Source organism: Trichosurus vulpecula, chromosome 5, assembly GCF_011100635.1.
Source record: "Trichosurus vulpecula isolate mTriVul1 chromosome 5, mTriVul1.pri, whole genome shotgun sequence".
In the NCBI taxonomy this organism is placed as follows: Eukaryota; Metazoa; Chordata; class Mammalia; order Diprotodontia; family Phalangeridae; genus Trichosurus; species Trichosurus vulpecula.
In genome coordinates, this window is record NC_050577.1 from 251606107 (window position 1) to 251750285 (window position 144179).

General features: G+C 39.4%; 2 protein-coding genes and 1 pseudogene across 2 annotated transcripts; all 3 read left to right on the top strand.

The window, feature by feature from the left end:
* The first annotated feature begins 31032 nt into the window (after positions 1-31032).
* On the top strand, positions 31033-36103 carry LOC118849785 (interferon gamma-like). The gene is made up of 4 exons (XM_036758753.1): positions 31033-31134; positions 32924-32995; positions 33234-33419; positions 35975-36103. The coding sequence occupies exons 1-4, from the start codon at positions 31033-31035 to the stop codon at positions 36101-36103; spliced, it is 489 nt and encodes a 162-aa protein (XP_036614648.1).
* Positions 36104-68276: 32173 nt separating this feature from the next.
* LOC118851251 lies at positions 68277-68834 on the top strand (annotated as a pseudogene).
* An 18647-nt stretch (positions 68835-87481) lies between these two features.
* Positions 87482-92453, top strand: LOC118849748 (interferon gamma-like). Its single transcript, XM_036758714.1, has 4 exons — positions 87482-87583; positions 89314-89385; positions 89624-89809; positions 92325-92453. Exons 1-4 carry the CDS (start codon positions 87482-87484, stop codon positions 92451-92453), a joined length of 489 nt encoding a protein of 162 aa, XP_036614609.1.
* The last annotated feature ends 51726 nt before the right edge of the window (positions 92454-144179 follow it).

Below are 144179 nucleotides of genomic sequence, written 5' to 3' on the forward strand. Positions count from 1 at the left end.
TGGAAAGACTTCTGGAAAGGAGTGAAAAGAGTGTGTGGTTGGTCGTAGCCCCAGGGCTGTGGAAGTGGTACAGCTCTGGGGCTGCATCCAGAGCACCAGCTGTGATTGCTTCAGACCCCAGGCCCACCCAGTGGGAGGAATTAAGCAGTGGATCAGAGCGTGAGTGCAGAGCCTGCTTGCACCTGGGTCGAGATCTGGGTTAGCGGTTTTGGGGATAGAAGGAGTGCTGGCCTGGCAGAGTTTGCTGTGTAGAAGTAGCTCTGAAAACAGCAGCAATAGGCCCCTAAAACTTGGGACAAAGTACTCTCTACTCTACAACCAGTCATACGCTGGCTGGGTACATGGACAGGCAGTGAAAAAGGATGCAAAGTCAGATCCAGACTCAGACTTTGGAATCATTTTTTGGTGAAAAAGAAGAGAAAACATACAGCCAGAAGTCAACTAAGTCAAAAAGCCTACATCAAAAGCCTCCAAGAAAAATATGAATTGGTCTCAGGCCATGGAAGAGCTCAAAAAGGATTTGGAAAAGCAAGTAAGAGAAGTAGAGGGAAAATTGGGAAGAGAAATGAGAGTGATGCAAGAAAATCCTGAAAAACAAGTTAATGACTTTCTAAAGGAAACCCAAAAATACTGAAGAAAATAACACCTTAAAAAATAGACTAACTCAAATGGCAAAAGAGCTCCAAAAAGCCAATGAGGAGAAGAATGCCTTGAAAGGCAGAATTAGCCAAATGGAAAAGGAGGTCCAAAAGATCACTGAAGAAAATACTACCTTAAAAATGAGATTGGAGCAAGTGGAAGCTAGTGAGTTGATTAGAAATCAAGATGTTATAAAACAGAACTAAAGGAATGAAAAAAAATGGAAGACAATGTGAAATATCTCATTGGAAAAACCTCTGACTTGGAAAATAGATCCAGGAGAGATAATTTAAAAATTATTGGACTACCTGAAAGCCATGATCAAAAAAAGAGCCTATATATCATCTTTCAAGAAATTATCAAGGAAAATTGCCCTGATGTTCTAGAGCCAGAGGGTAAAATAGAAATTGAAAGAATCCTCAAAAGAAAACTCCTAGGAATATTGTTGCCAAATTCCAGAGATCCTGGGTAAAGGACAAAATACTGCAAGCAGCCAGAGAGAAACAATTTGAGTATTGTGGAAACACAGTCAGGATAATACATGATCTAGCAGCTTCCATATTAAGGGATCAAAGGGCTTGGAATATGATATTCCGGAGGTCAAAGGAGTTAGGATTAAAACCAAGAATCACCTACCCAGCAAAACTGAGTACAATCCTCCAAGGCAAAATATAGTTTTTCAATGAAATAGAGGATTTTCTTTTTTTTTTTCTAATTTAATTTATTTATTTAACATATTTAGTTTTGAGCATTGGTTTTCACAAGAGTTTGAATTACAAATTTTCTCCCCATTTCTACCCTCCCCCCCCACTCCAAGATGGTGTACATTCTGGTTGCCCTGTTCCTCAGTTAGCCTTCCCTTCTGTCACCCCACTCCCTTCCCATCCCCTTTTCCCTTCCTTTCTTGTAGGGCAAGATAAATTTCTACACCCCATTCCCGTGTGTCTTATTTTCTATTTGCATGCAAAAACTTTTTTTTGTTTTTGAACATCTGTTTTTAAAACTTTGAGTTCCAAATTCTCCCCCCTCCTCTCTTCCCACCCACCCTCCCTAAGAAGTCAAGCAATTCAACACAGGCCACATGTGTATCAGTTGTGTATAACCCTTCCACAATACTCATGTTGTGAAAGACTCACTGTATTTTGCTCCTTCCCAACCCAACCCGCTTTATTGAATTTTCTCCCTTGACCCTGTCCCCTTTCGAAAGTGTTTGTTTTTGATTACCTCCACCCACATCTGCCCTTCCCCTCCATCATCCCCACCTTTTTTATCTTCTTCCCTCTTCTTTCCTGTGGGGTAAGATACCCAATTGAGTATGTATGGTATTCCCTCCTCAGGCCAAATCTTATGAGAGCAAGATTCACTCATTCCCCCCTCACCTGCCCTCTCCCCTCCTCCCACAGAACTGCTTCCTCTTGCCACCTTTATACGAGATAATCCACTCCTTTCTATCTCTCCCTATCTCCCTCTCTCATTATATTCCCCTCTCATCCTTTAATTTGATTTTATTTCTTTTAGGTATCTTCCCTTCATCTTCAACTCATCCTGTGGCCCTCTCTCTTTCTTTCTCTCTCTCTCTATATTTAAACATATACTCATATATATATATATATATATATATATATATATATATATATACCTGCACATTCACATATATATAAATAAACATATATATATATATATATATATTCCCTTCAGCTACCCTAATACTGAGGTCTCATGAATCATACACATCATCTTTCCATGTAGAATGTAAATAAAACAGTTAACTTTAGTAAGTCCCTTATGATGTCTTTCTTATTTACCTTTTCATGCTTCCCTTGATTCTTGTGTTTAAAAGTCAAATTTTCTATTCAGCTCTGGTCTTTTCATTGAGAAAGCTTGAAAGTCCTCTATTTTATTGAAAATCCATATTTTGCCTTGGAACATGATACTCAGTTTTGCTGGGTAGGTGATTCTAGGTTTTAATCCTAGCTCCGTTGACCCCTGGAATATCGTATTCCAAGCCCTTTGATCTCTTAATGTAGAAGCTGCCAGATCCTGGGTTATTCTGATTGGGTTTCCACAATACTCAAATTGTTTCTTTCTGGCTGCTTGCAGTATTTTCTCCTTGATCTGGGAGCTCTGGAATTTGGTGACAATATTCCTAGGAGATTTCTTTTTGGGATCTATTTGAGGAGGCGATAGATGGATTCTTTCAATTTCTATTTTGCCCTGTGGCTCTAGAATATCAGGGCAGTTCTACTTGATTATTTCTTAAAAGATGATATAGGCTCTTTTTTTGATAATGGCTTTCAGGTAGTCCTATAATTTTTAAATTATTTCTCCTGGATTTATTTTGCAGTGATAGCAGTAGGTTGCTTGTTGTATTCCAATGTTAACTTCCCGACACTGAATGGGGCAGATGTCCCTCCTCATGCCTTTTGCATTCAATAAGAGAGATATTTGCCCAGAGTTTGAATTTCTTGCCCCTTGCTGCTCAGTTTAAGCCTCAGTAAATCAATCGATTAATCAATAAACACTTAATAGTGTCTACTATGTGCCAGGCACTGTGCTAAGTGATAAGGATACAAAAAGAGGCAAAAGATAATTCCTACCCTCAAGGAATCAGGTAGGCAAAGGTGTGGACACATGATGGTTTTGTGGAAAGAATCCTGGTTCTGGAGTCAGAAAACCTGAGATCCAGTCCTGATTGTGATACTGACTAGCTGTGAATGGGGCAGGAGGCTGGACCTCTATTTCCTCATCTATAGGATAAGGGGTAGATGGCACAAACTGTTGTTCTTGGAATCAGGAAGGCCTGAATTCAAATTTTGCCTTAAGTGCTTGCTAGCTGCATGGTCGTCAGATATTTACTAGCTATGTGACTCTGGTCAAGTCAATTAACCTTTGGAGTCTCAGTTTTCTTATTCATAAAATGAGTAAACTGGATTAAAAAATCTCTAAGATCCCTTTCCAGTTCTCAATTCTATGGACCTTCCATGATCTCTTCTAAGCATGGGCTAATCAGATAAGGAATCAAATGTCCACAAACTCAGTTGCCTTAGTTTGGCATATTTATATGTTATTCATGATGCTGGTTATAGCATATCACGACAACTACCTCCTCCTTACCCTAACCTGGTACCTCCTCATAAAGAATAAAAGGCAAAAGGTGTGGGCCAAGGGTCCTGATCTTTAATGAAGTAAAAAAGAAGAGGCAGCATGCTACCACTGTCATGAAGCCATTTTGAGACAGAGAACAGAGAATTGTAATTATTACTCGGCTGTGCAAGGGCTGAGCAATTCTACATTTACCCTCTCTGTTAGCACCAGAGTTTGCAGACTGACATCTTATTGGTTATACACTACGTAAAGTTTTGTCCAGGCATGGGTTAGACCAAATGGCCTATGGGGTTCTTTTTAACTCCAAAAATCTGTCATTTTCTTAGCCTCGGTTTCCTCATCTATAAAATGAGGCATCTGTAAAATGTAGGATCCATCTCAGTGCTATGATGAGATTCAACTGAGATACTGTGACTAAAACCCTAGATAAATGTTATCCATTACTATAGACATATATGGGCTATGTCTATTGCCATGCTGGGGAGGGGGCAGGAATCAAAAGTAATAGGATCCCCACACTTGGTTTTTCCTTAATGAAGTTGTCTTCTTTCTGTTGCTAGTTTACTTATCTTTGTCAAATATGACTATCAATATTCAAATATCAGCCAACTTTTGGTTTCAATGGCACAGAAAACTATGCTTCCAAGAACTTTTTTCTTCCCTCATTTTTTTTTCTAGGAAATTTCATTTTCAAGTCGACCTCACCCTGAGAAGACAAATATTCAGTCTTGGCCAGGCTCTGCTCTAAATTAGCAATTTTGAAGAGGCACCTCTTTCTTGTTTTTAGGTTGTATGGTTTGTGAAGCCATTGGCTCCCCCTGATGGTAAAATTTTAATTTACACAGATTCATTTCCTCCTGTTTCCTAGCTTTTGTCTTTTAGGTCAAATGGTATCACAGGACCATAAATTTAAAACTAGAACGGATCTTGGAGACCATGGAATGCAATCCCTCATTTTAGAGACATTAATGATTTGCTTGGGGTTGGTTACCATGGTCGGTGTGTGACCCGGGTGGAATTTGAACTGAAATCGATCCCATTTCAAGTCTGGCTTCCATACACTACTCTTTGCTGTCTTTGAAATGAAATTTTTCCTGCTGGCTAATCCTTCAACATCCTGCAGTCTCCTTGGTAATATCAGTAACCATTAGTTGAGCATTTGAATTATTGAGTTTTACTGAGTGTCAAGATGTAGCTCGTGGTTGTTGTTTGTCCTTCGTTCTCGGAGAGGACCATGACATTAGGGAGGGGATGCCATGACATGTAAGTGAATTGGATTTGAGTGAGGGAGAGCTGTGCGAAGTCACCAGCCTCACTTTCTCCTCTGGAGCCATCTGGGTTCAGTGGTGAGAAAAAGATCACGATGAGAGGAGATCAGGGCTGGAGGGTGCAATTCCCTCATACAAAGGGAGTTTTTGGAGGATTGCTGAGAGAGAGAGAGAGAGAGACAGAGAGACAGAGAGACAGAGAGACAGAGACAAAGAGACAGAGAGAGATGGAGATAGAGAGACAGAGACAGAGAGGGAGAGAGAGAGAGAGAGAGAGAGAGAGAGAGAGAGAGAGAGAGAAATTGAGAGAGGAGAACATGGAAAAGGGAATAAGGTGGGCCAAGACAGAGTACAGTATTGGGAGGGGCAGGGGAAGACCCACAAGATTTGTGTTCTGACCTCAAATCTGATCTTTATTAGCTATGTGATGAATTAGGGTAAATCAATTCACCTCTTTGGGCCTCAGTTCCCTCACTTGTAAAATGAAGGGGACAGACTGGATAGACATTGTTTTGAATCCATTCCAGCCAACCTCCAGAAGCCCGGCTATCATATGATGAATTATTTTGAGTACAGACACTTAAGAGACTGTGTACTAAGGATGAACAGGGCTCCAATGGAATGAATGGTGGGAAAATCCACACCAGTGTCATTATGGATTTTTAATAATGATAGCTGGGACTTATAAGATGCAGCTGGTTGGCCCAGTGGATAGAGCTCTATGCCTAGAGTCAGGAAGACCAAAGTCAAATCTGGCCTCAGATTAGCTGTGTGACCCTGGGCAAATCACTTAACCTCTGTTTGCCTTAATCCACTGGAGAAGGAAAATGGCAAACCACTCCAGTACCTTTGCCAAGAAAACCCCCTGGACAGTGTTGGTGTGCTGTGGTCTACAGAGTCAAGGACAATTAGAGACGACCAAATGACTGAATAAGAAAGCACTTATAAAGCACCTTAAGGCTTGCAAAGTACTTAAAAATATCTCATTTGTTCTTTATAACAACTCTTGGAGGTAGGTATGATGATTAGTCTCATTTTACAGATAAAGAAACTGAGGCATAGTTGAGTGACTTGCCCAGCATACCACAGCTAGTGAGTGTCTGAGGCCAGATTTGAACTTGGGTCCTGACTCCAGGTCCATCCTCTGTTCACTGCACCAACTTAAAAATAATATCAAATACCAAAACCCAAATATATAAGGTCAAAATGAAAATATATAATAAAGTTTTATTTACATAGCTTATAGATTTCAGTAATAATTATGCATTTTATTGTCTATGGGAGATTATGATGAAGAAATCTGTATATTATTTTATTTTATGTCTTGACATAATGCATAGAGACCTGGCCTAGGAGCAGAAGACCTGATTTCAAGTCCCACCTGTGACACATATTCGCTGTGTCACCCTAGTAAAGTCACTTAACCTCTGGGCTCTCAACCTTTTTTGTTTCATGGACCTGTCTGGTAGTCTGGTGAAGCCTATGGACACCTTTGAAGAAAAATATTTTTAAATGTTTAAAAAAATGTAGAATTTGCAAACGAAAAAATTCTGTTGAAATTTAGTTATCAAAATATTTTAAAAAACCAAGCTCGCAGAAGACCATAAATTGCAGAGAAGGTGCCAACCTGCATTTGTGGAGAGACTTTCCTCATCTGGGTGTTTCCTATACCAGTGAAATCATAGATTCAATCCCCATCCCTCTTACCTTGCTTACGCTATGGTTCGTGGTGTTTACAGGATGTATATTACCTTTAATTTTCTGATTTTAGGTGTTTGTTTTTCCCACCTTGTGGATAAGATTTTAAGAGAAATTTGGTAGTTTAAAAACCTAACCATTATTTACCTTTGCGTCTGTCACGTACCCTAGTCCTTTTGACATCACCAACAAAATAATGTCTGTTAGTTAGTTGTTCAGTTGTGTGTGATTCTTCGTAATCCTATTTGGGATTTTCTTGGCAAAGAAACTGGAGTGGTTTGTCATTTCCTTCTCCAGATCATTTTACAGATGAGGGAACTGAGGCAAACAGGGTTAAGTGACTTGCCTAGGGTCACACAGCTATTAAATGTTTTAGGTTGCTTTTGAACTCAGGTCTTCCTGACTCCAGGACCATTGCTGTATCCACTGCTCCACCTAGCTGCCCAATAATATGTGTACAATGTTTTTAAAAAACCCATTTGTTAATGTGGATTTGAACAGCTCAGAATGGATGGCTTAAAAAAGAATAATATAAATGTCTTAATTTTCAGAAGCTTTGCTAGCCATGACATATAGTTTCCCAGCATGAGAGGAATTTTCTAAATCTATAAAACAATTTTGTATAATTTTCCATGGTCAATGAGATATTAAAGAAGGTGAATTGATTAGTTAGTCGACAAGCTTTTACTGTGTATTTATTATGTGTTAGGAGCTAGATACAAATGCCTGTAGAAAGAAAGATAGTCCCAGCCTTCACAGAACTTACATTAGAAAGGAGCCAGACAACACGTAAAAGGAGGCTAAAAACAGAAGGGGAGAACTGTGAACTGTGTGTTTGTGTGTGTGTGTGTGTGTATTTATTCCTATCAGTTCCAAAATTTTCCACTAAATTTCTACTCCAATGCCTAATTGTGACGTGGAGGTGACCCTCAGGCCAGGTTATACCAGGAGAGTGCTAACTTTCATAGGTCTTATTCATCTGGAAAGGCTTTGATTATAGCTCTGGGCTTTTACTGTATATCTGTGAAGTGATACCCAAGCTAGCTAAGACTTGTCATCAGAGGACTGGCCACTAGGTGGTGATGTTTTTGGTTTGTTTTTCAGTATCAGGAATTCAAGACTTAAAGATTTGAAATAATGAGTAGGGAAACATTGTCATGTGTGTCTCCATAACCCTGCCATGTACTTCTATGATTACAAATTATATAATCTCTGAGGGTAGGGAGGGTATTTTGCTCTTTTTGAAGAATTTATTTTTAGTTTATGGAATAAAACAAGCATTTCTATAACACAGTACCAAAAAAAGATGATTGCACACGAAACTGCAAATCTACTATGCATAACTTATTATTCCTTTCAAATATACAGCAAAGGTGTCAGGTGAATTTCTCTTTTTTCTCTCCTGTACTTAGAGATGGCTTTAGACACAAAAATGTATGTCTGTATATATATGTATATATGTGTATATATATATATATCATGTTTAGCAAAGCTTCTGAAATATATAATATAATATATAATATATTTATGATATATATTCATAATATATGTCTATATGTTATATTATATAGTATATATCATTATAGTATATATTTATAATATATAATATATATGTGTGTATATATATAATATTATATATGTACCCCAGTCCATAAGATTGAATTTCCTAGAGTTTATGTGTAGGGAAAGGAAGAATATCCAAGTTCAGAAAAAATACACCAGAGTAAGGGAATTGGAAGTGTGTATGAGATGCAGTATGGCATATAGGGTCAGTGTTGGAATCATGAAGAAGTGGGTCCAAGTGTCTTCTTTGACAGCATGCTGTGAGTCCCTGAAGATGTCACTGAATTTTTCAGTGGCTCAGGCAATTCTAATTTGTAGATGACTTGCTGATCGGCTTTGATGGAGAATTATCATTCTGATGGTTCCCTACAAAGAGGAAATCTAGACATTAAAATAGAAGATGGAGTTTAAGCTTTTGATCTAGTCCTTAATTAAGGACCATGATCCTTTCCAGGCTGGTACCACATGCCATGTTGTTTTTCTCCCTTGCTGCCCTAGAAGAAAATGGTATCTTTAACCCAAGAATGTTTTTTCTTCTTCCTGCCCATTTCGAATCGGTCCAATCTGGGCTATGTGGATACAGCTAATTGGTCTATTTTTGATTCTAAAATTGGCTGATCATTCTAAATCAGGATTTAAAAAATTTCTTGGTGGATTCTTGGTATTATCATGGTATATACCTCATTAGTAAGTTAACCTTTCGGTCATTCCTTTGGGAGTAGCTTGACTTCAAAGGAAGCATACCAAGTTCTTTTGTGACCGTGCCGTTTCTTATTGGTCAATAAGTGAACTTATATATCACCACCCTACAACTGAGCTTACTAGTAATCATATCTAATGAACTTGGGTATTGAAGACTACTTCAGAGTTAGGAATTTTCTTTCCCCTGAGGACCGATGCAAGTCTCAGTTCTTCAGGTGAACTTTCTTTTGTAAGATGCCCTTCTTCCTTTAAATCATAATTTGCCTTCACTAAAAGTAATAACTGGTGATTTTTATTCATTGGTAAGTGTGGGTTGGGGGCAGGGGAAGCAGGCTTTAGGATACCATGAGGCCACTATTGGTCTAAGCTGGGGTGGAGCTCTCCTGAAATATAATCACAGAAGAGGAAATAGGGAAAAGACCTAGTTTTAAATAATTATTCTTGCTGATTAGATACTAGGTTTAGTAGTATCTAAACTACCAGAAAAGCTTCAAGCCCTATGAGCACATTAAATTTTGGCACTTACAAAATTCTGATACATAGCCCCAGTCACCCCGGATATAAGTTTATCTTTACCTCCTCTATGGAGTGGGCTCTGATGTGTGATGCCTACAAAACAGGGCGTCTGTATTTATGTTGCTCCTTTCTGGTTTACACAACTCACCCCCATTTATAATGTACATTGTTTCATAGTTGTCAAGGGACAGCTTGGTGGCATATTGGATTGAGCATTTGTCCTGGGTCTGGAAGATCTGAGTTCAAACCCAGGCGCAGACACTTGCTGGCTGTGTGACACTAGGCAAGTCACTTAACCCTTATATGTATCAGTTCCTTGTCTGTAAGATGGGGACACACTGGAGAAGCAAATGGCAAACTACCCCGCTATCTTTGCCAAGAAAACACCATGGACTTGGTCCATGGAGTCATGAAGAGTTGGACACCTCTGAATGACTGCATGATAACATAGTTATCAAGCTTAGTTATCTATTTTTATCTGATATCATTGGACTTGTCATTTGTTTATTGTTTGAACCCTGATTGGCTCAGAATTAATGTAAACAGCAATTGTTTCTGTTTTCTCCAGAAAACCTGAGGATCTTCCCCTCCTAGATTTATTTATTTTTAAAGAGGCCTTTCTTTGCCTCATTTCTTATTAAGCCTTAATCACTAAATGGGTGTTGCCTCAGTCAAACTGAGACCTGTTGAAGACCTTAGCTTGAAAAGGCCAAGGTCCCTCAATGCCTCCTGAGCCATTTCTAGTTGTCCTGATCTATATCTGGCCACAGGACCCATATGACTCTGGAGAAGAAAGTGAGGCTGGTGATCTTGCACCTCCCTCACTTAAATCCAGTTCACTTGCAAGTCATGGCGTCACCTCCCTGAAGTCATGGTCCTCTTTGAGAACAAAAGACAAACAGCAATAGTTTTAAGATGGAAGTCAACGGATTGTTTGTGTATATCTGCAAGTGTGTTCTACGCACGTAGTCTCAAAATATTTTTTAGTGGTGTCATACTTCAGAGCCTTAAACTCTAATTTGTGAGTAGGATAATGGGGCTCATGGTCAGTGATTTTCCTAGGATAGAAAACATAGCAAGTTCCTGGTAGTCATCACTTTTCTGATATGAAATTTCCCCCTGGGAAGTGCTGTGGTGTTATTGAAAGAAAGATGGGTTTGGGATTGGAGTTGTTGTTCGGTCATGTCCAACTCTCTGTGACTCCATGGATTTGTCCACAGGGGTTTTTTTTTGGCAAAGATACTGGAGTGGTTTGTCATTTCCTTCTCCAGTTTATTTTACACATGAGGAAACTGAGGCAAACAGGATTAAGTGACTTGCCCAGGGTCATACAGCTAGTAAGTGTCTGAGGTCAAATTTGAACTGAAGTGCTCCAGACTCCAGCCCTGGTGCTCTATCCACTGCTCCATCCAGCTGCCCAAAGAACAGAATTAGATTGGATTCAAATCATGTCTCTGACCCTTCTTCCTTGTATGATCATTTAACCTATCTCGGGCATAGTTTTGTTATTTATGAAGTGAGGGGTCTGGACTAGATGACCTCTAAGATTCTTTTAAGTTTTAAATCTGTGATGTAACCAGCTACACCAGTGTGTGTGTGTGTGTGTGTGTGTGTGTGTGTGTGTGTGAATTAATTACCTACATCTCTTTTATTTTATATTTATAATTATATACAATATATTAATATAATATATTATAATATAATACATTTATATTAAATATATACATCTCTTTCTCAATCGAGCTCCACATAGTACCCAGGGATTAAATCCTCTCTCTCCTCCTTTGTCCAGGGCTCTGTTTTTGAACTGCCCTCCTACTTTCCTGTTGCTGACTCCTTCCAAACATGTTATCTATGAGTGAGATTACCGATCTTATCGATTTTAACAGATCACATTTTTTTCCCTGAATCTTGGAATGTAGCACTCTATCACAAATAGAAAACTGGCCTGGCCGGTAGGGAGATCAGCATTTGACTCTTGTCTGTGATCCATATTGGCTATGTGACCTTGGGCAAGTCACATAACTTCTCAATGCTTTAGGATGTAAATGGCAGCTAAGGTGATAAGCTGCTTTGTAGAGAGGATTTCTTCATTTTTGAACCATGATTGGCTCAGAATTAATGTAAACAACAATTGTTTATGTTTTGGCCAGAAAACCTGAGGATCTTTCCCTCTTTGAGGAGTTCTTTATGTCAGTGAAATCATGTCCAGTGTTTATCCCTATCTTGAAGGTGAACCACAGAAAAGTCTTCAGCTCACTATAATTCTTACTATATTGGCTCAGCCTACCCATGGGCAATTGATATTTATCTAATTGAGGTCTGAGTTTATTTGTGTGAAAAGTGTTTTGTAGCTGTGTTCATATAGTTCCTGGGCTTGTCCTGGCAGGTAGATTCCCAAGTACTTTATATTGTCCATAGGTATTTTAAATGGAATTTCTTTTTCTATCTGTTGCTGCTGGGCTTTGTCAATAGAATTCTTTGGATGTGGCCAGGCAGTCAGTACTTCTGTCTTTGCAAGGTTGGTTCATACCCACTAATCAGGTACCATGTTGAGTATCCTAAAAACCTTAGCACAGTTTCAAGTTTTATAGAGGTAAGACTATAGAGGGCACCTAGGCGGCACAGTAGGCTTAGAGAACACTGGGCTTGGAGTCAGGAAGACTCATCTTCCTGAGTTCAAATCCAGCCTCAGACACTTACTGGCTGTGTGACCCTGGGAAAGTCACTTCACCCTGTCTGCCTCAGTTTCCTCATCTGTAAAGTGAGCTAGAGAAGGAAATGGAAAATCACTCCAGTATCTTTGCCAAGAAAACCCCAAATGGTGTCATAAAGAGTCTGACATGACTGAATGACAACAAAAAGGTAAGATTTTCACAAAATCAACCAAACTAACACTTGTCGATAGCATGAGATGAGCAGTCTCCAGTCCAAGTAATACATTCAGTAGTCTTTTTATACGATTTCCTAACATCTTCAATGTGTTAAGGCCATCGAGGAGAACCAGAATGCTTTAGCCTTAGATAGTTCACATACTGCTTTATTTTCTCCAGGAGTCCTTAGAAAGTAGCTGGTGCCTCGGAAATTCCTTGGAGTACCTGCTAGAATAGGTAGAATTTTATTGGATAAATGAAAGTGTTATTCTCCTTATCTTCTTCTGCTACTGGAGCCTAATAATACTCCCTGAGAATCACCGATTGCTCAGCAGGAACAATATGGTAACTTGGTTTTTTGAAAAAAAGCCTTGGGCTTAGAATTACAAGACCTAGATTTGAATCTTAGTTCTGCCAATTAAGAAGTGTGACACCTGGGCACCACACGTGGTCCCCTACACTCCCAAGTGTGACTCAAATAGATTAAAATGTCATTGAGAAGCAATTAAAAAATAAAAATATAATAGAACATGAAAATGATAATATGTGGTTTTCCAAGTCACAATGTGACCTATGGGGATTCTTGTGTATAGTTTTGTGGCCACCATTTCTACCTGAGTTTGATACCACTGATGTAGGGCATTCCAGGTGCTTAGTAAAGGCACAGAGGCAGGAGAAGTTATGTCAGATGGCAAAATGGATAGAGCACTGAGCCTGGAGTCAGGAAGATCTGAGTTCAAATCTAGCCTCCAACACTCACAAGCTGTGAGGCTCTGGTCAAGTCACTTAACCTCTGTTTGCCTCAGCTTCTTCATCCAGAAAATGGAATAATAACAGCCCCTACCTCCCAGGTTTATTGTGAGGATCAAATGAGATGACATTTGTGAAGTGCTTAGCACAGTGCACAGCACATAGTAGGTGGTCTATCAATGTCAGCTGTTCTATAAGAGGAACAGTGAGGAGAAAATTTGCTGGTAGCAGAAGGTGTGTGAAGTGGATCAAAAGAGGTAAGTATGAGTTGTATTACAGATGACTTTGAATGCTGAAGACATGGGCTAGGATTTTATATTTTATCTAGAGATAATAGGGAGCCATTGAAGATATTTGAATTGGGAGTGATAGTGAAATGGTCACATCTGTGCTTTAGGAATATTGATTGGGCAGCTGTGTGCAAGATGGAGTGGAGAGGAAAGAGACTAGAAAAATGGAGATCATTTAGGAGGCCATTACACTAGACCAGTCAAGGGATGATGAGGACCCACACTATCGTTTTGGAGAGTTGTGGATGGATGCCAATATGTTGTGGACTGAGAGTTGGTAAAACTCGGTAAATGATGGGATATGGGGGATGAAAACAAAAGGTGAGATTCAAGGATCGCTTCAAGGCTGCAGACCTTGGTAATGGAAAGATGGTGGTGTCTTCAACAGAAATAGGGAAGATTGGATGAGGAATGATAGGTTTCTCAGGAAACATAAACTCCGTCTTGGACATGTTGAAATTGAGATGCTTATGGAACATCCAGGTCGAGATTTCCATTGGGCCATTAGAAAAACAGGACTGGAGTTTAGGGAGACTATTCTGTGGTTCAGTGGTTACCTTTAAGGATAGGCATAAGCACTGGACATGTTGTTTCATTGATAAAAGGAAGTCCTGTGTGAGGAAATTCTCTCTAGCAATGCAAACCAGCCCCTTCATGGTCATTTATAATCTTTGAGTGTCCTAGAGCATTGAGAGGTTGAGTGACTTGAGGAAAAAAAGGGCATGATCATTACAAACACTCTTGCTAATATCACTCATAGATATCATGTTGGAAGGAGTCACAAGCGTTATAGTCCAAATTCAGAAACAGAGCCTTGGAAAATAGAGCAAGTGTGGACTCCACCCATTGCCACCAGCTAGAACTGAATAACCTGATCCCTGGATTTGGAGTCAAAAGAAGTGGGTTGAAGACCTCATTCTGCCATAGGTTTATGACCTTAGGCAAATCACTTAACCTTTCAAGGGCTTGGTTTATTTCAGCTGTAAAATCTGGAAGATTGAACCAGATGAGGTCAAAGGTCCCTTCCACTTCTAATATTGCATGATTAGACTTCTGCTGTTTTTTCTACTTCTCTCTTCTTTTAAACTAAATATCTTCCCTACTCAAATCTGAACTACCGCGATATAGTTTTGTATTGCATTTATATGACATATGGTATTATCAGTTTTTTTTTTCCCTTTTGGTACTTTGTCTTAGATCCTTGTATTTAAGAACCTGCTTGTACTTGAGGAGCCGGGAAGGCAGATTGAACTTTTCTTTCCTTTTTCCCCTTATCTTCTGTTTCTACATCATCATGGTGATCCCCAGTATCCTTTTCCCTTTGCCTCCCTGATCACCATCCCATATAACAAATAGTAATTTTTAAAGAAGGAAAATCTCCCAGCATATCCGATTGATATGTTTAAAAATTCTGAAAACACGAGCAATATGTAACACCTGCAGAACCTCCCACCTATGTGAAAGGGTGTGTTTGGGGTGTCATCATATTTCTTCATGGGAGTGCTGCTTGTAATTTTGTTACATTCACTTTGGGTTTTTTGGTGTCCTGTTCTTCTTTCCATTTACATAGTTTTAGCCACTGTGGATTTTGCTTTCTTGTGCTTACTTTACTCTGCATCAGCTCATGTAGATCTTTATCACATATGCAGTTTGTTACAGCACAGTAATAGTCCGTTACATTCATGTACCAGGCATGGTTTAGCCATTGTTTAATCAATAGGCATCAATTTTGGTTCCAGTTCTTTGCTCTCTCCAAGAAGTGCTGCTATATATATTTTTATGGGGACTTTCTTTTATCCATAGTTTCCTTGGGGTATGAGCCCAGTAATGGAGTGTCAGGTTGAAAGGATGTGGACAATGGACTGTGTTTTGATGATAAAGTTCCCACTGTAGGTGTGTGTGTGTGTGTGTGTGTGTGTGTGTGTGTGTCTGTTTGTGCTGATCATTTCCTCCTTCTCTCCTCTTCTGTCCCTCCTGCCTTTCTTTCCTCTCCTTGTATTTTCCTTCCCTCCTTCCTTCTTTCCTCCTTCCTTCCTTCCTTCCTTCCTTCCTTCCTTCCTTCCTTCCTTCCTTCCTTCCTTCCTTCCTTCCTTCCTTCCTTCCTTCCTTCCTTCCTTCCTTCCTTCTTTCCCTCCCTCCTTTCCTCCTTCCCTCCCTCCCACCTCCTTCCTTCCTTCCTTCCTTCCTTCCTTCCTTCCTCCTTCCCTCCTTTCCCTCTGCCCTCCGTCCTTCCTTCCTTCCTTCCTTCCTTCCTTCCTTCCTCCCTCCCTTCCTCCTTCCTTCCCTCCTTCCTTCCTTTCTTCCTTCCCTCCTTCCTTCCTTCCTCCCTCCTCCTCAAATTGGGTCATGTAGAGTTGGACATGACTGAAATAACCAAACAACAATCACAATTTCTCGACTCCAGGTCCAGTGCTTTATCCACTGAGCAAATAAAGGACACTTGTGGGCTTGATTCTCAATTTCCCACTTCTTCTGGGGTTTGCAGGCCTTCGTTAACAAAAGTTATCTGCATTCTGGTTGCCTTCTCAGTTTCCATGTCCTCTGAACACTGGGGAGGTGAAGCCCATTACCAGGATGAAGACAATCTTTTACAAGGTAAGCATATCCATCATTGCCAATAGACTTTGTTTGGTGAACATGAATCACTTCCACATTTAACGTAAAAACCTTATCTGCAGATTGGAAACAAGGGAGTCTACAAAGCCATCAGTGAACTTGATATCCTTTTTCCCTGGATAAAAAATTACCTAGATGGCATTAAATAAGAGATCACGGACATTGTCTTTAAAATGTACTGACAATTACCAACGGAATGAATTTATACAAGCACCCTTCTCTAATTTAATTGAAACATTTTGTGTATGTGTATGCACTTAGTATAGAGAGAAAGTTAGCTATGACAGCAATGACCTGGGTGAATAAAGATTTGGAGATGTCATCATTGGCATCTTTCTGTAATCACCAACTATGAAGGGTTTTTCATTATTTATTTTATATGTTATTTATTCACAATTACATGTAAACACAATTTTCAATATTTCTTTTCAAGATGTTGAGCTCCAAATGAGGGATTTTTTTTTAAAAAACCAATTAGCTTGTTTTATATTTTGAGAGTGCTATATAAATGCGAATTTCATTGCAGGACTTTCATTCGAAGGCAAAAGTTGGAATAATCTCATTTCAGATTATGTGAAAAAGAAAACAACACACAGAGAAACCTTACACTCTAATATTATCTAAACAGGGCTGGTTCAAAAGGAAGGTACATCCGCATTATTGACTCTTGTTGGAGAGTTGGTAAACGTGGCCAGCCTTCATTCCAGCATTCCAACTACAGAGCTATGTTTAAAGCAATTAAATGTCTGCTTCTTTTCCATGGAGAGATGTCCACGACAACACGCTAGAATTTCTATATGGTTAGAAAGTTTAGCAAATCATTTGAAAATCAGGGGAGCTGATACACTGGATTGTATACACTGGATTATATACAGAGCTAATACACTGGAGTGTATTGATGGCTTTCAGAGATGTATGGGGAATGGGTTTATCACGTAAGCTTAGCCTCAAAGACCTCATCATCAAAATTAAAATGATGCTAAAGATAACCAAGGCTTTTACATTTTGCACAACTAAGAGCTAAAGGAAACTGTGTTGTAGCAAACTTGGAGGACTGTGTGATGAAATTCTTTTTTTGTTCAGCCAAACTGCCTAAAGGGCGTTTTTTAGTGACACTGAATTCACGAAGACACATTTTCTGTAGAGTTACTATTGTTTCAATTTACACAGCACCCTCAACATGATGTTGGGTATAGATGACCTGCAGGACAGTAGGCCTAAGACAGTATCTAGACATTAACTGCTTCAAGGGCCTCAGGTGAAGCTTGTCTTTGGTAATCTCCCATCATGCCTTTTTACCCTCTCTTGTGTTCTTGTGTTCACCCTCTCTTGCTATGTCCTTCTCTCTCCCTCATTCCAAGTGGAAGACCTCCTGATGTCTTCAGTATTCCCTTCAACTGGGCCTGCCTGAGTGTCATGCTCCAGACTTCTTCCTCCTTTCTTTTCCTCGGTGAAAACTCTCACTATTTTTGCTAGATGTAGGCAACATGATTACTGGGACTGCACTAACAGATTACATTACGCTTGATGTTTACAGAACACTTTAAATATACTCTTTTGTAACAACTCTGTGAGGTAGATAGTGCCAAGTATTTACAATTTACAGATAGGAAAATTTAAAGTTTCTTAAGCTAAACATTTTGTCCAAATTGAGCAGAGTGGATAGTAGAGGTGAGTGAGATCTTTTTAAATGCAAGGCTCTTTCTACTACTCCAGCCCATATATGGATCACCCATAGACTTAGCTATGCTAGAGAGTATTTGCATGTTAACTAAGGTGTTTGTTAACCCAAATGCAAGCCTCTGGGAAGTTATAATGTAACTGCTACCTGGGAACCTCTGTCTCACTCAAATTCAATTCCCATGTAAGTCAAGATATCACACTAGTGAGGTCATTTGAGAATTCATATTTGAGAATGAAGGACTACCACTACCACCACCACCACCAGCACCAGCACCAGCACCATCAGCACCACCAACAGCACCAGCACCAGCACCAGCACCAGCAACAACAACCTGTAGAAGCTGCCATTGGCAAAATTCTGACCCTTCATCAGCAAACTCACCTCCTGTCCCCCAGATTGCTTCATGGTTATAGTCTTCTGCATAATGTTTTTATTTCTCTCTTCCTTATGCCCTTGAATATCTCTGGTGTTGGATAGTTGAATTTATAATAAATTAAACCCATTCAGGCTGTTTGAAAGATAATATGGCTATTAACTCTTCATTTGAATGAGAAGTGGTGGAGTATTTGAAATGGTTCTCATAGGATAGAGAGAGTGAGTACATCTAAAGTAGGAGAGAGGGATGGAGACTGCCTTTGTCTTGATATAGATAGGGGAGCTTTTCTGTATTCTTAACAATTTGAACTATGGGCAATTTCCAAATATTTACCTCCAGTGGCCTTCAAGTAGAGGTTAAATAGAGAACATTTCTCTTCTGATATGGATCAGACTAGATAGCCCTTGAGGTCCATTCTAAATTCCACACTGGAGTAAGTATGCATTATTAGATAAATTTTTATCCTGCGTGTCTTTGCTTTGTAGTGATAACATTCTTTCCTGTCATCTAATAGATGCCTCAACTTTTATTATTTTCACAAACAATAATAGCATTTTAAGATTTACATAGTGCCTTACATACCTTATTTAATATTTTTAAATCCAAAGCTCTATGTTGATACAATATAAAGATTACAATTGTCGATCTACATTAGAGATTCTTAACTTTTTGGGGGGGGTATTATGGACCCCTTTGATGAAACATAGTAACCCATTGTCACAATGTTTGTAAATGCATAAAATAAAATACTACAAAGGAAACCCATCACATAGAAATCATTGTCCAAGTGTATAAAAAAACACAAATTTATAGGCCTCAGGTTAAGAACCCTTCATCTAAACCCATTCCAGAAATGGTACAAAATATTTCCAAGTAGAAAACATAGCAGCTACACAAGTACGGTCCAAACTTTCTAAAGTTCAGAGAAGAAGAAGGAAGAAAATAAGCATTTATTAAAAGCCTACTATGTACTGTTCTAAGCACTTAAAAATATTACCTAACTTTGTCCTTACAACAAACCCGAGGAGGTAGGTTCTATTTTTATCCTCACTTTACAGTTGAAGAAACTGAGGCAGGTTAAGTGACTTGCCCAGGGTCATAGTTATGGTTAGTGGGGAAGGATTGTCCAGGTCTAGTTCTGTCTCCAATGTGTCACCTATGGTTGGTTAACTGTCCTTCATTTTTGAAGAGGACCAAAATGACATCACTATGTTGGGTTCACGGTACAGCGTGCCCGACTGTGGCTGATCAGACCAATACGAGTTCATAAAGCTCTACCACAGGTCAGGCACAAATAGTCCACATGAACATATGGAGTAGAGATTTCTCTAAATTTGCCCATCTTACATTTCTTTTGAGCTACTGCAGTTCTGTTTCACTCATGTTGGGTGATCCTGTGTCAGTGTTTCCCATGCCTCCCCATTGATTCCAAAATTCTTCAGAAAGACCTTGAGAGTGTCTGTGAATTCCTTTGTATGGGAAAGCATTCCCATATTACCACAAGGAACATGGTCATACAATCCTAGACTTAGACTTGTAAGATACCTTAAAGACCCTTATTTTCAATCCTCTCATTTTTAATAGAGGAATTTTAAGTGAGGGAAAGAGAAATGGAAAGATTTGTTCCAGAAAGATGAGATTTGTCCTTCTCACCTTGCTTCTTTAGGTCAGTGACGTAAACAATAGCACTTGAGCCTTTGTGTAAAGGTTTTTTTTTGCTTGTTTTTGTTTTGTTTCATGAGACATCCTGACATCAAAATCTAGACCTGTTTCAATTTCCATTTTAAAAGAAACCTTATTCACACTTCGTGTCTGGATTACCCTGATTGGTCCCTCATTCTCTGAACCAAAGGAAGAACAAATATAGACACAGATAGAATGGCTCATCAATATCAGTGCAACCCCTCGCCTCAGAGTAATTCTGCCAATGCCCGTGTTGAGCTTATCCAGAGATGAGTACATTTGTTAACGTGTTTCTCTCTCTGCCTATCCCAGTATAAAAGCCCACAGCTCCTAACATCTGTAAGCCACCTAGACCTACATCTTTGCTTCCCTATGCCAGTGGTTTCATATAAAATCCCCCCTTTTTTTTTACACTTTGGAGTTAAAAGACCTGGCTTCAAATCCACCTCTGATGCTTATTCCAGGAAATCACTTACAATCACTTAAGCCTCTGTGACCTTTGGTGGTCTCATCTGTAGCAAAGTAGGGGATTGAACCAGAAGGTACATGAGATCTTTGACAGCTCTCTAATACTAGTCAGACTTAAAAAAAAATGAAAGGTAGGGACCGAGGAATGGCGGTGAAGAGGACAGATTCTGTGTCTTATACTCTTTTTGTCTGAGTAAATGTCCCACTAGTGGCTTGTATGCTATTATTTCATTCAGTTTTTTGGTTTTTTTGGGCAGGGCAATTGGGGTTAAGTGACTTGCCCAATGTCACACAATGTCAAGTGTCTGAGGCCGGATTTGAACTCAGGTCCTCCTGACTCCAGGGCCAGTGCTCTACTCACTGTGCAACATAGCTGCCCCCGTATTTCATTTAGTTCTAATGCATGTTAATTAAATGCCTGCTACTTACAAGGCACTGCTCTGGATGCTGTAAATATAAACATGTACTCCGGGCTTCTGCTTTGTCTTTTTATGTTTGTGGGGATCCAAGGACCCAGACAGTTTCCATGAAGGGAGACAGATGTAACAGAATAGGAAAAACCCTCCAGATGAAGAGAGATTGTTCTAGTGGAAAAAGACTGAAAATTGTGCTGTCTCAGTATGCTCTGGGGTAGGAAATGCCACAACAAGAGGAGCGGGGTGAGATCTGTATCCTGTGCTATCCAGGTTCATCTTCCTTCCTTCCTTCTACTGACCCTCACTTTAGACTTCCACCTTGCAAAGAAGAATGTGCAAGGCTCTGGCCCCAGCCACCCTGTGTATGTACAGCTAGAGACTTGAGTGGCAGGTGATTAGGACAGCAGGAAAAAAAGACAGAGGATAGACATCTCTTGCAGCAGACAAAAAGATAAGAGATCCAAGGAGAAGGTATCCCAAGAGTACTTTTGGAGGGCTCTTGGACTAGTGATCTGGGAGGAGACTGATTTCTATTAGTATACCCCCCTTCCTTGTTTATTTGGTGCAGACCCCTATTCCTTTTTTCCTTTCTACAAGTCGTGGTCCTGTGTGGTTGAGAAGACCCCCTCCCCTACCCCTCAAGCCATTCCTGGAGATATGAGAGGACAACCAGAGGGAGATTTAAGAGGTGACTGGAAGGAGATGTCTCCAAATAGGAGCACTTAATCTACTTCCCGGCAATTTATTCTATGTGAAATAAACGATTTAATAAAAATATTTTGTCTTTGACTCCACGAATGTGAAGGTCATAAGGGGAATCCAGCTAATGAGATTTGTAAGGATCATAGATTTTATACTTTAATATTTTGAATAATATTTAATTTCATGACATTCAGTCATTTCAGTCGTGTCCTATTCTTTGTGACTCATTTGGGGTTTTCTTGGCAAAGATACTGGAGTGATTTTCCATTTCCTTCTCCAATTCATTTTACAGATGAGGAACTGAGTGAAACAGGTTTATGTAACTTGCCCAGGATCACACAGCTAGTGTCTGAGCTCAGATTTGAAGTCAGGTCTTTGTGCTGTACCCACTGAGTCACCTAGCTGTCCCTAACCCATGCATTTACTACCAGAGAGAGATTGAAAAGGCCACTGGACTTCTAGCTTAAATCGAATGCCTCCTGGTAGACAAATAGGATAATTGTCCCTCACTGAATAATTAAGGCAATAACATGCCTCTTTCCTGTAGGCTTCAAAAAGACAGTGAGTAAGGCAGAAAAGCCAATCTGAATCTGAACTGTATACTGCTCCGAATTCCACAGCTGTCACAAAGACAAAAATTAAACAGCCCCTGCCCTCAAGGAGGATACATTTCATTTATTATACATATAAAGTTATTATCTGATGAGCCTTGCAATCAGTTGAAGGGGAGTATAGCTATAGCTTTGTTCTTTGAAATGCCTCAGTTCGGTTAGTTTAAGGTTCAGGAAAAAGTTTTAGTGAAAGGAAAAGGGGAAGAGGGCCAGGGAAGCAGGCCAATTCTTGTGAAATTAAAGGTCCAGGGGTCTTTAGTATGAATCAACAGATAAAATGGCAGTGCCTTGGGTTCTAGCATGCAGAGAAGCAGGCAGATATAAAGTGTTAGAGAATCTTGTTAATAATAGTTATAATAATAGGCAGCATTTGTAAAGCACCTATTATAAGCCAGATGCAGGGACATCACAGGTCATTATGTCCAAACCCTTCATTTTACAGATGAGGGAACTGAGGGAGGTTAGAATCTTGTTAAGAGATGTTGGCATCCAGGGAAAACACACAATAATGAGCAAACAGAGACTTGTGTCATGTAAGTAGTTAATATTATAGGCCCTCTATCTACCTGTTAACAAAATATTCTCTGAGAACAATCAGGTCTCTGCAAAGACAGAAAGTTGTAATCACCTGCTGCCCATATGGGAATTAGTCAGACCCTATGATGATCAGGGAGAAAAGATGGATGCAGAATTAGGCAAATAGGCTCCAATCAGGTTTTGTACACAAGTTGCAGATGGGGTGTTAGGACTAATAAATCAACAAACATTTAATATTTATTAATTTATTAAATAGCTAATAAATAAATAAATACATATATATTAAGCACTCGCTATATGCCAGGCACTGTGCTGTGGCCAGTGATACAAAAAGAGGCCAAAGACAGTCCCCACCCTCAAGGAGCTTACACTCGAATGGAACCAGTAGCTGGCCTCTTGAAAAGGTCTGGATCAACATTTCAGAGAGGAGGAGATTGCTGGTATCCTCCTGAAGGTCCAAGGAGTTTGGAGCAGGATTTTTGCACAACCACAAAGGATCAACACATCAGTCTAAAAGTGATGGAACCCTCGACGTGCTTATAACATCGCAGAGCACTCATCTGTGGAATATTCTCCTTCCTTATTGCCATTTTCTGATTTCTCTTCCTTTCTTCAGGTCTCAGCTAAAATTCTACCTTCTGAAAAGAAGCCTTCTGCTTCCTCTTAAAACCAATGCCTTCTCCCTGGGGGTAATTCCAGTTTGTCCTGTATATATCTTGTAGGGATATAGTGATTTGCCTGTTGCCTCCCCAGTTAGAATGGAAGCTTCAAGAAGGCAGGGATGGTGTTTTTGCCTTTGTATTATTTTCCCAGAGCCTGACACATATTAAGTGCTTAATAAATGCTTGTTGAGGGGAAGCTAGGTGGCACAGTGGATAGAGCCCTGGCCCTGGAGTTAGGAGGACCTGAATTCAAATCCAGCCTCAGACACTTATTAGCTGTGTGAGTCTGGGCAAATCAACTAACCCCAATTGCCTCAAAAAAAAAAAAGTGTCAACGATGAGTACTTGTTGGTTGGTTAATTGTCATGCGTGTCAGTCTCTCACATGAACTAAATCATAAGCTCCTACAGAAGGGTTTATGTCCAAGTCAACCCATGAAACCCATTTTGTCATAGAAGGCAAAATAGCTCCTTGGTACTTTGGAGTCTTCTTCATTTCTACTGTGATGAAAGAGGAGATCACAGATCCCCAAAATGACTTGGGTTTTAGACTCCCTACAAACATTGGCAGCACTCTTAACAAAACAAAGTGTGATATAATAAATCTAGAGTCAGAAGGGTGTGTGTGTGTGTGTGTGTACAAATATATACGTATATATAATGTGTATGTGTGTGTGTTTAGAAGTCCACAATGTATATAAATATATAATCCATAATACACAAAATTAAGTAGCTATTTGACGCAATGGCTAGAGCGTGGGGCCTGGAGTGAGGCAGACTCACCTTCCTGAGTTCAAATCTGGCCTCAGATTTGTGGGACCCTGGGCAAATCACTTAGCCCTGTTTGCCTCAGTTTCCTTATCTATAAAATGAGCTGGAGAGGGAAATGGCAAACCACCAATATCTTTGCCAAGAAAATCCCAAATGGGGTCACAAAGATTCAGACATGACTGAAAAATGACTGAAAAAATAACACAACATAAAATAAATATTTTATATATGATATTCTAGTAATCTATAATATTACCTATTTCCCTATCTATATCTAGGCACTGTATACTTTTTAAATGGTTGAAAATGCTTGTTCTGTGAATAGGGATAGTAGGTGCTTTGATTTCAACAATACCTTTATCATTTTAATTACATGACTTGATTTCCTTACCTTTAAAAATTATAGCTTAGGGGCAGCTAGGTGGCACAGTGGATAGAGCACCAGCCCTGGATTCAGGAGAACCAGAGTTCACATGTCACTTACTAGCTGTGTGACCTTGGGCAAACCACTCAACCCTGATTGCCTCATAAAAAAATAAAAATTATAGCCTAGAATGTGTGTGAATGAATTTTTGATAATTACACATTGTGAATTCATGGGAACTTAGGTTGTACTAATATGAACATAATAATTTACATTATTTTGTAAATATGTGAGGTTTAAATGAAGTTTACATATGCATTGGTGATCATTTCAGGTTCCTTGATCAGTAAACAGATTTTTCTGAAATGAAATATTGTGAATTGGCCATATTTTCTTAGTTTGGCATAAACTGGAATTTGTGCCGTGACCTCTGGTCTTTTCTGGGGGTGGGACTGGCCAGGAGCTTTGGGTGAGGGGTCCTCCCTTGCTAGATGAGGTGTTGTGGGCATGGTGTTAGTTAAAGCTGGGCTGACTTGGAGAGGTAGCATTAGGACATCACACAGCATTCCAGTATCAGTTTGTAGAGAGTGAAAAACGAGAATTGGATCGTACACAGCAGAGAAGGGCCATTTTCCTGATTGTGGAGGCAGGAATAAAAAGTAAATGGTGCTCAGGAAAGGTAGCACGTACAAGGATTGTTTGAGTGGTTCAGCAATCGGGCAACCAAGAATCATGAGAGGCAGGTAGGAAACATAGTTAGAGATCCATCTAAAATTAAACAAACAAAGGTTTGCAGTTCAGTCTTTTCTTCTCTGTCGTCAGTAGACATGTCCTCGAGCGGGTTCTTGGTTCTTGGTTGAACCTGACTCTGACATCCCACAGACTCATTCCCTATTAATGGATAGCATCCACCATTGATTGATTGGCCCGTGTCAGGAACGCTGTCTGTGGTTATACAATACAGTGTTCTTTATGCAACCTCACCATCGCAGAACTTGACTTTCAAGGGTAAAATGATCTAGGATGGATTCTCCACAAAGGACAATAGATTTTAAAATATCAAAAGGGCTTATTTCAGGGAATAATCCCCAAGACTTTTAGCCCCATTCGTTTGGAGTAGGGGCATGATGAAATTGTTCTGTGGACTTATTTTGTATCATCCTTGCTGTATTGGTACATTGTCATGGTATTATTGACAGCAGTTTCCCATTGACCTACGTAAAGGATACAAAGACCTAGGGGCTGATAAGTGAGACATGCGGCCACTCTGAAGATGAGATGCTATGTTAAGCATTTTGCAAACGTGATGTGTTCATTTTGAGGGGATTCTGTTGTATTGAAAAAAGAAGGTTTGTACAAGTAATTCACTAATTAGATGGGGGATCCCACCTAAAGGTTAGCAACCTAGTTCCCTAGGTTGAGAAAGGTGGGAAGCTCTCAGGGCCCTAAGGGGAGTCGCTAAGACTTCAATCAATGGTATGTGCCTGAGTTCAATCAGATAACATTCTAGTCAATCAGATGATGGGTAAGGATTGTATAAAAAGAGAGAACAGAGCTTGGAAAAGGCAGAAGCTGAAGAAACTGAGAAACGGAGAGCAGCAGGATTGGGAACTTGGAGTCAAGGGAGCTGCACGGGAGAGACTGCTGAGCAGGGACTTGGGATTTGTGAGTGATCTTCTTATAGGAGGGCCCTGTCATTGAGGGGAAGCACAAATATGGTCTGGTTTGCTGCTATAATATTTGGTTGTAACCTCCTTGTTACTATAGTGAGGTGGGCTTATTGGCTTTGGAATGTTGTTGCCATGATATCGAATTGGGGGCATTGGTCGTTGGTCTGATCCTTTGGAGTCTAAATCAATGTTATACTTCCTCTGCCTTCTACCTAGAGAATACATTATACTCTGTGATTCCAAACCCTTCAGACATTCTCATGGTCCTCTTTGAGGTCATCAATTTTTCCTTAATGATATAACCTCCCAGATTTGTTGTGAGGATTAAATGAGATGATAATAGTGAGACATTTAATGTTGGTGTCTGGCACTGTGCTCAGTATGCATTGTTAGGTACTATATAAAGTTAGCTATTTTTATTCCATTCTATTCTATTCTATAGTTATATTAATGAGGGGGTTGGTGTAATGTTAATGGAATAGGAAGATCTTCCCCATCTATTAATAAGGCCCATGTGACCACAGGTGTTCAATCATGGATGCTTTGAACTCCAGCTCACAGTTGTAATACATCCTCACTCACATAGAGAGAGCCCTTTGGGGGAGGAATTTGCTTAAAGGGGAAGCTTGCTTATGGGGAGGCTTGCTTGCAGGAAAGCTTTCACACCTTTTAGTAATTAGGCACATGGATTGTGATGCCTTCTGGTTCTGAGTCTGTTAGCCAAAAGTGTAAATATTCTCTGAGATGAGATTTTGCTTTGGGGGGGTTCACTTATGAGAAGGATCTCCTGTTCTCTGGATGTGACTCTGAGTAGCCATTTGTTTAGAGGCCCTAAACTACTCAGATGTATCTGTGCTTCCCCATCCAGTGGTGTATGTAGGTGGTTGTGCTACTTTGTTCAGACAGATTAGAGAGAGAAAGAGAGACAGAGATAGAGAGAGACAGACAGAGAGAGTTATAGAAGAAGTCTCTATTATGATTTTAGTAGAGGTTGCATGGCTTTTGGTCAGATATCTGGCCTTGGAGTCAGGACCTGAGATCAAGCCCTGACTCTGACACATCCTGGGTGTAGGACCCTGGGCACATCATTTACTTAACTCCTCTGTGGCTTAGAAAACTCTCTAAAATTATGAGTTGCAGAGTGGGAGCTGGCCCAACTGTGAGAGGGTGTTTCTTCAGCAGAGATTCCTTAGACTAAAGTTTTAAATATATATATGTATGACTATCCATATGTATTCTTCTATTTCTCTGTTCTGTCTTTCTGTTTCTATTTGTATTTCTTATAGTTAGAGAATGCAGAACGAATCAGGGAACATTTTGGTTGGATTCTCTCTGTCTCTATCTTTTCTGTCTAGCTCTGTATCTGTCTCTCTGTCTCTGTGTCCCTCTGTCTCTGTCTCTCCCCCACGCCCCCACCTTTGTCTCTCTGTTTCTGTTACTGTCCCTGTCTGTCTCTGTCCAAGCTGACCTCTTAACCACAGGCTTTCTTGGCTTTTTTGCCATTTGCAAGAAAAAGTCAAAAGTGCTTCCACTTTGTCAAGGTAGGACTAGCCATAGATTAGAACAGAATTGCCTTTTCTGTTTATTATCAGCCATGAACAAATTTTCAGTTTGTTCTGTCAATGAAGAGTCACTCTTTACCTACCCAAAGTTGGGGGGTGGTATAAGGAAAATTTGCATTCTGGAGCCTGATGTGAAGTAAAAGTGATTTTGAGGGATCCTTCAACAAAGGTACAGCTGGTGGAGACAATAAACACCGTCACCCAAAGACCCCATATCAGTTAAAGGAAACTAATGACAGGACTGAAATCTCTATGTCTGTCTCTGCCTTTGTCTCTCTCTCTCTGTGTCTCTCTGTCTCTGTCTGTCTGTCTTTCTGCCTCTCCCTTCCCACCTATCTCTGTCTCTGTCTGTCTTTCTAACTCTGGCTCTCTCTTCTCTCTCTGTCTCTGATTTTCTTGTGCTCCCTCCCTCGTTATCTATATATATCCCTATATATCTCTGCTACATATTTATCAATCCCATTAATCTATATACATATATAATCTATATAATTCTAGATACAGATATCAGCTCATCAAAGCACCTCATTGTTCTCTTTGTATTTATATCATATCTATATCATGGGGAGCAGAAGTCAGTTGATATTCTTGTGTCCAGGCTAGCCTATCCTCAATTCATACTCCATTGCTGTGTTGTTTTCAAACATGCCCAACTTTCTGTGACCCTATTTGGGGGTTTTTCTTGGCAGAGGTACTGGTATTGTTTGCCATTTCCTTGTCTAGCTCATTTTACAGATGCAAAATTGAGGCAAACAGGGTTAAGTGACTTGCTTAGGGTCACACAGTAAGCATCTGAGGCCAGGTTTGAACTCAGGACATTGAATCTTTCTGACTCCAGGCCCAGCCCTCTGTGCCCTATGGTGCCACCTATCTGCCCTATCCATAATACATATACATGTTAATATAGAAATTATAGACATATATACAATACAGTTATAGAAAATAGAGAAATTATAGAAATAAATTATAGAAATTATAATTATAGAAATAAATAGGAATAGAAAATTTCTATTCCTAAAACAAAGTCTCAGAATGCTACTTCCCTTCTCAAGAAACTTCTGAGGCTCCCTGTTGCCTCTAAGACAAATATATATTTAAAGTCTTTCATACCATGGTTCCAACCTGTCTTTGAAGACTGATTTTATGTTACTTTCCCTCATGCATTATGCTTTTAGTTAAAAATTGGACTGTTTCCTACATCTCTGTCTTTGCCCGTGTAGTTCCTGATGCCTGAAACGTTCTAACTTTTAACTTGAGCCCCTTGAATTCCCTGGCTCCCTTCAATATGTAAGTCAGTTAGTATGTGAGATGCACAAATTGAGAGACATCTTCGCCGCAGATGTTTGTATGGACTATTTATGTCCGACCTGGGGTAGAGTATTCCAAGCTCATATTGCTCTGATCTGCCACGGTCGGACACACTGTAGCTTGACTCCAACACAGTGATGTCATTTTGGTTGTCTTCAAGAATAAAAGGTAACAATTAAACAATCAACCAATTAGCACCACTTGCCTAAGACCTTCCCTGACACCCTTATTTATTAGGACTCTGTCTCCACTGCTCAGCCAAAATTTCTTGGACTTTATTTTGTAATAACCTACTTGTGTGCATTTTTTCCACATTAGAATGTAATTCCATGAGATCAAGGCCTATTTCACAGTTAACTTTCAATGCTGTCCATGGAGTCAGAGGACCTGGGTTCATATCCTGGCTGTCACTTACTGTCTGCGTGAGCTTGAACAAATCCGTTCATTTTTTTGGATCTTATTTTCCTCAAGTGTAAAATGAAAGGTTTGACCTCTGTGTTCTCTTTCACCTTTATGTGGATGATTCTATGATCCTAAGGCCTAGAATTTTTTTTTTGGATGGCATCCATGATATTATTGTTATAGGGAACTCCAAGTACCAGTTCAGGTCAACACTTGCTTTAAAATTTCTTATGACTTGCCCAGGGTCATACGGCCAGGATGTGATAGAAGAGGGACTTGAACTCAGGTCCCCCTGGCATTGATGCCAGCTCTCTATCCATGGTGCCATGTGGCCTCTCACCTAATATATTCCAGGCATTTAATTAATGTCTGTTAAATTAAATGGAATTTTCAAATTTCTTTAGAATCTGTGTCATTGGGTCTGTTCATTTAAATAACTACCTTACTGAGGCATTCATATATAATATAACCTACACTAAGATATTACCCCAGCCTCTCCTCAGGGTTTGGACTTGGCCATGGATCCTTGGAGTCTATGTCAACAGACCACAAACTTTTGTTGCTTCTACCAAGTTGATAAACTTTCAACTAGACTGGCAATAGACAGTTTGTCTGTGAGCTGATACCAGTTAAGTATGGAAAGGTTGGCCACTGTGTGATGACATTTTTTTTGACCATAGTAATTAGTGAAGACTACCAATCAAGGTGTGAGAAGGGTGACAATCTCTGTCAGTGGATGGATGACCCACAACAATGAAATGAATGGATCCTAAAATATTTTTGAACTAAGTATGCAAAGCCTTAGAGAAGGAATGTTTTTCAAAACAGGATACTTGAATAGAAAAATGGGAGGATGAAAGATTTTTACTTTTTGCACTTGTAAAAATAAGTCAATTTGGATCTCTTCCTTTTCTTCTCCCCCTAATTTATGGGAGGAATAGATGTGTATTTTCTAATGAATATAAATATTCTAGAAGTTCTCTCTGTGTGTATGTATGCATGTAAGTGTGTGTGTGTGTGTGTGTGTGTGTGTGAGAGAGAGAGAGAGAGAGAGAGAGAGAGAGAGAGAAATCGAGAGAGAGAGAGAAATCGAGAGAGAGAGAGAGAGAGAGAGAGAGAGAGAGTCTGATGAAACATAAGGACCTCTTTATCAGAATTAAAAAAAATAATTGAAGGAATTCCTAATTTCAGTTAGAGGCTAGTGAAAATCAAGATACAGTTTTTTTTTTTAATCATCCAAGTTCATGAACCCCTTCAAATCTGTACATGGACTCCAGTTTAAGAACCTCTGTTAGAATGTCTGGAAGGTGATGATGAATATTCTATTATTCAGCTAGTTCTAAAGGCTTCCTCCTCATGCTGACCTCTTAACCACAGTCTTTCTTGGCTTTTTTTTTTTTTGCCATTTGCAAGAAAAAGTCAAAAGTGCTTCCACTCTGTCAGGGTAGGATTGCCCATAGGTTAGACCTGAATTTCCTTTTCTGCTTATTACCAACCACAAACCAATTCTCAGTTTGTGCTGCCAATGAAGAGGCACCTTTAACCTAACACAAAATTGGAGGGTGGTGTAAGGATAATTTCCATTTTGGAATGTGATATGAAGTAAAAGTACTTTCTAGGGATCCCTCAACAATGATGCAGTTGGTGGAGTCAATGAGTACCGTTGCTCAAAGAACCCATGTTTGCCGATTAGGAAAGAAGAGTTAATTCAGCTAAGTGACTTGGACCCGATAAATTTATACACCAAGAAACATTTGGTTTCTACTCTTCCAGCCTGGTTACCTTCTTGCTGAAACAATGAATTACTCAAGATACTTCTTTGCATCCTGGCTTTGCATCATGTTGGGTTATTCTCAAGCTACTCTAAGAGAAGACCTAACAACTCTTATGACATACTTTGTAAGTATGAACTTTTAACGGGGTATATATCTTTTTTCTACCTCTCTGTCCTTGAATATCTCACTCGTTCTTGAAAATAGCTTACAGCTTCCTTTCCTGGGTGTTAGTGATGGGTTGGCACAAGTAGCTACAGCTGTTTATTTGATGGTCATTTACCAGATTCTTTACTTCACCTGAAATAGTTGGCCCCCAGCCACCAACTTATGTGTTCCTAATGACTTCATAAGGGAATTAAGATGTGACCCTAGGCAAGTCACTTAGCCCTGATTGCCTTGTGAGAAAAGGCGGGGTTGGGGGGGGAGAGGTTTAGGATGCTTTTAAGATTTTTAGAGATAGGCACTTTAGGAATGTGAAGAAAGATGAGGACATTGCCAATAGTACTAGATATCTGTGGGGGAGAGGGGAAGGGAGCATTTGTTAAGAAATACAGCCCATGGTTCTGTCCCTATTGAAAAGAACAATCACATGCCAAGGATTTCAGCTTTATTGGACAACTGGGAAATAAGACAGGAAAAAAGGCAAATTTCATAGAAACTAGTTTTGGTAATGGAGGAGATAGTCAAGAAACAACTGAAATAAGATGGTCTGGAGTTCAGTGATACCTCACACCTGAAAACAATTCCAGCATGTATTTGCAAGGTGGTCCGTTCTGGGATAGTCTTCAACAGTCATTTCTGAAATTTTTCTTGTGGTTATGAAGACAGCTTGCTGTTCTTTTCCTTACTGATGAACAATTATGGGATATTAGATTTAGAACTAGAGGTTAGAACTTAGAGGTCAGTTAGTCCAATCTGATCATGAGCCAATACACTGAAATGATCATTTTACATAAGAGAAAACTGAGTCTTAGAAAGGTGAGGTGACTTCCCCAAGATCACACAGGAGGTTAAAATTTGAAACCAGGGTGTTCTGATTCCAAATCAAGATTTGTCTATTGTACCCACTTAAAGGTAGTCTTAGCTGGTCATTTTTGAATTTGAAACATTTGACTTTTTTGGATCATTTCTAAAGGCTTTCTTGCAGCTTTTAAACACACCTACACCCACTACACACACCCATACACCCACCTACCCACACCCACACCCACACCCACACCTCCACACATACACAAGCACACACACACCAACACACACACACACACACACACACACACACACACACTTACACACCCCACACCCACACCCACACACCCAAACATACACACACACACCCCACTTTAAACTTCTTGCTTTTGATCCTGTACAAATTTCATTTGGATATTCCCCAACATTCCCAGTTTTTTCTTCTCAGGCTGTCATAGCTGCCATAGGAATTTAGCCAGGCTCAGAGAAATAGTCTTGAGTCCCATGAACAATGGGGCAGTGTTTCCTAGTGGCACCAGTCTGAGACTTTTAAATCTTGAATCTTAAATTTTGACTCAAAAAGTGACTTTTATTTTTTAAGGCAGGTCATGGTATTTTGGTCAATTACAATCATCATCCATGTAGAGTTCATTGGTGAGGGGTAAAAAGAGGTGCAGAGAAAATAGGAAAGTGAAATGAATGGCATGCATTTTATCTCATTCATTCACCTATTTTTGAATACTTCATTGAGACGGATTGGTAGAAGTTGAATGAAACACTACTTTCTTGAAATAAATGGTCTAGTTACAAAAGTTGAAATCCCTGAGTACTCAAACAATTTTTGTTTGTGAATATAATCAGAACTCATGGGCTTAGTAGGATGTGTACTGTACATTCCAGGGCGATTAATGACCAGATTAAAACACATTTACTTTCTTTTTTTGCAGAATGAAAATGTATCATCTGATATAGTTGAAAATGGGACTCTTTTCGTGAATATAATGAACCGTTGGAAAGAGGTGAGCTATTGTTCCTTACGTAGTCTATTTCACAATAAATTACAGTATCTTACACTCTACTGCCCCATTGGAATACTGACTTTTGCCAATTTGCAGTCATAGGGCAAATCTCTTGAGGATAACTATCCAAAGTTCAAGTTGCTCTGTGGGTTCATACTCCTAAAACTACAATCCACACCTTCCCCACCCCCCTCCAGGGACATTTCTAACATTCTCCATTACTCTTTCCCACTCCCAGGATGGTGACAAGACAATCATAATGAGCCAAATTGTCAGAGTTTATTTCAAAATCTTCGAAGTCCTCAAAGACAACACCATCATCAATAAAAGCCTGAAGAACATCAAAGAGGTTATGATCATGAAATTATTCCCTAACAACACTGCCAGCAAAGTTCATGACTTTGAAGCAGTTATCAACACTAAGGTGAGGATGGTGAAATTCAATGGCTGGCTTTCTAAATATAACTTGGTTCAGAAAGGAAATCCTCAGCGTATGAATAAACCAACTCAATGATAAGGTGTCCCTCTGGGGACTGTGAGTCTTCTGACTTTGCCAAATATTATCCATGAAGAGCAATCCCGCCTCCTAGTGTTAGCTTTAGAAATTGTCTTGTGGCATGAGTGTGCAGGACTAGTGGGCTAAATATTACCTCGATGAGATAAATGATGCTGTGGCCAAAATTCTTCCCTTCAAATTGAGGTCATGCTTCATGTGGTTTGGGAGAAGGTGTGTGACAAATCACATAAATATGTTTCTGTAGAAATGCTGGCCGTGAAGATTAACACTGAATCCATGACCATGGGAAAAGTTGATCAAGAAAGAGTTGAATTCATTCTTCAAGGAGTGAATAATGGCTTGTGTCCAGCCTCCTCCCCATGGGAAGGAGAGAAAGAGAATTGTAAGAGTTAGGGAGACATTGGTCATTGAAAAGAAAGAGTCTTATTTAGCCTCATAAGATTCTCTTATTCTACATAGGAAAGAAAAAGCATAGGGTAAGGCAATAAATTAATATTTGTGGTACCTGGCTTAAGCCACTTAAGAGAGTTGATTGGCAGGCTCTATTTTTTAAAATTGCAGACTAGTGCAATATTACATGTAGCCAAGATTTCATCTATCTGTCTATCTATCTGTCTATCTATCTATCTACCTGTCCACCGATCCACCCATCCGTCAATCCATCTGCCCGTCTGTCCGTCCGTCCTTCCCTCCATCCCTCCATCCATCTGTCCATCCATCTATCTATCTCTTCATTCTATCTACTATGTATCTATCTTATCTATCTATCTATCTATACTATGTATTTATCTATTTATGCATGTATATATATATACGTATCTTGAAAGAGGAGACAGAAATTTACCCAATATGAAAGAACAGTTGTGGTAATTAAGAATTAGCTCCCTAGCACTGGCATTAGTTTTGGGTCAGGAAGGCTGTAGTAGGAACTCCCTCCTTCATGAGGAGTTCATTCCATTTTTAGATAGCTTCAAGTGTTAGAAGTTCCTCCTTTTATTGAATCAAATCTACCTTCCTGTAACTTCCACCTAATACCACTTCTGTCTTGTTTCTGCCCCTGGCACAGTGAAATACATTACTTGTAATGTTTTGCCATGATATATTCCTTCCCTGTTGTGATTGGAGCCACATTAAGGTAGTGGTGGGCCCCCAGAAAGGTGAGGACTCTCCTTCTAGCTAAACTGGGAATCCAAGGGAACCTCTCTGACACCGGTAGGCTTGAGTGACTAAAATTTCTGTCCAGACATGACCAGCCATGGTCATGTAATATGTTTTATAATTAATCAGTGAGTTATATCAACTCCCTAATTGCTTCAGTTTTATAGAGAGAGCCCTGGATTAGGAGTCTAGAGGCTTGTACTTGGGCTCTGCTTCTGCCACTCACTAGCTAGTCGACTTCGGCCAAGTTATTTCCTATCTCTGGGACTCAGTTTGACTTTCTGTAAATGGAAGTGTTTAGATTAGACCTCAAGGGTCTGTTGGAGCTCTAATTTGCAGATTTCAGTAACGTGAGATGATGACAACAAAGAAGCAAGTTTGGTAGCATGGAGAGTATGGTGACTTAAGTATTGGAGTAAGAACTTTAAGGACATTTGGGAGCAGCATAAAGAAAGAAGTTGAATATTCCCTCCTTTGTCAAATATGCTGCCCCCATGGGTAGTATGAGGACATGCAAATAGTGAAGTTTGCCTCTTGGAGGAAATCAGTATTAAGATGTGGGAAGATAATTAACTAATTAATAATTTTAGATTTTTAAAAAGTTGCTGTTGTTCTATCCATCGAGATTATATTAATGGTGATACTAAACTGACTCACCAAGGTGGTACATAAAAGCAATTTAGTGAAAATGTGGAAAGTCTTAGAAAGGGTGTAAGAGTTGAGTGTTCATTCTCCACTGCCCAATTCCCCGCCCCCCCCCTCCCCCGCCCCTCCCCTCCACTTCAAAGATAAAGAAACTGAGGCCTGGAGAAGTAAAATCCCTTTTTGAAATTTCCAGAGCTATTTAGTGGTAGGGCCTGGATTAGAACCTAGGGTCTCTCGACTCAGTCTGCTCTTCTCCCCACTTCATTTCTTTAAGAATTCTGCAGTAGCAAGTATACACTCACACACATATGTGCGTATATACACATGCATATATGTATATATACATTCACATACACACACATATATAAAACACACATGTGTGTGTATAGATATGTGTATCTTATCTATCTACATAGTCATAACCCATTGCTAACTTACTATGGGCTTCATTGATTTTTTTCTGGACAGTTGGAGAAATCCATAAAATCCACCAAAGCAAAAATTATCTAAGGGGAATTGTTTACTTCTCTTTATCAAAGGGATGAGATTTGCTCTTGTCTCTTTTAGTTGAAGAATTTCCTAGTGTACTCCACACATATGATATCTTCATGACCTGGGCACCAGAAGTTAACATCTCATTTTTTCCCCTTTTGCGACAGGTGAATGACCTCAATGTCCAAAAGAAAGCTATATTCGAATTAGCCCTTATCATCAATGATTTCTCATACAAACCCAATCTAAGAAGGAGAAAAGGAAGACAGAACAGAAACCAAAGAAAAATCAAATAGTGGTCATTGAACTTGTAATTCTCAAGTTATTGGCTATTTATTGATATTTAATAATTTATATTATTTATATAAAATATATATTTTGGATACACTGACCAACTATTTTTGATATCAACTGTTATGTAATTAAAAACAAATACCTATTACTATATATATTCAATTATTATTTATGATTTTTATGTCCCGGCCATCCTGTGTTAAGCTATGAAAAAATCCCCTTGCCAAATGGGCTTTTCTTATGCAGATTGCAGAATTTCACTACTATCTGGAAGACACCATTGTTCATACAGCAGGGAAGAGCAAGATATATTTGTTTTCCTTGTGAAGTTCTACAAATGAAGAGACTCTTCAGTCTTAAGTCTGCATTCTGAGCCAATAGTTTTCCTCTCCTTGATTTCTGTGTCATATCATACTTGAATGTGTTAAACTTTCAAAAATGTGATACCTGAGTAGAATGTACGAACTATAGCTATGGAATATTATTTTAAAGTGGAAGTGCACTCAGATGGAAATAAATCATTGGTTTATACGATCAATAGTCACTATGGTTAAATAAAAGTTTGATTTTTGCAAGTATTTTTTGTGTCTCATCCTGTCATTGTGACATTTCAGTGGTGATATGGAATGCTAGAAGGGAGAATGAACTTGAAATTGAGGGATTGATGTCAAGTCTTGGCTCTTATCAGTTGTGTGTTTATTGGCAAATTACCCCTTTTGAGTCTTAGTTTACTTATCTGTCAAATGGGGGTAATACCTATCACTTTGTGCAGTAAGGCAAGCTATTAAACTATTATTTGACTTGAGTCCCACATCTAACATTAAAAACTATTGCTGAGCAAAGGGATCTGGGGCACTGCCCCTTCTCAGTCTTTTTATTTCTCCTCAAGAAGCCCTTTGTTCTGGATCTGGTTCAGTTTTGAGAGGACCTGGACTTGAAAGGAGAAGCTGGTGCCCTTTTATTATATTCTGTTTCATTAAACCGTCAAGCCCCGTTGACCCTTTACTTATTGCTTAGGTGTATTGGCATACTAACACAACCAGTGTTTGCTATTTACTCCCTGCATGATCTCAGGCAACTGATCAGACTCCCTGGGACAGAGTTTCCTTACCTGTTTCACTACATAATCTTTAAGGTCTTTTAAACTCTAAATCCAATTATCCTAAGGGGGAATGTCTCTCCCAGAGCTGTTGTGAGGATCAAATAAGATAATATTTGTAAAGTGTTTAGCACAATGCCTGGCACATAGTAGGTGTTAAATAAATGCTCATTCCTTTCCCCTCTCCTCCCCTGCATAAATATGAATTGTTTGACAATGCCACAAATATATTTCCTCAAATGACTTGTAAGCACCCTTAGGGCAGAGAACATATCTTTTACCTGTATCAGTGCCTTGAGTGGGTAGTCAAAAAATTAATTCAACTATATGCCATGCCAGATACAGGGATGTAGCCATCAGACATGTCACCTAGGAGTTAGAATGGTATATGAGAGATCAGAGGAAGGCAGGAAATCCAAGAAACAGAGATCAAGGGAATCCAGATGAGTGTCAGTGTGATGTCATAGAGAGAAGAAAATTACTTATATTGATTTTGTAACTAGAGGGTTCAGCTTTTGGCTCCTCCATTGATTATCTGGTGATACTTGCCAAGTCATTTAGTCAGACTAGCCCTCTTTAGTTGTAAAACATTAAAACTAATTATTCCTTTGGGTTATATGTTCACATAAGCCCCTCCTTTGATCCTTGCAACAACCTTGTTGTTAAGTCAAAGAGTTAAAATTAAGCATTTCTTAACCACATAACACATACAAAGCACTATGTTAGGTGCCAGGGATACAATAATGAAATAATATACACAATTAGCTTATAGTTGAAGAGAGAGGGGCATGAGAAATATACACAAAAACTAATGTAAGTTAGAATGTGAAAAATACAAAAGGGAAATTGATTGAAGTATCATTATCTTAAAATTAGAGATCAAAAAGTTTAAGTGACTTACCCAAATTCAGTACCTTGTGCATCTTGTCCTCTTAAGCACCATGGCAAGGGCTACTGTTGGGCAAATTTTGTGGGTGTCCAAGGACTGCTGAGGTCTGCCTGGCTTCCTATCTCACATAGAGAAAGCATGAAGTAATGGAAAAGAGTAATAGATTTGGTGCCAAATGAGAACTAAATTTGAAACAGGCTCTTATACTTGCTGGCTAGGAGACCTTGGGCAAATGACTTATTTTAGAGCCTTAGTTTCTTCATCTGAAAAACAGAGATAATAATACTTAAACCCACTACCTAAGGTTATTAGATTCAGAACCAGATGACTTTCCATTCAAGACCTATGATTCAGAAATGAAGAAGCCAAAGCCTAGAGGTGTTGACAGACCTACTTGGTGGTGGTAAGCAGTAGACACTGGATTTCATTAGAGGTTCTCAGGCTCACAATAATTGCTCTTCCAAGTTTTCCTCTTTCCCTCCCTCCTTCCATTCCTCCTTTCCTCCTTCTTTCCCTTCCTCCCTCATTCCCTTCCTTCCTTCCTCCCCTCCTTCCTTCCTTCCTTCCTTCCTTCCTTCCTTCCTCCCTCTCTTCATCCCTAACTCACTGCTTCCTTCCCTCCTCCCTCCGTCCTTCCCTTCCTTCCTCCTTCCCTTCCTCCCTCCCTTCCTTCTTTCCTTCCTTCTTTCTTTTCCTTCCTTCTCCCTCCCTCCCTCCCTCCCATGAGTTGAAGGATCCTCAGTCTTGACACGCAAACTTCTGACTGGATATGCCACCATGCAAATATTGAGTCATTAGAGTCATCCCCAATGAATCAATGTTGCATTCTTGCCAACCATAAAGAAATAAATCTCTTTTAGATGTTAGATGATTTATGATTATCTCATGTAATCCCAATCCCAAACCTGATTCCCTGACCAGGACTTCAGACCCTTTGGGTTTGCCTGTCTCATTTAGGCCAGACCCATCTTGATGTTTGCTGGACGTCTTTCATTCATGCCCAACCTGCTCTTTCCCTTGCCATTTCCCCTTTCTACTTCTAAAATACTAATCCAAATGAACAGGCAGTTTTCAGATAAAGAAATTAAAGCTGGGTGGTGGGGCAGAGCCAATATGATGGCTGGAAACCTGGGACTTATTTAAGCCAGATGCCTCCAAACACCCGTAAAAAATGGTGCTGAACAAATTCTAGAGCTGCAGAACCCACGAAATAGTAGAGGGAAGCAGGGCTCCAGCCCAGGAAAGCCTGGATGGTCGTTGGGAAGGGTCTATTCCATGGAGCTGGGAGTGGAGCAGAGGAGAGCCTAGAGTGGGCAGGACCCACCAGACCAGGAATTGGGCAGAACAGGGAGTGGTGCCCTGAATCATCGAGCTGTGGCAGGTACCAGACTCCTCAACTGAGAAACACCAAAGACACCAGAGCAGGTTAGTGGAAAGACTTCTGGAAAGGAGTGAAAAGAGTATGTGGTTGGTCGTAGCCCCAGGGCTGTGGAAGTGGTACAGCTCTAGGGCTGCATCCAAAGCACCACCTGTGATTGCTTCAGGCCCCAGGCCCACCCAGTGGGAGGAATTAAGCAGTGGATCAGAGCTTGAGTTCAGAGCCTGCTTTGACTTTCAAACACAAGAATCAAGAGAAGCATGAAAAGGTAAATAAGAAAGAGAAGTCATAAGGCACTTACTAAAGTGGAACTGTTTTGCTTACATTCCTACATGGAAATATGATGTGTGTAATTCATGAGACCTTTCTTAGTATTAGGGTAGTTGAAGGTAATACACACACACACACACACACACACACACACACACACACACATATATATTTAGAGGACACAGGGTGAGTTGAATATGAAGGGATGATAGCTAAAAAATAATAAAATAAAATTAAGGGATGAGAGAGGAATATATTGAGAGAGGGAGAAAGGAAGAGATGGAATGGGGTAAATTATCTCACATAAAAGTGGCAAGAAAAAGTAGTTTATTGGAAGGGAAGAGGGGGCAGGTGAGGGGGAATGAGTGAATCTTGCTCTCATTGGATTTGACTTGATGAGGCAATACCATACATACTCAATTGGGTATGCTACCCCACATGAAAGTAAGGGGAAGGGGATAAAAAAGGGGGGACGACAGAAGGGAGGGCAGATAGGAGGAAGAAGTAATCAAGAGCAAACACTTTTGAAAAGGGACAGGGTCAAGGGAGAAAACTGAATAAAGGGGGATAGGATAGGGAGGAGCAAAATATAGTTAGTCTTTCACAACATGACTATTTATGGGAGTGTTTTGCACAATGATACATGTGTGGCCTATGTTGAATTGCTTGTCTTCTTAGAGAGAGTGGGTAGGGAGGGAAGAGGCGAGAGAATTTGGAACTTAAAGTTTTAAAAGCAGATGATCAAAAAAAATTGTTTTTGCATGCAACTGGGAAATAAGATATACAGGCAATGGGGCATAGAAATCTATCTTGCCATACAAGAAAGTAAGGGGAAAAAGGATGGGGGTGGGGAAGGGGAGTGGGGAGACAGAAGGGAGGGCTGACTGGGGAATGGGGCAATCAGAATATATGACATCTTGGAGTGGGGGGAGGGGGAGAAATGGGGAGAAAAATTGTAACTCAAAATCTTGTGGAAGTCAATGCTGAAAACTAAAGAATATTAAATAATGAAGTGTGGAAAAAAAGAAAAAAAAGAAGTTAAAGCTATCTACAGTCATAGGAAAAACTGCACTAAATCACTATAGATTAGAGATATGCAAATTAAAACAACTGTGAGGTACCACCTCATACCTATTAATTGCCTAATAAGACAAAAAAGGAAAATGATAAGTGTTGGAGAAGATGTGGGAAAATTGGAACACTAATGCATTGTTGGTGGATTTATGAACTGATTCAACTATTCTAGAGACCAATTTGGAACTATGCCCAAAGGGTTATAAAACTGTGCATGCCCTTTGATTCAGTAATACCACTACTAGGTCTGTATCCCAAAGAGATCATAGAAAAGGGAAAAGGACCCACATGTACAGAAATATTTATAGCAGTTCTTTTTGTGGTGGTCAAGAATTGGAAGTTGAGGGTATGTCCATCAGGTGCAGAATGGCTAAACAAGTTGCGGTAGGTATATGTAATGGTATACTCTTGTTCTATAAGAAATGATGAGCAGGCAGATTTAAGAAAAACCTGGAAAGATTTACATGAACTGATGCTGAGTGAAGTAAGCAGAGCCAGGAGAACATTGTACACTCTACCAGCAACATTGTGTGATTATTAAGGATGATACTTAGCTCTTCTCAACAGTGTAATTATCCAAGACAATTCCAAAAGACTCATGATGGAAAATGCCAGCCACATCCAGAGAAGGAACGATGGAGTCTGAATGCAGATTGAAGCAGACTATTTTCTCTCTCTTTTTTCTTTTCTTGTGGTTTTCCCCTTTTGTTCTGATTCTTCTTTCATAATATGACTAATGTGGAAATATGTTTAATACGATTGTACATGTATAGTCTATATCAGATTGCTTGCTCTCTTGGGGAAGTGGGAGGGAGGGGAGGAAGGGAGGAAAACATTTGGACCTCAAAATCTTATAAAAGTGAATGTTGAAAACTATCTTTACGTGTAACTGGAAAAAATAAAATACTAATGAGTAGAAAAATAAATAAAAGAGAGACAAAATACTAATCCCAACAACACTAAAATTCCTGGAAGGACTTCCAGTCAATTACCCTATGATTTCACTCACAACCCCTGTAACTTCCAACATCCTTGGCTTCCATTCCATTTTGTGTTGTCTTCCTGTATCAGAATGTAAGCTCTTTGAAGGCAGCTATCGTCTGCTTGCATTATATCTATAGTGCTTAGCACAGTATCTGGCACATAATAAATACATTATATATGATTTCCCTTCCTTCCTTCCTCCTGGGTTTGTCTTGGCAGGTAGATTCCCAAGTACTTTATATTGTCCATAGTTATTTTAAATGGAATTTCTTTTTCTATCTGTTGCAGCTGGGCTTTGTCAATATAATTCTTTGGTTGTGGCCAGGCAGTCAGTACTTCTGTCTTTGCAAGGTTGGTTCATACCCACTAATCAGGTACCATGTTGAGTATCCTAAAAATCTTAGCACTGTTTAAAGTTTTATAGAGGTAAGACTAGAGAGGGCACCTAGGTGGCACAGTAGGCTTAGAGAACACTGGGCTTGGAGTCAGGAAGACTCATCTTCCTGAGTTCAAATCCAGCCTCAGACACTTACTGGCTGTGTGACCCTGGGAAAGTAATTTTATCCTGTCTGCCTCAGTTTCCTCATCTGTAAAGTGAGCTAGAGAAGGAAATGGAAAATCAGTCCAGTATCTTTGCCAAGAAAACCCCAAATGGTGTCATAAAGAGTCTGACATGACTGAATGACAACAAAAAGGTAAGATTTTCACAAAATCAACCAAACTAACACTTGTCGATAGCATGAGATGAGCAGTCTCCAGTCCATGTAACACATTCAGTAGTCTTTTTATACGATTTCCTAACATTTTCAATGTGGTAAGGCCATCGAGGAGAACCAGAATGCTTTAGCCTTAGATAGTTCACATACTGCTTTATTTTCTCCAGGAGTCCTTAGAAAGTAGCTGGTGCCTTAGAAATTCCTTGGAGCACCTGGAGACTATTCTGTGGTTCAGTGGCTACCTTTAAGGATAGTATAAACACTGGACATGTTGTTTCATTGATACAAGGAAGTCCTGTGTGAGGAAATTCTCTCTAGCAATGCAAACCAGCCCCATCATGGTCATTTATGATCTTTGAGTGTCCTAGAGCACTGAGAGGTTGAGTGACTTGAGGAAAAAAAGGGCATGATCATTACAAACACTCTTGCTAATATCACTCATAGATATCATGTTGGAAGGAATCACAAGTGTTATAGTCAAATTCAGAAACAGAGCCTTGGAAAATAGAGCAAGTGTGGACTCCACCCATTGCCACCAGCTAGAACTGAATGACCTGATCCCTGGATTTGGAGTCAAAAGAAGTGGGTTGAAGACCTCATTCTGCCATAGGTTTATGACCTTAGGTAAATCACTTAACCTTTCAAGGGCTTGGTTTATCTCAGCTGTAAAATCTGGAAGATTGAACCAGATGAGGTCAAAGGTCCCTTCCACTTCTAATATTGCATGATTAGACTTCTGCTGTTTATTCTACTTCTCTCTTCTTTTAAACTAAATATCTTCCCTACTGAAATCTGAACTACCATGATATAGTTTTGTATTGCATTTATTTGACATATGGTATTATAAGTTTTTTTTTCCCTTCTGGTACTTTGTCTTAGATCCTTGTATCTAAGAACCTGCTTGTACTTGAGGAGCCGGGAAGGCAGATTGGACTTTTCTTTCCTTTTTTTTTCCCATATCTTCTGTTTCTTACATCATCATAGCGATCCCCAGTATCCTTTCCCCTTTGCCTCTCTGATCACCATCCCATGTAACAAATAGTAATTTTTAAAGAAGGAAAATCTCCCAGCATAACTGATTGATACGTTTAAAAATGCTGAAAACACGTGCAATGTGTAACACCTGCAGAACCTCCCACCTATGTGAAAGGGTGTGTTTGGGGTGTCATCATATTTCTTCATGGGAGTGCTGCTTGTAATTTTGTTACATTCACTTTGGGTTTTTTGGTGTCCTGTTGTTCTTTCCATTTACATAGTTTTAGCCACTGTGGATTTTGCTTTCTTGTGCTTACTTTACTCTGCATCAGCTCATGTAGATCTTCATCATATATGCAATATGTTACAGCACAGTAATAGTCCGTTACATTCATGTACCAGCCACGATTTAGCCATTCTTTAATCAATAGGCATCAATTTTGGTTCCAGTTCTTTGCTCTCCCCAAAAAGTGCTGCTATATATATATTTTTTATGGGGACTTTCTTTTATCCATAGTTTCCTTGGGGTATAAGCCCAGTAATGGAGTCTCAGGTTGAAAGGATGTGGACAGTGGACTGGGTTTTGATGATAAAGTTCCCACTGTGTGTGTGTGTGTATGTGTGTTTGTGCTGATCATTTCCCCCTTCTCTCCCCTTCTGTCCCTCCTGCCTTTCTTTCCTCTCCCTGTATTTTACTTCCTTCCTTCCTTCCTTCCTTTCTCCTTCCTTCCTGCCTTCCTTCCTTCCTTCCTTCCCTCCTTCCTTTCCTCATTCCTTCCTTCCTTCCTTCCTTCCTTCCTTCCTTCCTTCCTTCCTTCCTTCCTCCCTTCCTTCCTTCCTTCTTCCTTCCTTCCTCCTTCCCTCCTTCCTTCCTCTTTTCCTTCCTTCCTTCCTTTCTTTCCTTCCTCCTTCCTTCCTTTCTTTCCTTCCTCCTTCCTTCCTTTCTTTCCTTCCTCCTTCCTTCCTTCCTTCCTTCCTTCCTTCCTTCCTTCCTTCCTTCCTTTCTCCTTCCTTCCTTCCTTCCTTCCTTCCTTCCTTCCTTCCTTCCTTCCTTCCTCCTTCCTTCCTTCCTTCCTTCCCTCCCTCCCTTTCTTCTTCCCTCCCTTATTCCTTCCCTACTTCCTTCCCTCCTCCCTTCTTTCCTCCCTCCTCCTCAAATTGGGTCATGTAGAGTTGGACATGACTGAAATAACCAAACAACAATCACAATTTCTCGACTCCAGGTCCAGTGCTTTATCCACTGAGCAAATAAAGGACACTTGTGGGCTTGATTCTCAATTTCCCACTTCTTCTGGGGTTTGCAGGCCTTCTTTAACAAAAATTATCTGCATTCTGGTTGCCTTCTCAGTTTCCATGTCCTCTGAACACTGGGGAGGTGAAGCCCATTACCAGGATGAAGACAATCTTTTACAAGGTAAGCATATCCATTATTGCCAATAGACTTTGTTTGGTGAACATGAATCACTTCCACATTTAACATAAAAACCTTATCTGCAGATTGGAAACAAGGGAGTCTACAAAGCCATCAGTGAACTTGATATCCTTTTTCCCTGGATAAAAAATTACCTAGATGGCATTAAATAAGAGATCACAAACATTGTCTTTAAAATGCACTGACAAGTACCAATGGAATGAATTTATAAAAGCACCCTTCTCTAATTTAATTGAAACATTTTGTGTATGTGTGTGCACTTAGTATTGAGAGAATGTTAGCTATGACAGCAATGATTTGGGTGAATAAAGATTTGGAGATGTTATCATTGGCATCTTTCCGCAATCACTAACTATGAAGAGTTTTTTACTATTTATTTCATATGTTATTTATTCACATTTACATGTAAACACAATTTTCAATATTTGTTTTCTAAATTTTGAGGTCCAAATGAAGGTTTTTTTTAAAAAAAAAACAATTAGCTTGTTTTCTATTTTGAGAGTGCTATATAAATGCAAATTTCGTTGCAGGACTTTCATTTGAAGGCAAAAACTGCAATAACCTCATTTCAGATTATGTGAAAAAGAAAACAACACACAGAGAAACCTTACACTCTAATATTATCTAAACAGGGCTGGTTCAAAAGGAAGGTACATCCGCATTATTGACTCTTGTTGGAGAGTTGGTAAACGTGGCCAGCCTTCATTCCAGCATTCCAACTACAGAGCTATGTTTAAAGCAATTAAATGTCTGCTTCTTTTCCATGGAGAGATGTCCATGACCACATGCTAAAATTTCTATATGATTAGAAAGTTTAGCAAATCATGTGAAAATCAGGGGAGCTAATAAACTGGATTGTATACACTGGATTATATACACAGCTAATACACTGGAGTGTATTGATGGCTTTCAGAGATGTATGGGGAATGGGTTTATCAGGTAAGCTTAGCCTCAGAGACCTCATCATCAAAATTAAAATGATGCTAAAGATAACCAAGGCTTTTGCATTTTGCACGACTAAGAGCTAAAGAAAATTGTGTTGTAGGAAACTTGGAGGACGATCTGACTAAATTCTTTTTTTTGTTCAGTCGAAATGCCTAAAGGGTGTTTTTTAGTGACACATTTTCTGTAGATTTACTATAGTTTAAATTTACACAGCACCCTCAATATGATGTTGGGAATGGATGACCTGCAGGACAGTAGGCCTAAAACAGTATCTAGACATTGACTGCTTCAAGGGCCTCAGGTGAAGCTTGTCTTTGGTAATCTCCCATCATGCCTTTTTTACCCTCTCTTGTGTTCTTGTGTTCACCCTCCCTTGGTATGTCCTCCTCTCTCCCTCATTCCAAGTGGAAGACCTCCTGATGCCTTCAGCCTTCCCCTTCAACTGGGCCTGCCTGAATGTCATGCTCCAGACTTCTTCCTCTTTTCTTTTTCCTCGGTTAAAACTCTCACTATTTTTGCTAGATGTAGGCAACATGATAACTAGGACTGTACTAACAGATTACACTTGTGGAATGCTTGATGTTTACAGAACACTTTAAATATACTCTTTTGTAACAACCCTGTGAGGTAGAGAGTGCCAAGTATTTACAATTTACAGATAGGAAAATTTAAAGTTTCTTAAGCTATACATTTTGTCCAAATTGGAGCAGGGTCGATAGTAGAGGTGAGTGAGATCTTTTTAAATGCAAGGCTCTTTCTACTACTCCAGCCCATATATGGATCACCTATAGACTTAGCTATGCTAGAGAGTGTTTGCATGTTAACTAAGGTGTTTGTTAACCCAAATGCAAGCCTCTGGGAAGTTATAACATAACTGCTACCTGGGTACCTCTGTCTCACTCAAATTCAGACTTGCAGTGGACTTTGATTTGAGTGAGGGAGGGCTGTGCAAGGTCACCAGCCTTGCTTTCTCCTCCAGTCTTCTTGGTCCAGTGGCCTGATATTCTATTTATAGCAATCAGCCTGGCATAGGGGGCAGATATAGCAGTTGCAGTACTCACGTGCCAACATGAGTGGTGACAGTGAGACAGCGCTCAGTCTAGGTTCTACAGGTACTAGAGGCAGGCTAGGGCACATTGAATATGCTGACCCTTTCAACTCCCCTCATTTAATAGATAAGGAAACCATAGAATAAATAATTTATTTGTCCAAGCCAGACTTGACTAGTCTTTTGGTTCAGGTGTAAGATCAGATGGAAATGAGCTGTTCAGAGACCATCTAACAATAAACAAAAGGTTTACTGATAACATGGAAAAGACATTCGGAAAGGATACATGTTGTACCAGAAGCAAGTGAGACACGCCACAGAGTATAAGTTTTAAATGGAGAATTTATTAGCCGGTGGCCATTGGGGTTTTGCTACCCAAATCAAATGGCCCCGAGTTGGGGTGAAAGTATGGCTTATATAGAAAATATGGGGTACAGTGGTGAATCATCTCTTGGAGTTTTACAGGCCCGGTCACAGGGTGGTGGGTGGTCCAGGGGAACAGGAACAAAGGTCTTGACAGATCAAAAGATTCTGACAGGTTATCGTTAAGTGGGATAATCTTATCTATTGACATTCCTTGGAGGAGCCCGGGAGTCCCAGGGACTAAGGGTCTGACAGGTTATAGTTCAGTGGGATGGTCCTATCTATTGACATTCCTTGGAGGAGCCATGGGGCCCCAGGGATATTTGCTAAATGCCGAAGAGATCTGAGTCCATTCTTTCTGGGGGTGCTTGTCAGTAGCTAGGGGTTTTCTCAGGGGTTTCCTAACAGTAACTGATTTTCCAGTGCCACACAGCATTGGTTCTGCTAGGCACAACTTCCTTGCATCTGAATTTGACATGGTTGTGCATCATTTAATCAAGCAATCAGCATTTATTAAGTACCTACTGTGTGCCAGGCACTGTGCTAAGTACTAGGGATACAAAGAGAGGCCAAGAAAGACAATTCCTGTCCTCAAGGAGTTTGCAAGTTAATGGAATTAAACTCTAAAGGACTTATGATGAATGCTATCCAATCCCAGAGAAAGAACTGTTGGTGTCTGAATATAGATTGAAGCGTACTTTTTTTACTTTATTTTTCTTGAGGGCTTTTTTTTTGGTTCATGCTATCTTTCAAAACATGACTATTATGGAAATGTTTTACATGATTACACATGTATAATCTATATTGAATTGCTTGCCTTCTCAATGTGGGCGGAGGAGGAAGGTAGAAAATTTGGAACTCAAAGTTTTAAAAATGGATGTGAAAAATTGTTTTTACACGTAACTGGGGAAAAAGAAAATAATAAAGAAAAAAAAGAAACGTGTTAAATCAGAAGGATGAGCTTCCCTCATAACGCTTTTGTACTTGGGCAATTGGAGAACCATATCAATGTTTAGCCTTTAGTAAACTGAAAAAGTAAATCAAATTTCTCTAATTCTCTTAATGGCTTCCTATCAGAGATCTTCTCAGCCTGAGTGGTAATAAGCATTGAACAAAAATAAATGTGCCCTTGGGTCACAAAGAACAAAGTAGAATATGGGACAAATGAAAGCTTGATGATTTACTGTCACCCCTCTTAGTTCCCCCATAAAACCTAGAAACAGAAAACAAAAATTGAAAAAAGTTGAAATCCTTAATATTCCTGCTCTAACTTTAGATGTCACTGAAGGAAAACAATACCAAGATTAAGACTGATTTGTTTTTCTTCCTGATTTTGCTGAGAGATTTGTCAGTTTGTTACAGCATATCCCTAGGTATTTCTGTGACATTCAGCAAAGATAAAGTTGTCAGCTTTGTCCTTTATCTAATTACCAAAGTCTGTAATCAAGAAACAAAGCCGAGTTGTGTGACTATGAGGTGTCTTTCCTCCCCCTGCCAAAACCCAGCAACTTACCACTTACAGTGTTAAGAATCACAGGAGAAGCTAGTTGGTGAAGTGGAGCACTGGCCCCTGGAGTCAGGAGGACCTGAGTTCAAATTCGACCTCAGACACTTATTAGCTGTGTGACTCTGGGCAAGTTACTTAACCCGCATTGCCTCCCGTCCACCAAAAATCAACCCTGAATCACATAGCCTGTCTTTGTGCTATAGAAAAAAAGGAATTAAAAAAATTCCTCTAATCTAGCCATACTGACGTACTTGTTGCTCATCCATGAAGTTCCCTCTTTTCTGAGAGTGGGGTCTTTCAATTGGCTCTCCCTCCTGTCTGTAATGTACTCCCTCCTCCCTGTCTTGGCACCATTAGTTTTTTCAAGACTCATCTCAAGTGCCATCTCATACAAGAAATCTTTCCTGATTGTCCCCCTTCCCCATCTGCTAGAGCCTTCCCTCCCAAAGCTACCTAGCATTTCTTTTGTATGTAATAAATGATGTCCCTTTTTGTGATGGTTTTGTCATGGAGGGGAGTGGGACCAATGGGATTAAGGATGAGTAGGGGAGTCTAGGTTAGGCAGCCCCTGATTCTGTACTCCAAATTAGGCTGATAAAAATGGAGTTAACTCAGAAAGCCCCCCTCCATTGGGCTTATCCCACTCAACCTTGCCTGACACAATTCTCTCTTTTGGTATGAAATCTGAGCAATGTATTCCAGCATCTCCTCACCACAGATCTTCAAAGTTAAGTTCAAAACTATACCCACAAACTAGTAAACTCTAGGACAGAATCCATCCAACATTTTTTGAATCTGAATGTTTTTATGGCATTGCTCTCAAGGCAGCAACCTGGGAGACAAATGTGAGATGTATATATTCTTCATATATTTACTCATGTGCATGCTGCTTCCCCCATCAAAATGTAAGCTCCTTTAAGGTCAGGGGCTAATCAATTTTTGTTTTTAAAGTGGATGCTAACATCATTCCACAAGAAAAGTTGATGACTGAACTCCATGGAGTTCATGAAATTGCCAATGCTAGGTTCACCTTTATATTTAACTCAGGAAGACCTTTATTTTGAACTCAGGAAGACCTGAGTTCAAATTTGACCCTAGACACTTACTAGCAGCGTGACCTTGGGCAAGTCATTTAACCTTTGTCTCCTTTAAGTTTCCTTATTTATAAAATAGGGATGATAATAGCACCTACCTCTTAGAGCTATTACAAGGATAAAATGAGTTATGATTTATAAAGAACTTAGCACAGTGCCTGGTATATAGAAGGTGCTTAATAATTGTTTTTTTTTCCTTTTCTTCTTCCTTTATCTTCTTGTTTCCAACTATGAAGAACTTTTGTATGTAAAATTGGTTAAAGCCCTGTATGCTGAGAACCAAATTAACTCATTAAGGCAAATGGCAATGGGAAACTGACTGAATGAATAAGGGTCAGCAAAACTGAAAGTGGCTGGCTGCAGTTGGGTTATTGCTAAGTATCTCAGGCAGAGAATCTCAGGCCAATGATATCAATGAAGAATATTTCAACACAAGATTTTTATTATTCATCCTTTGTTCTCAAAGAAGACCAAAGACATCAGGAGGGTGATGTCTTGACCTGCAAGTGAATTGGGTTTAAGTGAGGCAGGGCTGTGCAAAGTCAGCAGCCTCACTTTCTCCTCTGGAATCATTGGAGTCCAGTGGGAAGACATAAATCAAAACTACTGCTGATGGCCTCCTTTAATACAAGAATTGAATAAGTGAAAGACTCAGAATGATTTTATTTGAGACAATTATAAGTGTAGGAGAAGAATGTTGAATTTTCTGCCAGAAAACCTGAGTTTTCTAATTCCAGTGATTACTGGGCTGACAATTTAGTTAATTAATCAATCAATCAAACGCGAACAAGCATTATTAAGACCTCATTATGTGCCGGGTAGTGTGCCTTGACTGAGAATACAAAGAAAGGTAAAAATGAGCTCTCAAGAGTCTCACATCTTAATGGAAGAGACAAAATGCAAATAATTGTGTACAAATAAATACATATCCCTTTGACCCAGCAATACTACTTCTAGGGTTGTATCCCAAACAAATCACACAAGCGGGAAAAGGACCCATATGTACAAGGATATTTATAGCGGCTCTTTTTGTGGTAGCCAAGAAATGGAAATCAAAGGGATGCCCATCAATCGGGGAATGGCTGAACAAGATGTGGTATATGAAAGTAATGGAATACTATTGTGCCATAAGAAATGGGGATGATACGGACTTCGTAACAATCTGGAAAAACCTACACGATATAATGCTGAGTGAGTGGAGCAGAGCCAGGAGAACATTGTACACAACCACAGATATATGGATTCTGTGAGGACCAACCCTGACATACTTCGCTCTTCTCAGCAACGTAAGGTGCAAGGACAACTCCAGGGGACTCACGATGTAGAATGCTATCTTCATCCAGAGAAAGAACTGTGAAGTTTGAATGCAGACTGAGGCACACTTCATGCTCGCCTTTTTTCTTCTCTTTTGTTTTTGTTTTTGGGTTTTTTTTTTGGTTCTGTCTCATCTTTCTCATGATTCACCCCATTGGTCATAATTCTTTTCCACAACTTGACTAGTGTATAAATTAATCCAATGCGAAGTTATACATGGTAGTTATATGAGATTCCATGCCATCTTGGGGAGGGAGGGGGGAGGGAGGGGAGAAAATCTGGATCTCAAAATTATGTAGAACTGTGTGTTGTAAACTAAAAATAAAAAAAAATTAATATAAAAAAATAAATACATATGACTATGTACAAATAACTATGTGTGCATATATAATAAATATAAACATGTGCATATTTAACAGAAGATAATTACAGAGAGAGGGTGCGAGCATTGTGAAGGGCTTTAAATGCTAACAGAAGGCTTAATATACTGATTTGATTTGGAGCCAATAAAGAGACTGACAGGGTAGGGACTGCACTTTAGGAAAATCACTTGTGCATCTTAATAGTGGACAGAGAGAGAGAAAGAGAGAGAGACTTGAGGCAAGGAGACTGATTAGAAACCTACTGCAAAAGTCCAGAAGAAAGGTCTTGAGAACCTGTATTAGCTTGGTGGCCATATAAGTAGAGGGAAGGGATGTTGTGAGAGTAGAAATGGCAAGACTCAGTAGGAGATCAGATGTTTGGAGTGAGAATGAGGAGTCAAGGGTGACTCTGTGGTCAAGGGCCTGAATGATTGGGAATATGGCAGTGCTCTTTACAGTAACAGAAAAAATGGGAAGATTGATGACTTTTAAGGAGACAAATAACAAGTTCTGTTTTGACTTTGAGATCCCTACAGGACATTCAGTTGGTATGTTCAATGGTGGTTGATGATGCTGGACTAGAATTTAGGAGAGAGACAAAGCCAGATATATAAACATAGAATCATTTGCATAAAGATGATAATTTAACTAATTGGAGATGATGTGATCACCAAGTAAGATAATATAAAGGGAGAAGGCTCAGGTTAAAGCCTTGGGGAACACTCACAGAGAGTGGATGTGATCTGGATGAAGATCCAACAAAGGACACTAAAAAGGAGCAGTCAGACTGGTGGGAAGAGAACCAGGAGAGAACAGTGTCATAAAAACCTAGAGAGGAGGGATTATATAGGAGAAGATGGTGATCAACAGGATGAACGAAGGATGAGGATTCCAAATAGGTGATCAGATTTGGCAATTATGAGATCAATGGTGACTTTGGAGAAGACTATATGCCTGATGAGGTAGGAAGCTGAAATGCAGAGGGTTTAACTTTTTCTGAACCTGTTTGCTACAAACTGGAGTATTTGTTCTGCCTACCCCATGAATGTGAGGAATGTTGTTCCTGCAAAGATCAAATCTATAATTGAATGACCTATGCCAAGCCATTCACCAGTCCTGGGACTTCATCTTTTTTCAGTCATCACTCTTATATGTGTTGTCTCTTTGGAATAGAACGGAAGCTTCTTGAGGACAGATTTTTGGATTTGTAGCCATAGCGCTTAGGTCAGTGACTGGAACATACCAGGTACTTAGTAAATACTTGTCAATTGAATGAGTGATTGATTGATTAATGTTGTTGTTGTAGGGAATGAGTACACATTTTTTTCCTACTTCCTACTTTCCTACTTTTCCTACTTACTTTAGATCATGGAGCTATGATCTTAAGGGGCAGATGAAGAGACTTTTGAAACAAGCATGACTTCCTCCATTTGCTGAAATGATAGATACATAGATACTTGGGATCATAGACAAAGAGTTGGAAGGAGCTTTAGAGAGCTTTTCAACCAGGAAATCTTAATCTGAGGTCCATGGACTTTTGAGAGGTCTGTGGATAGATTTCAGGGGATCCATGAATTTGAATAGGAAAAAAATTACATTTGACTCTCTGTTAGATCTACTGCTGTTACAATGTTTTTTGGTATTTTGATGACTATCTGGAGCGGCATTCAAAATACTTGGGTTTCTGAATGTAAGACATATTTGAGCCTCCTCACGTGGAAGGAAGCAAAGAAACCTGAGAAAATTAAGGGAGCCAATCCACCAGTCCGAGAGGTGTTACTCCTCTTGGACTCTAGGTGGCAGCAAAGGGCAATAACTGGAACTGTAGTTCTCATTCAGCTCATCAGTAACCAGCCACCTCAGTCTGATGGTTGCTCCTGATGCCAGTCTCTTCAGACGTCTCCAGTAAAGTTGTTTTTCAGCCCTTGATGAATCTTCTTGTCTCTTTCCCTATCTTTCCTCAGCTTCCCATCTTCTCTTATCTCCTATGCCTTTCAATGGCTCAAATCAGAGCATTCTTGCACTCAATTACTCATCTATGTAAAAGATAGCAACTTGAATTTCCCTTTGAAATCAACACACTTGTTATATATTTATCAGACTCTAGACAAGCGTGTGTTTTTTCTTCTTTTTTAAATTTTATTTTATCTTAAAACAATTATATGCAAAAGAGCTAAGGGACCAAATATTAGCTCCACAATTTGTTTCACCCTCATCTTATTTTATGTCCTTAGACAGAAAAAGTGGGTCCTATCCCCTTCTCTTCCAGCCTCCCCAAATTATGATTTAGTCAAAATCAGGCTCAGAGCCAGAGGTCCAGGAGGTAGAAGGAGATTTGGTTAAAGGGTTCCTGGTTGCCACAATAATGCTATTTCACTCTGGGCTGTGAGTCAGTGGGGTAGGGTAAAGGAGTAAGGTGGTCCCAGTAAGAACCAGCTGAGGGAAAAATCAGCCTAGTTCCCCTCTCCAACCCTGGGCTTTCCTTCTGTCCCAAGATGAAAGAAACCCACTGTAAGGTAGTGAGTGAGTATATAATGAGACCGAGGTGCTACCAGCATGTCTCCCAATCAGCAAAAGGGGTAATGGGGTAATCACCTCCCTGTCCTTCCAACCCCTCAAAAATACAGGAGGAGGGAGAAGAATTGGGACATGCAGCTACCATCAGAAAAGAATAACTATGTTTCTTCATACTCACATTTTCCCGGTTTTTAATAAATGAAATTTTTTTCTCTGCTCATTTAAACCATCAAGTTGTTTGCATACAAATGAAGAATCATCCTACATCTTTTGTCAGGTAATTCAAGTGTTTATATTGATGCCACAGTTCATTTCCTGTCCAAAATGGCTCATATCCCATCTGAATGCTGTTTCTTCATGCACAAGTTTTAGCAGTTTTTATTAAACCAAAATTAATTTCCTACTTCTTTCAGGCATCAAAATGTTTATCTATGTGAGAGGCAATATCATATATCCTTTACCAGTTGATATAGCTCTTTTTCTTTATTAATTCAGTACTAACACACTTTACATGGAAGGGGCAGCGCCTTTCCCATAAGTGTATGGGCACATATTGTCTCCCTTGATTGAATGTAGTTTCTACCTGTCATTTTATCCCCAGTGCCTAGCAGAGTACTGGCACATACTATGTGTTAAGTTGTTTTTCAGTCATGTCCAGTTCTTTGTGACTCCATGTGGCATTTTCTTTTTAAAAAATTTTAAACATTTTTATTTAAAGTTTTGAGTTCTAAATTCTATCCCTCTCTCCTTTCCTGAGATGGTAAGCAATCAGATATAGGTTATACATGTGTGATTATGGAAAACATTTCCACATTAGTCATTTTGTATAAGAAGGAAAAAATGAAAGAAGGAAAATGAAAAATAGCATGCGTCAGTCTCTACTCAGTCAATATCAATTCTTTCTCTGGAGGTGGATAGTATGCTTCTTCGTTAGTCCTTCAGGATTGTCTTGAATCATTATATTGCTGAAGATAGCTAAGTCATTCACAATTCTTCACTGAATAATATTGGTATTGTGTACAATGTTTTCCTTGTTCTGTTCACTTCACTATGCCTCAGTTCATGTAAGTCTTTCCAGGTTTTTCTAAAATCATCCTGTTTGTTATTTCTTACAACACAATAATATTATATGGAGTTTTCTTGGCAGAAATACTGGAGTGCTTTGCCATTTCCTTCTTCAGCTCATTTTACAGTTGAGGAAACTGAGGCAAACAGGATTAAGTGATTTGGCCAGGATCACACAGCTAGTAAGTGTCTGAGTCCAGATTTGAACTCAGGAAGATGAGTCTTCCTGACTTAGGACAGCATTCTATCCATTGTGCCACCTACCCTCCCCTCTGGCCCATAGTAGATGACTAGAACATACTTGTTTATTTATTGGTTGGCTGATTGTGCCCCTGACTTTTGCTTTCTGAGGGTTCTAGATCTCTGAATTTCTGTGATTATTCGAGGGAATTGACCCTGACTCCTGAATGCCCCTTTTGTGTTTGTCTCTTCATTCTAGACTGAACTCTAATATCAATTAACTATGCCACAGCAACTCAACAGGAAGGGGACAAGCCCCTTTTCTTTGATGGTCACAGTATATCTTCTCATCTTTCAACTCTAGGTCTCTTTAGAAGCATTTTTTTTGATACAAACAGTCCTCTCCAGGAGGGATTTCAGGCTTCAAATGATTTCCCAGCTAATCATTCTATGGATCTTTTTAGCAAGTGGTTGATGGGATGCTGGGCTGCCTACATCTCACTCAATTTACAGGCCCACTTTGGTCGAAAGGGAGAGATACATTCAATGAATACACTAACAAGTGTATGGACCCTCAGCAAAATTCCTAGCTCAGTACAAACATGTAAAAATAAAGCCCATCTAAAATTACTCCTGTAAATTCAAACTATAATTCTTTAAAATAGAAACATAAACATGTTTATAAATAGAATAGAGTTAGATTATAAATCATTCTTCCTCCTAGTCCCTGTTTGGTGGCTATTGTCACAAGGCCAGATGGTCTTTCCCTTAGTTCTAAGCCAAGGAGGGGTGTGTGTGTGTGTGTGTGTGTGTGTGTGTGTGTGTGTGTGTGTGAAAGAGAGAGAGAGAGAGACAGAGACAGAGACACAGAGAGAGAGATAGAGACAGAGAGAGACAGAGACAGAGACAGAGAGACAGAGATAGAGACAGAGAGAGAGAGGGGAGAGAGGGAAGAGAGGAAAGAGACAGAGACAGAGACAGACAGACAGACAGACACACACACACACAGAGAAAGAGAGAGAGAGAGAGAGAGAGAGAGAGAGAGAGAGAGCCATTTCAGACATGTACCAACTGTGTGAACCTGGGCAAGTCTTCCATCTGCCTCAGTTCCCTCATCTGTAAAATGGGAACAGTAATAGCACCTAGTTCCCAGGGTGGTTGTGAAGATAAAATGAGTTAATACTCATAAAGTATTTAAAGTGCTATATAAATGCTAATTATTAAGAGAGAGTAAAAGAGGGATACTTGGAGAGGGAAGTAGGAACAGCAGGAAGGAGAGGGTGAGAACCATGTGGACTGCCTCTGTCACAGGTGTCTTGGACTGGGTGAAAGTGGGTGTTTTGCCTGGAGTGGCTTTCCAGGTTTGTGTTGGCTTTGGGTATGGGATGAAATCCTGCTCTGTTCCAAATGGATTAGCAGTGACATCGATGATGGTAAAGGATGGTAGAGGCTGGAGGCAGGAGGGCTTCCTGTCTAGGATCCATGTGCTGAAATTTTCTAGAACTAGGAAGGGAATGGGGAATCCTGTTGAGAGGCCAGGCTCTCTCTTCTTTATTGTGTCATGGTAGATCTCCTAATGGGGATCCTATGACCACAAGAGGGGATAATCCAGAGACTGCTAGATCTAACTGGGCATGAAACCACTGGTGTTTGTTGGTCAGACTTATTTGGTGATTCCCCTTTTGCTCATATGGGAACAAATTCCGGGTCTCTTCATTTGCTCTCACCTCTTCTCTGTATTTACCTCCTACCTGGGTGATGAGAAGAACAAAGGGTGAAACAAGTTACACTGTCCCTTCTTCCAATAGAGAAAGTGACCAGTATCTCTAGAGTTCTTACCTCTTTACCCAATAATTTTGGTGATTTTGAAATTGTATTAAACTGCATAGCTATTGAGTGTGTTTGAATATATTTGTTTGAATGTATGTGGAGACATGGGAAATGGGGAGAGAAAACCTAGGAAAGAAGGAGAGCTAGATTATTGAAAGCAGTTAGGTGGTGCAGTGGTTAGAGTACTGGGCCTGGAGCTAGGAAGGCCTGAGTTCAAATCCAGCCTCAGACACTCGCTAGCTGTGTGACCCTGGGCTCCTCATCTGTAAAATGAGCTGTAGAAGGAAACAGCAAACCACTCTAGAATCTCTGCCAAGAACCTTCCCTCCCCACCCCACCCCCCCACAAGGGGTCATGAGACCGAAATGACTAAACAAAAAAAGATTTCCATGAGTTTTTATTTATTTAGTACTTCCCCCCCCACCCCGATTACATGTAAAAACATCTGGTTTTTTTTTTTTAAATTGAGTTCCAAATTTTCTCTACAAGAAAGATTATTAAAGCTTTTGGGAACTCATTTTGGACCTGAGCTGTCAAACTTGTGGTCCTTGGGCCCTGCAGAACTCAGGCCAAATTAGATTAAAATGTAATTGGGAAATGCACAACAGAATAAATATAGAGTATATTTGTATATATTTATAGAATACATTACATATTATATATTGTATTATAATATATTATGTAACATACAGCATATAATATATGATGTAACATATCTAGTATATAACATATACATATATTATGTAACATAATATCTAGTATATAACATATAGTAGATATCATGTAACATTATGTAACATTATATAACAGTATATGTTCTATACTAGATATTATGTCACATGACATATGTCATGTATGTTATATATGTATGTTATATAATGTAATGCATCATATTATGTAACATAATATCTAGTATATAACACATATTATACATATATCTAGTATATAACATATAGTAGATATTATGTAACATTATATAACAGTATATGTTCTATACTAGATATTATGTCACATGATATATGTCATGTATGTTATATATGTATGTTATATAATGTCATGCATCATATTATGTAACATAATATCTAGTTTAGAACATATACTGTATTTATATAAAGTACAATACAATATAGGTAATGATAATTGGTGGTTTTCCAATTCAGTATGTGTAACAGGTATCTATTTCTGTTTGAATCTGATCCCACTGCTGTGGACTGTGCCAGTGCAGATGACTGGTTGTTTGAAAGCCATGCATTTAATCAAGAAGACAATTTATTAAGTTGTCTAGGAAAATACCCTCAATAAAAACTGAGCTGGCAGAAGCCAGCAGGGTGAAGGAGCACAGCAGGTGCAGTCATTTTGACAGGCTGGGTTTGAAGGGAAAGCCACGACCCTACATGAGACTGAGCTACCAGGAAGCTCTACCCACCAGAATGAAGGGAGGGTGAGTTGTTAGGAAAGCAGTCCTGCCTCTGTGAAAGAAGGCAGTGCGTTCCTTCCAGCTCAGATCCAGACAGAGCTCTTAAGCTAAGAGGTAATTACCAGCTCAGTCTCTCTTGCTCACCACCACCACCTATCAGGTTGAATATGCAATGACCTTCTTTCTTCCTATGATATCTATAACCTGTTCTTCATCTCTCCCTGAAGGCTGGAAGCAAAAAATTACATGTTCCGTATTCCAAGTTACGTGTGTTATTTGAGAGGGCTGCCCCTTTAAAAGGACAATTCACTTTTGAATCCGGGACGTTGCCCTATTAGCAACAAAACAGCTTTCCTCAATTCAATCACAAGATATTTCAGGACCTTTACTGAGCCCTATCGCTCTTATAGGGAGCTTAGTATAGAATAAGGCATCATTATTAGGGTCCCTATTCCAAAAAGCTAGAAGGTTACGTAATATAAATGGATAATTCAATGATGACAATGACAATATTGCTAAATATGGGCAGGGAGACAGATTTGAAACAGTGTCTTTAACCTAGAGGCCTCTCTTGACCACTTCCTTAACCTCAGATTAAGAGTGATCAGCACAGCCAGATAAAGAAAATCTTTACTCCTGTGTAAAATAAGGGATTGAAAGAGAAAGAAATTCTTTCCTTCTTCCTTGCAGAGAGAATTTGAATATGTTGGTTTATTACATTGACCCATGGGGTAGGATCTTTGGACATGCCGTTATAACATAAGTACAATTTCTTTTATGCATACATTGTGTCCTTTTAAAATTGTTATAAATTAAATTTTTGCAATTTGAATAATAATTCCTAATTGACTTAAGCCATCAATTTTGAATTTTTTTTGAAAAACTGATTGATTTTCAATTGACAGTGGCTTCTAACACTTTAGCTTTAAGTTTCTCTGACTCTTAATCCAAGGATTTCCAACCTTTTCCAGCCTCTGTGCCTCTTGGCTTTCATATGCCCTAGGCAATATGAAAGAAAATAAATTCTATCCTTTACCATATATTTGCTCATAAGAAATAAAATATCCCTTTCCCCCAAAATGGCTCCAAAGGCGAAGAAGGAAGCTGTTGTCCCCCCAAGGTAGAAGCCAAGTCCAAGAAGGTGATGTTGAAGGGTGTCCATAGCCACAAAAAATGGAGATCCAAACATCTCTCACCTTCTGGTGACCCAAACACTAAGACTTCAAAGGCAGCCTAAATACTCTCGTAAAAGTGCCCCTCAGAGTTTGAAATAGAGAACAAAGAAAAGCTCAGTTTTAGCAAGTATGGAGGAGTAGAATTTGGGAGTAATCTTCCCTTCTACATATACCTTCTATTCCATTCCATCCTGTCTTTAGCAGATTGATCCTGCTATCATCCTCACTCTTTCTAACCTTTAAACTCTCCCTGTCTACTGGCTCCTTTGGTGCCGTCTACAATAGTACCACTGTCTCCTTTAAAAATCTTCTTTTGATCTGATAATTCACATCAGCTATCATCTTATGTCTTTCCTCCTCCTCCTCTTAGCTGCTCCTTGAGAAAGCCATATCTGCTAGGAGCCTCCACTTCCACTCGCACTTGGTAATCTGGCTTTAGACCTCATTATTTAAGTGAAAGGCTTCTTTCTAAAGTTACCAAATGGTCTCCTGCTCAGTTAATCTAATGGCATCTGCTCAGTCTTTGTCCTTTTCGACCTTTCTATAATCTTTAACATTGTTGATCATTCTCTTCTCCTGGACATTCTTTCCTCTCTAGGTTTTCAAACATTGACCTCTCCTAGTTCTCTTGTCATACTGATCCTTCTCAGTCTCCTTTGTCTGATCTTCATGCAGATCATGCCCACTAACTGGGGGTGTCTTCCTGGGCCCTCTGCTTTCCTTTCTCTATAGTATCCTATTTGGCAATGTAATCATGGGTTCCATTCTAAACTCTTTGTAGATGATTCCCATATTTGTACATCCAACCCTAACCCTTCTTCTGAAACTTAGTTTCACATCTCCTTTTTGCAATATCACTGTCAAGCTAGATGCGTCTCAAAGTTAACATGTTCAAACTAGAATTTATTCTTTCCTTCAAAACCCTCCCTTCATCCAGCCTTCCCTAAGACTAACAAGGGTAGTCACCCAGACTCACCACCTTGCTAGAACCCTCAACTCCTCACTCACATCCACCTCAGATATCCAATATGTTGTCAAGAATTTTCATTTCTTCCTTCACAACTTCTTTTATTTGACTTCTCTCTACTAATAAAGCTACTCTAAGACAGGCATTGGTCATTGAGTCCCACATCAGACTCAGGCTGTACTCTCAATCCATCACTTATTTATCTAAGGGTGTATATCATGTTTCATCATGTAGACTCTATATTTTATATACACACATTTATTTCCATGATAATTTATCCATTGGGACACAAAGTCTTTAAAGGCAAGGACCCTATTTTTACCTGTCTTTTTTTTAATCACCAATGCTTAACAGAGTTACTGGAATATACAAAGCGCTTAATAAGCATTGATCACCCTCCACAAATACAGTGGTGGTGTCGAGGGGTCCTAGGAATCACAGTTTTTAGGCTGTCTATAAATATTAACTTTTCTGTCAGCACTCTGTGAGAGCTTTGTCCAATGACCAAGGAATGGAAGTAATTCTGGAGGAACGAAATCACATCAAGTTTGACAGTTTTACTATAAAGGAAGCCGGAAGAAAAAGTCAGTTGTAGACAAATGGAAGTATGAATGATAGGTTCTCTGTGAAGAGGCAAATAAAAGAATTGACAAGAGTTGATTTTATACTGTGATCAAAGGCGATCAAAAGTAAAAAGAAATAATATTTCATGGGACATTTGGTCACATTGTGTTGAGTTGCTCGTGATAACTTGCAAAAAGATCATCATGAAAATAATTGCGCCAGCATCTCTTGCAGAGGATGAAGAAGCAAAGAAATTCTACAAAGAACTTGACAAGACCTTCCACATTAAATGGATATATACTTTGCTACTTGGTGATTTTAATGCAGATGTGGAAATAAGTGAGGGTAGCAAGAAATATATTGGAAAACAGGCCAGGGGAAAGGAATGAATGTTGAAAAACTTGTCGGAACTAGAGATCAAAAGCACGGGAGCTTACATGAAAGAAAAGAATCAGGAGATATTGGGCATGGTGAGCACTGAATAATACCACAAAAACTAAAATTCATTGAAAGAAACTCAGGAGAAAAGAGGTTTAAAAGTGTTATATTTTGCCAGAGCACAGTCTTTGTAGCAGAGGACTGGGAGAGCTAGATGGTGCAGTGCATAGAGTGCTGGGCTTGAGGTCAGGCAGACTTCTCTTCATGAGTTCGAAGCTGGCCTCAGACACTTACTTGTGTGTGTGTGTGTGTGTGTGTGTGTGTGTGTGTGTGTGTGACCCTGAGCAAGTCACTTAACCCTGTTTGCCTCAGTTTCCTCATTTGTAAAATGATCTGGAGAGGGAAATCACAAACCACTCCAGTATCTTTGCCAAGAAAACCCCAAATAGGGTCACAAAGAGTTGGAAATGACTGAGCAACAACAACGGAATCTTAGGGGGCTTGAGGCTGAAAAAAAAGAAAATTCAAGATTAATTTGCTATAATTTCCCAGAGAAAAAATATTTATTCCTGATCATCCATCTAGAAGATGAGTTAGTAGTAGGCTTGGCATGAATGAGAGTGGCTGAACAACCCTCTACAACTTCTAAGACATAAAGAAAAGTTTCTTAATATTTAGCTACTAAAGTGAAATGGGATATATAAGCTGGGTGACTATTTGTCAGTGAAGTTAGAGGGGGAGTTTTTGGACAGGTAGGGGTTGTACTAGATGCTTTCTAAGTTATCTTCCAAATGTTAGATTCTGTGATTTATTATAATCAGTAGTGCTTCTCAATAAATTACATATTTGAATTTCCCAATCTTTCATTTCATATCACAGAAGCAGTCATTTTATTCAATTTCTGATCCTTGTGAATAAGGCATAAGGTTTTACAGTACAAAAATGATAATCATTTATGCTAAATTATCTGTTCTTCCTTTTTATTGATTTTAACATCCATTCATTTTTTTTCATCATTTTTACTTGCCATGTAAAATGACCTTCAGGAAGCTCTGGGTGTTTCCAAGATTTCCTATGGGGTGGTCTTCTTCCATGGAAGGTTGGGGATACAGGGTTTGGGGATGTCCTGGAATGAATCCTATGTTATTACACAAGGGGTTTTAATTCCTAGAGCTAGGAGGTGCTGTGGTGCAGAGTAAAGAGCACTTGGATTCAGAGTCAGTGAGCCTCATTACAATCCCATTGTAATTTACTACTTGTATGATCTTTGGCCAATCACTTAGCCTCACTAAGCCTTGGTTTCTTCATCAGTAAAATGAAGGGGTTGGACTACAAGGCCTCTTCTGGCTTTAAATCTTTCACCTTATGAATGAAGCCAGCCTTAAGACTCCTTGAGATCTATATTATTTCTTTCTGAGATATCAATTCAATGGACAAATGGAAGAATGGTTTAGAAAGGAAAACTTGGTCAGCCCACTTTGTATCTCTGCAGAAAGGATGAACAGTTCCAAGGAAGTATAAATGATACTTGGTATTTAGAGAGAGGAAATATGGCAATTAAAGAAGAAAAAAATACTTTTCCGGGCTCTTTTTCACCTGCTTCCTCTGTCACTTAAGAAGCAGAAAGAGGAGATTTTTTTTATATTCTCTGTTTCATGGATTACCATGGCCAAAGAGTTTGTCACTAACTGGTGATGAGCCTGTTCATACTGGTCTTGGGTGGGGCTGGTCCTCGGAAAGAAGACTCAGTCTGTTGCTTGAATTATATACAAAGATTTTCTATCATGTAGGAACTTTCCAGAGCTTTCTAAAAGGAGATTAATCCATTGGCATGGCATATCTTTTGAGAGCCTAGGGTCAAGGTCATGGGGTGATGAGGTCATTGAAGTAGGACTTTCGTGGAGGTGATTGATGTAGTGAAAATGGAGATAACCACAAATGGTTTTATTTGACACAGATATAGGAAAATGAAACGAATTTCATACTATTGAACATACACCAATTAACACTGATGTTGCCTCTCTGATTACTTCCTGCTTTCTCTTCTTTGTGTAATGAAAGAAACTCCACACATCACCACCCAAAGTGTTAGGTGCTACCACAGCTCATTTCCCCTAACCACTAGTAAAGAACTGTATCTTATTTCCTAGACAAAATGTAATGTTTGACAATGCTCACTTTTATGCTAATGTGTAATATAGTTTTTAGGGAATCACACTTTTCAATTTATAAGAAAGAAAATGTATGAAGGAAGTAACCATGTGTTTGGTTTGTTACTCACTTTATTACCAAAGTTGTATTTTCGGTTTACTTTATATGCAAGGAAAACTACTTAATTAAAAACCACAAACAATCTACGCTATGGAAATTATAGTGAATAGTGCCTAGCATGTGACCTCAGAGGAAAGATTCTTAGTAGAATGGATTATCTTTATTGTGGCTTCTAATTCAATGGATAATGATGAATTATCAAAAGGGAAAAAACATAGTGGTTAATGATACATCAAAAAATAGATTGGCTTCTCTGTAGATATAGGGTTCGTGAATGAGAAACAGAACAATGGAGTCTCAGATTTGAAAGCAATATGTGCATCCTCTTATTGCCTTCAGTGTAGTTCTGGTCTCCTATATTGTCTGTTTCCAAATGGACAGAAGACATGGCCATAGGTTTAGTTTTTTTTTTCCCCTGGTTAATAAAGAAAGGACCCTGGGCTTAAAGGTCTCAGATGATAGTATTTAATGATACAAAATCAATTAATCCTAAATTCAACAAAGAGTTTGACCTTGGTAGTTAATATTATTAGAAGAATACTAGTTGAGATTTACACAATGATTTATGGTTTATAGGACTTTACATGCATTTTCTCATTTGATCATCACAACAACCCAGTGAAGTGATACAAGGGCAACGTCTTGAGTCAAGGGATGTGGTTTCAAAACCTGACTCTTTTGCTTACTACCTGTGTGACCTTGATTAAGTTATTTAACCCTTCTATGCTTTGGGTGCTGTCAACCTAGAGGTTGATTAAAGGAGGCAAACAGACTAGGTAAAATAAAAATTAGTATAGATTTATTCCCTTGGAGCTAGAGGATACATGATCATGGAACCAGAAGCAAGCTTCTGATTAACTTGAACAAGAGAGAGAGAAGGTTTAAGTAACAATTCAGAGCTGCAGTTTATGATCTCCATATCAAAGAAAGGTAGTTCTTAGGTACAAGGTAATTGACAATGTAGGGTCACTTAGAGATGCAAATGTTTCTAGCCCACAGCTTTGGCTGCAGACTTTCTGTCACCAGGGACAATAAAGATACTCCTGGTCTTTGAAGTTGCTGAGGCAGGAAAAGGGGATTTTTAGCCTAGAGCAAAAGCAGTTTGGATGACTGGGGTTCAAGTAATCTGAAAGGTTTGACAGTGCCTAATTGTTAAAAAGAAGGGGTTGGGTTAGATCGGGTGGAGAACTGTGGCCTTGAGGCCACATAGGGCCTTCTAGATCTTTAAATGCAGCCTTTTGACTGAATCCAACTTTCTGAATTTGCCAAATTTTTTGAAAGTGCCCTGATCTGGAATTTTTTGTGAAAGAATTGTCACTTTCAAATACATTCATGTTTCAAACACACACGTGCACTTGGACATGTCGACGGACAACAGCTCAGTGGAGTCCATTTGGTTCTGGACACTCCCAGGTTCTCCACTTTCAACCTGATCCCACCCTGCTTTCTAGAAGACTCCATGTGGCCTCAGGGCTGCAGGTTCCTCACCCTTGATCTAATCTAACCCCTTCATTTTAACAATTGGGCAACTAAAGCCTAGAAGGGTTAAAGAACTTAATCAAGGTCACCGGATTAGATGGTCTTTGAAGTCCCTTTAGATTCTTGGTCTTGGAGTTTCTGCATCATAGGAGCTATTATTGCCATCATTCCATTGAAGAATATGAGTCTGAGAAAGAGATTAAAAAATTTGGCTAAGGTCAATCAATTAGTAAATGTATGAGACAAGAGTTGAACCCAGGTCTAACTAACTTGAGGTTCAATACTCTAGCCTTACCTCCATTACCATTAAAGTAGCCGTCCTTCTTACTGAAAAAAAAGAGAGGAAATAAGAATTTGTAGCATCAAAAACTAAAAAGGAGAATTCACAGAAAATGAGGAAACACAGGAAATTATTAGAAATTATTTTGCCCAATTATATGCTAACAACACGTGTAACTATTAGAATGTATAAATGTTTACAAAAAAAATACCAGATTAACCTAATAAGAAATAGAAAATTTAAATAGCCCAAAATCAAAAAAAGAAATTTAACAAGTTATAAATGAACTCCAAAAGCAAAAAAAAAATATGCTAGGACCAGATGAATTTATAATTTAATTCTAGTAAAATGCAACAAACAATTCCAATATTATGTAAACTATTTGCAAAAAGAGGAAAATAAAAGATTCTGCCAAATTCTTTCTATGATACAAATATGGTCTTGATGCTTTATTCAAGGAGAGAAAAAAGTAAAGAGACAGAAAGTAAAAACTATAGTTCCTTATGTTGTACCGAGAGCGAGTGAGACACGCTACAGAGTATAAGTTTTAAATGGAGAATTTTATTAGCTGGTGTCCATTCAGGGGCAATTAACAGTCCAAATCAAAACGGCCCCGAGTTGGGGTGAGGAAGTAGTATTTATACAGAAAAATCTAGGTACAGAGGTTTAATTATGTCTTGAAACTTACATATGTTATTTTAGCAGGCTCGGCAAGCCTTTGTTATTTCACTTTTATGACCATGATACATGAAGAGGAACTTCCTGAATAGATTGTAAATACAGCATATCAGATAGCTGACAAAGTGTCAACCAAAACTACAACCCAGGATCTCCACGTCCAATTTGCAATTTGCATCTCACAACATGGTATAAGATCAGGAACAGTCACATAATTCAAGAGAATGTCTGGGGCTGAGGCTTGCATTCTTAATGGCCATCGGCAGACCAAGGGATGCTCCAGCTGGGTTTGCCGACATAAGACAGAGACATCTCTGAGCCCACTCAGGAAACAAAAAGACTTAGCATCAGGTTTTTCCTCTGGTTAATTAGTCTACATTCCTTAGAGCGTGGCCCAAGGATATTTGCTGAACGCCAAATGGCAGGAACTGAGTCCGTTTTTCTTATGCAAACTGGGGTTTTTAATTAGGGGCCCGGGGCAGGGGTCTCCTTAGCAATAACTGATTTCTCCAACACCACACATATTCCTAATGAATGTTGATATAAGAACATTGGGCAAAGTATTATCAAAGATATTACAGTGACATATTAAAAAGATTATATACTATGACCAGGTTGGATTTATGACAGAAATACAAGTTTGGCTTAATATGAGCAAAATTATAAATATAATAGATGCTACTAAAACAAAAACAATTAAACTCCCATAATCATTTTAATAGATGCAGACAAATCATTGGACAAATTATAACAGCTATTTCTATTACAAAAAACCCCTCCCAAAATCATAGGAATAAATGAACATTTTCTTAATATGTTAGATAATACATATATAAAGCCAAGAGTCAGCATTATAGATAATGGAGAAATGCCATAAGCTTTTGTAGTAAATTAGAGCAAGGATTTCCATTTTCGCCACTATTGGTTTATATAGTGCTAGACAAGTGTGCTATGAGAATAAGACAAGAAAAAGAAATTGAGGGAATAAGCATGGGCACAAAGAAAACCATTTATTTTTGTGGGTGATATGATGGCCTACTTAAAGATGTTCAGAGATTCAACTAAAATTAACTGAAATAGCAACTTCAGGAAAGTAGCGAAATATAAAACAAATCCCATAAAAACAAATTTTCTGTATATTGCCAACAAAACCCAGCAAGAAGAGATGGAGAAATTTCATTCAAAATAATGGCAGAAAACATAAAACATTTTTTGTTTTACCTACCATAGAAATAAACAGACCTAAATAATTAGAAACATATTCATGGCTCATGTTTGGGTTGTGCTAATATAATAAGAATACTAAAAAAATTTACTTGTTTAATATTATAATAATCAAATTTCCATGAGGTACAAACTACCAAAATTTACCTGGAGCAGGGCTGTCCAACCTTAGGTTTTTATTGGAACTATAGACAATATATTTTGATCTGCCATTTTAGTGAGAGCTCTGCAGTAGCTTGGCTTCTGTTTACTAAAGCATTTGTGTAAATTTCCATGCTTTGTAGCTGGGCTGCAGAAATCGCACTGTGGGCTGCATGCTGCCCCTGGGCTGCATTTTGGATAGTCTTGATCTGGAGGAACCAAAAAAAATCAATAATCTCAAGAGAAATATTTAATAGAAGAGAGAAAGAGGAATTGAGGGCTGTCAGTACCAGATCTTGAATTGTGCCATATAGTGCCAATCATCAAAACTTTGGCACAAGTTAAAGAAATAGAAAATTTGGCACCACATCTCCCGGTTCTGGTTCTTGCTTCAGCAGTGTTTGGATGGAACAGATCTGGGGTCCCCCAGCTCCCCTCGGTTTTGAACTTCACCTTTCTGCAGTCCGTCAGCCCCTAGGACCAGCCGCCTCCTGCTTGCTTCTGAGACCAGGAGACCCCCGCCTCCGGGACCAGCTGCCTCCTCCCTCCCGACTGTGCCATGAGCTCTAGCTCCCACATCCGCCAAAACTTCTCCTCTGAGGCGGAGGCTGCCATCAACCTCCTGGCCAACCTGTACCTGCAGGCCTCCTACTCCTACCTGTCCCTGAGTTTCTATTTCGATCAGGACAACGTTGCCCTGCGTAGGGTGTCGCGTTTTTTACGTGAGCTGGCGAAGGGCAAACGCGAGGGTGCCCAGCGCCTTATGAGGCTCCAGAACCAGCGTGGGGGCCGTGTCCTCCTCTAGGCTGTGCAGAAACCTGCCCAAGATAAATGGGGCAGCAGCTTGGATGCCATGCAGGCTGCCGTGAACCTGGAGAAGGACCTGAACCAGGCCCTCCTGAAGCTGCATGTCCTGGGCTCGAGCCAAGGGGATCCACACCTCTGTGACTTCCTGGACAGCCACTACCTGGGTGAGGAAGTGAAGCTTCTGAAGCGCTTGGGCAACCACCTGACCAACCTGCGCCATGATCAGGCGGACCCCCAATCCGGGCTGGGGGAGTACCTGTTCGAGAAGCTGAGCCTGAAGCATGACTGGGGGAGCGGCCTGGGCAGGTAGCCCCAAGGCCGAACCAAGAACGGCCACAATAAAGTTAGCTGCTCACCCAGCAAAAAATATAAAAAAGAAAAAAGAAATAGAAAATTTGGTCAGTGGAACAGAGTAGGTATACAGCATAGAGAAGCAAACAAACAACCCACAGACCCCAACTACTGGGGTAAGGGTTCACTATTCAAGAAAAATTGCTGGGAAAAATGGAAAGTGATCTGGCAGAAGTCAGGTATATCTCATGCCACACAAGGGGATAAGCTAACCATTAAGTGATTACTATGTACCAGGCATTGTGCTAAGAGCTTTACAAATACTATCTCATTTGACCCTCACAACAACCCTGGGAAGTAGGGGCTACTATAATCCCCATTTTATACTCAAGGAAACAGGTAGACAGAAGTTAAGTGACTTGCCCAGGGTCATACAGCTAGTAAGTGTCTGAGGCCAGACTTGAACTCAGGTCTTTCTGACTTTAGTCCCAGTGCTTCATCCACTGTGTCACCTACTTGCCTCTTTTAAATATACCATAATAAACTCCAAACAGATATATGGCCTCATGTAAAAGGTCACACACTAAAAGCAAATTAGAAGAGCAAGAAAGAAGATCCCTGTCACAACCATAGATTTGGAAAAAGTACTTTAGCAAATAAGGAATAGAGATCAATGGAATATAAAATGGAAAATTTTGGTTTCACGAAACTGAAAGGTTTTTGCATAAACAAAATCAATGAACTTAAAATTATTAAGGAAACAGATAACTTGGAAAAAATCTTTGCAAAAAGTTTCTCCAATAAAGGTCTGATATACAAAACTTTTAAATAATTGATTCAAATATGTAAGAACAAGAACCATTTGTAAATATGTAAATAGTCACAGTATATGAACAGCTAGTTTTCTTTCTTATTTTTCTTTTCGTGAGACAATCAGAGTTAAGTGACTTGCCCAAATAGCTAGCAAATGTCAAGTGTCTGAGGCCAGATTTTAAGTCAAGTCTTCCTGACTCCAAGGCCAGTGCTCTATCCACTGCACCACTTAGCTGCCCCTTATGAAAATAGGTCTTTCTGATTCCAAGCCCAGGATTCTATCTATTGCACCAGCTAGCTAGTTTTCAAGGAAGAAAAGCAAGCTATCCACAACCATATAAAAAAAATCTTCCAAATTACTAGTAATAAGAGAAATGCAAATTAAAATAACTTCAAAGTTTTATCTTGCATTCATCAGCTTGGCAAAGATGAAGAAAAAGGAAAATAGGCATAACTGGGGAAGTTATGGGAAGACAGACACACTAATGTACTTATTAGTCAAGTTGTGAATCATAGCCATTCTGGAAAGATATTGCAATTTACGCAATAATACGCAGTAATAATGTTATGAGCCATAAATGCTCAAAAAGGTAAAAAAAAAAGAAAGAAGCAATATGCACGCAAATATTCACAGCATAGTTCTTCCTTGTTATAAAGAATTGGAAAATAAGTAGGGGTACCCATCAATTGGGGAATGTATGAGCAAATTGGCAGCTAGGTTGGAGCAGTAGAGAACCTGGCCTGGAGTCAGAAGGACTTGAGTTCAAATTTGACCTCAAATGCTTTCTAGCTGGGTAGCTGGGCAAGTAACCTCCGTGCTTGCCTCAGTTGCCTCATCTGTAAAATGAGCAGGAAGGAAATGGCAAACCACTTCAGTATTTTTGCCAAGAAAACCCTAAATGGGGTCACAGAGAGCTGGGCATGACTGAAATGATTGAACAACAACATGCACATATTATGTGAAGGTATGTGAGGGTAACAGAATATTTTTATAAGAAATTAGGAAAAAGCCAGATTCAGAGACACTTGGCAGGATCTGTATGAACTGATGCAGAGTGAAGTGAGTAGAACCAGGAGAACAATTTATAAATGACAGCCACATTGTAAAGAAAAGCAACTTTAAATGATTTAAATATTGTAATCAATGTAATAAACAATCACAACTCCAGAGGACCAATGATGAAGCCTGCTTCCCACTTTCTGACAGAAAAGGAATGCACTAGAGGTGAGAATGAAACATCCATTTTTGGACTTGGCCAGTGAGTTGATTTATTTTGCCTGATCATGCTAATTTGGTATAAAGTAGCATCTTTAAGAAAAAGAGAGGGGGATTTGGAAAGAAGAAGGGGTCTAGTGATAGTTTTGCAAAAAAAAAGAAGGAAAAGAAAGAACAGAAGATAATTAAATCTTTAAAGAAATGCATAGAAGACAACAGAAGGAAGCTCAGAGGTAGATAGAGATAAACTGGATGGTTTTACAACTATCAGTTTGAATTTATTATATGATTAAAAAACCTCCAATCTATTTGTAATAGAGTTGAATGATATCATATACATATACATATATACGTATATGCATATATATATACATATAGTATATACATATATACACTCTTTTTTCTACTTTTTGGCACATGGAAATATTCACATTTGTTGGTATTTGTCAAGTATAAAATAACAAAAAAATAAAAATTATAAGGAAAGAAAGGAAATCAGATGGGGAGAGATAGAAAATACATACATAATGGGAACATTCCTAAAAGGCACTATCTACAGAAAACCATTACCAAAATTCAATTATCTCGTTGGCGGAGATTGTTTCCTTTTGGGGTTTGCATCTGCAGCTTATGCACATTATGTTTATATTTGAATTGTTGTCCTTGTTATTGACCCCAAATAACATTTGTTAATGTTAACACCTTAGTAATAGATTAGTTTGTCAGGTTCCTAGAAGAGGGCCTCACAGAATACCGCATAAAAGGGAAGTTTTGATAAAGTAGAGAGGATGGGAAAGGCCTAGAACATGAGGTGGTCTAGTGAATCTTCCAGGGAAGCTCAAGAAGGAAGAATACAAAAACCAAGCATATGGGATAAACGAGTTGGGTAGGGCAAGAGTGTTGCATTGAGAAAGATCTCTGTAAGAAGATATACATTTGACTTAGTGTAGCTTACCCCTGGGAAAAGGATAAACTTGGGAAGGAGAGACACCAAAGGCAAAAGCTGGTGTGTGCTGGAGCCAGCTCACACTGGCTCATGAGATCTAATTGTTAAGTTTTCCTATGAGCATTTACACCTCAGAAATTGGCAAATGCTACAAATCAGGGCTTGATTTACTGTTTTGTTGATTGTCTAGGTTTAAGAAAATGATGGACAAAATGTTAATGTAGGTTAAACATTTTCTTATTTTATATAATATTTTATTTTCCCCCAAATATGTGTGAAAACAATTTTTTAAACATTTAAAACATTTTTAAAAAGTTTTGAGTTCCAAATTCTATCTCTCCCTCTGTTTCCTCCCCTTTCTCTGCGATGGTAAGCAATCTGATATAAGTAATCGTGTGAAACACTTCCATACTAGTCATTTTGTACAAGAAAACTTGAATAAAAAAGAAAGGCAGTGAAAAATAGCATGTTTTAGTCTGTATTCAGACAGTATCAGTTCTTCCTCTGGAGGTGGATAGCATGTTTTATCATGAATCCTTTGCAATTGTCTTGGATCATTGGGGTGATTAAACTTAAAAGTATGTACTGTGTATGTTATTTGGAGAGTTGGTTGTTAAACATTTACCAGCTCACACCCAAACAGAACTCACCTTCCTTGTAATTTTGCCCAGGGTTGTTCTTGATGCTACCAAACTGAGAAGTCTAGACAGTAAAAAAAAAAAAAAAAAAAAAAAAAAAAAAAAAAAAAGATAAATAAATAAATAATTAAAAAAAAAACAAACCCAAAAAACAAATAAACAAACAAAAAACAAAAAACCAAGTTGTTCCTAGGCAGAGGTATGGATTTATCACTAGGAGTGAGTCTAGTGGCAGACCAGGCATGGAAAGAGAAAGATAAGAATAAATCAGAAGAGTACTGGGGAAAGTGTCAATATCACCGATCCTGAATGGACCTTATATTTACTACTAGATCAATGTCTATGCTAGGTCCCTTAATATGCTTGGGGTTGAACCAAGGATTAGGAGTTAGGGAACTTCTCATGTTGTGGCCATGGAACCTGCCAGTAATTCCTGCTCCTGGAGAGGTTGAAGCTGACACATCACTTGAAGTTGAGATTTCTAAGCCCATTGGATGTCCACACTAAGGAAGACACCAATATGGTGAACTCCTGGGAGTGGTGGACCATGATGTTGCCTAGGGAGGAGCAAACTAGCCTAGGTTGGATGTGTGAGATCAAACACCTGTGCTGATCAGGAATTGGATCTGTCCATGAATGACTGGTGTATTTCAAGGCTGGGTAAAATAAGGAAAACCAGTCTCAAAACAAAAACAAACAAAGCAAAACAACAACAACAAAAAATTAAGGGACACAAACTCTATAGACTACAAAGGACAGCAGGAGCCTGAGAATATGAAAGAGAAAAATGAGGCCCTTTCAGAGTATTCATTTTTAAATCTTTCTGAGATCGAGAGTTTACCATCCATTGAGTAGGGCTGCTGTGACAGTGACAATGGACAGGGTCAACTAAGGTGAGCATAAATTTGACAGAATGTGTTTCCACTAAGGTCAAGAAATGTTTGCTCAAGTAGAGTTTTTTTTTAAAACTACAGCTCTTATAAGAAGAAACGAAACAATGATCTCTTGACTACAGAAAGTAGAGTTCTGCTCTCCCACAGAGGGGCCAAGTTGCCTGGCACCTGGGCTCTATAAATCTGGAAAGTGGCACCAAAGCACAGAAACCAAAAAGTGTCATCAGTGGGGGGAGGGGTGGTGGTGGAATGTGACATCAATGGTTGATTGAAGGTAAGAGAGACACTTCCTCCTTTCAGAGGGTAGCTGAGGGGATGGAGGGAGGAAATCAGGTTAAATTGGCTTGACACCTTTGCTGGGGGCAATCCTATTCCTATGTGACTAAGGAGAAAACCGACCTGCAGAGTCACCGTCTGCTTTAAAGATGTGGAAGAAGTGTGGGGAAACCCCCAAACCACAGGATCTTTTAGCAGAATACATACCACCATGCTGTAAAAGGTAGGAAACTACCCTTCCACATGTCAAAGTGGAGGGGAGAATCAGTATTCCCTGCCCTGGGTTCTCTGAGCTAGAGTCATCTTCTCAGAGTAGAATAGCTTGACTCTTTGTTGTTACGTCACTTAGAGTTTCTCTTGGCTAATTAATTGTGGGTTTTTAATTTTTTTTTGCCTTGTTAGATACACACACATTCAAAGGCTCTGGGCAAGAGGGCTGCCGAGCCTTAGTTTCTCTTTTAAAAAGGTTGCCACTTTGCAAATATCATTCTGGCAGAAAATAGGTGCATTAGCATAAAAGATTTTGAGATGAAAGGGACCTTTGAGGATACCTACTCCAACCTTCTCACTTTATAGATAAGTAAACTGAGGTCTGGAGGGGTTGCTACTTGCCCATCATCATATAAGTAGTAGGTGACAGGATTTAGACCCAGGTCCCCCGATTCCCAATCTAGCATGCATCATATGCTTGGGGAGTGCTCCCATAAGAAGACCTATGCTCAATAATTACAAGAATAGCTAACATTTTTGTAGACCTTTAAGATTTTCAGTGCACTCATTTAATCCTTACAACAGCTCTCCAAATTAGGTGCTGTCATCCTCATTTTGCAGTTGAGGAAACTGAGGCTGAAAGGGGTCGAGTGATTTGCCAAGGATCACACAACTAGCAGGTGTCAGAGGCAGTATTCGAATTCAGCTCTTTCTGACTCCAAGTCCAACACTAGACACTGTGCCACCTGCCAGCCAGGCATTGTAGTATATAGACAATACTTCAAAACTTCAGGGATCTGTGATTTCATTTATTTGGCTAATTCTTCCAACAATGCAAGTCTCAACTCCTTTGTGACTTAGTAGATATTTCCAGGAATTTCTATGGCTACACATGCATGTGCGTATTTGTTGTTTTTCAGTTATTTTCCAGTCACTCTTTGTGGCCTCATTTTGTGGGGTTTTCTTGGCAAAGAGACTAGAGTGGTTTGCCATTTCCTTTTCCAGCTTATTTTACAGACGAGGAAACTGAGGCAAATAGGGTTAAGTGACTTGCCCAGGGTCATACAGGTAATAGGTGTCTGAGGCTAGATTTGAACTCTGGAAGAGATGAGTCTTCTTGACGCCAAGCCTGGCACTCTATCCACTAGGGTGCTACCTAGCTGCCCTATATACATATCTATATAGATAAATACACATATTTGCATGTGTGCACATATGTACATCAAGTGTACACACTGGCCATCAAACTGATTTCAGTTCCATATCTGCTTTAAGTTCATGAAGGGTGATTTTTAAAAAAATAAATGACCTAAGACCAGATCGGAAAATATACATCATCTGGGAAAATAACCTTTTATTTTTAATCTTAGAATACCAAGCAAATGTCTCTGCTAAAAAGATAGACCAACAATTATATCCTGAAAAGGAAAGGGGGGAATTCCTGATTATACTGGTTGTTTTTGTTTTCAGTACTATGATTTTGCATTTCTTTTGCAAATATTTTGCATTTACTTATCTATGCACATGTTGTTTCTCTCTAGTAGCATGTAAACTTGCTGAGATCAGGTGCTATATTTTTTTTTCGTATCTGTTTTGTTCATCATTTCATATCCTCAGTATGTAACCCAATGACCTGGCACATAGTAGGCCTTAATAAATTTCTGTTGAATTGAATGAAAGATTCTGAGGCATATTGCCCAATAAAAAAACACTGAGAAATAATCAAAGGGAAAAACTAATTTACAGAGGCATTACAGAGACCCAGTTAAGTCAGATCATTCCAAAAATATTTAAAGATTAAGCTGGTAGGAAGAAACAGATGAAACATGGAAAAGATTTGTCAAGATGTCTATAATAACATCTTGGCCATCCCTCAGTGGAGCACTGCATTTATACTCATAGTACCCAATGTGCTTTGTGAGGTTTATAGAATCATTGATCTAGAACTCAAAGGGACCTCAGAGATCCCTACATCTTTCTACCTTCCCTAATTTTCTCAATGGAAGCACAATATTTCCAGTTCCCTAGGTTTACAACCTCAGCATCATTCTTTGATGCCTCACTCTGCCTTGCCCCAACATATACAATCAGTTGTCAAATCTTTTCATTTCTTCCTTCACAACACCACCTGCATCTATCCTCTTCTCTCCACTCATGTGGCCACCATGTTAGTTTGAGTTCTTACTACCTTTCACCTTGAATATTGCCATAGCTTCCTAACTGACCTCCTTGTATCCAGTCCAGTGCCTTATCCAGTATATCATGCTGCCTCTCATGAAAGTATGGCTGATCATAATTACTTTGTGATTCATATTTGTTAATTAATCATGTAAGGGGGATTGCAGTGGGTGAAGTTGGTGAATAGTTTGTGGTACAAAAATAAAAAGGCAGAGAGGATGATGATGACCAACTGTTAGGGTGTAGAGGGGTTGCTATCAGTGTCAGTGGAAGAGCTAAACACATCAATGATATCATGTACTATTATTTATTATTATAAGTTATTATACTAGGCACTGTAGGGGATACAAAAAGAGTAAAAGACATTGTTCCTGTCCTAAGGAGCTTACTATCTTATTGGGAAGGTAACTATTTTCTATAAGAAAACAACAACAGCTGACCAGAAAGTTAAGTCAAGATGTGCTAAGTATCCACAGGAATGGTATAGATATAGTAGATGGGAATTCCATAGATCAGTGAACTGAAGTATAAAGCAATGGGACATAGACTACATAAGAACATGAAGACAGGAGATCAAGGGCTATGAATAATAGTTCATAGTATTAGTAATCGGGAGATGGAACCAGTGAAGGAAGTTGTCCTAGTCCCTGTAAGCACTGAGCATGGTCTCATCAGGGTATCTCTCAGCTGAAAGAGAAGCTAAATGAAGCTTGCCAGCTAGCTACAACATCAGCCCAAAAAAAAATCGAGACAGAAATTAATGAAGGTATAATGTACTAGCTCATTGCCAAGATTCACAAACAAGATTTGCTGAGAAATCTTGGGAAAAACAAATTAACAGGTCAATGGAAAGCTATTCTATATCTAGTTTTGGAGAGACTGGGTAACTTGTTGAGGCTGGGGCTCTAGAGCTGGAGTTCTTAACTCAGGGTCCCCGGACCCCTAAGGAATCCATGGATAGATTTTGGGGGAGGAGTCGGTGAATTTGAATAGGAAAACAAACACATTTTTATTTCAATGTAATTGATTTCCTTCGTAATCCTGTGCATTTTATGTTTTGTGCTTAAAATATTATTCTGAGAAAGAGTCTATTGTTTTCACCAGACTTCTAAAAAGGCTTATTACACTGAAGTTAAGAATCTTTTCTCTAGAACAAAATGAAAGGGAGTCTTATTGTTCAATAATTCCCCTGAAAGAGAACAAAAGGTGATGCCACAAGACCCTGGGTAAAAATTCAGCCAAAACCATGGTATTAGGGGAAAATCAGGTTTGGTAAATAGGAGCAGAAGGAAGCTTCTCATAGGGGGAGTAGCCCCTGACAATTATACTTCCTCACTGATCTCTCTCAAGTGGGTTCCAAGGGCTTCTTCTGTTCCTGAGGGGACAGTGTGAGGATATTGGCTCAGGGAGAGCATGCCCATGGCACCTATGGAATGGTTAAAGAGAGGACTTGGAGAAAAAATTTCCTGACCATGTGAGGGTAGGGATCAGCCAAGAGGAAATAGTTAGTCTTCCTGTTAAAATAAAACACTTCCAAACCTCCGTACTGCTAGTTGTCCATGAAGCCTTCTTTGATTCTTCCTGAAGAAAATGATTTCCCTGGCTTTGAAAAGAGATAGCATATACTACGGACTTCTCCTTTGCATTTACTCCCTAATCTGTACTATAGCTTTTTGAGTTTACTCTCTATCCTATACCCAACATTCAGGATAGCCCCATTCAGACACATAGGCATTTAATAAATGTTCATTGAATTGAGTTGGCTTAGTAAGTGCAATGCTCACACACTTAGATGTTCATTGGGCTAAATCAGGAAAGACGGAAGATTGCTCTTCATACTCTGTGAGTTGGTCTAAGTTGGGTAAGACAGCCTGCTGATCAGGAAAAAAATCCCATCAGTCATCTAGTCTAAACTCCTCATTTTACAGATGAGGTCCTCAAGACCGAGAGAGATAAAATGACTTGTCCAGTGTCAGATAATGAGTTAGTAACAGAGTCAAGTTTAGAACTCAGGTCTCCTGACTCTTATTTCAATACTTTTTCCTTTGTTTCATCATTGATCAATATTATTCCATCTTTCCAATTCTATTATAATCTCTTGAAAGTCGGGGTCCATTTTTGATATCCTTCTTCTATTCCCCATAGGCACTGAACAACTCTCTGGCCCAAAGTGATCTCTCTTCTTGCTCAACTCTCATAGTACTTTATTTGTATTTTTCTGAGCCAGTCCATTGCAGTAGCTTTTTCATAAAAGAAGCAAATGAGCCAATGATGCTAAAACAACATTACTTTATTATGGGTGCTTACCTTACTTGAAAGCACTGAACTTGAGATACACTTGAGGAGGTAGCAGAAGTGTATTAGTAAATGTATAACAATTGGCCTTCCAGAAGGAAAAAAATTATATGCATGATCCCCTTTGAAGTTTAATTTGAATTATTAGTATTTTCTTCATCTCGACTTTCCTAAGTTGAGATAATCAACAAAACAATATACCAAGCCCTGATTTGTAGAGTTTGTCCTATTTTTGAAAAATTTAATGATACGCTCTCGAGAGCTGGCTCCAGCAGACCCCTGGGAAGAGTGAAGGGAAACATTGAAGCTGGGAGGTGGAGGATGAGTACAAATGTATCGGAAATGTACCCAGTGTACAAAGGTAAAACCATATCTCTGAAGAGGCAAGATGTATCCGTAACTTAGCCAGGTGTTGTGAGGGTTGTGTTTGGAGAATGTAGTCAGTATCTTGGTTGAGAAGATCTTCACAGAAAAGAAAGAGGAGGAATGACCCAACAAAAAGCATCTTCTCCCTTCCCTTAACTTCTATCCATTGCTCTTCCTTCCCTTCCTAGTTTGGTGGAAGCATGTCTGGGACCTTTCTCATACAATAATTTCACCTATTGATTGATCAATCAATCATCCTGTCAATAACAGATTGTTAATATGCCAGGCACAGTTGGCACTTTCATTGTATTCCTAGTGCCTGGCACGTAGGAAGCACTTAATGAATGCTTATTGACTGACTGAGTATGCAAAAACAAAAGGAAAAAATCTGCCCTCAAGGAGATTACTGTGTGCCAGGCAATGAGTTGAACACTGGGAATAGAGAAATAGGAAAATAATCTCTGCCCTTAAGGAGCCTGCAACCCAATGGACATAAGAAGCAATCAAATATGTACCAACAAGGTATGTACATGATAAATATTGTTGTTATTGCTCAATTGTTTCAGTCACATCTGACTCTTGGTGATGCCATTTGGGGTTTTCTTGGCAAAGATACTGGAATGGTTTGCCATTTCCTTCTCCAGTTCATTTTACAGATGAGGAAACTGAGACAAACAGGGTGAAGCAACTTGCCCAGGGTCACACAGCTACTAAGTGTCTGAGGGCCAGATTTGAACTCAGGAAGATGAGTCTTCTTGACTCCAGGTCCAGCATTCTATCCACTGAACTAATTAAGAGAGGAGGGTACAAGAATTAAGAGGGGTTGGGAAAGGCTTCCTGCAGAAGATGGGATTTTAATTAGGACTTAAAAGAAACCAGGGAAACGAATCAACAGAGATGAGGCAGAAAAGCATTTCAGGTATGGAGAAGAGCCAGAGAAAATGCCCAAAGCTGAGAGATGGAGTGTCTTGTTTGTGAACAGCCAGGACGGCAGTGACAGGATAAAAGAGTATGCGTTGGGGGGAATGAGGCATAAGAAAATTGGAAAGAGGATATAAAGGACTTTGAATGCCAAATATAGTATTTTGTTGGAGTAGGGAGAGACTTGAGGCAAGTAGACCTACCAGAGGGCTATTGCAATAATCAAGTCACGAAGTGATGAGGGCCTACACTAGGGTGGTGGCAGTGAGGAGAGAAAGGGGCATATAGATAGTGAGGAATTCAGGATGACTCCCAGGCTGTGAGCCCAAGGTAAGGGAGAATTAGAAGCTTTTTATATGTGTTCTAGAAAAGGAGTAGGTCAGGAGTAGCAGACAGGAGGGGATGGTAAATCTAGATTGGATGTGGCATGTTACAAGAAAGGGTAAGCCCAGACATATCAAAGATTTTCTCTTCTATGCACTTACAATATTCTATTTTTAAAAAATTAATTAATTAATTTACTTTTAGTTTTCAACATTCAGTTCCACAAGCTTTTGGGTTTTAAATTTTTCTCTGCCAATGTTGAGGGTTAGGGAGATGAGGTTCAGGAACCCCAAGACTGGAGTTCCCAGACAGGGTAGTTGAGGAGGAGTACTCCTTAAGGACCCAAGTACTAGAGAGGGTTGGGATATCTGGAATGAATTCGTGACCTCAAGTATTCTTTAAATCAAGGTGACAAAGATTTATTACACTTTTCAGTGGGCAAGAGTTCTTAGGGAACCTGCAACCTTGGAGGGGTGTAGGTAAAGTTTATATAAGATATTTGATGGTAAAGCCTGCCAAATATGTTAATTAGTTGTTTTGGGGTAGGATTAGGGAGTGGTTAAGGGGTGGTCAGTTCTTAAAGGAACATACACTTTTTGTATCTACTGAGCAGGTATCTTATCCAGAGTTCACTGGGAAATAGCCCAAGGGGGTGCTACATGGAGGTGTGTTTTTAGACCTGATACATTACTAAGTTAACTAACAGTCAGGATTGACTGGGAAATACCCAGGCTGCTTCCATCAATGTCTTGTTAGACAAGATAAATGTAAAGGAGCATACATATGTCTAGGTCTAGCACGCACATGATAGGCCAATGAGTAGTAAATGTCTTTATGACCCAGTACACAGCCAGTTCAGCACATACAAAGTGAGTCCAAACTAATAAATTCTATAGTTACAGCTGGAGATAAGTGTTTTGCTAGGGCATGCTATTCTGTTTTGCTGGAGAGAAACTGCTAGGGACAGTGTTTTGAGGCTAGGGAGAGATGTGATTTTGGAACTGGGGTCCAGGCACAGGCACCCAAGTACCTCATCACCTTCCTTCCCTCCCCTCTCTCCAAGATGGTGTGCAATCTGATATAGGTTCTACAAATACTAATATTCTATTTTTATTATAGTTACATGTTTTTGTATTAATTTCTCCTATGAATTTGTGTGTTCAATGAGGCTGTGGGCCATGTCCTATTTATTTTATATTTCTCTGGGGTCTTTCACCCAGCCCTCCACACAAAGGGGGCTTGATAAACTTAATAAACATTCCATGAAGGAAAAAATAAATGAATGGGTGATGTCAGTTTATGATTGAGACTTTGCACAACCAATAGAAAATATGGCAGTGGTTTTCCTTGTCATTCTCTAGATTACTGATGCTTCTTGTGATCAGATATATCATCATTATAACCCTGACGAGGTGTGAAAATTCTAAAGGCTGGAAGAATATAGTGCAATCAACCAGTTTGGAACTCCCAGGGCTGAGAGGAGGAGGGGGATTCTGAAAGCTCTCCGCAAAGGGAGGGAACTTTATGAGTCAAACTCTGATAATTTTTTTCTCTACGTAGATGCCCATTTTGCTTGGGACACTTGATGTCAGGGAGTTCCAGGAGAGTGCGGGAGGGAATCCATTCATTGCTCCACGATGACTCATAATCCGAAGAAGAAATCTAACCTACGGATCTGGTTGGAAAGAATTGAGGTCTAGGTGCCTGAGTCCTAAAGCGAATGCTGATTGTAGAGGAAAATAGTGAGCTTGACGTGTCACTTGAGACACTGAATACTTATTAATGAAAGGTTGGAGTATGAGACACCATCTCTACTTTTGCTGACTCTGTGTAGCTTCACGGCCAATTTTCAGAAAGAATGTTTAGCTGAAGAGAAACCAAGTTTAGTAATGTGGCCGCATCTGGGTTCCGGGTTGCTTAACAGAACTTTTCAAGGATAGCTAGGGGGTGAATTTCTTTTTTGTTTCAGAAGTGACTGAAGGAAAAGGTGTGAAACCTCTGGTTTTGCATTCAATGTAAGGTGACTTGTATGCAAAAAAAAAAAGAAACTTCTTCCTTGGGTGGCAAACTTGTCAAGAAAAAAAAGGCATACAAAAGTACATGTCATTGTGTCCTTAAGTATCACAAATGATAGAGGATAAAAATTTACCTTCAGCAAAATGAGAACACCCTTGGATTTGTAGTCAGCCCAGGTTTCTCCTTGGCTCCATGTCTTCTACCCATAGCAATCTAAAGTGTAGAAAACGTATGTTGTCAGCGAGGGTGGATGAGGAATATAGTCTTGAATATACATATTTCAAAAGAAGAAAACTGATGAATTATAGTGGAAAGATCACTGAACTTGGAGTCCCAGGAATGGGGTTCAAATTCTGACTGTGCTACTTAGTACCTGTGTGATCTTGGCTAGGTTACCTACAGAGTCCAATTTCCCCATGACTAAAACTAGGATCTCCAAGTTTTGAATCAAAGGTCTTACTCGCTCTGATTTCAAGGAACTTCAGATGAGGAAATGCCCCTCTGTCATTAGAAGTCAGCTTTGGCTCTGAAGTTCATAATCTTCGAGAATTGCCTGGAACCCTGAGAAATTAAATCACTTACCCAGGGTCAGTGTGTGTTACAGGCAAGACAAACCTGATTATTGAATCCAAGTTTGACTGGCTATCCATTGTTCCATGCTGCATCTCCCATCTTTCTATGGCTCTCTTTTGTACATCTACAGGTACAAAAATATCTTTCTTTATATCGCTATTCAGACATATAGAGATATATCTCTATGTCTATAGAACTCATACAAACGAGTTTCTCCGTATATGTATATATGTCTTTGTGTGTATATATATATATATATATATATATATATATATATATATATATATGCATATAGAGAGACAAAAAGACCTACTTTCAAGACATCTATCTTATTTTATATATCTCTGCATTTTTCTATCTATATATCTATCTATCATCTATCTCTCCTACTAGACTATCAACTGTTAGGGGACCATCGCTATAGTTAATTTCATTGTTGTATCACTGTATCATCCCTGTACTCAACATAATCCCTCACATAAGTACTTAATATTTCATCAACTAAAGTGTCTATTTATGTCTGAATCTATAACTATCTATAGAGCTATGTAAACATATATACATATATATGCATATATATGTATGTATATACATATGTATGTATGTATATACATATATGTGTATATATATATATATATATATATATATATATAGAGAGAGAGAGAGAGAGAGAGAGAGAGAGAGAGAGAGAGTTGTAAAAGTCTCTGTTATGATTTTAGTAGAAGTTGCATGGTTTTTGGTCAGATATCTGGCCTTGGAGTCAGGACCTGAGGTCAAGCCCTGACTCTGACACATCCTGGGTGTAGGACCCTGGGCACATCATTTACTTGACTCCTCTGTGGCTTACAAAACTCTCTAAAATTATCAGTTGCAGAGGGGGGAGCTGGCCCAACTGTGAGAGGGAGTTTCTTCAGCAGAAATTCCTTAAAGTTTTAGATGTATGTATGTATGACTAACCATATGTATTCTTCTATTTCTCTGTTCTGTCTCTGTTTCTATCTCTGTTTCTTATAGTTAGAAAAGAAAATGAAGAATGAGTCAGGGAACATTTTGTCTGCATTCTCTCTCTGTCTCTCTCTTTTCTGTCTGTCTCTGTTTCTCTCTCTCACACACACACACACTCTCTCTCACTCTCTCTGTCTTTGTCTCTCTGTTTTTTTCTGTTACTGTCTCTGTCTGTCTCTGACCAAGCTGACCTCTTAACCACAGTCTTTCTTAGCCTATTTTGCCATTTGCAAGAAAAAGTCAGAAGTGCTTCCACTTTGTCAAGGTAGGAATAGCAATATATTAGAACAGAATTTCCTTTTCTGTTTATTATCAGCCACAAATAAATTTCTAGTTTGTTCTGTCAGTGAAGAGTCACCCTTTACCTACCCAAAGTTGGGGGGTGGTATAAGGAAAATTTCCATTCTGGAGCCTGATGTGAAGTAAAAGTGCTTTTGAGGGATCCTTCAACAAAGGTACAGCTGGGGGACACAATGAACACTATCACCCAAAGACCCCATATCAGTTAAAGGAAACTAATGACAGGACTGAAATCTCTCTATGTCTGTCTCTGTCTCTGTCTCTCTGTCTGTCTCTCTGTGTCTCTCTGTCTGTCTCTGTCTGTCTCTCTGCCTCTCCCTTCCCACCTATCTCTGTCTTTGTCTGTCTTTCTCTTCTCTCTCTGTCCCTCTCTGTCTCTGATTTTCTTGTGCTCTCTCCCTCATTACCTATCCCTATATATCTCAGCTACATATTTATTAATCACATTAACCTATATACATATACAATCTATATGATTCTGGATGTAGATATCAGCTCATCAAAGCACCCCATTGCTCTCTTTGTATTTATATCATATCTATATCATGGGGAGCAGAAGTCAGTTGATATTCTTGTGTCCAGGCTAGCCTGTCCTCAATTCATATTCCATTGCTGTGTTGTTTTCAGACATGCCCAACTTTCTGTGACCCCATTTGGGGTTTTTCTTGGCAGAGGTACTGGCGTTGTTTGCCATTTCCTTCTCTAGCTCATTTTACAGATGAAGAAACTGAGGCAAACAAGGTTAAGTGACTTGCTTAGGGTCACACAGTAAGTATCTGAGGCCAGGTTTGAACTCAGGACATTGAATCTTCCTGACTCCAGGCCCAGCCCTCTGTGCACTATGGTGCCACCTAGCTGCCCTATCCATACTACATATGGATGTTAATATAGAAATATATAGAATATAGAATTATAGGAATTATAAAAATTTATTATACAAATAATAATTATAGAAGTGAAAAGGAATAGAAAATTTCTATTCCTAAAACAAAGTCTGACCATGCTACTTTCCTTCTCAAGGAACTTCAGAGGCTCCTTATTGCCTCTAAGACAAAATATATTTAAAGTCTTTCACACCATGGTTGCAACCTATCTTCGAAGATTGATTTTACATTACTTTCCCTCATGCATTATGCTTTTTAATTAAAAATTGGACTGTTTCCTGTATAAGATGTCCTACCTCTATGTCTTTGTCTATGTGGTTCCTGATGCCTGAAATGTTCTAACTTTTAACTTCTGCCCCTTGGATTCCCTGGCTCCCTTTAATACATAAGTCAGTTAGTATGTGAGATGCACAAATTGAGAGACATCTCTACTGCAAATGTTTGTATGGACTATTTACGTCCAACCTGGGGTAGAGCATTTCAAACTCATATTGCTCTGATCAGCCATGGTCGGACACACTGTAGCTTGACTCCAACATAGTGATGTCATTTTGGTCTTCTTTAAGAATGAAAGGTAACAATCAACCAATCCAATTACCACCACTTACATAGGACCTTCCCTGACACCCTTATTTATTAGGACTCTGTCTCCACTGCTCAACCAAAATTTCTTGGACTTTATTTTGTAATAACCTACTTGTGTGCATTTTTTTCCACATTAGAACATAATTCCATGAGATCAAGGCCTATTTCACAGTTAACTTTCAATGCTGTCCATGGAGTCAGAGGACCCGGGTTCATATCCTGGCTGTCACTTACTATCTGCGTGACCTTGAACAAATCCGTTCATTTTTTTGGATCTTATTTTCCTCAAGTGTAAAATGAAAGGTTTGACCTCTGTGTTCCCTTTCACCTTCATATGGATGATTCTATGATCCTAAGGGCTGGAATTTTTTTTGGATAGTATCCATGATATTATTGTTATAGGGAACTCCAAGTACCATTTCAGGTCAGCACTTGCTTTAAAACTTCTTATTACTTGCCCAGGGTCATACAGCCAGGATGTGATAGAAGAGGGACTTGAACTTAGGTCCCCCTGACATTGATGCCAGTTTTCTACCCATGGTGCCATGTGGCCTCTCACCTAATATAGTCCAGGCATTTAATTAATGTCTATTAAATTGAACGGAATTTTCAAATGGGAATAAAATTCCCATTTGTAAACAACTTGCTTTCCATCAAGCCCAACTAAATTTCTTTAGACTCTGAGTCATTGGGTCTGTTCATTTAAATAACTACCTTACTGAAGCATTCATATCTACTATAACCTACACTAAAATATTACCCCAGCATTTCATCAGGGTTTGGACTTGGCCCTAGATCCTTGGAGTCTATGACAACAGACCACAAACTTTTGTTGCTTCTACCAAGTTGATAAAATTTCAACTAGACTGGCAATAGATCGTTTGTCATGTGAGGACCATCCCAGTTAAGTATGGAAAGGTTGGCCACTGTGTGATGACATTTTTTTTGACCATAGTAATTAGTGAAGACTGCCAATCAAGGCGCGAGTGGGGTGACAATCTCTGTCAGTGGACGGACAACCCACAACAATGAAATGAAAGGATCCTAAAAAAATATTTTTTTGAACCAAGTATGTAATGTGTCTAATGCAAAGCCTTAGAGAAGGAATGTTTTTCAAAACATGATACTTCAATATAAAAATGGGAGAATGAAAGACTTTAACTTTTTGTATTTGTAAAAATAAGTGAATAAGGATCTCTTCCTTTTCTTCTCCCCCTAATTTAAGGGAGGAATAGATGTGTATTTTCTAAATAGAAATATTCTAGAACTTCTCTCTGTGTGTATGTATGCATGTATGTGTGTGTGCGTGTGTGTGTGTGCGAGAGAGAGAGAGAGAGAGAGAGAGAGAGAGAGTCTGGTGAAGCATATGGACCTCTTATCAGAATTAAAAAAAATAATTGAAGGAATTCCTAAATTTCAGTTAGAGGCTAGTGAAAATCAAGATACAGGTTTTATTTTTTTAATCATACAAGTTCATGAACCCCTTCAAATCTGTACATGGACTCCAGTTTAAGAACCTTTGTTAGAATGTCTGGAAGCTGGTGATGAATATTCTATTATTCGACTAGTTCTAAAGGCTTCCTCCTCATGCTGACCTCTTAACCGCAGTCTTTCTTGGCTTTTTTCTTTTTGCCATTTGCAAGAAAAAGTCAAAAGTGCTTCCACTCTGTCAGGGTAGGATTGCCCATAGGTTAGAAGAGAATTTCCTTTTCTGCTTATTACCAACCACAAACAAATTCTCAGTTTGTGCTGCCAACGAAGAGGCACCCTTAACCTAACACAAAATTGGGTGGTGGTGTAAGGAAAATTTCCATTCTGGAGCCTGATAGGAAGTAAAAGTGCTTTCTAGGGATCCCTCAACAATGTTACAGTTGGTGGAGACAATGAGCACCATCGACCAAAGACCCCACCTTAGTTAAAGGAAACTAATGACAAGACTGAAATCCCACAACACCATAGCTATTAATAACCCCAACTAGCATCACTGCCTATCTCACACCATCTCATTTGCTAAAACTTGTGAAAAATTGTGATGATGACATTCAACAGCCACGTATAAATATGAGCAGCTGAAGGAGGTAAAGTACATTCTTCTCCTGATCATCAACAAGTTTGCTAATTAGGAAAGAAGAGTTAGTTCAGCTAAGAGACTTGGACCCGATAAATTTATACACCAAGAAACATTTGGTTTCTACTCTTCCTGCCTGGTTACCTTCTTGCTGAAACAATGAATTATTCAAGATACTTCTTTGCATCCTGCCTTTGCATCGTGTTGGGTTATTCTCAAGCTACTCTAAGAGAAGACCTAACAACTCTTACGAGATACTTTGTAAGTATGAACTTTTAACGGGGTGGTATATGTTTTTTCTACCTCTCTGTCCTTGAATATCTCACTCGTTCTTGAAAATGGCTTACAGCTTACTTTGCTGGGTGTTTATGATGGGTTGGCACAAGTAGCTACAGCTGTTTATTTGATGGTCATTAACCAGATTCTTTACTTCACCTGAAATAGTTGGCTCCCAGCCACCACCTTATGTGGTGCTAATGACTTCATAAGGGAATTAGGATGTGACCCTAGGCAAGTCACTTAACCTTGATTGCTTGTAAAAGAAAAGGTGGGGGGGAGGATTAGGATGGATTTAAGATTTTTAGAGATAGGCACTTTAGGAATGTGAAGAAAGATGAGGACATTGTCAATAGTACTAGATATCTGTGGGGGAGAGGGGAAGGGAGCATTTGTTAAGAAATACAGCCCATGGTTCTTTCCCTATTGAAAAGAACAATCACATGCCATGGATTTCAGGTTTATTGGACAACTGGGAAATAAGACAGGAAAAAGGCAAATTTCATAGAAACTAGTTTTGGTAATGGAGGAGATAGTCAATAAACAATTGAAATAAGATGGTCTGGAGTTCAGTGATACCTCACACCTGAAAACAATTCCAGCATGTATTTGCAAGGTGGTCCCTTCTGGGATAGTCTTCAACAGTCATTTGCTGAAATTTTTCTTGTGGTTGTGAAGACAGCTTGCTGTTCTTTTCCTTACTGGTGAACAATTATAGGATATTAGATTTAGAACTAGAGGTTAGAACTTAGAGGTCAGTTAGTCCAATCTGATCATGAGCCAATACACCTAAAAGATCATTTTACATAAGAGAAAACTGAGTCTTAGAAAGTTGAGGTGACTTCCCCAAGATCACACAGGAGGTTAGTACATTAAGAGAGTAAATAACAGGGCCAAAATTTGAAACCACGGTCTTCTGATTCCAAATCAAGATTTGTCTATTGTACCCACTCAAAGGTACCTTTAGCTGGTCATTTTTGAGTTTGAAATATTTGACTTTTTTGGATCATTTCTAAAGGCTTTCTGGCAGCTTTTAAACAGAACTATACCTGCTACACACACCCATACACCCACCTACCCACACCACCCCACGCTCCCCCACACCCCCTCCCACACCCACACACAAACCCCACTTTAAACTTCTTGCTTTTGATCCTATGCAAATTTCATTTGCATATTCCCCAACATTCTCAGTTTTTTCTTTTCAGGCTGTCATAGCTGCCATAGGAATTTAGTCAGGCTCAGAGAAATAGTCTTGAGTCCCATGCCCAATGGAGCAGTGTTTCCTAGTGGGAAAAGTCTTAGACTTTTAAATTGAACAGGGCCTTTTGATATGAAAAGTGACTTTTATTTTTTAAGGCAAGTCATGGTATTTTGGTCAATTACAATCATCATCCATGCAGAGTTCATTGGTGAGGGGTAAAAAGAGGTGCAGAGAAAATAGGAAAGTGAAATGAATGGTATGCATTATATTATCTCATTCATTCACCTATTTCTGAATACTTCATTGAGACAGATTGATAGAATTTGAATGAAGGTGGAAACTCAACTTTCTTGAAATAAATGGGCTAGTTACAAAAGTTGAAATCCCTGAGTACTCAAATAATTCTTGTTTGTGAATATAATCAGAACTCATGGGCTTAGTAGGATGTGTACTGTACATTTCAGGGCAATTCATGACTAGACTAAAACACATTTACTTTCTTTTTTTGCAGAATGACAATGTATCATCTAATATATCTGAAAATGGGACTCTTTTCTTGAACATGATGGACCGTTGGAAAGAGGTGAGCTATTGTTCCTTACATAGGCTATTTCACAATAACTTACAGTATCTTACACTCTACTGACCCACTGGGATACTGACGTCTCCCAACTTCCACTCTTAGAGCAAATCTCTTGGGGATAACTATCCAAAGTTCAAGTTGCTCCATGGGTTCATACTCCTAAAACTACAATCCACACCTTCCCCACCCCCCGCCAGGGACATTTCTAACATTCTCCATTACTCTTTCCCCCTCCCAGGATGGCGACAAGAAAATCATAATGAGCCAAATTGTCAGAGTTTATTTCAAAATCTTCGAAGTCCTCAAAGACAACACCATCATCAAGAAAAGCATGGAGAACATCAAAGAGGATATGATCATGAAATTCTTCCCTAACAACACTGCCAGCAAAGTTAGTGACTTTGAAGCAGTCATCAACACTCAGGTGAGGATGGTGAAATTCAATGACGCGCTTTCTAAATAGAACTTGGTTCAAAAAGGAAATCCTCAGCATATGAATAAACCAACTCAATGATAAGGTGTCCCTCTGGGGACTGTGAGTCTTCTGACTTTGCCAAATATTATCCATGAAGAGCAATCCCGCCTCCTAGTGTTAGCTTTAGAAATTGTCTTGTGGCATGAGTGTGCAGGACTAGTGGGCTAAATATCACCTTGATGAGATAAATGATGCTGTGGCCAAAATTCTTCCCTTCAAATTGAGGTCATGCTTCATGTGGTTTGGGAGAAGGTGTGTGACAAATCACATAAATATGTTTCTGTAGAAATGCTGGCCATGAAGGTTAACACTGAATCCATGACCACAGGAAAAGTTGATCAAGAAAGGGTTGAATTCACTCTTCGAGGAGTGAATAATGGCTTGTGTCCAACCTCCTCCCCATGGGAAGGAGAGAAAGAGAATTGTAAGGGTTAGGGATACATTGTTCATTGAGAAGAAAGAGTCTTATTTAGCCTCATAAGATTCTCTTATTCTACATAGGAAAGAAAAAGCATAGGGTAAGGCAATAAATTAACATTAGTGGTACCTGGAGTAAGCCACTTAAGGGAGAGGGTTGGTAGGCTCTGTTTTTTAAAATTTCAGACTAGTGTAATATACATGCAGCTAAGATTGCATCTATCTATCTGTCTATCTATCTATCTATCTGTCTGTCTGTCTGTCTGTCTATCTATCTACCTGTCCATCCATCCATCCATCCATCCATTTATCTACCCATTCATCCATCTATCTATCTATCTATTCAATCTACCATCTATTTATCTATCCATTTATGTATGTATGTATATATATATATATATACACATCTCAAAAGAGGAGATAGAAATTTACACAATGTGGAAGAACAGTTGAGGTAATTATGAATTAGCTCCCTAGCACTGGCATTAGTTTTGGGTCAGGGAGGCTGTAGTGTGAACTCCCTCCTTCATGAGGAGTTCATTCCATTTTTAGATAGCTCCAAGTGTTAGAAGTTCCTCCTTTTATTGAATCCAAATCTATCTTCCTGTCACTTCCACCTAATACCCTTCTATCTTGTTTCTGCCTCCTGGCACAGTGAAATACATTACTTTAAATGTTCTGCCAATGAGAGTATTTCCTCTCTGTTGTGATTGGAGCCACATTAAGGTAGTGGTGGGCCCCCAGAAAGGTGAGGACTTTCCTTCTAGCTAAACTTGGAATCTAAGGGAACTTCTCTGACACTGGTAGACTTAAGTGACTAAAATTTCTGTCCAGACATGACTGGCCATGGTCATGTAATATGTCTTACAATTAATCAGTGAGTTACAGCAACTCCCTAATTGCTTTAGTTCTATAGGGAGAGCCCTGGATTAGGAGTCTAGAGGTTTGTATTTGGGCTCTGCTTCTGCCACTCACTAGCTAGTTGACTTCAGCCTAGTTATTTCCTATCTCTGGGATTCAGTTTGACCTTCTGTATTGAAGTGTTTAGATTAGACCTCAAGGGTCTGTTGGAGCTCTAATTTGCAGATTTCAGTAACGTGAGATGATGACAACAAAGAAGCAAGTTTGGTAGCATGGAGAGTATGGTGACTTAAGTATTGGAATAAGAACTTTAAGGAAATTTGGGAGCAGCACAAAGAAAAAAGTTGAATATTCCCTCCTTTGTCAAACATGCTGCCCCCTATGGGTAGTATGAGGACATGCAAATAGTAAAATTTGCCTCTTGGAGGAAACCATTATTAAGATGTGGGAAGATAATTAACTAATTAATAATTTTAGATTTTTAAAAAGTTGCTATTGTTCTATTCCATCGATATTATATTAATGGTGATACTAAATTGACTCACCAAGGTGGTACATAAAAGCAATTTAGTGAAAATCTGGAAAGTCTTAGAAAGGGCCTAAGAGTTGAGTATTCATTCTCCACTCCCCCCCCCCAACCCGACCCCCATCTCCACTTTAAAGATAAAGAAAATTAGGCCTGCAGAAGTAAAATACTTTTTTGAAATTTCCAGAGCTATTTAGTGGTAGGGCCTGGATTAGAACCTAGGGTCTCTCGGCTCAGTCTACTCTTCTCTCCCACTTCATTTCTTTAAGAATTCTGCAGTAGCAAGTATACACATACCCACACACCCACACATGTATATATATATACAAAAATACATATGTATATATACATTCATATACGCACACATATACAAAACATACACATATGTGTGTATAGATATGTGTATCTGTCTACATAGTCTTAACCCATCACTACCTTATAAGGGCTTAATTTATTTTTTTCTGGACAGTTGGAGAAATCCATAAAATCTACCAAAGCAAAAATCATCTAAGGGGAATTGTGTACTTCTCTTTATCAAAGGGTTGAGATTTGCTCTTGTCTCTTTTAGTTGGAGAATTTCCTAGTGTACTCCACACGTATGATATCTCCATGACCTGGGCATCAGAAATTAACATCTCATTTTTTCCCACTTTGCAACAGGTGAATGACCTCAACGTCCAAAAGAAAGCTATATTTGAACTACCCTTTATCATGAAGGATCTCTCATACAAACCTCATCTAAGGAGAAAAAGAAGACAGTACAGAAACCAAAGAGAAATCAAACAGTAGTCATTTGACTTGCAATTCTCAAGTTATTTGTTATTTATTCATATTTAATAATTTAGATTATTTATATAAAATATGTATTTTGGATACACTGACCAACTATTTATGATATCAACTGTTATATAATTAAAAACAAATATCTATTACTATATATATTCAATTGTTATTTATGATTTTTATGTCCTGGCCATTTTGTGTTAAGCTATGAAAAAAATCCCCTTGCCGAATGGGCTTTTCTCATGCAGATTGCAGAATTTTACTACTGTCTGGAAGACACCATTGGTCACACAGCAGGGAAGAGCAAGATATATTTGTTCTCCTTGTGAAGTTCTACAAATGAAGAGACTCTTCAGTCTTAAGTCTGCATTCTGAGCCAATAGTTTTCTCTATTTGATTTCGGTGTCATATCATACTTGAATGTGTTAAACTTTCAAAAATGTGGTACCTGAGTAGAATGTACCAACTATAGCTATGGAATATTATTTTAAACTGGAAGTGCACTCAGATGGAAATAAATCATTGGTTTATACGATCAATAGTCACTATGGTTAAATAAAAGTTTGATTTTTGCAAGTATTTTTTGTGTCTCATCCTGTCATTGTGACTTTTCAGTGGTGCTATGGAATGGTAGAAGGGAGAATGGACTTGAAATTGAGGGATTGATGTCAAGTCTTGGCTCTTATCAGTTGTGTAAACACACAAATTGGCAAATTACTTACCCCTTTTGAGTCTTAGTTTACTTATCTGTCAAATGAGGATAATACCTATCACTTTGTGCAGTAAGGCAAGCTATTAACCTATTATTTGACTTGAGTCCCACATCTAAAATTAAGACCCATTGCTGAGCAAAGAAATCTGGGGCACTGCCCCTTGTCAGTATTTTTTTCCTCAAGAAGCCATTTGCTCTGCATGTGGTTCAGTTTTGAGAGGACCTGGACTCTACAGGAGAAGCAGGTGCCCTTTTATTATATTCTGCTTCATTAAACCCTCAAGTTCCTTTGACCCTTTACTTATAGCTTAGGTGTATTGGCTCATGACTAGAGCATCCCTAAAGGAGGGAGTTAAAAAGGCATTCAATGTACAATGTAAATTAGGTATGGGACAGTTATTTATTTCTTACACACATAGGAACTGGTAAGGGACAGAAAAGACTCATAGATTCCCATCAAAAGAACAAGTAATCACTTAAGAACAATCACTTCACTTATAAATACTTTCACATTTTGTTAACTATTGACTTATAACTACTATTATATTTTCTCAGAAGGTTGATACTAAAAATAATCAGTACATAAATGCAGTTTTCAGGACTTATGATTGGACATTTTACATTTCACATTGGCTCTTAAATGTCCAAACAAGTCCTGGTTTATGTCTTTTGAAAAATGGGACAAACTTGGGTCAATCTTCTTGTTTGTGGTCATCTTCTCCAAGGGTGCTAATGTAGTTGCCAGTATTACTCTCCAGGCCACCAGTTAGCTCTGACCAAAAGGATCTAGAAACTCTGGAGCTCTTAAATTCACAAAGTTATCTTCAAGTGTGTACATATCTATTTTAGGAGAGACACTTGTTCACCTAAGATCAGGAAAGTACCAACACAACTGGTCTTTTCTATTTACTCCCTGCATGATCTCAGGCAACTGATCAGCCACCCTGGGGCAGAGTTTCCTTACCTGTTTCACTAAATAATCTTTAAGGTCTTTTTAAACTCTAAATCCAATTGTCCTAAGGAGGAATCTCTCTCCCAGGGCTGTTGTGAGGATCTAATAAGATAATATTTGTAAAGTGTTTAGCATAGTGCCTGGCACATAGTAGGTGTTAAATAAATGCTCATTCCTTTCCCCTCTACTTCCCTGCATAAATATGAGTTGCTTGACAATGCCAAAGATATATTTCCTTAAATGACTTGTAAGCACCCTTAGGGCAGAGACCATGTTTTTACCTGTATCAGTGCCTTGAGTGGGTAGTCAAAAAATTAATTCAACTATATGCCATGCCAGGTACTGGGAAGTGTTAAGACTATAGCCATCAGAGATGTCACCTAGGAGTTAGAATGGTATATGAGGGATCAGAGGAAGGCTGGAAATCCAAGAAACAGGGAATAAGGGAATCCAGATGATTGTCAGTCTGATGTCATAGAGAGAAGAAAATTACTTATATTGATTTTGTAACTAGAGGGTTCAGCTTTTGGCTCCTCCATTGATTATCTGGTGATACTTGGCAAGTCATTTAGTCAGACTAGCCCCCTTTACTTGTAAAACAAAGGGGTTGGAATAGGTGTTTTCTAAGGTGTTTTCCCCTTCAGCTCTGAATGCTGTGAAACACAAACCCAGGGTAAAGAGGGCTTCAGATCCTTGGGAGTTGACTGTCTCATTTAGGCCAGCAAGTAAAGTTATCATAAACATCATTTTCTGGGAATCTCTGGTTTCTTTCAAAACTTAACTCAAACATCACATTCTGCATGACTCTTTCCTGTTTCTTCCCTCCCCTACGGTAATTTGTATGTGTTTTTTTTGTGTGTACACACACACACACACACACACACATATATATATACAATACACATATACACACATGTATGTATGTATGTATATATTTCTCCTGTTTGCTAGGATGTAAGCTTCTTGAAGGTGGGGATTGTTTCAATTTTGTTTTTATCTTCCCAGGGCCTACTATGATGCCTGGTTCATAGTAGGTTTTCAATAAATACTTGATTGATTGACATTTGAATACCAGGACCTTGTGTACTTCAATTCTACAAATGCATCTTTTATTAAACATCTGCTATGTACAAAGTATTGTCATAGGCCTGAAAGGCAAAAGCAAACAAAAAAAAAAATCCCTGCCCTCCAAGAGCTTATTTTCTACTAGAGGGGAGAGGGTGGGAAATGGACATAAGGAAGCATACACAAAACATATACAAATCTGCATATGCATTTATGTATACGTATATGTATGTGTGTATATGTATACGCGCACACACACACACACACACAGTATATACAAAGTAATTTGAAGAAGGTGGGAGTAAATCAGGAAAGGCTGCATGGAGGCATTTAGGCTGTGCTTGGAAAGCAACTAGGGATTCTGTCATTTGTAGGTAAGGAAAGAACAGGTTCCAGATGAGAGAGACCACTTGTATGTAGGTATGAGATTAAATGTCATGCACAGAGAATAGTATGGGGCAGCTAGGTGGTGAAGTGGATAAAGTTCCGGTCCTGGAGTCAGGAGGACCTCAGTTAAAATCTGGTCTCAGGTGCTTACTTACTGTGTGACCCTGCCCAAGTCATTAAACTCTATTTGCCTCAGTTTCCTCATAAAAAGAACTGGAGAAGGAAAAACCACTCTAGTATCTTTGCCAAGAAAACCCCAAATGAGGTCATAGAGAGTCAGACACAAGTGAAATCACTCAAGAACAGCATCACCACGGTGAAGAATTAGCAAGTTTGATAGGAATGGAAAGTGTGTGTGAAAGAAAGTAATAGCAAAATGAAATAAAAATAATAAATATATAAAACTACTTAAAAATAGAAAAGAAACTGAGGCTCAGAGAGATTAAATAACTTGTTCAAAGTCACATAGGTAGCAAGTGGCCAGTGGGAGCCAGACAAATGGCAGATCCACTACTGAGGATTTTGCATGTTATCCTACGCCGGGGGTTCTTAACCTTGCTTGTATCATGGACTCCTTCAGTGGCCTGTTGAGGCCTATGAACCCGTTCTCATAAGAATGCTTCAAAAATGCATGAAATGAAACATATAGGATTACAAAGGAAATGAATTATATTGAAATTAAGTTGCCCAAAAACTTTTCTTTAAAAAAGTTTGCTAATTCCACTTTAGCCTACAAATACTAAAAATCTTTTAGTAGGAAGTAACATTTCTAGGTTTGTATTTGAAGAATATCTGTTTGGAAACAGATATCTTCCACAAGGTTGTGTGGAGAAACAAGCATCTTACCAAGAACTGCAGGAAGTCACTGGTGAGTTGGGAAGGACATTCTTGCAACAGCAGGTGCCCAACAAGTAGGCACAGCCCTTGAGACAAATACACAGCTTTTATTCCTTATCCTCAATTCATATTTCCCTCCCCTGTTTCCCCATTGGGTGGGCACCATAGGGTTTACAGCCTATCCAAAGTGCCTAAACTCCCCACGTGAGTCTATGCCTGTTTTCAAGAAGGGTCTTTCCAGTTGCCACTGAAACACCTGCATCCTGTTTAGGAACTTGGCTTTTATGCAGAAGCAACAATCTTCTATAGTGATTTCCCACAGTTGTGTGGAGAATAGTTCAAAGGAAAGAGACTAGAGGTAGGGAGATCAATTAGGAAGTTGTTGCAATAATCCAGGTGATAGGTAATGAGATCCTGAATTATGGTAGTTGCGATATGAAAAGGCAGGGGTGGGAAAGTTTCTAACAACTGACTCTCTGAAGACTGTTTCATACATATTATTGTCACTTCCCCCATCATTTTCTTGAGTCTTGATATCAACAAAACAATAAATCAAGCCCTGATTTGTAGCTTGCTGATTTCCAAGATGTAAATGCTCACACGGAAAATTGAACAATCTGGAACCCATAATAGCTGATACTAGTATACCCCTGATGGTAGGGCACAGATGTTAAACGGGTATGAGAATTAATAGTGGAATCAACAACAGAAAAACTAACTGCCTCGGGGCTTACACATGTAATCATTGATTGGATCAAGTTGGAAGAATCAGGCATTTTTGATGTGTCAGAAATGTTTTCCAAGCCCGGCTAGATACTTTGCTCGATGCAGAAAAAAAATGCACAAGGTGGAGATTCCTATCAGCCAATGGTTACCAAAAATGAGAATTTGGCCTTCCCATGACAAGGTTTCATAGATGGTAAGTTGCGGATTGACATAAAGAATCAAAGATGAAGATGCTACCACAGGATAACAAGGTAATGTAAAGCCACATCAGAGAAACCCTTGTATGCCTGGGCATCACCATCTTCATAGCACTCTGACAGGCCTGATATCAAGAATGATTCTTTCTCCACTGGTGCGATTCATGGTCCATACCAAGAATAGACCTCAACACGGAACTCGGATCTCTGTATTAGTTTCGCAATAGAATAAACTGGACTCCTGTCTCACTTAGTAACACACATCTTATTTTTGAAACATATAAATGGTTTCTTTGTTCTTAATGTCTACAGAATATGTCAATTACAAAACTATTCTATTGTCCTTGTCCATTAAGGTGACTTTAGTGTTCATTTCAAATTTGATGGGTTGTTGTTGTTAATGATTGCTGAAATACACAACTATAATTATCCCTTCCACACTGCAACTTTCCCTATCACAGTTTCGCTATATCACAGGTTGGCATAAGAAATTAAATGGGAATATTTTGGGAGTTTTGTGGAAGCTGCAGACAACATGTGAAGGCCAGCAGATGACACAGAAAAAGTTTAGAAACTCCCCTTCCACACTGCAACTTTCCCTATCACAGTTTCGCTATATCACAGGTTGGCATAAGAAATTAAATGGGAATATTTTGGGAGTTTTGTGGAAGCTGCAGACAACATGTGAAGGCCAGCAGATGACACAGAAAAAGTTTAGAAACTCAGAAATATACACAGTTCTTCTCTGGTATGAAGGGAGGGCCAAAAAATTTTACAAGGATTGTCCAGCTCATGGGAGTGTTGCTCCCCTTACCCCATGATGTGGAAGAGATAAACGTAGTAAGAACAAGACCAGGATGGGAAAGAACCTCAAGATTATGTCACAGGAGGACTGATTGAAGGAATTTAGGATGTTTAGCCTAGAAAAGAAAGATTAGAAGATGGAGGGGGAGGTGTAGAGATGTCTTTAAGTATTTGAAGGGTTGGTGGAGGGAAGGAAAGGCATATTTGTACTTCTTGCTTCCAAACCAAAGAGTTAGCAACAAAAGGCAGAAGTTGTAGAGAAGCAGATTTAGGTTTAAGATAAGGGAAAACTTCATACTAATGACAGCTGTCCAAAAGTGATGTGGGCTGACACAGGTAGTAGGTTTGCCACCCAAGGTGTCTTCAAGCAAGAGTTAGATGGATGATCCCTTGTTAAGGACATTAGGGAGGACCAAATTCAAATTCAAGGACCCTTCCAACTTTGAGATTCTGTCATCAACTCTCTAGCCCCTCAAACCAGTTATTTTCATCATTAGCAATCTTACTAAGAAACACCCAACTTCAAGGCAAGTTTTGAGAGTGAGACATATTATCTGATCACTAGAAATCTGACATTTATTTTTTAAAATAGAGTTTTATATTAAAATTTATGATTCCTTTAGGTTATAGTATATGTTCACACAAGCCCCTCCTTTGATCCTTGCAACAACCTTGTTGTTAAGTCAAAAAGTTAAAATTAAGTATTTCTTAACCACATGATACATACAAAGCACTATGTTAGATGCCAGGGATACAAAAATGAAACAATACACACAATTAGCTTATAGTTGAAGAGAGAGGGGGATGAGAAATATGCACAAAAACTAGTGTAAGTTAGAATGTGAAAAATACAAAAGGGAAATTGATTGAAGTATCATTATATTAAAATTGGAGATCAAAAAGTTTAAGTGGCTTACCCAAATTCAGTCCCTTGTGCATCTGTCCTCTTAAGCACCATGGCAAGGGCTATTGCTGGACAAATTTTGTGGGTGTCCAAGGGCTGCTGAGGTCTGCCTGGCTTCCCATCTCACATAGAAGCAGCATGAGGTAATGGAAAAGAGTAATAGATTTGGTGCCAAATGAGATTCTCAGGCTCACAATAGTTGCTCTTCCAAGTTTTCCTTCTTCCTTTCCTCCTTCCCTCCCTCCCTCCCTTCCTTCCTTCCTTCCTTCCTTCCTTCCTTCTTTCCTTCCTTCCTTCCTTCCTTCCTTCCTTCCTTCCTTCCTTCCTTTCTTTCTTTCTTTCTTTCTTTCTTTCTTTCTTTCTTTCTTTCTTTCCTTCCTTCCTTCCTTCCTTCCTCCCTCTCTCCTTTCCTTCCTTCCTCCCTCTCTCCTTCCCTTCCTTCCTCCCTCTCTCCTTCCCTTCCTTCCTTCCTTCCTTCTTTCCTTCCTTCCTTCCTTCCTTCCTTCCTTCCTTCCTTCCTTCCTTCCTTCCTTCCTTCCTTCCTTCCTTCCTTCCTTCCTTCTTTCCTTCTTTCCCTCTGTAGTTTCCTGGTCATGTAAATACAAAAGTCCAGGTTATGAGTTGAAGGATCTTCAGTCTTGACATACAAACTTCTGACTGGCTATGCCACCATGCAAATATTGAGTCATTGGAGTTGTCCCCAATGAACCAATGTTGTGTTCTTGTCAAACATAAAGAAATAAATCTCTTTTAGATGTTAGAAGATTTATGATTATCTCATGCAATCTCAATCCCAAACCTGATCCCCTGGCCAGGACTGAGTCAGGATCTTATAATCTCATGTACCTTTCCTGTTCAATAAACTCTAAGGTTCCTTATTATTTCTAGGATTAAATATAAACTCATTTGTTTTTGAAGTTGTTAGAGAGATAATGCACAGGAGGCACTGGAGGTTTCAGACTCCAGCCTCTAACAGGTTCACTCTTGATCTGGTCAGACAGGAAAACAGCTTCAAAGGAGTTAACAATAAGTTTTATTCTAGTCTAGTCTTCTCTAACACAGTCTTGCTGATAACAAGCACAAACTCCTATAGTATTCCCCAGCAGCTTCAAAGGAGTTAAAATAAGTTTTATTCTAATCTAGTCTTCTCTAACACAGTATTGCTGATAATAAGCATGAACTTCTACAGTATTCCCTAATCACCCTTCTTGCAGAAGCTGGCAAGAAGGTGGAGGGGCAACCACTCCTATGCCTCCATGGGGTCATTCAAGACAGGCCCAACTTGTGCATTTTTTAAATCCCCTCAAACCTCAATGGGGGCTGGTCGAGGCACTCACAGATACCCCTCTCCCAAGCCTTGATGGGGGCCAATCAAGGCACGCAGCCTTCTAGCTTGTGCATTCAACCATAAAGTTTCCCCTACTCACAAACCAATGTCCACCTGTTTTATAGGGCATCAGACAAAGAAGACATATTGCCAGCAACAACCTCACAAGTTTACATCACCTCATCCCTATATCTTGCTGCGCAATCCTAATGGATGTTTACAATTTCAGCACACATGTTTATATTATTTATCATCATATAATGCTGTGCAAGTGTGGTAAAGATGTTTTGAACCACAAGCCTGGGAAACAGAATTTGTTATGGCTATAGATCCTGGGAAACTGAACTTTAAGAAATAATAACAAAAATCCACCTTATACACACTAAAATCCACCTTACTTCCACTAAAATTCACCTTACTTACAGAAGTACTTAAAAGTCTGGCCCCAAACTACTTTTGTATATTGATTTCCGTATGTCTTCTAAAGTGATTTTTCCTAAAATACAACTATGATCACATCACCTCTCTTCTCAATAAACTCCAGTGGTTCCTTATTTTCTTTAGGATCAGATACTGACTCCTCTACCTTTAAAACCCTTTACAACATAATTCCAACTTCTTCCTAGATTTACTCTACATTACTCCTCTCCACATGGTCCATTCATATCAGCCTTCTTGGAGTTCTGAATACATAACAGTTCATTTCCTGTCATCGTACTTTTGCAACGACTGTCTTCTATTTCTTGAATGCTCTCCTTCTTTGCCTTTATCTCTTAGAATTTGTGATTTCCTTCAAGATTCAGCTCAAGTAACATCAAATGCATTATACTTTTCCTGGTCCTCTTGCCTGTTAGTGCCTCCCCACTGAAGGTGTAAGCCTACTGGGGACCACTGCCAGTTGTCTTGACTTTTGTCTTGGACTCCAGTGACTCTGGAAGAGACAACATGGCTGATGACTTTGCATAACTCTACCTCACTTAAATCCAATTCATGTGCAAGTCAAGACATCACCCTTGTAATGTCATCTGTCCTTTTTAAGAATGAAGGATGGGCAGCTAAGTGGCACAGTGAGTAGAGCACCGGCCCTGGTGTCAGGAGGACCTGAGTTCAAATCTGGCCTCACACACTTGATACACTTACTAGCTGTGTGACCTTGGGCAAGTCACTTAACCCCAGTTGCCCTGCTTTCCCTCCTGCAAAAAAAATTTAAAAATTTAAAAAAGAATGAAGGATAAATGACAATAAGAAGCTCATTGAAGACAAAGAGTGTCATTCTTTTGTCTCTGCATTTCCAAGGCCTAGCTCAGTATTTGTCACATAGTGGTTGATTAATATATACTTGTCAATGGATTGATTGATGGATAGATGGATATATAGTAAGTAGAGATGAAAAGTCAAGAGTCAACAGGCCATCACCATGAGCGAATGTGGGATGGTCCTAATTATGCCTGTGAATTAAAAGACTGACCCAGTTACTTGTCAGTAGTGTGATTTAAGCCACCCCCAAAGGCCAGACCTATACCTAAAGAATATGTCATTTGTGTGCTTCCCAATATGTTGACATTGATGAATACCACTGGTTTCCAATTTAATTTTCTTAGTGTAACTGTTGCTTAAACAAGGAATGCTCAAAACTTCCCTTCCTGATCCCAACTTTGTGTGATTCAGTGTTGGAAGGCATTTGTGCTTGGGAATGATGAAATGGTGTTCTCTTTGGTCATTGAGAACAGAAGAGCTGATGACTTGGGAAATCTTTGATAAGGGAGGGGCTCCATCTCTTTTCTTCTTTTTTCCATTTTTGGCTTTAGGGCTGCTTTGAGGATCTTCTACTAAGGAGTGAGGAAAAGGACAGTTTGTCTTATCCACAGGCTTCCATGCTGCCATGATCACATGGCAGTAAAATCCCATGTTCTGCCTGCTTAGACAAACCTGATCTTGAATTTGGGATTATTCTTGCATTTGTTATTTCTTGATCTTCAGTGAATGATCATCATTTCCAAGATGGACATGTTCAGAATTGGAGGCCACCTTGTGAGTCTGACAAGTCGGTGCTTGGGTTTGGAGCTGATTGGAAGCAGCAGAAAGAGTTCCCTCTATTGCTTCTTTGGACATTGTGACTGCCAGCAAGAAGATGGATAAAATCCCTGGTCTGGTTTGCCAGAAGGCATCTGCTATGAGGGGCATAGGAAAGAGACAATACTAATTGACATTTTAGTGTTTTTGTATTTATATGATATTTAAACTTTAAGTAAATATCTTGTTAGGGATATATAAAAGATCAATCTCACTTAAAAAATAAAAGAGAAAATGGAAATCCCTTGAGGACAATATAAATAAGCCTCATATTCATAGATTTGGCTGGAAATAATCAGAATTCTACCTGTCATATTTCATTGCACGTGAAGGAATAACTTTGGTACCCTTTCCTAATCTCTCTTTCGAAGTGACTAATATTCAGATGAGTTGGGTGACTAATTTCCATTCTAAGGAAAAACCAATTCACAAGACTAATTTAAGGAGAGAACATATTGTGCTTGCCTTTTATTTATTCATCAAATACTTATTAACTATTTACCATGTGAAGAAAACTTGCAAGTGAGCAGTGGTTTTTGTGGCATTAGGCAAGTCACTTAATGTGTCTGGGCCTCCATTTCTTCATTTGTGAAAATGAGGGGTGGACTGCTGGGGTCCATTCTAACTTTGGATCTATGATCCTAGGATCCAGTAAGATCAATCCTGTTTAGATCTATGATTCTAGGATCCAATAAGATCCCATGATCCAATAAGAATCACCATCTTTATCCATGAAGGACAGCATGTAATTTCAAAGTAAAAGAACTGGAATGACTCTATTTTTCAAATGTGGTCCCCAGGTTTGGGGACTACAATCAGAATTATCCATGTTGTTCAGTGGAATTTTAACCTAATCTGACCTCAGGCCCACTATTAGGAAATCCTCAACTCGCCATTTCAAGTCTGTAAATTATTTCCTTGGGTCACATCTAATATGGCAGAATTAGACATGACCAAAAGAGCCTGATTCACAGACTATTTGACTTTAAATGTCAGTGCTCATCATGGGTCCCCTTTACCTCAGAACGAGAAATTAGGAGGAAGCCCATCTGGTACAATTCTGGCTATCTGGATTATTCCTGCTCAGCTTCCAACCAGGGATTCTAATTCCTGCCCTGAGGATCTGTGCCTCTTACAGGTGAGTTCACCATATCTAGTCAGTCCTAGACCCATCTTGATGTTTGCTGGACATCTTTCAGTCATGCCCAACCTGCTCTTTCCCTTGCCATCTCCCCTTTCTACTTTTAAAATACTAATCCAAATGGACAGGCAGTTTTCAGATAAAGAAATTAAAGCTATTTATAGTCATATGAAAAAAGTATGCTAAATCACTATTGATTAGAGAAATGCAAATTAAAACAACTGTGAGGTACCACCTCATACCTATATAATTGGCTAATAAGACAAAAAAGAAAATGATAAATGTTGGAGAAGATGTGGGAAAATCACAACATTTGTTGGTGGATTTGTGAACTGATTCAACTGTTCTGGAGACCAATTTGGAACTATGCCCAAAGGGCTATAAAACTGTGCATACCCTTTGATCCAGCAATACTGCTACTAGGTCTGTATCTCAAAGAGATCATAAAAAGGGAAAAAACCCACATGTACAGAAATATTTATAGCCACTCTTTTTGTGGTGGTCAAGAATTGGAAGTTGAGGGGATGCCCATCTGGTGGGGAATGGCTAAACAAGTTGTGGTATATATATATATATATATATGTAATGGAATACTATTGTTCTATAAGAAATGATGAGCAGGCAGATTTAAGAAAAACCTGGAAAGATTTGCATGAACTGATGCTGGATGAAGTAAGCAGAGCCAGGAGAACATTGTACACTCTAACAGCAACATTGTGTGATCATTAATGATGATACTTAGCTCTTCTCAACAGTGTAATTATCCAAGACAATTCCAAAAGACTCATGATGGAAAATGCCAGCCACATCCAGAGAAGGAACGATGGAGTCTGAATGCAGATCGAAGCAGACTATTTTCTCTCTCTTTTTTCTTTTCTTGTGGTTTTCCCCTTTTGTTCTGATTCTTCTTTCATAATATGACTAATATGAAAATATGTTTAATATGATTGTACATGTATAGTCTATATCAGATTGCTTGCTCTCTTGGGGAAGTGGGAGGGAGGGGAGGAAGGGAGGAAAACATTTGGACCTCAAAATCTTATAAAAGTGAATGCTGAAAAATTTTTTCATGTAACTAAAAAAATAAAATACTAATGAGTAGAAAAATAAATAAAAGAGAGAGAAAATACTAATCCCAACAACACTAAAATTCCTGGAAGGACTTCCAGTCAATTACCCTATGATTTCACTCACCTCCCCTGTAACTTCCAACATCCTTGGCTTCCATTCCATTTTGTGTTGTCTTCCTGTATCAGAATGTAAGCTCTTTGAAGGCAGCTATTGTCTGCTTGCATTATACCTATAGTGCTTAGCACAGTATCTGGTACATAATAAATGCTTAATATATTCTTTTCCCTTCCTTCCTTCCTTTCTTCCATCCTTCCTTCCCTCCCTTCCTCCTCCCCTCCCTCCCTCCTTCCCTTCTTTCCTTCCTTCCTTCCCTCCCTTCCTCCCTTCCTCGTTCCTTCCCTCCCTCCTTCCTACCCTCCCTCCCTCCTTCCTTCCTTCCTTCTTTCCTTCTTTTCATTAACTTCATATAGGCAACCTCAGGCAAATAAAACTGTTTCCATTATTATTTACTTCCTTAACTTTGGTGTATAATATATATGAGTTCATGTCCAATATCAGTCAGGACCTTAGGACTGACAGATACCTATGGAACATCCCCAAGAGGTCCACACAAGGGGAGAAAGATGAAAGATCATTTTCTCCAAGTATCCTAACTGTATTGCGCCTCCTAGACTCAATTGATCTCTCTCCTATAACAATTTCATTTTTTCCCACCACATGTTTGATTCAAACTTTGAGTCAAGCAATCAACTAATCAACAGAGATTTAGGTGCTTTTGTATGTGCCAGGCACTGTTCTAAGTCCTGAAGAAAAAATGAAAGTCTCTATCCTCAAGGAGTTTACATTCTGACTGATGATATAATATATACAAATACACATGTCTGTATAATACATAAGAAACAGGCATCTAGGTGGCCCAGTGAATAGAATGCTAGGCTGAGAGTCGGGGGGATCTGCCTTCAATCCACTAGCTATTTGACCCTGGGCAAGTCACTTTTTTCAGCCTCAGTTTCCTTGCCTGTAAAATGAGAAGGTTGGAATTGACCTCTTAAATACTCTCCAGTTCTAAATCTATGAATACAAGATGGTTTCCCGTCCTCGGTGCTGTGGATCTAGAAAGGGTTCCTGTAGAAGGTAAAGCTTGAGCTTTGTCTTAAAGAAAATGAGAAATTCCAAGAGTAGAGTAAAGAGTGCATTCTAAGTATGGGTAACAGCAGCACAAAGTGTCTGGAGCTAGATTTGAACTCAGCTCCTTCTGATTCTAGGTTTGACACTATATCCATTGTGCCACCTGGCTTCCTCTAGGAAGAGAATCATGTGTAAGAAGGCAGGAGATGTAGGAAGGGGTCAGGCTGTGAATCTTCAGATACTATACAGATGAGTTTATATTTGATTCTAGAAGTATTGGGGGGATACTGGAGTTCACTGAGTGGGGGAGGGGAGGACAGTGACATGATCAGACTTGTGCTGTAAGAAAATCATTTTGATAGCAATATGGAACATAGATTGGAGAAGGGAAAGGCTTGAGACTGGGAGACCAAAAAGGAGGCTATTCAAATAGTCCAGTTGAGAGGAGCCAGATAGAGGGACTAGAATAAACTCTAGACCTAGTGCATCCAGTTGGCACAATGGATAGAGTATTGGGTCTGAAGTCAGGAAAACACATTTCTTGAGTCAAATATGGCCTCAGACACTTACTAACTGTGTGCAAGTCACTTAACCATGTTTGCCTTAGTTTCCTCATATATATAAAATGAACTAGATAAGGAAATGGCAAACCACTCCAGGGTCTCTGCCAAGAAAACACCAAATGAGGTCACAAAGAGTTAGTCGGACATGACTCAAACAACTGAACAGCAAAATGTAGGTCTAGAGCCTACACCAGGGTGGTGGCTGTGTGAGTGGAGAGACTGGGACCTATAGGAGGGATGACAACTGACTGGATAGGTCAGGTGAGGCAGAGGGAGAAGTTGAAAGGTGATTTCAAAATTGTGAACCTCAGTGGATAAACCTGGAAGGATGGTGGTGCCCTCAACAGCAACAGGCATGCTCAGAAAAAGGGTTATATCCAAGCACAGCATGCCACTTCCCATATCTAGCTCCCTAAAAAGCCCTGGGGAAGTGCTGGTTCAATTCACCTTTTCTCAAAGCCTTAGTGCTATGGGAGAGCCCCCGGAGGAAACTCTTCTGTGTGGCGTGAACTGCACCTTCTTTTGCCTCTATGTCCCTAAAGGATAAACCCATCTATTACACTGCACTAACCATGTTAAGGGAAATAGGGCAGTTAAACTATTAAGTGGAGGAAGAACAACAGCTGCTGCTTATTCAGCAACAGTGTCAGGCTTTTTCCTACTCTAAGGTTGCCTGTAGGCAGGCAGCTCATCAAAGTAGACACAGCCCTATAGTTTTGCTTATTGAACTTAATTGAATTGAATTCATTAACCTGAGTGACTTTCTCTGTGAGTCTGTGTTTCTGTTCCCCTGTGTTGTGTACATACCCAAGAAAAGTCTTGTCCATTGGGCTGTACTATAAATTGCCTGAGGTGATCTCAGGCACACAATTGACCACAGGGCTGGGCAAAGATGACCTTGTGTCACAAGGTTGGTATCAGCAAGATTCCTTAAAAATAGTTTATGGGTTCTTCTCCCATTATTTTAGGCATGTCAGGGTCAGAGGTCACTGACTATTAGTGTTCAAGGTAGAGAGGCATCTGACACTTCATTGTCTGAAGAATGGTTGAAGGGACTAAGGACACCTGAAGGAGAGAAGATTCAGAAGAGACATGAATGCTGTCTTCATGTATTTGAAGGGCTGTCATATGGAGGAGAGATCAGATTTGTTCTGTTTGTTCCAGGGAAAAGAACTGGAAGCAATGGCTTGTTGTTGTTCAGTCATGTCCAACTCTTTGTGGCCCCATTGCAGTTTTCTTGGTAGAGATATTGGGGTGGTTTGCCATTTCCTTCTCCAGCTCATTTTACAGATAAGGAAACTGAGGCAAGCAGGGTTAAGTGACTTAAATGCCCAGGGTCACATAATTGGAGTGGTTTGCTATTTCCTTCTCCAGATCATTTTACTGATGAGAAGACTGAGGCAAGCAGGGTTAAGTGACTTGCCCAGGATCACACAGCTAGTAAGTGTCTGAGGCCATATTTGAATTCAGCTCCTCCTGACTCCAAGCCTGGGGCTTTATCCTTTGTAACACCTATTTGCCTGGTAGCAATGGGTGGTGGCTGCAAAGAGAAAAATTTAGACTTGAGATCAGGAAAAACTTATTAACAATCAGCTGTCCGAAAGTGAAATAGGCTGAGTTACCCTCTCCTTTTAGGTCTACCAGCAGAGGTTGAATGATGACATGCTGGGTGTGTCATAATGGGGATTCCTTTGGGCATCGGCATCAGACTAGCTGGGCACCAAGATTCCTTCTCTCTCTGAAACACTGTGATTCTGTGATTGTGTTCTCGTAACAAAAAAAGCTATTAATCAATTCAGTGTAAAAAAAAAGTCAGTCAATTCAAGGGGAAAAAAGATGAAGCCAGTTGGTTATCAAGATGTAGCTTAAATAGTCAAATGATTCACTAAATTTTTCACTTCCTACCAAATATCTTTGGCATCTGTGACTCAGATCTATTTACGATGAACCAGAAGAAGCACTTTTGAACCTCAGAGTTGGAAGGGATTGTAGATGACATGTACAAGAAGACACCAAGATAAGACAGAGAAGAAAATGGAATTCCCTTTACCATACAGCAGGATAGCCATGATACAAGAAAATGTCCTCAGATCTTGTTTTGTCTCTGGTATGTCAACTTGTTATGGCCTTGAATGGATGTTCAGACCAAAAAGATACTTATTCTGCCTTTTAATCCCTCCCCTTTTTCTGATTTAACTTTGATTTGAGGATTACACTAAGGCAGAGGTTACTAACTTGGGGTCTGGGATTGTGTTTTAATATAATCAGCTTTCTTTCTAATCTACTGTTTTTAATTTTATCTGCAGAAAAAGATTATTCTAAGAAAAAGTCCATAGGCTTCACTTGACTTCTAAACCTGTCTTTTACATAAAAACAGTTAAGAACCTCTGATTGAAGGACAATGGAGTATTTCACAGTCAGCTTGGGTAGGTTTTCAGCACATTACATTATAGTACTTGTCCAGAAGTCTATAAAGAAAATCATCAGGAAAATGATAGAAAGGAAAAAAAAATATAGGCCAATCAGTCAGAGAGAAGCCCTGCTGGAATCCTCACAAATTAAGAGGTCTAAAGGAAGACCCTCTGTTCCTGATGACAGATTTATAGGAAGGCACAAGAGTTGCATGGGAAGGTCTGGTATGTATAGGCTGCAATCTGCATCCTTGTACCTACATCAGTGAGAGAACACAGATCCACCAGAGTATCAAAGAAGCTTCTGAAAAGTATTTTTGTGAGGCTCTCTTTGGGAACTTCTTAAATAATGCCTTGTGTTTCCCCTAAATTTCCATCTCTTGCTGTGAGAATTAAATAAGAAGACAGAAGAAAATCTAAAGTCCTACCCAAACACTCAGCAGCATTATTGTATTTGTTGTATCATGGGTATGGGCGAGGCATGATTGGAAAGTCAGAAAAAATGTTTCCTGCCTTTCGTCCCATGAACATGCTAGGGGGAGTGTCTCAGGGGTTCACCTCTGCCTTGCAATGGGGAATGGAGGAAGAAGGGGAGAAGTTGGAGAATATGGAATAAACAGGGAAAGCAGACAAGGAGAATGGCCTTTCACAAGTCCAGGGGTGTGTACAAAGTGACTGCAGCTGAGAAACAAGGCTCTATTCTTGTAAGATTTTACTTTCCTCTGAAATAAACTACAGTCTCCTAAAGGTCACATGCTTATTTGTTTAAGAATGTTTTTAACCACACAGGTTTCAGTGAAATCAAAATCAAATACTAAGGAAACCAAATTCTTACTCTGAACACCAAGTTTGCAGTAAGGAAAATTGCAGCCTATGGGCGTGATTGCCGGAGAGTTCTAACAGTACACAAAGTGCCGGGCAAACCACAGACTATGTTTTCTACACTAAAATGTGGAAAGAATATTTATTTTTATTTTAGTCGTTTTTTCCTATTTCAATGTCTAGACAGATAGAACATTGATTAAAAAGTCATGGGCAGCTGCCCACTCAAAATACTTAACCAAAGATGGCTAATAATACAAGTATCAAGGAGCATTGCTCCCATCCTTCGTTAATTGTTTGGGGGCAGAGCTGGAGGGAGACATGGTGTCTTGATTGTTTCAAGGAGAGTCTCTCCTTTTTCAACATGAAGGAAGTGGGCAAAGTAGTACAGTATTTTTAAAAAAATGACAGGAAATTGCTGTCAAACATGGTAAAGGCTGTAAGGAAATGAACAAAGACTCACAAGAGACCTGGATTAGATTCCAACTTCTCACACAATTTTTTGTGAGGCAAGCTATCTTTCTTAATCTCAGTTTCCTTCCCTGTAGAATGGAGATGATGATACCTGTCATACCTATATGACAGAGTCCTTCAACATGAAAAGTTGTTAGGATACAATGAAATCATGTTTGTAAAGTGCTTTGTAAAGGTCCAATATAAAAGGCAGCTATTATTATTAAGTGAGCCGGTGCACTGTTACATGTATTTCACAGTGGATATAGTCAAGGAGACCTGGGTTCAAATCTCACCTCAGACACTTCTTAGATGTGTGACTCTGGGGAAGTCACTTTAATCTGTCTGCCTCAGTTTCCTTAATTGTTGTTGTTGTTCAGTCATGTCCAACTCTTCCTGATCCCATTTTGGGTTTTTTTGGCAAAGAAATTGGAGTGGTTTGCTATTTCCTTCTCCAGCTCATATTACAGATGAAGAAACTGAGGCAAACAAGATTAAGTGTCTTGGCCACGGTCACATAGCTAGTAAGTGTCTGTGACCAGATTTGAACTCAGGAAGATGAGTCTTTCTGACTCTAGGCCTAGCACTCTATCTACTACACCACCTAGTTACCTATTTTTCAACTGTAAAAAAGGGATAATAATAGCACCTACCTTCCAAGGTCGGTGCGAGGAGCAAATGAGTTTACAATTTTTCAAGTGCTTACCACAGGCCTGGCACGTAGTAAGCGTTACATAAATATTAACTATTACTACAAAAGTGCTTCCTTAAAAGTGCAATATAAGAGGTAGTTATCACTAAAATGTGAAATGGACAATCAGTATATGTGTGTCAGAGTAGAGAGAGTGCTGGAGTTGGAGTCAGGAAAACCTAGGTTCAAATCTCATCTCAGACTCTTCCTAAATATGTGTCTTGGGGCAAGTCACAAGGTCTCTCAGCCTTAGTTTCCTCATTTGTATAATGGGGATAAAGGTTACACCTACCTAAAAGGGTTATTGTGAGAAGCAAATGAGATAACATACGTAAAGTGCTTTGCAAACTTTGAAGTGCTGCATAAATGGTAGTGGTTATCATCATCATCATCACCATCTTCATCTTCATCATCATCTTCACCATCATCACCATCATTATCCTTTTGTATAGACAATGAGCTGGATCCAGGATTGAGTAGAAGGGTAGGTGGGATTATCTTCGGGAAATTGCTTAGCACATTTAATGACTCTAAACTTCTCCCTGAAACAAAGGACCATCTTTTTTAGTATCAATATTTTTCTAGTGAAGTTGAATGTATACCACAATCTCAGGAGAATTAAAATTGTAGGTCATCCAGGGGCATTGGAGAACTATGTGCTGAATATGAGTGGACCATAGTATACTGCCAATGAATGGGTGTAAAGTTTATCATCAAAGAAATATCAACCAATAAATATTTATTAATGCCTATTATGTGCCAGGCACTGTACTAAGAACTAATGGTACAAAAAGAGGCTAAAGACAGTCGCTGCCCTCAAGAGGCTTACAGTCTAAAGAAGACAACATGCAAACAAATTTATACAAAGCAAGGATAAATAGGAAATAATTAACAAGGGGAAGGCACTAGAATTTTGGGATTTGAGGCTTCCTGCAGAAGGTAGAATTTTAGTTGGGACTTAAAGGAAGCCAGGGAAGTCAGATAAGTCAGATATATGCTAATATACCTGGTGGTTCTGTCATTCTGTCATGGACACAGTCCATATGCTTTCTTGGTATTCACACGATATCAAGAGATCTAGAAGAATTCTCTACCATGTTGGGTAGAACTCCATGTAGGACCTAAGAGGATATAAAAAAGTCTCACAGGATAAAAAGGCACAAATAATCAGTACTTTGCACCATTGGTGACAGTGCTCACATCGATGATTTCAGAGATCTCTCAAAGTATCAGAGAAGACAAATCATTCCAAAGCTGAGAGGACGTATTTTTTTCTTTATCTTTGTTTATTTTTTATTTTTTTAATTTAATATTTTTAGTTTTCAACATTGATTTCCATAAGATTTTGAGTTATAAATTTTCTCCCCATTTCTACCCTCTCCCCAACCTCAGTCTGCATAAATTCTGATTGCCCCTTTCCTTTCTATCACCCCACTCCCCACCCTTATCCCTTTTCCCCTTATGTTCTTGTAGAGCAAGATAGATTTCTATACCCCATTGCCTGTATCTCTTATTTCCCAGTTGCATGTAAAAACAACTTTTTTTAAAATAAAAAAACATTTGTTTTTAGAACTTTGAGTTCCAAATTCTCTCCCTTCTTCCTTCCCCCTGCCCACAGAAGGCAAGCAATTCAACATGGGTCGCACATGTATCATTATGCAAAACACTTCCATAACAGTCAAGTTGTGAAAGACTAAGATCACTAAGTGATCTCTCGTGAGGTGGGGATAAAGGTATTATTGATGGTGATGATATGCTAGGGGATAAAGTATGTAGATTCATGAATTGTTCACTGGAATGTCTATGTAACTCAACAATTAATGACTTATGTAAAGTTATGGTGTTAATGTATTATGTAATATGATAGTTTTATGTATTTAAGATATGCTATTGCCTGAATTAATTTGTAGTGATAGCTTAGTTTGATGTAGTTAGTAAACTATGAATATTTTTACATGTGTTTATATGCTTGAGGACAAGATATTAATGTACTATATACATATATGTCTTATATAATACATTTTATGTGTTGGACCGCAAATATAGGGGTTTTAGTATGTTTATAGGTTTATTTGGTAGTTATGTATAAGTGTTATGTATGGTTTTATATGTTAGGGGTTAATGTAAATATGTATTTGTGTATTAATGTCTTATATAATGGATATAATGTAATACCGTGAGGCATAAATGTGTCGATGTACTGGTGTACATCCTGTCCCCCTTTATTCAATTTTCTCCCTTGATCCTGTCCCTTTTCAAAAGTGTTTGCTATTGATTACCCCCTCCTCCATCTGCCCTCCCTTCTATCATCTCCACCCCCCCTTAGCCACTTTCCCCCTACTTTCCTGTAGGGTAAGATACCCAGTTCAGTGTGTATGTCTTTCCCTCCTTAAGTCAAATCCAATGAGAGCAAGATTCACTCATTCCCTTTCACCTGCCTCCTCTTCCCTTGCATTGTAACTGCTTTTTATTGCCACTTTTTTTGAGATAATTTACCCCATTCTATCTCTGCCTTTCTCCTTCTCCCAATATATTCCTCTTTCACTTTTTAATTTTATTTTTTTATATCATCCCTTCATGTTCAACTCACTCTGTGCCCTCTGTGTATATATATACATATATTCCCTTCAACTACTCTAATACTGAGAAAAGTCTCATGAGTTACAAATATCATCTTTCCATGTAGGAATGTAAACAAATGGTTCAACTTTAGTAAGTCCCTTATGATTTCTCTTTCCTGTTTACCTTTTCGTGCTTCTCTTGATTCTTGTATTTGAAAGTCAAATTTTCTATTCAGCTCTGGTCTTTTCAACAAGAATGCTTGAAAGTCCTTTATTTTATTGAAAATCCATATTTTGCCCTGGAATATTATACTCAGTTTTACTGGGTAGATGATTCTTGGTTTTAATCCTAGCTCCTTTGACCTCTGGAATATCATATTCCAAGCCCTTTGATCCCTTAATGTAGAAGCTGCTAGATCTTTTGTTATCCTGATTGTGTTTCCACAATACTCAAATTGCTTCTTTCTGCTGGCTTGCAATATTTTCTACTTGATCTGGGAACTCTGGAATTTGGCAACAATATTCCTAGGAGTTTTCTTTTTGGGATCTTTTTCAGGAGGCCATCAGTGGATCCTTTCAATTTCTTGTTTACCCTCTGGTTCTAGAATATCTGAGCAGCTTTCCTTGATAATTCCTTGAAAGATGATGTCTAGGCTCTTTTTTTGATCATGGCTTTCAGGTAGTCCAATAATTTTTCAATTTTCTCCCCTGGATCTATTCTCCAGGTCAGTGGTTTTTCCAATGAGATATTTCACATTGTCTTCCATTTTGTCATTCCTTTGGTTCTGTTTTCTAATATCTTGATTTCTCATAAAGTCCCTAGCTTCCACTTGCTCCATTCTAATTTTTAAGGTAGTATTTTCTTCAGTGGTCTTTTGGACCTCCTTTTCCATTTGGCTGATTCTGCCTTTTAAGGCATTCTTCTCCTTATTGGCTTTTTGGAGCTCTTTTGCCATTTGGATTAGTCTATTTTTTAAGGTGTTATTTTCTTCAGTATTTTTTGTGTCTCCTTTGGCAAGTCATTGACTTGTTTTTCATGGTTTTCTTACATCACTCTCATTTCTCTTCCCTATTTTTCCTCTACTTCTCTTACTTTCTTTTCCAAATCCTTTTTGAGCTCTTCCGTGGCCTGAGACCAATTCATATTTTTCTTGGAGGCTTTTGATGTGGGATCTTTGACTTTGTTGACTTCTTCTGGCTGTAAGTTTTGCTCTTCATTGTTGCCTAAGAAAGATTCTATAGTCTGAATCATTTTATGCTGTTTGCTTATTTCCCCAGCCAATTACTTGACTTTGGAGCTTTTTGTCAGGGTATGATTGCTTTCAGAGTAGAGAGTGCTTTGTCACAAGCTTCAGGGGTTTTGTGCTGCTGTTTTCAGAGCTACTTCTATTCTGAGGTGGTATGATGTTCCTCTCCTGGCCTGTCGTCTGGTTTGTGAGTGCAGGCACTCCTTTCTGCCATGTAACCACCGGGAGGACTCCCTCTCCACAGCCACCACGAAGTTCTGCTACACCAGTGCTCCTCCTCTCCCAAGAACCATCAACCAGGACAGCGACCCAGATCCAAGCAGGGCAAAGCAAGAAAACCTTGCCTCAGCACCAGCAAAGCATTCTCGCACTCCCACTCTGATCAGCTGCTTGATCCCGCCCCCCCATGTGGGCCTGGGGCTGGATGCAGCCACTGCTGCTGCTCCTGTTGCAACCACCTTTGCCACCCTAGGCTGTGGCTGGACTGTTCACTTCCCTCACCCAGATCCAGAAGTTTTCCCACTGACCTGCTCCATTGTCTTTGGTGTTTGAGGGTTGAGAAGTCTGCCATAGCTCAGTAATTCAGGGCCCTGAGGCCTGCTTCACCTGGTCTACTCCTGGCCTGGACTGTCCTGGCATGGCCCACATTGGGATGCACTCTGCTCTCAGCATGGTATGATAGAGCCTTCCCAGCAACCATCCAGGCTGTCTTGGGCTGGAGACTTGTTCCCCTCTGTTATTTTGTGGGTTCTGTAGCTCTCAAATTTGTTTAGAGTCATTTTTACAGATATTTGGAGGGATTTAGGGGAGAGCTTAAGCGAGTCCTTGTTTTCAAGCCTCCATCTTGGCTCCACCCCTGAGAGGACATATTTTTGTCATAATGGAAGAACAAGATATTTGTACTTTCAATAGATAAGTTAGGGAACCAGTATAGATTTTATACTTAATATAGATACACAATAAATATGCTGTTAATAATAATGCTTGCCAATTAATTGAATGAAGTAGAGATAGTAACTGGACCTGTTATTACATTGATATAAGATGAGGAAAATTCCTCTACCAATAGACCATGACCATCTTTGCTAACTTACAGTTTTAGAGAGATATCTGGAACACTGAGAGACAATGACTTGTCCAGTGTCACACAGCTAGCAGATTATTTTATTTGTTAAAACCATGGCTGACTGAAGTAGAAGTTGGGAGATAAGAAGGGAAAACACTGAAGTTAGGTTCTTTTTCCTACTGAGGGTCAAGTTGGCTCTGTGAACCTGGGATGGATAGCCTATAAAGATTTATAGAAACTTAAGCAGAATTGCTTCCCCATACTAAAAGCAGAAGGACATTTATCAGTGATCCCATTGCCTATGTCTAATGGTGAGCCAGTCATTAAGATGAGTTTAAACCTACATAAAAATGCTTTATCTCAGAAACATGAACAATAACACTATCCACTTTATATTGCAGAAACTATCAGTGCCATATATTCAGACAGAATGAGTATGAGGGCACATAGAGTAGCCTCTTGATTCTTCTCAACTGCTAGTGCCCTCCCTACCATGATGTTGTATCTATTTGGATTTGTTTACTTTGTATTTATGCTATTTATATTTTATATGTACTTGTTGTCTCCACCATTAGAAAGTTAACTCCTTAAAGTAAGGATGGTTTCATTCTTCGTACCTATATTCTCCACATTTAGCAAAATGCCTGGCATACTTTAGGTACTTAATAAGTGCTTGTTGATTGAGAGCAATGGGCACATTATAGGCAAACACTTCTTATGAAAAATGGAAACTCACTTTACTTATGGAATGACTTTTCATTGTAGCCCTTAGGTAAATTGTGAAAAGAGGACAAACATATTTAGGGCATTTTGTGGCAAAGGTAGCAGCAACCAATGAAAATTCTCTCTGTTCTCCTTTGTCCCTTCTCATTCCAACTCCCTGGTACCATGTTTGGAAGGCCTAGAGGAAGCCAGTTTGCCAGCACTTGTTATATCCCATTACTATCTGTGTAGCAATTGTTGCAACCCACAAAGAAGACATTTTCACCTTCTTTATACCAATAACTGAATGATTAAATTTTTTCTCCACATTCTGCGATGTTGAAAAATATTGAAAGAAAATTAAAACCAGATGTCCACAGATGACCGCTATTCTTTGCCACATAATGGCTCTAGACTCATGGTTCCCAATGCTTTTTTAAAAATTATTCACTTTCTGTTCTGCAAACTCCTTTCAACAGCAACAAAAAGCATTTAAAACCCACAGGATTATTTAACATACCACTCATAATATTCTTTTAGAGTTATTAAGTGCTTATATGTGGTAGCTTATGATTAGCTTATGATAGATTTGCAAAAAAGTTCCAAATTAAACTTTATATTACATAATTATAAAATATAAAATTTTGTCATTTGTATATATGCAAACTCTAACAATAAAAGTATAAAACTAATTATAGACTAATTATGATATTTTATGTGTGGCATTCTGTAAGAATTAAATTAAAAGAAGTAACCAAACAAATATTAAATTTAATATTTTAATTTCATATTAATTTAAAACTTTCATATTAAATGTCTTTATTTTACAAGTTTGATTGAATATAAGCACTTTATAGCCCAGCATTATTCCATTACATTAATATACAATTACTTGCTTAGTTACTCCACAATCAATGAATACCCCTCCCTCCCATTTAGTGTCATGGAAGCAACAAACATGAGCTTGGACAGATTTTGGGAGACAGTGGAGGATAGAAGGACCTGGAATGCTATGATCCATGGGGTCATGAAGAGTCAGACATGACTGAATAACAACAATGATGACACCACCACCAACAACAAAAGAGTTCTAGGGGGTAACCCAGTATGTGGTTATCGTGATAAATGCTAGCTCATGAGCCTCTACTAGTGTGCTTTCTTTTAATGAGCAGATTCAGTTCTTTAGCAAAGGCATTTGCTTAAATGGCATGGAAAGCATAGCAATTACAAAACATTTTTCTCAAACCTCATGGGCATACTCAACAAACACAACCAGGGCTCAAGAGTGGGAAAAGTAGACATGATCTTAAAAGTCCAATGGTAGTGAGACACCTCAGGGAATACTCAGTTGCCAAGGCAACTCACAGCTCGGGAGTGGTGGGTCTTAGATGTCCTTTCATGGTTGGGAGGCAGTTTCCTCTGAGATACTCCATTGTTTATCTGGGCTGACTCTTCACAGAGCTGACTCTTTGCATGCATGGCAACATGTCATTTGGGCTGTTCCTCCTAGGGTCCAGTTTCTCAACTGGATGGGGCAATTTCTTCTTGTACTACATCAAGCAGTCACTGAAAGGCTGTGTTGGTTCCTCAACAGGTTCCACTCTGTTGGACCAGGTTTGGCAGATTGCTGATCCACTGTCTCTTTCTGAGGCTGTGGAATCTCTGCTGGATGGGACAATCTGCTGGTCTCCTGGGCTTTCCCTTCAAAGGGTAGCTGCAGTCCTTTTTTCCACTTTCAGCCATTAAGGTATTGAAGCCTCTTAGCCTTCCTAAGATGGGAAATGTCTCTTTTACATCCAAAGGCTTTTCCCTTTGCCTTTTAATGTCTCTGTCTTGGAATCTCGACAGGCTTTCAACTTTAACTGATTTCACTGGGACAGTTCCCTTACATCCTGTTCATTAAATATATTTGATCAAAAGATTTTACCTCTCCTGATAATCATTTAATGACTATGTCCCCAGAAAAATGTAAATGACATACTTTTAAGTTTAATCTACATTATGAATATTTTCCCATAATTTTCTTAAGTCTAAACAATTGACAAAACAATAAATCAAGCTTTGATTTGTAGCATTTACAGATTTCCATTGGGTAAATGCTCATACTGAAAAATTTAGCAATCAACAACTGGCTCCATGTAACCAGAATGGACTTTGTTTTCTTTGAATGACTCAGCTTACCTCATTGAGCTTCCCTGGACGCTGGGGCTTGCTCTTCCGGGGCAGGAAGCCCAGCGACCATGCCAGGAATCAGAGAACTTCCTGTGAGATGAGTCATGGGGCTGGCTGAGGGGAGGTGTGTTAACCTGGTCTACGCTAGGGGGAGGGGCCAAGTCAAGAACCAATCGGCTCTGGTTGTTCAGGCGGCGCTTGATGATGTCAAAAACTCTATAAGAGGGGAGAGGACAGCTTGAAGATCCTCTCTTCCTTTTCCGGTTGGAGCCAGAGATGCCTACAGCCAAAGCTGAGCTGCCGGTAGCAGAGCTGACTGGAGTGCTGAGCAAGGACTGGAGGCCAGTGGGTAATCTTCTTACCGTAGAGGGGAAGCATGTATACAATTTTGCCTTATACTATCTCACTTCTCTGTGGCCTCCTGGTTACCCTTGTGAGGCGGACTTATTGGGCCTGGAAGCTTTTGATCAAAATATCAAAATGGGGACGCTGGTTTGTGGGCTTGTTACTGTGGAGTGTAAATACATGCTTTAGTTCTCCTGCCTTCTGCCTAGAGAATTCCTTATATCCTGCGGTTCCGGACCTTTTAGGCACATATGAGATTTTCTTTGAAATCATAAATTCTGCCTTCCTAATATATTTGGCGATGAGGTGGATGGGATCGCTAGATATAAGATCTCTATTCAGAAGCAGAAGAACTTCAGAGGAAGAGATGAATATCCCAGGGTGGGAGGATCTATTTTATTCCTCCTTAGCAAAGGAATTGGCTAAAAAATCTGGACCCTGTGAAAACTGGGAACCAAGGCTACAGAGAGGAGATCCTAAGGATTTGGAAAGGTGTTTACAAGAGGTTGGGGTTCAGTCAGGGGCATCAGTATCTAGGCAAAGCTGGATAGTGTTATCAGCCTACCGGCTAGTATATGAAAGATTGAGATTAAGTGAAAGAGATGGGGGCACTCCTACCCCACAGCAAGAAGGGGAATCTCAGATAGCAGGAGAACAAATTGCTGCTCAAGAACCCACTGACTCAGATGAGAACTTTTCTATTAATGTGGCTAGGAGCAACAGGAGGCCAAATAAGCCAAGAGTGCATCCCAACTCAGCCCAGACCAAGCCTGACTGCCTGCTTTGTCCTTGCCACGGTGGCAGGGGAAGCGAGTGGGGGGAAAATGAGACCATGTTAGGGGCTGAGACAGAAAATGCTACTAGAGTTCAAGACATCCCTCGCACAGAGAATGGGAGATGGTTAAATACTCAGACAAGCGTTCATCCCGTAGAGAGGAGGAGGACAGAAACCCAAGGTGGCCATTTAGTTACGAGGGAATTTCAGGAAGATTTCTCACTGCAAGAGGTCACAGATATTTTGAGTAGATTCAGCCAAAGAGTAGAAGAACCATTAATATCTTGGATGGTAAGGCTCAGTGATCAAGGGGCTGGTGGAATATTAGTAGATAAGAGGGACTGTATGAGATTCATAGGTATCAGCCATGATCCTCTAGTTCAGCAAGCTTTTAGGGAACATCATCAGCGAGGAGATGATGCTAGCAGGACTACTCTGTTGGCATTAGCTGCTGCGGGATGCAATAAGAGATATACTAATGATTCTCTGTGGCCCACTGAGCACAGACTCTGGTATTCACTTAAAGATTGTATCATGAGACTAAAGGAGGAGGTAATGAAGACTGCTATTATGACAGGAACTGCAGACAAATATTACAATGATCCCACAGGAATCCCTCATAGGAATTTAATAATTAGGACAGCTCCCCCTGCTTATAAACAACTAATTTTGAATCTGTTACTTGGGGAAGTAGGGAGCCATCTTACAGAGGTGATAAATAAGATTTTACAATTACATGACTTAGGAGACTGGGGAAGTGATAGATCTCCTCGAGAGAGAAGGGTGAATAGCCAGCAAACTTGGTGCCAAAATGGAGTGACAAGAAAAGAAATGTTCACTGCTCTATTGAGAGCAGGGGTAGGTTTTGAAATGATAGATGGCATTCCAACCAATGAATTGTACAGGATGTACTGAGATAAAGGACTCGATAACAGGAGAGATAGGGAAATAAGAACTGCTCCTGCAAATGCTACAGACGTTGAACCTTCATACCCAAGTGAATCACATGCTAGGGAATACTAGGAAATGGGCCAGGCCCCAGCCCAAATTAAGGAAATACGTAAGCTGGATTGCAGACCTCACATTAACTTGACCATATATTGGAAAAATGGGTCAAGTACAGTAACTAGGGCATTAATAGACACTGGGGCCGAGGCCACCCTTATCTATGGGAATCTAGACAAATTCAGCCATGGAACTCCTATTACCATCACAGGACTAGGAGGGACTGAAATATCAGCCAGACAAGTTAAATTGATGATGAAAATTGGACAGTTGCCCAAGAAAGAATATACTGTTGGTTATTGTGCCTATTCCTGAATACATCATTGGAATAGACATTTTGAAGGGTATGACCTTAAATTTACCTGAAGGGAAATACCAATTTGCTGTGAGGAAAACAGGCATTAATGCAGTCTTAGTGGGGAAAATCAAGATGGATCCAATCACTTTGCCTGGACCTTCTGAAGTAATTACTTTGAGGCAATATCGTGTGCCAGGTGGGCAAGATGAAATTGCCAACACTATAAGAGAATGTGTTGAGGCAGGAGTGTTAGTCTCTACAACTACTCAATGGAACAACCCTGTCTGGCCAGTCCGAAAGTCAGATGGGACATGGAGGATGACAGTAGATTATAGACAGCTGAACAAAGTGACTCCTCCCTTGTATGCTGCTGTTCCAGACACGGTTACTTTAATAGAGAGAATACAAAAACATGAAGGGACTTGGTATGCAGTTATTGATTTGGCCAATGCCTTCTTTACGATCCCAATAGACCCCAAGCAATGGAACCAGTTTGTTTTTACTTGGCAAGGCCGACAGTATACATTTACATGCCTGCCACAAGGATATATTCATAGCCCAACTATTTGCCACAGGATTGTAGCTGAGCATTTGGATGAATTAAAGCTACCTGGTGTACAGCTTACACATTACATAGATGACATCATGATACAGCGAAAGAATATAAAAGAAGTGGAGGAGAGTTTAGCATTATTAATTGACCATATGAAAAGCAAAGGATGGGAAATCAACCCTGCAAAGGTTCAAGGGCCAGCTCAAACTGTAAAATTCTTGGGGATACAGTGGAATAGAGGACTGCGAGAAATTCTCCCACAAGCTCGACAAAAAATTCAGGATTTTCCCACCCCTACTAATAAGAAAGAGGCCCAAAAGTTCATAGGGCTATTTGGTTATTGGAGACACCACATCCCACATTTGGGACAAATTTTAAAACCCTTGTATAAAGTCACCAGAAAGAAATATGAATTCGATTGGGGCCTTGAACAAAGTAGAGCTTTTGAGGAAGCAAAGGCTGCTATACAATTAGCTCTGGACTTATGGCCTATGCAAAATGGGCCAGTGGAGTTACAAGTGACTGTACAAGATGACTATGCAAATTGGAGTCTGTGGCAAAAACAACAGAGCCGAAGTGTACCTTTAGGCTTTTGGTCAAGGAAACTGCCCTCATCTGGAGTGCAGTATATACCTTTTGAGAAGCAGCTGTTAGCTGCATATTGGGCTTTAGTAGAAACTGAGCAACTAACCGTGGGTCATGAAGTGATATTAAGGCCTGGAATTCCAATTATGACTTGGGTAATGAGTACCCCAGCTTCTCACAGAATTGGACATGCGCAAGAGGCAAGCATAATCAAATGGAAGTGGTATATTCAGAATAGGTCCAGAGCAGGCAAAAGTGGAGTTTCTGCTTTACATGAATCGGTGGCGAACATTGGCACTGAGAGAAATGAAAAACCCCTTGAATCTAAGCAACAGATGGTGCCATCCTTAGTGAAATGGAATAATGGGTATGATGGACTAAGTGTAGAACAGAAGAAACATGCTTGGTTTACTGATGGGACAGCAAATATTTAGGACAGAAGAGACATTGGAAAGTAGTAGCCTATAACCCCTGTACTAGGCGAACTCTGGAAAGTTCTGGGATGGGGGAAGTAGCCAATATGCTGAACTGATGGCAGTACATTAGGCCATCAGAATGGAGAAGGGAGGACAGTGTCACATATTTACTGATTCATGGGCGGTAGCTAATGGATTAGCTACTTGGATGCCTATATGGAGGAATCAGAATTGGGAGATTCATGGCAAATAAGTTTGGGGTAAAGAGTTATGAGAAAATATATGGGACATGTCTTTGGTTACGGATTTGTCAGTTTTTCATGTTGATGCTCACGCGACCCTGACCACACCAGAGCGTGAGTACAATGCACACGCGGATCAACTAGCAAATGTATTGTCCCTACTCCAACTCCAACTGATGACTCAGCCTTAGCAAGATGGGTCCACCAGACCGCCGGCCATTTAGGGGTCCAGGCCACCCACCGATGGGCACAGGATCAAGGTATCAGTATCTCTCATGCGTTGTTAAAACAAATAACAGAGGGGTGTTGTATATGTCAATTAGAAAAAGAATGAACTCTTCCTAGGATAGTAACTGGAGAAATAGTGAGGGGAAAAGTTCCAGCCCAAATTTGGCAGATAGATTATATTGGCCCACTACCCCAGGATAAAGGATGTAAATATGTATGTACGTGTGTTGACACCTATTCAGGTGTACTAGTGGCTTGTCCTTATAAGGATGCAACTCAGAAAAACACCTGTAAAACCCTAGATATTGTAAGTTTATACTATGGAACCCCAATGCAGATTCAAAGTGACAATGGGTCACATTTCAAGGGCAAAGAAGTGAAAAGATATTGTGTGTTGAATAATATAGAATGGATATATCATATTCCATATTACCCACAAGTATCTGGGCTGATTGAAAGAATGAATGGATTGTTGAAAGAACAGCTGAGAAAATTAAGCTCTAATAATTCATATCGACATTGGAAGGATAATTTGTCTATTGCCTTACATAATTTGAATAATAGGTCCTTAGGGGGGAGTACACCTCTAGCCAGAATGATGACCCCAAACTTGCAGATTAGAGAACATCAAACACATGAGATCCAAAATATTGAATTTTGGACTGTGAGGGAAGATGTCCCCCTACCATGTCCAGGAACACCTGGTTTGGCAGGATATAATTTACATTGTATAGAGGATTTTAGGTTGAATAGGAAAGAGATAAGAAAAATCCTTACTGGAGTATGTGTGAGAATCCCCAAGAATCACTTTGGATGGATATTACCTAAACCAGGATTAGCAGCTCAAGGAGTACATGTATTGGCTGGAGTGATAGATTCGAATTATCAAAAAGAAATTGTTGTGACACTCCAGAATTTGGGTGAAAAACCTGTACAATTTGGTAGGAATGATAGGATAGTTCAAGTGATTATTATCCCCTGTGAAAAAATACCCTTTGTGAAAACTGACCCTCCTCCCAAAATAACTACTAGAGGGGCAAAAGGGGCTTGCTCCATTGATAGAATAAAGTTGGGAGCTAAGGTATGGGTAAAACGGAAGCCAGATGATATTCCAAAGGCTGCAGAAGTCATAGCCCATGGGAAGAACAACACTGTAACAGTTGTCTATTCAGGGGAAGATAATTACCAAATCGTACCCCTGAACCATATATTTTACCGTGAATAGGGCTATAATATTAGATTCATGGACCCCACAGGTATGGCTGATGCTGGTAATTGACACAAGCCACTCAGAGGGAAGGTGACTTTGTGTGGTTAACGGATGAAAGCTTGTACATCTGAGGAAAGGCTGGGAGGACAATCCTAGTCTATTTAGGATGGGATCCTCTTGGTTTCCCTTGTACATCTGGGGAAAGGCTGGGAGGACAATCCTGGTCTCCATCTAGGGTGGGATCCTCTTGGCTTAGTTTCCTCATTGTGTTCCGTTTAAAAAGAAACATTTCCCATCTGAGATTGGCTCTGATATTGGATCTCTGCATAACTGAAATTTCAACTAAACTGGAGATGATTTTATTTGAAGGATAATAGCCCATACTTGCCTACTCTTTTTGTTCTCTGTTTTAGTTAACCCTGTCGCTAGTTCTGTCTCCTGCAGGTTTAAGTACCCTGCAGTTTCTGGTGACTGCCTAAGTACGTAGCATTCTTGGAATTCCTGCCAGCTCGCTAAAGAACTGAACTCTGGAATGGGACTCTTTGGGGCAGGGACACCTCTACATCCAATTTCAGCAAGAAGAAGCTATGGAAAATGAGACCTTCACCCCTTACCCCAAGATTTTGAGCCCCAATTGTTTGAGGGGGGGAACGATGATAGTGTTCTGTGTACTTATTTTGTGTTATCCTTGCTATATTGTTTTATTGTTATGATATTATTGATCCTATGTAATGGATACAAAGATCTAGGGGTGGACATTTGAATTATTAATAATTATTTTGGGATGATTGATTGAAGAGATAATCTGGCTGGGATCTAGGGGTGGATCACATTTGAATCATAAACCAATATTTGGGAATGTCACTGAATGATATGTTTTGCTTTATTGTGAATGATATGTTTTAGTTTCCTGCATAATTGGATCACAATGTTCTAGGATATATAATTTAATTTAAATTATGATTGGATTGTGCATCCTAGAACATTGTGAGGGGTGGAGTGTAACCAGAATGGACTTTGTTTTCTTTGAATGACTCAGCTTACCTCATTGAGCTTCCCTGGACGCTGGGGCTTGCTCTTCCGGGGCAGGAAGCCCAGCGACCATGCCAGGAATCAGAGAACTTCCTGTGAGATGAGTCATGGGGCTGGCTGAGGGGAGGTGTGTTAACCTGGTCTACGCTAGGGGGAGGGGCCAAGTCAAGAACCAATCGGCTCTGGTTGTTCAGGCGGCGCTTGATGATGTCAAAAACTCTATAAGAAGGGAGAGGACAGCTTGAAGATCCTCTCTTCCTTTTCCGGTTGGAGCCAGAGATGCCTACAGCCAAAGCTGAGCTGCCGGTAGCAGAGCTGACTGGAGTGCTGAGCAAGGACTGGAGGCCAGTGGGTAATCTTCTTACCGTAGAGGGGAAGCATGTATACAATTTTGCCTTATACTATCTCACTTCTCTGTGGCCTCCTGGTTACCCTTGTGAGGTGGACTTATTGGGCCTGGAAGCTTTTGATCAAAATATCAAAATGGGGGTGCTGGTTTGTGGGCTTGTTACTGTGGAGTGTAAATACATGCTTTAGTTCTCCTGCCTTCTGCCTAGAGAATTCCTTATATCCTGCGGTTCCGGACCTTTTAGGCACATATGAGATTCTCTTTGAAATCATAAATTCTGCCTTCCTAATATACTCCAGCATACCCCTGCTCATATTTGTCCTGTTGTATTATAGTTAAGCCTGACCACTGACTGGGTGGTCCTAGCGTTTTATGTCCTAAGCTCAGGGGAATGGCATTGACCTCTGGTAGTCCAGCTTCTGAGTTTATTGATCGCTCAGGCTAAGTACCACAGTTTCCTATGAGTGTATTCTGGTGCCTTGAAGCCCTCAATAGCCATAGCATCTTGTTAACTCCCAGTAGCTTATGGGTTTGGTTCTCCCTTATCATTTGAATAGGAGTTCTGAGACCACTATGCACCCCACACACTTGAAAGAGGCTCTGCAGAACTGACCTTTGTCAACTTCAGACTAGCAATCTAACGCTTTCACCAGTCTAACCTCATGTCATGTTTTCCTTTTATCTTTCTGAAGACAATAATATCATCCAGGTACTCCAATACTTCCAGTAGCTCATATCATGAACTAGCTTTTCTATTAATCATTGAAAAGTTGGCAGGTGTTCTTGTGATGCCTTGAGACGTAGGTTCAAACTGGTAGAATCCAGCTGGGCAGATTAGTTCTTGTCATCTCTTTGTCTTCTGCCACTGGAATCTGGTAGTGCATCCTGAGAAAATCCAAAACTGAGAACCACTAATTGCCTAGCCAGAAGCTTGGAGTGCTACGAAGACTTGGCACAATATAATTGTCCATTTTCATCCACTTGTTCAAAGCCTGCTCATCCACACTCATCTGGATCCCCCTGGGTGCCTTTTGTCTCACTACTGTAGGCGTCCTGTAAAAACTGCTAGACTAAGTGTCGATATTGTTAATGAGTAATTCTTTCAGATGGTTTCTGAGATTTTCCATCACACTTAAGAAAATCTTGTGTCATCTCTTGAAAGATCTGGACTCTGGAGTATGTGAGGTGGATTCTATGAGTTGTTGCTTGGATATATCCCACATCCTTCTCTTATAGTGAGAACCACCTTTGTCTGCTTAGCTGTTCTCTCAAATAGTTTTTCTATTCTTTGGGCACTGGGGAGTCTCTACAGTCAATTTTCTCTGGCTCTATCCAGGAGTTGGAGAAATTGGAGCTCTGATGGCATTTTTTTTTGCCATTACTTGCTCCTATTTTCCTGAATGCTTAGCTTTTATCACTTGGTTTATAGAATCCTGGCCCTGTATAGGAATTTTTCTTAAGTCTCTCTCTTAAAAAGACTGGAACACAAAGATCACCTGGGATCAACTGTCCAGGACAGCAATGAATTTCACATTTTTAACTTTTATTATCATGTGGCCAGGAAGTGATTATTATCATGTGGCCAGGAAGTGATTATTCTTGGTGCATCCTGAATTAACAAGTACACATACAACAGGTTTTTACTTGACAAAGCAGTTTTCATTTCAGATAAAAAAAATAGGGCTCTAGAGCAGTAAGGTCAAACTCAGATAGAAATAGGAGCTGCCAAATCTTACGTAAAGATTCCTGAAAGTACAAATTAATATTATCCATATTTTATTGTATTTTTATTTATTTTATTAAATATATCTCAATTACATTTTAATCTGGTTCCTGCTGGAGCCTGTGCTTGGAACTTTGTTTTAGAGGACAGACATGCTTCTGATAGTAAAAGTTAGAGATATGAAATACATTGTTCTCCTAGACAGAAACTCATAAACTTATGAGTTAAGATGAATTATCCATGTACCTACCCCACCTTCCTTCCTGGTATATGAATCCATAATGCATCCTCATTATTTCATAGGATTGTAGGCTTTAAAGCTGCAAGTATGAGGAAGTGATTCTCATTATTTTTTTTTTTTACCATAGCTGCCATTCTACCTTCTCATACCAGTTTATGAAATTAAATAAAAATTTGAGGAAAGCTGTCATAGACATATGAAACTTACTTCTTTAATTTAATTCTTCATTTTGTTCCATTTTCTCCTCTTCCTCTCTTTTTTTCTCAGTTTCTATCTCCCCTCCCAGACAATTTATATCAAAATATATGTGACTGAATTGTTAGAAAAGTCCAAGGCTTGGACCATGCAAAGATCGACAATTTTTAAACACTTTAAAACTACTTAAAAGCCTTTTTTCATTTACAAGCCTCAACAGTTATTTAAAAATCAGCAAGTTAGTGGGGGCAAAACCCATAAATATCTTTGAATGTTTGCTAGGTTAGAATTTTCTTGTCCTCAAAGCTTGAGCAAAGAAGCTATCGAAAAAGTTTTTAGTCCAATTTTTCTCCAAGAACCAACTAGTGCAATACAGTTCCTTTTCAATGATGTCACAATTGTCCTATGGTGAATATTAATATCTCATTTATGCATATTTTATTTGATTGAGTCATCTCAAAGCTAATTAATTGATTTTGATCTATTTAATTTTTTTTTCTCAAAGTATAGTAGGCTTATGTGGTATCCAACCAAGAACAAACATTGATTAAGCACCTACTATGTGCAGAATACTAGGCTAACTTGTGAAGGAAAGATCTCATCCAAGAAAGAATTCTCTCAAAACACTACAAGATTGTTTAGTAGCATCCTGGTGTTATTTACCTCATATATCTGTCCTTTCGACGTCATGTCTCATTTTGAAACACCAAAGTTATTCTTCAGAAGGTAGACTATTTACTTAGGAAGAGAGTTTAATTCAATCTTCCTCTGCTCAGAAATATATATATATATATATATATATATATATATATAGATATATAGATATATAGATATATATATATATGTATATGTCTGTTGGTGGAATTGAGAACTGATCTAACCATTTTGGAAAGCAATCTGGAATTATGCCCAAAGGACTATTAAACTACCTAAACCCTTTGGCCAAGCTATACCACTATGAGGTCTATTTCCAAAGATAATCGGGGGAAAAGGAAAGCAACCTGTATGTTCTAAAGTGTTTATAGCAGCTCTCTTTGTGGTGGCAAAGAACTGGAAATTGCAGGGATGCCCATCAATGGGGGAATGGCTGAACAAGTTGTGGTTTATTATTGTGATGGGAGTACCATGGTGCTGTGAGAAATGATGAGCTCAATGATCTTAGAAAAACATGAAAAGACTGGCACAAAATAAAGAAGAGTGAAGTGAACAGAACCAAGAGAACATTGTACACAGTAACAGCAATATTGTTTTAAGAACAACTTTGAGTGAACAAGTTATTTTGAATATTATAAATACCCAAATTAACTGTAAAGGACACAGGGAGAGAGACACTATCTGCATCCAGAGAAAGAACTGATAAATAGAAGTAGGTATGGAATAATTTTACATATATATGTATATATACACAAATATGTATATGTATGTGTGCGTCTAATGGTAGCCATCTCTAGGGTGGGATGGGGGAGGGTAGAAAAAAAGGAGAAAAAAAGAGAAATTTAAGTGATAATTTTGTTGTATATTTGAAAAGAATAGCAAGTTGTACACAGTAGACTTGCAGTTTCCTGTACAATCATATTTTTGTCCTATGTTATGGAAATGCTTATTTTATTCCATAAATATGTATTAATATAAAAAAGGGGAAAAAAGAAATGTCATGTGACACACACATATGCCTCATTGATTATGCAATTAACTTTGTGTTAGAGATAAGAGGGACATTTGAGCGTTTCATTGAGATTCATTCACATAAAACATGGCTTTGGTGGTAGTAGAGTGGTAGAGTAATGTTTTAATGAAGGCAAAACTCATTCATTTATACCTGGAGTCTTATCACTTAACCCCACCCTCCTGGAGGCCTGCTTCCTCTAACAGAATAATCTGAAAAGTACTGTTAGTGAAAATTAGGATGCTTGAGAGTTAATATTAAGTGATTTCTAATTTTTAAAGTTAATAATTGATGGAAACCAGAGGAATGAGTTGCTTCATCAAATAATGAGTTTCCTGTCACTAGAGGTATTCAAATGAAAGTGGGAAGACAATTTGTTGAGTAGGTTACAAAGGGAATTCCTGTACTATGTGTAAGGTATTGAGCAAGATGACTTCTAAGGCTCCTTCCAATTGTAAGATTCTATGATTTCATGAAATAAGATAACAGATATGAAAGTCCTTTGCAAACTGAAAAGTGCTATACAAATGGAAGATGTCATTATCATGGTCTTTGATTTGGAACATTTTCTTAAGGTGGGAAAGAGTTTACATCTTTCATGTAGTTTTCTTGGCACATTGCCCACTGGATTCGAAACCTGCTGCTGAGGTAGTTGAGAAATCATAGAAGTCTTGTCCATAGTTTGTCAGTTAGTTTCACACGATCTCAGATGATTGACATGAGAAATGGGTACTTTATTCTTGTTGACTTGTCAGTACCACTTCCACTTTGTATTGGTACTCAGTGCTTTTCACACCATGTTACGATGATTCATAATAAAACTAAACAAAGCTTTATTCTCTTCCACCTCTTCCCCTCACTTTCCACCCACATGTTCATTTGCAGTTGGTTGCTTCAAGCGAAAAAGCTTAGCACCAGCCAAAGTCCAATGAAGAGCAAAGCAAATGAATGCCATGTAAAAAACATGCTTGGCTGCTAAGTTGTTGAAAGGTACATTTCTCTAGTTTCATTTCAGTGGTCAAATTTTGCAAGCTTGACTTAAAATATGCTCTTGGGGTCTGAAGACTTGGAAATCTCTTCCTGTTGCTGGTGAGTCATTGCACATTTCGTAGAGGCTTGGAACCTTTGAATTGTCCCAGGCATCATGTGATTCTCAGCTCTAAACCTTTCCTTATAGCAGAAGCAGTCAGCAATTCCACTGAATTTAAGTCAATATTCAGTATTGAATGAATGCCTACTATGTGCCAGGCACTGGGTTAGGTGTAGAACCAGACAGTGAATCTGTAATTTCGTTAGTATAAAGAAAGACCAAGTCAGAAAACTCCTTTTGATTACCAGGCTGGCACCTTCTGGCCTAGAGACCTGGGAGGTTTGGTGATTTACGCAGGGTCACAAAAAAAGCAGAACGTGTCAGAGGCAAGTCTTCTTCCTGCTTTCAAAGCCAGAAGACCTATCTGTGATGTCACATTGTATCTCAGGTTTGGAGACACACAAACAAAAAGGAAACAGTCTTTGTCCTTAAGAAGTTTACACTCCACTGTTACTGACTTGAGCTACAAAGTAGGCTTCATCTTTCAGCCCATCCCCATAGCCGATGGTAGGCTGCTTTTTTTTGGAGGGGTTCGGGAAGGAAGGGGGTGTATATAGCTAAAAGCAGTATTTAAATTTAGAGCTAGAAGGGGCCTCCGAGGTCACCTAAACAACTTCCTTATATCACAGAAGAGAAAACTGAGTGTAGGAGGTCACACAGAGAGGAAAGACCAGAGGCAGAATTTGAACTAGGTCCTCTAAAGCTAGTATTCTTTACACTGCAGCATGCCCAAGGGAGTTCTTGGGCTAGGCTAGTGTTGCTGAGGGAAAATGAGAACTAAGCATCAAATGAAGCATTAAATTTGCCCTGGGATGGAGTCACTTTTTAATTTTCCAAAGTGTTTGGATTGGAGGTGGGAGCGATTGGTTGCCCAATAGTATTGGAGTCGGAACCGTAAGAGATGCATCTGCCCATTCAGCAAATGGGTGAAGGCTTCTGAGTGTGGTCTGTGAGTTATCACCTGCATTAACTCATTTATAAATCACACCAGTTGATCTTGCTATGCTCATTGGTTAGAGCATTGTGGCATTTGTCTGCTCAGTCATTTCACAAAGCTGGGACATTCAATAAGGGCACGATAACATCAGTGTCACTATATGGAATTCATAGACTCTGTATTTGGTCTTCACTTCAATCCCTATACATTTTGTCAGAATGGAAGCCTTTCCTGATCCGTTGTCTCCAACTGCCAGTGCCCTCCCAATCAATCTACTATTTATTATTTTTTTGGTGGGGGAGGCAATCAGGGTTAAGTGACAGAGTCAAACAGCCAGTAAGTGTCTGAGGCCAAATTTGAACTCAGATCTTTCTGTACCACCTAGCTGCCCCCGATCTGCCTTTTATTTAACCATTGAACATTAATTGGTATTTATTCTCTTTATATTTATTATGTAGGTATTTTTGTCACCTCCTATTAGAATGTAAACTTCTCCAGGGGAGGGATTTTTCATTCTTTCTCTCTATATCCCCAACATCTAGAACAAGGCCTGGAAAATAATAGATGCTTAATAAATGCTTGTGAATGGATTAATGTGGACATTGTTCTCTCTTCTATTCACGAATCCTTTGCACCTGTGGCCTTTGACATCTCTACTCTTCTAACCCCCAACTCTGGTATTTATACCATGCTTTAAAGTTTGAAAATTGTTTTGCAAATATTATCTCATTTGATCTTCACCACAACTCTGGGAGAGAGAGATGCTGTTATTCCATTTTATAATCAAGAAAACTGAGGCAGACAGAAGTTAAGTGACTTGCCTAGAGTTATGCAGCTAGTAAACGTCCTAGGCTAGATTTGAACTCAAGACTTCCCAACTCCAGGTCCAGTATTCTTTTCGTTGTGTCTCTCAACTGTCTAGCATGGCACCCTTGAAAGAATGACGACTTGGGAGTCAGAGGGTCCTGAGTTTAAATCCCACCTCTTATGCTTACTACCTTTGTGATGTTTGGAAAGTAGTTGAATGTCCCTGAGCCACCATATCTTCATCTATAAAACGGAGGTATTGGACTGGATGAGCTGTGAGTTCCTTCTGGCTTTTGATCTTTGATCCCTAGTGGTCATCAAGCACTTGATGGAAGACTTTCAGTTGCAGGGAATGATTGCCTCCTGTGGCAGCACAATCCATTTCTGGGCATCTTTTTGTGTGGGAATTTTGCCTTACATAGAGTTGACATACTTCTTTCTGTAACTTCTACCTACTGATTTTAGAGTTGTCCTTTGAGGCCCACCAGAGAGAGCTGAACCTGTTTTCCATAACACAGTCCTCTAAAAGGCTTAAAGATAGCATCTTTCTCTGTCCTCCATCTTCCTTCTCCCAGCAAGTCTTTTTCTTTTTCAGGTTAAACATCCCTATTTCTTTTAATTGACCTTCATATGGCATGGAGTTCAGTCCTTTTACCCTTTGTTATTATTATTTTTTGTCAAAGGGTTCAGCTCTGGCACTCTGGCACAGGTCACAGGGCAAGGTCAGGGTTGGAGTTCTGTCTCTGGCCTGGAATATACATTTTGGAAAAACTAAACTGACTGAAAGAAAGCACCCATCTTGTCCATTGCTGGTTTACGATAGGGACACACTAGAAAAGTATCTTTTACCCACTAAGCATACACCCACTCTGGTTCCTGGCCCTGCCAGGCAGCTCAATCCATAGTGGATGGAGTCAGGTATTATCTGGCGAATCAGGTCCCTGGTCCTGCTCCCCTGGAATTACTTATGGCATATAGCAGGGCACCTCCCTAGTTCTTGTTGTGCCCAGTGCTTACAGTGGCTTCATTGTGGATGAAGCCCTTGGCAGTCTTTGCTTTCAACCCATGTCACTCTGCAGGATTGGCATCTGGTAGTCATGCTGGGCACTGGTTTGAATTTTTCTTTTCTTTTTTTTTTACCTCTTCTAAACCTCTTTATTCTCTTTTAAGTTACTTGAGTGTTTGCCCATCAGCAGGTCCCTCCCTCCCTAATTTCCTGGGGCCTTTTGCATGTTTTGGGTGGAGAGGCTGTCTCAACCCTAGTTTAAGAGTAGTGGCTTTACAATTTGGAATTTATGCTCAAAGGGCTATAAAACTCTGTACACCCTTTGACCCAGCAACACCACTTCTAGGTCTGTATCCCAGAGATCATAAAAATGGTAAAAGGACCCACATGTCCAAAAATATTTGTAGCAGCTCTTTTTTGTGGTGGCCAAGAATTGGAAACTGAGGGGATGTCCAACAATTGGGGAATGGCTGAACATGTTGTGGTATATGAATGTAGTGGAATACTATTGTTCCATAAGAAATGATGAGCAGGTGTGTAGCAACAATTTGGCTAGCAGCTTCTGTGGCTATGTAAGACCAATAACACCAGCCTACAGAAGGGCTGCTAACACAAGTTCTTTGAGCTGCTTTTCTAAGGAAAGCAACTTTAAGGGGTTAACAATCTCAGTTTAATTAAACATACATGTATCAATCACTTAGTTCAGGGGGAAAAGATCAGCCCCCTGAACTTCAAGGCAAACAGAAATTGCAAACATCAACAGACAGACCTTGTCTAATTCAAATCACAATACATAGGTTCCAGAGAAGAACCAATGGGTCTGGGTTAGCAAAGCCAGGGGGCAAGTTACACAGCTTGCCCAGAGTCCCAACACTCTTTCCATGAGTGTGCCCCCCAAAGTCAAACCCCAACCTCAGATCTTATATACCTGTCTCAGGGCCCTGGGGCACTTGATTACCTCAGTGCTAGAAGCATTCAAAGAACAGTGAAAAGTCCCATTTAGCGTGCAGGAAAGTTCCCCATCCCCAGTATCACGTTATATACAAGTCAATGACTCCCGATTTCCTCAGTGCTGAGAAATATCTGAGAAATATTCCAAAACAAAGACAGCAAAAGATTTCCCACCAATTCAAACAAAGGGGAGACTTGATAGTCTTAGCATCCCAAAAGGGAAGAACAGGGAAAAGTCTGATTGCCTTAAAAGGGTGGACTTCAGAAAAACCTGGAAAGATTTATATGAACTGATGCTGAGTGAAGTGAGCAGAACCAGGAGAACATTGTACACAGTAACAGTAACATTGTACGATGCCCAGCTTTGATAGATTTAGCTCTTCTCAGCAATGGAAGGATCTAATTATTCCAAAAGATTCATGATGGAAAATGCTATCCACACCCAGACAAAGAAAGAGTCTGAGTGCAGATTGAAGCATACTCTTTTGTCTCTCTCTCTTTTTCCTTTTTCTTGTGGTTTTTCCCTTTGGGTCTTCTTTCCAACATGACTAATGTGGAAACGTTTAATGTGAATGTATAAGTAGAGCCCATATCAGATTGCAGGCCATCTTGGGGAGAGGGAAGGAGAAGGAGAAGGAGGGGAAGAACTTAAAATCTGTTTGGAGTAATTCTGAATGGCCTTGTGGTTTTGGTTCCTCCAAGTTTAAGTGGCACAAAATGTACATTTCCTTCTGGAAAAAAAGCCATGGAAACCAAACCCCTCATTTTTCAGATGTGGGAATTGAATTTTAGATTAAGTGACTTGCCCAAGGTCATGGAAATGGTAAGTCTTATGGCATGTTGGACGTGGGTGGGTTGGATTAGGTGGCTACTAAGGTGTTTCTCAATGAGCCAATTCTATGATCCTGTGGTTTTCTGTTCCAAGTTTTGGGAATCTGAATTAACTACTGTGGAGTGATGTGCCCCTTCCATATTATGGCACCAAGAGTCAAACCCCATCTCTATTACTGGCAACTGTCGTATCCCTGCCCCAGGGTTGCTCTGAGAAAGTACTTAATAACCCTCTTCTTCCATGAAGATTTCCCACAAGCAACTAAAAGACTTGTCCTGGTTGTGGCAGTAGTATGAAACCATTCTGTACTACAATACAACTTGTTCATAGAACTGAAAAACAGAGGGAAATGGGGCAGGATGTGTGTGCGTGTATGTGTGTTTGTGTGTGTGTAGTTGTATGGTTTTGTGGCACTCTACTAAGCCTAAGGGAAAGATCCTAGTAACCAGTTAAGGCTATTTCTGTCTCCCCAGAAGTCACTTGGGGCAGAGACTGAGGTGGATGAAATGTAAGTTGCCAAGAATAGGAGAAGGTTGAGATGACTTTGAGGTCTGGCAACTAGGGAAGGTGTCAAAAAGAGAGCAAGAGAGGAAAATAAGGTAAAAATACTGAAATTACCAAAGTTCTTGGGAGGCAGAAAACCAAATGAAAGACTTTGAACATAAATAGATAAACCAGTAGGGAAAATGTTAATAACAAAAGGGTTATTAGATCATATAAATGAATCCAAACATCTACGAATAAATATTGCGAGACAAAGGAAAGTAAAACAATACTTGAGAGGCAGACTACCCTGTGGATTCCTAAGAAAGCATGGGACAATGGCAGGATATTCCTAAGTAGTTTGAAAGATAAATAAGCATTGCGAAAGCAGAATTTATCACCTGCACAACAAAAATAATTGGTAGAACAGAAAAACTTAAATCCACAGTGCCAAGTCTCACCAAACAAACAAACAAAGTAGAGAATAACTGATTAGAAATAGAAGTACACAGAAACAAAGACCAATTTAGAAGAAGAGAAGCAAAAAGCAATAATACTAAAAAAGAGCATGATCACCATACAAACAAAGCATATTGACCTCTAAGACAGGATGGGTAGAAAAAGCTTAAAGATTTTGTATCTCCCAGAAGAACATGACTAGTCAAAAATCCTGGTCACCATAATGAAATAAATAGAAAATAAAGGACCAATTGAAAGAATCCAGAGGTTCCATCCAAAAACCAAACTAAAACAAATGCCCCATCACCAAAACTAAAAACCAAAACCAAACCAAACCAGAGGTCATGGAAGTAGATTGGTTCTTTTCTGAGGATTTCAAGAGAAACAGGGAAAATAAAAGGAATTCACTAGTATAAAAAAGAGGAGAAAGGGGTGGAATATGTTCTTTCTTATAATTGGAGTATATGGGAAAATAGCACATAAACATGGGGAAAAAGTAGAAAACAGGCATCAGGTGAACCTCTCTCTTATCTGAAATTAGACAAAGGAAAGTTGAATCCTCTTTGTCTGTTTCTCTCTCTGTCTCCATTTCTCTCTCTCTCTCTCTCTCTCTCTCTCTCTCTCTGTCTCTCTCTTTCTCATTCTCTCTCTCTCTCTGTCTCTCTCTATCTGTCTCTCTCTCTCTGTCTCTCTCTCTTTCTGTCTCTCTCTCTCTCTCACACACACACACACACACACACACACACACACACACACAGAGTTTGGTATAGAAATACATCAAATTTAACAAGGAAGCAAACGTAGATAGAAGGAATGGGAGTAAGAATGAGGATAATATGGGGGGGAGGAATCACAAGCAAAGCAAACTTCTGGATCTTGAGGAGGCAAGACTAAAAGTAAAAGAAAAGAACTATTCTTATGATTGAACATATTGTGGTATATGAATGCAACTATTATTGTGCTATAAGCAATGACAAAAAAGATAATTTTAGAGACTCCTGTGTACTATGAACTGTTAGAGTGAAGTGAACAGAATCAGGAGAATGTATGCAAATACAGAAAAATTACTATTGTGAATAATAAATTATAACTATATAAATTATAAAATATTATAATAAATGGTTATTATAATAAAATTATTATAAAAATAGCTTTGAAAGTCTTAAGAACTTTGATCAATGCCATGACCAGTGGCCCACTGAGAACAAAGAATATTATCCACTTCCTGACAGAGAGGTGATAGACATGAGGTATAGAAAGAGACACATATATTGGGACATGACCTCTGCATAGATTTATTTTGCCTGACTGTATTTATAATAAATTATTTTTTATTTTTCTCTTAATTTTTTTCATGGGGGTTAGGTGGGAGGAAAGCAATAGTGATTCTCTGCCTCCCCCACCCTACAAAAAAGGGACATTGAAAATTTTTTTTTAAAATGCAGAGAACAGGGGCAGCTAGGTGGCACAGTGGCCCTGGAGTCATGAGGACCTGAGTTCAAATGTGGCCTCAGACACTTGACACACTTACTAGCTGTGTGACTCTGGGCAAGTCACTTAACCCTGATTGCCTCAGGATAAAAAAAAAAGAATGATTAGCAGGATGCTCTCAGAAAAACCTAAAGACAAGGCCAGATTTGAACTCACAAGCTTTTGAGTTTTAAATGTTCTCTCCCTCCCTTTGAATAATTTTGATTACATAAAAGTTTTCTCAAAAAAGCAGTGTAGTTAAAATATAAGAAAACAGTTAACTGGTGAAATGCCTTGTAGCAACTTTGTCTGATAAAGATTTCATTTGTTTTTTAAAAAATATTATTTATTTTTCATTTTCAACATGCACTTTTGTAAGATTTTGACTTTAAATTTTCCCTTCCCTTTCCTTTCCCCTCCCCAGGACAGCATGCAATCTGATATAGGCTCTACATATACATTCATATCAAATAAATTTTGGCATTAGTCATATTGTGAAGAAGAATTATAACCAATGGAATTAACCACCAGGAAGAAGACACAAAACAAAACAAAAAAAAAGGAAAGCAAGTAGTATGCTTCAATCTGCATTCATACTCCATAATTCTTTCTCTGGATGTGGATAGCATTTTCCATCATGAGCCTTTTGGAGTTGTCAAGAGCCAAGTCTATCAAAGTTGGTCAACACACAATGTGGCTTTGACTGGGTACAATGTTCTCCTGGTTCTGCTCCCCTCACTCAGCATCAGTTCATATAAGTCTTTCCAAGTTTTTCTGAAGTCCATCTGGAAGGCCACATTTGACCTGCCCACCCTAGTTTGCCAACTCCTGGTCAAGACTTAAGAAAAAATGTTAATAATGCAGATAAAACTTAAAAATGTATCAAGAGGGACTTCCAGGTCACCTGTGCAACAAGATGGAAGACTAGATATTTTCTCTGATCCCCATGATCTCTCCGACCTCTCCAAAATGGAAGTTATGCACCAAAGATAAAGACAACTTTAGCTGTTTCCATGGTCTAGGGAACCCAGAATCCAAAAGAAAGTTAAAAAAAAAGAACATGAACTGATGCTCGCCACCTGAGCTCACTCAGTAGCCTTCTTCATCTCACACATTACTGGCAGCGAGGTTGAACTAACAGAACAAAAAGTCTAAACTGGCTTTGAACAAATAGCCCTATATTCTGGTCAGGCGGGTAGGTGGCATAGTGGATAAAGGGTTCAGGTCTGAAGTCACGAAGACTCATCTCCCTGAGTTCAAATTTGCTCTCAGATACTTAGTAGGTGTGCAACCCTGGGTAAGTCACTTAATCCTGTTTGCTTCAGTTTCCTCATCTGCAAAATTATCTGGAGAAGGAAATGGCAAACCACTCTAGTATCTTTACCAAGAAAACCCCAAAAGGAGTCATAAAGAGTCAGACAAGATTGAACAACAACATTCTGGTCTCCCCTCCTTGTTTCTGATGCCATGGAGACCCTGGTTCTCTGCTGTGGAAATTTACTTCTGCCAGCCAGTGAATGAGCAGAAGTATATGGAGGACCATGACAAACAAACAGTGCTTCAGCAGACAATGCTGCAAAGCCCTGAATTGCTGGTGTATAGCCTTGTAGCACCAGCACTGAAAAACTATGCTTTGCAAGCACTGAGGTGGACAATCCTGCAGTAACAGTGTGGGAGGTCTCTGAACTACTGGAAGACATTCATCTGGAGCCAGTTCTTTTTTTTAAATTTTTTAAATTTTTTAATTTTTTTAAATTTAATATATTTAGTTTTCAGCATTGATTTTCACAAGAGTTTGAATTACAAATTTTCTCCCCATTTCTACCCTCCCCCCCACTCCAAGATGGTGTATATTCTGGTTGCTCTGTTCCCCAATCAGCCCTCCCTTCTGTCACCCCACTCCCCTCCTATCCCCTTTTTCCTTCCTTTCTTGTAGGGCAAGATAAATTTCTACGCCCCATTGCTTTTGTATCTTATTTTCTAGTTGCATGCAAAAACTTTTTTTTGTTGTTTCTGAACATCTGTTTTTAAAACTTTGAGTTCCAAATTCTCTCCCCTCTTCCCTTCCCACCCACCCTCCCTAAGAAGTCAAGCAATTCAACATAGGCCACATGTGTATCATTATGTATAACCCTTCCACAATACTCATGTTGTGAAAGACTAACAATATTTTGCTCCTTCCTAACCTATCCCCCTTTATTGAATTTTTTCCCTTGACCCTGTCCCCTTTTGAAAGTGTTTTTTTGATTACCTCCACCCCCATCTGCCCTCCCTACTATCATCCCCCCCATTTTTTTATCTTCTTCCTTCTTCTTTCCTGCAGGGTAAGATACCCAATTGAGTATGTATGGTATTCCCTCTTCAGGTGAAATCTGATGAGAGCAAGATTCACTCATTCCCCCTCACCTGCCTTCTCTTCCCTTCCTACAGAACTGCTTTTTCTTGCGACTTTTATGTGAGATAATTTACCCCATTCTATCTCTCCCTATCTCCCTCTCTCAATATATTCCTCTCTCATCCCTTAATTTGATTTTATTTCTTTTAGATATCTTCCCTTCATCTTCAACTCACCCTGTGCCCGCTCTCTCTCTCTCTCTCTCTCTCTCTCTCTCTCTCTCTATATATATATATACACATACATATATACATACATACGCACTCACATATATATATACATAAACCTATACATATATGTGCGTATTCCCTTCAGCTACCCTAATACTGAGGTATTTCTTTCCATGTAGGAATGTAAACAAAACAGTTCAACTTTAGTAAGTCCCTTGTAATTTCTTTTTCTTGTTCTTTTTCTTGATTACCTTGTCATGCTTCTCTTGATTCTTGTGTTTGAAAGTCAAATTTTCTATTCAGCTCTGGTCTTTTCACTGAGAAAGCTTGAAAGTCCTCTATTTTATTGAAAATCCATATTTTGCCTTGGAGCATGATACTCAGTTTTGCTGGGTAGGTGATTCTTGGTTTTAATCCTAGCTCCATTGACCTCCGGAATATCATATTCCAAGCCCTTCGATCTCTTAATGTAGAAGCTGCCAGATTTTGGGTTATTCTGATTGTGTTTCCACAATACTCAAATTGTTTCTTTCTGTCTGCTTGCAGCATTTTCTCCTTGATCTGGGAGCTCTGGAATTTGGTGACAATATTCCTAGGAGATTCTTTTTGGGATCTATTTGAGAAGGCGATTGATGGATTCTTTCAATTTCTATTTTACCCTGTGGCTCTAGAATATCAGGGCAGTTCTCCTTGATAATTTCTTGAAAGATGATATCTAGGCTCTTTTTTTGATCATGGCTTTCCGGTAGTCCAATAATTTTTAAATTACCTCTACTGGATCTATTTTTCTTGGAGGCTTCTGTTGTAGGCTCTTTGACTTTGTTAACTTCTTCTGTCTGTATGTTTTGGTCTTCTTTGTCATCAAAGAAAGAATCCAAAGTCCGAGACTGAATCTGGGTGCATTTTCGCTGCCTGGCCATATTCCCAGCCAACTAACTTGGCCCTTGAGTTTTTCAGCGGGGTATGACTGCTTGTAGACTAAAGAGTTCTATGTTCCATGCTTGGGGGGATGCGCCAGCTCTGCCACACCAGCACTCCTCCTTCCTCAAGAACCCCCAACCCAGACTGGACTTAGATCTTCAGCAGGCTCTGCATTCCTGCTCTGATCCGCCACTTAATTCCTCCTACCAGGTGGGCCTGGGCCCGGAAGCAACTGCAGCTGTACTTCTGTAGTTGCTCCACCTCCGCTGCCCCTGGGGCGGTAGCCGAACTGCAAACTCCTTCCACTCCTGCAGCTTTTCCCACTAACTTTCTCTGTTGTCTTTGGTGTTTGTGGGTTGAGAAGTCTGGCAACTGCTGCAGCTCACTGATTCAGGGCGCTAGGGCACGCTCCACCTGGCTTCTGTTCTCTGGAACCAGTTCTGTCCACCCAAAAGTCACTTGGGACAGTGTGGGAGGAGAGTGAAACACTTTGAGACTAGGCTCCCAAGGAAACCAATGTCAGAGAGGAGAGATAGTAAGAAAGTGAATAGCAGCAAAAAATAATGGGAAAAAAACCTTGAAATTACCCAAGATCTCAGAAAGAAGAAAACAAGGACCTTGAACGTAGGCAGATAAATCAACAGGAAAAGACACTCACAACAGAAGGAAACATGGCCTCCAGATCTAGTAAATGAGTACAAGCATCTATGATGAAATGCTGGAAAACAGTCTGACACTTAATGAGACACAAGAGCCAATGGAATGTGAGAAGAACAATGAACCACAACGCACTGTTTCTGAGTGCTTTAAAAGAGAAATGAGAACCATGAGAGCAGAATTTCTGACCTGTACAGCAAAAATAATGGGTAGAATTAGAGCACTTGCCTGTGTGATTGCAAGTCTCATCAAAAAAACAAAAGAGACAACAATAGATTGGGAATGAAAATACACAGAAGTAAAGGACAAGTTAGAAGAGGAGAAGCAAAAAACAATAACATTAAAAGAAAATATACTCAGTATGTAAGCAAAACATGCCAATATGGAAACAGGATGTATAGAGGCGACCTAAGGATCAGAGATCTCCCAGAAGAACATGACAAGACAAACGCTTGAGTACCACAATATAATAAGAACTTCTGAGCAGAGAAAATGAAATTGCAATAGAAAGAATTCACATATTGCCTTGAGAAAAACAAAACAAAACAAAACAAAACCCAAAGCTTCAAAGTCAAACACACAGTGGTTAAATTTAACAACTCAGTTCAGAAACAATAAATTGTGCAAGTGATCTGGAGAAAGGCTTTTAAATGGAAAGGAAAGGAAATTTAAATAACACAATTTTGTACCCACTGGAAAAAGCTGGAGGGAACAGAATAACGTGTTCCAAAGAGTAAAGGAGCTCAGGATACCTACCCTGCCAATCTGAGATTAACTATAAGTGAAAGAAGAGGGACATTCAATAATAAAGAGGGATTTGAACTATTTTTAGGAAAAAAACCCCCAGAACCAAAGCTTTCATTTATCTATCTGTCTGTCTATCTACCTATCTATCTACATGTAACACATATCTGTCTGTCTGTCTATCTATCTGTCTATCTGTCTGTTTCATCATTCATTCATTTATTCATGTATTTATTTATTGTTTCTTGAACACCCCAGACAACAAAGATGCAGAAGAAGTGAATAAATGATACAGTCAGAGACAACAACAGCAACCGAGTGTTGGCACAAAAACAGGTAAAAGAATTCTTTCTAGATGTACACGAGGGGAAGCAGAAGTCTGTTGGAGGGCATGGTGAAAAGGTGGGCCTGGGGCATTATGAACATAACCTGGTGACACCCTGCCCACAGGTGGATCAAGGTCTTTTCATGAGACTAAAATAGAACATGGGAGGTGGAGGGGAGCAGATCTGGGATAGAGAGTCTCTGTAAGGAAATGGATGAGGAGGAGGAGGAGAAGATTGAAAAGGGGGAGAAAGCAAGGAGGCCTTGCTTTGGTGGTGGGAAGGGGTTCCACTGATGAATACTCCTATGGATGAAGAGAGATGTTCTGTGAAGAGAGATGGGGACTCTGTGCTGGGGGATTTGGTGCTTGAAAAGTCCACTTATCCTATCTTGAGAGGAGGTCAAGTTGGAACTCCGGGGGACAACTAGCACCTGGGAGTGTCAGAGAACATAGGCCCAGAGAGGAGATTTTGAGACAAATGGGGAAAAATGCAATGCAGGAGGGTATAGATCAGAGGTGGGCTGCATAATCAGGGCTATGTTGGTGTACGGGTCTACCATCGGGCAGTTTCCTCTCTTACACCAGCAAAAAATTGCAATTTTTTCTGGGAGTGAGGCACAATGGAAAAGGGGAATTGACAGGGCAAGTTCTACAAGGCAGTGGCAGAAACTGCCTAGGGAAGAGAGTTTATAAACTTTGGAAGTTTTGATTGCATGAAGAATACAGAGAATAGAGAGAGATTAGATAATTATAGGTATCATGAACCAGAGAATGAAGGGTTAAAGTAAACAGAAAGAGAGGATGGATGATGAAGAGAATGAGAGAATATCCTTTCTGGAAAGGGGTGCAAAAAGGAGAAATTTTTAAAAGTAATTAATAGGAAGGACTAGTTGAAGCAAAGGAGAGGAAAGGGGGAATCTACTTGACTCACTGAGATGGAAAAAAAGGAGGGGAGAAATATATCCAGATAAAAGCTGCATAGAAAAAGGATCTAATAAACAAAATTCCAAAAGGAAAGGGAGTAATAAATCACAGCAAGGGATCAGGAGTGAGGAGAAAAGAGACAGTGGGAATAGGGAAACCTTAAAAAATGATTAAGGTTAAATAGCTGAAGGAACACAGTACTGTGTTTACAGCAGAAGAAGAAAGAAAACATAAGTTAAAAAAATAACCCAACAACATTAGAGACAGATGGAGGAATAAACTTAACTCCTAACTTTAAATTGTTTATTGGATTAAACAATCCAATAAAATGGAAAAGTGATAGATTGGAGAAGAAAACAAAACCATACAATCTGTTACTTACAAAAACACATATAAAAACAAAGACACGTACAAAATAAAACTGAGGGGATGGAAAAACATTTACCATGCATGACATGAATCCAAAAAAAAGTAGGAGTCATAATCATGTTATCTGTCAAAGTAAAAACAATCATTCAAAAAGTAAGAAGGGGCAAACAAGGGAACTACATTATGCTGAAAGGAAGAATAGACAACAAACTAATATCAATTTTAAGCATATGTACCCTAAATACCTCAGCATCCAAATTCACAAAGGAAACATTATCTGAGGTACAAGAAGAAACAGACAATAGCATAGTAGTGAC

Excerpts from the sequence above, each read along its gene's own strand:
- LOC118849748 (XM_036758714.1), top strand. The coding sequence starts at position 87,482 with ATGAATTATTCAAGATACTTCTTTGCATCCTGCCTTTGCATCGTGTTG. Across the intron at positions 87,584-89,313 it reads CAACTCTTACGAGATACTTT|AATGACAATGTATCATCTAA; the intron begins GTAAGTATGAAC and ends CTTTTTTTGCAG. Across the intron at positions 89,386-89,623 it reads TGATGGACCGTTGGAAAGAG|GATGGCGACAAGAAAATCAT; the intron begins GTGAGCTATTGT and ends TCCCCCTCCCAG.
- LOC118849785 (XM_036758753.1), top strand. The coding sequence starts at position 31,033 with ATGAATTACTCAAGATACTTCTTTGCATCCTGGCTTTGCATCATGTTG. Across the intron at positions 31,135-32,923 it reads CAACTCTTATGACATACTTT|AATGAAAATGTATCATCTGA; the intron begins GTAAGTATGAAC and ends CTTTTTTTGCAG. Across the intron at positions 33,420-35,974 it reads AAGCAGTTATCAACACTAAG|GTGAATGACCTCAATGTCCA; the intron begins GTGAGGATGGTG and ends CTTTTGCGACAG.